We start from the raw sequence: 144179 nt of genomic DNA on the forward strand, positions 1-144179 counted from the left end.
ATATGACCTCCCAGAAATTCAGGTCTACAATGTGGCCGTCATTTTGGCTATAGCGCGGACCCCAAGTGGTTAATAGAGAAGCTTTTTTGTGGCTACGTTGATATATGGGGTTCATCTATCAGTGGTTATTTGTGTCCACATGGATGTACACGTATTACATAGCTGAGAGATAGATCATTTCATAGGGCTGAAGACAGATACCCCACATCTTCAGTAAGTAACTAGTATACATCCTAAAAACATTTAATCAGCAACATCGGCATCAGGGGCTTCATAGCTGCTGGTAATCCATGACTGATTCATTTTGATAAATGTCAGACAGTCCACGGAGTCTGTGGACAGAAGCTTTCTATTATCAGTAACAAAACCTCCAGCAGCACTGAATGCCCATGACCCAGTAAGCCAGTGAATAATCGACTGGAAAGCTCTTCATCTACGTTTTCGCCCCTAGATAATCATCCACCATGTTAAACTTACAGTAACACACTGAAATATACTGCATTAAACTTGCAGTAACGCACTGAAATATATGGCATTAAACTTGTAGTAATGCACGGAAATATACTGCGTTAAGCGTGCACTAACGCACAGAATTGTACTGCGTTAAACAGCATGTAATGCACTGAAATATACAGCGTTAAACTTGCAGTAATGCACTGAACTATACTGCGTTAAACGGAAGTTACTGCACTGAAATATATGGTGTTAAACTTCCAGTTACGCACAGAAATATACTGTGTTAAATGTGCACTAACGCACTGAAATATACAGCATTAAACTTGCAGTAACACACTGAAACACACTGGGGGCTATTTACAAAAGGAAAATCCACTTTGCACTGCAAGTGCACTTGGAAGTGCAGTCACTGTAGATCCGAGGGGGACATGCAAGGAAAATAAAAAACAGCATTTTAGCTTGCACATGATTGGATGATAAAATTAGCAGAGCTTCCACTCATTTCAGATCTACCCCTTAGATTTAGAGCGACTGCACTTCCAAGTGCACTTGCAGAGTAAAGTGGATTTGCATTTCGTAAATAGCCCCCACTGTGTTAAGCATACACTAACACACAGATTTGTACTGTGTTAAACGGCACGTAACGCACTAAAATATACGGCATTTAACTTGCAATAACGTGCAGAAATCTACTGCGTTAAACGTGCACTAATGCACTGAAATATAAGGCCTGAAACTTGCAACAATGCACAGAAATATACTGCGTTAAGCGTGCACTAACACACAGAAATGCACTGCATTAAAAGGCATGTAGTGCACTGAAATATACGGCGTTAAACTTGCAGTAATGCACTGAACTATACTGTGTTAACCGCAAAGTAACGCACTGAAATATACAGCGTTAAAAACTTGAAGTAACGCACAGAAATATACTGTGTTAAACGGTCACTACACTCACACTGACTGAACTATCCCTAGATTCACACTAATGTAAAGATAAATCTACACTGACAATAGAATCACAATAGCACACTAATTGTCTAGTAGCACTGAACAGAGCCCTGTTCTATCTCTCTCCACATGGATATCACACTAAAAATGGCCGCTATTGAAAGAATACTTTTATAGTGTTGGCGGGACTAAGAGCAATGAGCCATGATTGGATGAAGTCATCATGACAGCGTCCAATTATGGCTCTGACAGTGCTCTGTTCCCTGCCTGGGCAAAGCTTTCATTGCTTCAACCAATCAGGGTTTTCAATGCACTGTGCGGCGGCGCAGTGCATTGTGGTCGTTCAGTGGGCCGAAAAAATGGTTGCATGCCCTGATAATTTGGGTGTTCTTCAAACGTGCGAACAGCCAATGTTCACCCCAAACTCATGCTCGGGCCGAACCGTTTGTCCATTGCTAGATAGAACATTGGTTCATATATAATGCCATTGATCTCTATAGCTATCCCTGTTACGGTCATTTACATACCTTTTATGATTTATAATAAAGGTTACGTTTTAGTTAAGTGGCCTTTTGGTGTTTAGAGAAGTGCACCCTCATTTCATAACCCCAGTATTAAACGTCAAAGTAATGAAGTATATATACTATGGCTGGTCGCCATGTGAAAAATAATAGACTTACTTGCAGGATCACCAGGAGAAAATAAAGGAAAAAAAGCTTAAAAGTGGAAGCATCCTAGAATTTGGCCACATAAACTGACTTTAGCATAATTTTCTGTAGCAATTTCCTGGTTAACACCACTTGGTGTCTGGAGTTACTCTTTAAATAGAACACACCATGATTCTTTGAAGGAGTCAAGCATGCTTGTTGAGGAGATTTCACAAGAACAGGAGTAATCTCTAGACAATTTATTTCCGTCTTTCATTCCATTCTGTAAATAGGCATAATGAGATTTCCTGATAATAGCACTTTGTTCTTTTGATTAATAACACAGCCAGTGGCTGCAGGAGGAAGGTGCATACAGTACAATGTCAGCGCAGTTAATGAGAATTAGGCCTGGCAATGGTTTCAGGAGACAGCGGGATAATTAGCTCTACCACTAAAGGCACAAACACTATTAAAAAACACATTTTCTACATTAAAAACGGAAGCTTGTCCAGCACACTGGGTTACAGCAGTGGCGGCTGGGCCTGAGGCGGATAGCAGTTTGGAGCATGTCCTTCCACCACCGAGGATTGCAGGGCACTTCAGTTTGCCTCCTGTTTCTAACTCCTCCTACTCTGCTTCCTCATCCTCTACCGCCTCCTCATCCGGTCAGCATAACACCTTCACCACCAACTTCAGCACAGCCAGGGGTAAACGACAGCAGGCAGTTTTAATACTTTCCTGTTTGGGGGACGCACATCCCTTGCCTGGCGCATGTGCTGAATTTGGTGGTGCAGAAGTTCCTTAAAAATTACCCTGGTATATCAGAGCTGCTGCAGAAAGTGCGGCCCGTCTGTGCGCACTTTCGGCTTCTCACCCTGCTGCTGCTCGCCTGTCAGCGCTGCAGCGTAACTTCAGCCTTCCCGCTCACCGCCTCATATGTGACGGGCCCACAAGGTGGAACTCCACCTTGCACATGCTGGCCAGACTGTGTGAGCAGCAGCAGGCGATAGTGGAGTTTCAGCTGCAGCACGCATGCGTGAGTCGCTCTGCGGAGCAGCACCACTTCACCACCAATAACTGGGCCTCCATGCGAGACCTGTGTGCCTTGTTGCGCTGTTTCGAGTACTCCACCAACATGGCCAGTGCAGATGACGCCATTACTATCCCAGTTCTATGCCTCCTTGAAAAAACACTTTGGGCAATGATGGAAGAGGATGTGGCACAGGAGGAGGAAGAGGCATCATTTCCAAGGCTTTCAGGGCAGTCATTCACAAGTGGCTCGGAGGATGGGTTCCTGCACCAACAAACGTCAGGTATACAATTGTCCAGCAAGTGCATAGATCTGGAGGATGATGAGGAGGAGGAGGAGATGGAGGAGGAGGAACCATGTTCACAGCAGGGTGGCACCCAAACCAGTTAATGGCCATCACTGGTGAGTGGCTGGGGGGATACAGACAAGGGAGGGCTGACAGCCTTAGGCCTGGGGGGCAAGTCCAGTCAAGTGGCCCACTTTAACCCCGAATAAGTTCACTATCTATGCCCACCTTGTATTACAAGGTTACCCATGGCTAGTGGCGAGCAGAGCCCTACAGGCCATGATAAGCTCCCAGCAGGACCTACAGGTGCATGGCCAGCTCCCAGCCTGTGGGTCCTGCTGGGCACTGGCCATAGCCAGCTCCCAGTAGGACCAACAGGCAGCGGTGGTGCGTCCATAAAGGCGCAGGAGCGCCGCCCCCCTGTCACTCGCTCTCTCATATAGATAGATTGCATGAATCTATATATGGTTGCCGCTGCCGCCCCCTATTCATGTGCCTGGTCCTTTGTTGGGCGCCATGCATATGAATTACAGCGGCGGAGTTTCTTTGGAAATGCCTGATTAGAGCCATAGGCTCAAATAGGCTTCCTGATTAGAGCCATGGGCTCTAATAGGCTTCCAAAAGGGAAAACAGCGGGCACACTGCTGTGCGTTCGCCGATTACTTATTGGTGTGTTAGAGAACCGAAGACATCGCTTTCCTAACACTGACCTGGCTCACAGCCAATCAGGTTGCTCAGGTCATGTTACCTGTCACCTGATTGGCTGAAACAACAGGCGCCGCTATTGGACGCCTGATGGGAGGAGAGGACGGGAGGAAAAGAAGTGCAGGAGACGCATGAAGGACCCACTCGTTGTTGTCACCTGCTGCCCCACAAGACAGGGCAAGTGCAGGGCAGAAGGCAAGCGGGCGGCACACTGTCACACTGGCAGCATTTGATTGGCACAGTGGCTGCGAATAAATTTTTTTTTTCACATTTTTTTCAGTTTGCCCCCCCCCCCCCAAAATATTTTAGCACCAGCCGCCACTGCCAACAGGCCATGATTAGTTTCAGCAGGACCCACAGGGAATGGCCAGCTCCCAGCAGGACATCATGTACTGTACCATTCCTGAGTCTTTTCTGCAGGTGATCCCTCTGTGTAGTGCGGGGACAAGGTCATCCAGTGCCCAGGCAAAGATAGCAAACTGCGCCCTCCCCCCCAGGTGGAAGAGGGAATGGGGGTAATAGTGCCATAATGTTTGTGACGTGCTGTGGGGTCACTGGAAGGAAAAAAAATGCTGCTGCATTTCTGTCAGTTTGAGAAGGACTGGTTGATAACTATGTCAGTGCCATCCGGTGCACTGTGATAAAATGTAGAATTACTGTATTTTATTGCAGCTTACTGCACCGCACCTCTGGACGGTGCTGCAGTGTAAATGGGGCACATAGAGAACAGCTGTATTCTATGTGCTCTAGCAGTGACTGGTATTTTTTTCAGTGTGGAAAAATGCCAGTCACTGCACTAGTGTGAAAAAGCCCAAATCCTATAGTATAAGTTAATGGAGAGTGAGGGGCTGCATGTGTTAGAGGCATGATTCTGACAGAACTATTGTATTAGATAAAAGTAAGCTGGGATGGAAAGGGTGTCAGCCCAAGTACATGTGTGGAATGCCCAGAGCTGAGAGGCTACAGTGATTTATATGAAAAGAGCAGAATTACAAAACAGGAGAGAAGATAAAATGAATGGGAAAAAGATAAGTGAATTGGTGCAAGGAGAGTGTGACTTACCTACAGCAAGATTGTACCAACCAGGAGAGATGAGTGCACAGAGGGAGGGGGAGGGGGATGAAGCATGAGTGAAATCAGCCTGGAATAAATGAAAGAATCTGAACAGAAACAAACGTGATGTGTCCTGGAAGGAGAGAGAGGTTATAGGAGAGCAGCCAGTAGGAGAGTTAACACAGCAGCAGAAGAATGATAGCTTGAAGTTGCTGGCTGACCGGCCCCCGGGTTGGGTCTCCCTGCCGGCAGTTGGAGTTACCTGCTTCGCTGCTCAGTTCCCTCTAATCTCTACCCACCAGACTACAACTCCCAGAATGCAGCGCAGCAGCAACACAGCCAATCAGCGGCCGACTTTCTCAAAAAAAAAAAGTCAGCAAACAGCGGCTGTTTTGATTAAAAGTTAGACGGCCTGGGGGGAGATTTCCACCCTGCCCCCCGGCCCAGCCCGCCCCTGGATACAGAGGACACAGACGATACACCTCCCACAGAGGACAGATTTTCGTTGCCTCTGGGCAGCCTGGCACACATGAGCGATTACATGCTGCAGTGCAACGACCGCCGAGTTGCCCACATTCTAACTGGTGCTGATCACTGGGTGGCCATGCTGCTAGATCCCCGTTAATAGGACAACGTACCGTCCTTAATTCCCTCACTGCAGCGTGATCGTAAGATGCGCGAGTACAAGCGCACGCTGGTAGACGAGCTGCTGGTGGCATTCCCACCTGACAGTGGGGGTACAGTGGAAGCACAAGGCGAAGGCAGATGAGGAGGAAGAGGTCACCAACACAGCCGGGGCACCGCCAGCACCTCAGAAGGCAGGGTTAGCATGGCTGAAATGTGGAAATGCTTTGTCAGCACGCCACAAGCCAGCACCACCAGCTGAGATGGAACATCTTAGCAGGAGGCAGCATTTCACCAACATGGTGGAGCAGTATGTGTGCACACGCTTACACGTACTGAAGGATGGGTCTGCCCCCTTCAACTTCTGAGTCTTCAAATTGGGCACATGGCCTGAGCTTGCCCTTTACGCCTTGGAGATGCTGGCCTGCCCTGCAGCCAGTGTATTATCTGAAGGTGTATTTAGCACAGCAGGGGGTGTTATCACAGACAAGTGCAGCCGCCTGTCTAGAGCCAATGTGGACAAGCTCACGTTCATTAAAATGAACCAGGCATGGATCCCACAGGACTTGTCCGTACCTTGTGCAGAATAGACATGTATACCGGCCTTACCCAGCCATTGTTGTATTTTTGATCTTTCTCACTCTTTTGGGGTGTACCCTCATTTAAAAAATAAAAATAAATTAAAAACAAAAACTAGTGTTGGCTACCTTGTCCTCCTCCACCTGCCGCTTCCACCTACACCGCCACATCCACCTCCACCTCAACCTCCTACACCATATAGACCTCGTCCTCCTAGGTCAAGATTATTATTTTTTTTATTTTTATGTATTTTATGTTATTTTAAGTTCCCTATCCACATTTATTTGCAGAGCACTTGCCATGATCTTAACAACATTTTGCTGCCATTTGCAGCCCTCTAGCCATTTCCATTACTTTTAGTAGAGCCATTTTAGTCCTCAAAAGGTCGGGTCCCCATTGAATTCAATGGGGTTCAAGTTCGGGGTCAAGTTCGGGTCCCCAAACTCAAACTTTATGACGTTCGGCAGAACCCGTCGAACCCAAACATCCAAGTGTCCGCTCAACTCTAGCTACGTTCACTAACAGCCAAATTTGAAAGGAAATTCCAGTACCTATAATTTAATAGTTAATATTAGTTATTATTTCTGATTTTCACATTTTCGCTCTTATTTTCGGATTTTGGAATTTTTGGATTTACCTTCTTTTAGAATCAGTTAAACGGGTTTTTGTTAATTCGAATATTTCTGATTTAAGGAATTGGTTGAATTTTGTCTAAAAATGAATTCGTAAGGAAAAAAATTGCACATGTCTAACATTTAATACAGCTCTCACAGCAATGACAACACATTCATAAGGGACATTGTTCCTCTAGGCCAGCTTGGCCCAAACAAACTAAATAAAGTGATAGTTGGAGTTCAGCTTTAATGAGACGTTAACCCTTTATTTCAGAATAAACATCTAAATTGTAAATAATTCCCTTTTAAGCATCCAATTATTATCATGAGAGTAAAACAAAAGAGATTAAAAGTGATACATGATAATAATATAGTGATAATATTTGAGATGAATAAAACATTTTAAGGCAGCAATTAAAGCACCATGAGACTCAATATAAATTAATTGTAAACGATCACCTTGTAAAACAACCCATTCAGTTTAAAACTGAAATGAAAGGCAAAACTTTTGTGTATAGATATAAAAAAAACGTTATAAATACTTTTTTTTCCCTTTTTTACAAGTGATCACATTCTCTCTGTTCTCAGCTACAAAAGAGCTGGGGGGAGGAGAAGCAGCAGTACACTGAGCTTCCCAGTGAAAGTATGTGCAGAGGGAAAGGGAGTTGTCAAGACAAGTCTGATCATTGGAGGAGAGTACACCGAGTTCCCAGCAGAGCTCTTCTGCTTAGTGTGGTCAGTTTGTAATAGGAAAGCAGAGAGACTGGCAGGAACACCAGGGATTTCCCAGAAAAGAAGCAATATAAAAATAACAGGATACCTTCTCATACAAGTACATGGTACAGCAGACACAGATCAGGAATATTAAATGCTGGGCTAACAAACTCTTAAGCAAAATGTACCAAAATTAGGTTTTACAAATAATTCCCAATGCTAGCTACAGACAAAATGAACATTTATTTATCCAGTACGCGAAAACTGGTTGCATTACCACGCCACACTTTAAAAACAGTGCGATATTAGAGTGGGCATGGTGGCTGGTTAGTATTTCTACCTTACAGCACTGGGGTCCTTGATTCTAGTCCAGATTAGGACTAGGGTTGTCCCGATACCACTTTTTAAAGACAGAGTACAAATACCCATACTTTTACTGTAAGTACTCGCGGATACGAATTACTTATTTTTACTGCCGTGTGACAGTTTGACTGATGGGCACTGATAGGTAGCACTAACTGATGAGCACTGATAGGTGGCACTGATAGATAGCACTTAGAGGTGGCACTTATGGGCACTGATAGGTGGCACTGACAGGTGGCTGGCACTTATGGTCACTGATAGATGGTACTTATGGGCACTGATAGGCGGCACTTATGGGCACTGATAGGTGGCTGGCACTGATGGATGGCACTGATAAGCGGCACTTATGGGCACTGATAGGTGGCACTGACAGGTGTCTGGCACTGATGGCTGGCACTGATAGGCAGCGCTGATAGATGGTACTGACAGGTGGCTGGCACTGATAGATGGCACTTGTGGGCACTAACATGTGGCTGGCACTGATAGATGGCACTTGTGGGCACTAACATGTGGCTGGCACTGATGGATGGCACTGATAAGCGGCACTTATGGGCACTGATAGGTGGCAATGACAGGTGTCTGGCACTGATGGCTGGCACTGATAGGCAGCGCTGATAGATGGTACTGACAGGTGGCTGGCACTGATAGATGGCACTTGTGGGCACTAACATGTGGCTGGCACTGATGGCTGGCAGTTACGGTCAGGCACTAAAATGCAGCAATAAATGACATAAGGAAAGGATATATTTTGATATGCTATGCTGCGACACCTATCTTGGCACACCCTGCACTTGGCCGCCGTAAGCAGCAGCAGGCATCTTGTTATACCCAGCCCAAACTATATGGACTGGGTGTAACAAGATGTCTGGTTCTGTCTTACTGCGGCCCAGTGTAGGGTGTACCAAGATGGGCATCAGGATATCCAAGCTGACGGCTACTGAATGTGATGGCTCTGGTCACCGATCCCGATGTGGCTGCGCCCTGTGCCATGCACCCTGCCAGCTTACCTAGCTAGATCCACTGCAGGTGAGGACTCGCTCTCCGCTCTGCTGACTCTGACCACCCTTTCCACCCATTGACTCCAACCTCTCCGCCCACTGACTCCACCCACCCTCTCCACCCACAGACTCCACCCGCCCTCTCCACCCACAGACTCCACCCACCCCTCTCCACCCACTGACTCCACCCGACGACCAGGTATCAGATTTGTGCGAGTACAAATACCCACGCAAATACTCGATATCGGTCCCGATACTGATACTAGTATCTGTATCGGGACAACCCTAATTAGGACACTACCTGCATGGAGTTTGCGTGTTCTTCCTGTGCTTGGGAGGAGTTTCTTCAACACTCCAAAGACATACTTGGCTCTTTTCTAAAACTGGCCCAACAGCAGTACAGGTGTTGCTCATAGATACCATTCTGATGTAGCAAGGAGCCAGAAGCTATCAATGGCACTTTGTCTGGGGTAAAGGGAATAGGTTGGTAGGGGAGAATGGGGTGCTGTGGACTGGCTGAAGACCCAGGAGGAACAGCAAAAGTTAAGAAAGAAGCAAGTTGGGAAGAGTCTCCTATGAGTGTGGAACTCATCCCTACAGGAATTCAAACTGAAGCACAGCACCACTGCTAATAGGTCCAGACACAACTTTATTCCATTAAAGGTCACCGGTGCAATCCAATGCGATTTGGGGATCCAGTGACCGCTGCTGGTACCAGAACCAAATTGTTCTCTTCGCTTCTCCTAGGACCTCTTGCTCTCCATCTCCCTTGTCTCCTCTTCCCATGGTCGCCTCCAGGACTTCTCCAGAGCCTCTCCCACTCCCTACCCCAACCTGTCTATCTCTCACTCTGTCCATGTCTACACCATCTCTGAGAACCCTCCTCATCTGTAACAACTCTACTTTTATTTTCTCCATCAGCTCATCCCCCCCAGTTATTAATATTTGTATCACTTGACCCTCCTTCCTAGATTGTTAGATCTAACGATCGGGACCCTCTTATTCCTTCTGTTTTAAATTGTATTGTAATTGTACTGTCTGCCCTCATGTTGTAAAGTGCTGCATAAACTGTAGGCACTATGTAAATCCTGTATAACAGGGGTCCCCAACCCCCCGGGTGCGGACCGGTCCTTGGCATTTTTGAGGCCTGGCTGCAGGACAGGTGGTGGGCGGCGTCAGAGCGAGGTAGAACAGCATGCACCGCCCCCCTCCCACCACCAGAGGCCACCCGCTCCCCTTTTTCACACACTGCTACTCCCTTTCCTCTCTCTCATTTAACCACTTCAGCCCCTTCCTGACCAGAGCACTTTTTACAATTCGGCACTGTGTCGCTTTAACTGACAATTGCGCGGTCGTGCGACTTTGTACCCAAACTAAATTTGCCTCCTTTTTTCCCATTAATAGAGCTTTCTTTTGATGGCATTTGATCACCTCTGCGGTTTTGTTTTTTTACGCTATAAACAAAAAGAGTGACAATTTTGAAAAAAAAGCTATATTTTTTACTTTTTGCTACAATAAATATCCCCAAAAATATATATTTTTTAAATTTCTTCATCAGTTTAGGCCAATATATATTCTTCTACATATTTTTGGTTTAAAAAAAAAGCGCAATAAGCGTATTGTTTGGTTTGCGCAAAAGTTATAGTGTCTACAAATTATGGGAAAGATTTATGGCATTTTTATTATTTTTTTTTTTTACTAGTAATGGTGGTGATCTGAGATTTTTAGCGGTACTGCAACATTGCGGGGGACAGATCGGACACTTCTGACACATTTTTGGGACCATTGACATTTATACAGCGATCAGTGCTATAAAAACGCACTGATTACTATGTCATTGGTAGGGAAGGGGTTAGCACTAGGGGCGATCAAGGGGTTAAATATGTTCCCTAGTGAGCGTTTTTTACCTGTATGAGTATAGGACTGACTGGGGGAGGAGACATATCATTGTTCCTACTTAGTAGGAACAAACAATGTGTCTCTTCTCCTCTGACAGAACAGGGATTTGTGTGTTTACACACAGAAATCCTCATGCTGGCTCTCGTGCCTGCGATCGCGCCTGCTGGCCACACCCATTGGGTCCCCCGCCATGCGGCTCTTAAAGGGAACAACGTACCCATATGTTGTTCTTCCCAGCCATGCCATTCTGCCGACGTATATCGGCGTGAGTCATTCGGTTAAACTATGGCCCCCATGACCACCAAACCCCCACCCGGTCCGTGGAGGGATTGTCGTCGGCAAAGCCGGTCCCTGGTGCCGGGAACTTTGGGGACCGCTGCTGTATATTAAAAATAATAATAATAATAAGGCCCGTGCTAGAAAAAAATACAATTGTAGGTCTAGTTTACTTCTGGTTTGTTCACATTGTTGCCATTAAAGCCCTGATGAAGGGGGCACCGGGACCCCCGAAACGCGTTGGATACTTTTTTAGGTTGTACCCCAGACTTTTAATAGAATTAAGTTGTATCTGGACCAGCAGTGGTGTGGCTCCCCCCAAAAAAATGGGGGGAGCTAACTTCCGCTTAGGGTGCCTTTTTTTTGTTTTTACAGGTACCTCCTCCCCCCTAAAAAAATATATATATATCAAAAAGGTTGTAAGAGGGAGGAGGCAGAAAAGTTAAACTTCTACTTTTGTATGAAGTTCTGCTTTAAATGTGGTGTCTGCATTAGTTTTCTTTTTGTAGGCTCTCTTGTCTTTATTATGATCCGGCCAGTAACACTGCCTGTCTTAGGGTGTCTCCACTCCAGATGGAGGAGCAATGAAGTCCCCTTTGGACCGCGGCATTGTCAGTCTGGGGGGGGGGTAAGAATAGATGGACTAACTGATTTAGACGAACTTCACTAACAGATTAAAGCGGAACTCCAAATAACACTCTTTAGGGAAATAAATGATGGTGCAGTCAATGCTGAAGCTGATTGAACTCCCGCGCCTGTGCAGGAGTGACATTATCTGGGCATGGCCAATGAAAGCGGCCTGCAATGGAGACCCAGAAGCCATTTTGGGGCAGCCGGCTTCTAGGTCTCAAACGCCACTTTCATTGTCCAGGGAGCCCAAAGACGCCACATCGCTGGACTGAAGGGGAGTGTAGTTTTGCTTTAGACAGGTGCAGTCATTTTTTTTTTTTCTTTTTTTTTCTTTGAGGATAAAGGTTTTACATGAATTAATAAAAGCTGATTATTGTAAGCACCCCTGTTAGTGGTAAATGGTTGTCCCAACCCTCTAACTTCCGCTTTTACCGGACAGTTTGGTCTGGTAAAGGAAGTTGAAAAATAACAGACTTACTGGCCGGATCACCATGTAAAAAAAAAAAAAAAAGAAAAAAAGAAAAATGTCTGAAAAAAGAAAGCTAATGCAGCCACCACATCTAATGATTGGTAAGCTGCAATATATTACATTTTTGGTTTTGGGTTTAATACGGCTTAAGCTTGGTGAACATTCACTTCACTAAGAGCTTGCTCACACTGTGCTGCAACGCATGCAAATACCGCCTTGGGGCAGATTGTATTAGGCAGCCCATTTACAATAAACGCACAATTTTTTCATTGTTTGCTTTTAGGAAACATACAAACCGCAACACCATCACAATTAGAAAGCTGTCAGCTTGGTGAATTCCTCATTCCAAAATCTATCTTGGCTACATTCCATCATCTACAGTCGGGGCCATAATTACCGCAGGGCAAAAGGGGCAGCTGCCCCGGGCCAAGTCATTGTTGTGGGGCCCAAAGCAGCTGCCCCTTGAGCCTGCGCTGCCTATAAATAGGTGATAAGTGGATTCGGGGGGGGGGGGGGGTTGTTTGCCTAGGGTCCAATCAATATTAAAGATGGCCCTGTATACAGTGTACATGTGCTAACACGTTTCGTCCAATGCTGCCTTCCTCCTAGCATACACCACACATGCTCTGTGTGTTTCATATGTATGTGCATTTGTTGGGGTGCGCTTTAACTCAAGTGCATGGCAGCACCTCGTATATATGCATTGGGCTGCAGTTAAAATTAGACATGTGCACTGACAAAAAATTAGTTTGTTGTCATTTCATTCGTTTTTTTTTGCTCTTTTCGGAAATTGAAAATTCTGAATTCAGAAAACCGAAAATTAGGATTTTCACATTTCCGAATTTAGAATTTTCAGATTTCCGAATTTTCAAATTACCGAATTTCCGAATCTCGAATTTTCGTGTTTCCAAACTTCCGAAATTTCAGATTTCCAAATTTCCAAATTACAGAATTTCGGAAATTCTAAATTCGGAAATTCGGAATTTTCAGATTTCAGAATTTTCAGATTTCAGAATTTTCAGATTTCAGAATTTTCAGATTTCAGAATTCCAAATTTCTAAATTTTCAGAATTCGGAAATTCAAATATTCGAAATACGAAAAAAAGAGGGAAAATCAGTAAAATTTGAAATAATAACTATTAAATTATAGGTATTGGAATTTCCTTTCAAATTTGGCTGTTTGTGAACGTAACTAATACAAATTTATCTGAAGTTACAAATTATCTGAAATAACGAATGCCGCATCTAAACAAATGAAACGGAACAAATTAATAATAAATAATAATAATAAAAGGTGGTATTATTATTGTTATTTATTATTATTAGATCGTTACGTTCCATTTGTTATTTCAAATAATTCGTAACTTTGGATAAATTCGTACTCATTACGTTCACTAACAGCCAAATTTGAAAGGAAATTCCAATACCTATAATTTAATATTTATTATTAGTTATTATTTCAGATTTTCGGGTTTTTGAATTTTCAGATTTTCATTCTTTTGAATTTTCGGATTTTCATTCTTTTGAATTTTCGGATTTTCATTCTTTTGAATTTTCGGATTTTCATTCTTATTCTTGGATTTTAAAATTTACAAATTTTAGAATTTTTTAATTTATAAGATTTCGAATATATTCAAAATTTCGGAAATTTGTCAAAATTCGTTAAAAAAAACAAATTCGGAGCTAAACAAATTGCACATGTCTAGTTAAAATTGCACTGAAACGCATCACAATGCACATCTACAGTGTATTGCTGGGTGTAGAAGCTCCCGGCTACTTTAGTAAATCAACTCCGTTGCATCTGTGAATGAGAGAATTAAATTCAAGGGTGAAATTTAGGAAAAGCGCAACATTTTAATGATATCATTTTAACCGGCCACAGAGATTCAACGTCTGGTAGTACCTGTAAACAATCTATATAAATGTAATTATTATTTTTTGAATAATCAACATAAAACAAGTGGAACTTGTCAAAGTCACAGTGTTTGGTGGCCTTTATACTTCTGCATGCAATGGGAGTTGGTTTGCTAAAGGCAAATAGAGTGTTCTCTTTCCAAGGGAATTTGCACTTTGCAAGGGAATTTTTTCCCCAGAGCTTTAGTGAATGAAATGAAAAGTGAAAAAAAAAAAAAAAAAGAAAGAAATGAAGAGTGTTCTCTTTCCAAGGGAATTTGCACTTTGGTTGTAAGGTGATTTTTTCCCCGGAGCTCAGTGAAATGAAGAGTGTTGGCTTTCCAAGGGAATTTGCACTTTGTAAGGGCATGCTTTTCCCAAGAGCTCAGGGAATGAAATGAAGTGTTCTCATACCAAGGGAATTTGCACTCTGTAAGGATTTTTTCCCCAGAGCTCAGTGAATGAAAAGAAGAGTATTCTCTTTCTAAGAGAATTTGCACTTTATAAGGGATTTTTTTCCCCCTGAGCTCAGTGAATGAAATGAAGAGTATTCTCTTTCTAATGGAATTTGAACTTTGTAAGGGAATTTTTTCCCCCAGAGCTTAGTGAATGAAAAGAAGAGTGTTCTCTATCCAATGAAATCTGCACTTTGTAAGGGAATTTCCCCCAGTGCTTAGTGAATGACGTTAAGCTCTGAATGAAGTGAAGTGTTGGCTTTGTAAGGGGATTTGCACTTTGTAAGGGAATGTTTTTCCCAAGATCTCAGTGAATGAAATGAAGTGTTCTCTTGCCAAGGGAATTTGCACTTTGTAAGGGATTTTTTTCCCCCAAGAGCTCAGTGAATGAAATGACGAGTGTTCTTTTACAAAGGGAATTTGCACTTTGTAAGGGGATTGTTTTCCCCCGAGCTTAGTGAATGAAAGGAAGAATGTTCTCTTACCAAGAGAATTTGCACTTTGTAAGGTAATTTTCCCCAGAGCTCAGTGAATGAAATGAAGAGTATTCTCTTTCTAATGGAATTTGAACTTTGTAAGGGAATTTTTCCCCCAGAGCTTAGTGAATGAAAAGAAGAGTGTTCTCTATCTAATGAAATTTGCACTTTGTAAGGGAATTTTTCCCAGTGCTTAGTGAATGACGTTAAGCTCTGCTAACCTCCGTCATCCAATCATGTGCAAGCACAAATGCTGTTTTTTTGTTTCATTAATATTCTTTTTTATTTTCCATGCATGTGTTTGGATATTCTTTACAATTTGAAATGTCACCACATTCACGAAGCTCTTGGGAAAAAAATCCCCCTGCAAAGTGAACAGCCTATTTGCCTTTAGTAAATCACCCTCCCCATTTAGTCAATGCTAAATAAGACAATATAGAGGGAAGGGAACTGTTCACAGATAAAAAAAAAAGGCCCTAAAATCCCTTTAGAAAACAAATCGATTTCCATTAACCACTTGCCGACCGCCTCACGCCGATGTACGTCGGCAGAATGGCACGGGCAGGCATAAGCACGTACATGTACGTGCTTTGCCTCCCGCGGGTCGGGGGCCCGATCGGGCCCCCGCCCGGTGCCTGCGGCGGTCGGTTTTCGTTCGGGAGCGATCCCGGACGAGGGGACGGCCATTCATTCATGGCCACCCCCTCGCGATCGCTCCCGACGAATGGAAATCCCCGGTGACATCACTTCCTCTCCTGTAATGTAAACACAGGAGAGGAAGTGATGTATTCTCTCCTCCGTGTCGGTATTTTTCGTTCCGACACGGAGGAGAGCGGATCAGTGAGTTGCACCAACACATCCCACACACAGTAGAACATGCCAGGCACACTCACACCCCCCCTTTACCCCCCGATCACCCCCCCAATTACCCCTGCCCCCCAGTCACAGTGACACCAATGTCATTTTTTTTTTTTTTTGCATTGGTGTCATTTGTGACTGTAATAACTGTTAGGGCAGTTAGGGTTAGCCCCCTTTAGTTCTAATGTACCCCCCTAACCCCCCCAATAAAGGTTTAACCCCGTGATCACCCCCCGTCGCCAGTGTCACTAAGGCTGGGTTCACATTGCAGCGGTTTATGAGAACGAATGTGATTCGCACCGCACTGCAGTGCAAATCACATCCGATCTCTGTGCGATTCGAGTTCAGCCATTCGCCGCACCCGCCGCACCCGCCACACCCGCCGCACCCGCCGCAAATTCGCACGGGACCCTTTTTTTGGCCCGCAGCAGAATCGGATCGCATGGGTGTTCACACCATGCGATCCGAGTTTGCAGATCGCACTGCGATATGCGAACTGATCTGGGGGTGTCAGTAACATTTCACTGACACTCCCAGCAGTTCGCATAGGGCAGTGTGAACTGCCGCCGGGAGGCATGCGATGCGGGAACCCGCCGCGGATTCGCGGCGTTTCCGCATCGCTCCAGTGTGAACCCAGCCTAATAAGCGATCATTTTTCTGATCGCCGTATTAGTGTCACAGGTGACGCTAGTTAGGCAGGTAGGTATTTAGGTTCGCCGCAGCTTTTTATAGCGCTAGGGACCCCCATATACTACCGCATAAAGCCCCCTGATTGCCCCCTAGTTAACCCTTTCACCAGTGATCACCATATAACTGTTACAGGTGACGCTGGTTGGTTAGTTATTTTTTTATAGTTTCAGGGCACCCGCCATTTATTACCTAATAAAGGTTTAACCCCCTGATCACCCGGCAGGTGTCATTTGTGACTAATAACTGTTAGGGCAGTTAGGGTTAGCCCCCTTTAGTTCTAAGGTACCCCCCTAACCCCCCCAATAAAGGTTTAACCCCGTGATCACCCCCCGTCGCCAGTGTCACTAAGGCTGGGTTCACATTGCAGCGGTTTATGAGAACGGATGTGATTCGCACCGCACTGCAGTGCAAATCACATCCGATCTCTGTGCGATTCGAGTTCAGCTATACAGATAGTATGGCTGAATTCGTGTCGCACCCGCCGCACCCGCCGCAAACTCGCACGGGACCCTTTTTTTGGTCCGCAGCAGAATCGGATCGCATGGGTGTTCACACCATGCGATCCAAGTTTGCAGATCGCACTGCGATATGCGAACTGATCTGGGGGTGTCATTAACATTTCACTGACACTCCCAGCAGTTCGCATAGGGCAGTGTGAACTGCCGCCGGGAGGCATGCGATGCGGGAACCCGCCGCGCATTCGTGGCGTTCCCGCATCGCTCCAGTGTGAACCCAGCCTAATAAGCGATCGTTTTTCTGATCGCTGTATTAGTGTCACAGGTGACGCTAGTTAGGCAGGTAGGTATTTAGGTTCGCCGCAGCTTTTTATAGCGCCAGGGACCCCCATATACTACCGCATAAAGCCCCCTGATTGCCCCCTAGTTAACCCTTTCACCAGTGATCACCATATAACTGTTACAGGTGACGCTGGTTGGTTAGTTATTTTTTTATAGTTTCAGGGCACCCGCCATTTATTACCTAGTCTCACTAGTGTACCCCTAAATTTAGGGGTGTCTACTTTCTAAAATGGGGTCATTTGGGGGGGGGGGTTTGTGCCATCTTGGCATTTTATGGCCTTCAAAACTGTAACGCCCTTAGAAAGCCTGAAGGCGGTGCTTGGTTTTTGGGGCCCCGTACGCGGCTAGGCTCCCAAAAAGTCCCACATATGTGGTATCCCCGTACTCAGGAGAAGCAGCAGAATTTATTTTGGGGTGTCATTTCACATATGCCCATGGCATGCGTGAGCAATATATCATTTAGTGACAACTTTGTGAAAAAAAAAAAAAGTTTGTAATTTTCCCGCAACTTGTGGCAAAATATAAAATATTCCATGGACTCAACATGCCTCTCAGCAAATAGCTTGGGGTGTCTACTTTCTAAAATGGGGTCATTTGTGGGGGTTTTGTGCCATCTTGGCATTTTATGGCCTTCAAAACTGTAATAGGTAGTGAGAAGTGAACTCAAAAAATTACGCCCTTAGAAAGCCTGAAGGCGGTGCTTGGTTTTCGGGGCCCCGTACGCGGATAGGCTCCCAAAAAGTCCCACATATGTGGTATCCCCGTACTCAGGAGAAGCAGCAGAATTTATTTTGGGGTGTCATTTCACATATGCCCATGGCATGCATGAGCAATATATCATTTAGTGACAACTTTGTGAAAAAAAAAAAAAAAAAAAAAAAGTTTGTAATTTTCCCGCAACTTGTGGCAAAATATAAAATATTCCATGGACTCAACATGCCTCTCAGCAAATAGCTTGGGGTGTCTACTTTCTAAAATGGGGTCATTTGTGGGGGTTTTGTGCCATCTTGGCATTTTATGGCCTTCAAAACTGTAATAGGTAGTGAGGCGTGAAATCAAAAATTTACGCCCTTAGAAAGCCTGAAGGCGGTGCTTGGTTTTCGGGGCCCTGTACGCGGCTAGGCTCCCAAAAAGTCCCACATATGTGGTATCCCCGTACTCAGGAGAAGCAGCAGAATTTATTTTGGGGTGTCATTTCACATACGCCCATAGCATGTGTGAGCAATATATCATTTAGTGACAACTTTGTGTAAAAAAAAAAAAAAATTTTTTTTTTGTCATTATTCAATCGCTTGAGGCAAAAAAATAAAATATTCAATGGGCTCAACATGCCTCTTATCAATTTCCTTAGGGGGTCTACTTTCCAAAATGGGGTCATTTGGGGGGGTTTTGTACTGCCCTGTCATTTTAGCACCTCAAGAAATGAGATAGACAGTCGTAAACTAAAAGCTGCGTAAATTCCAGAAAACGTACCTTAGTTTGTAGATGTGACAACTTTTGCGCAAACCAATAAATATACAATTATTGACTTTTTTTTTACCAAAGACATGTGGCTGAATACATTTTGGCCTAAATGTATGACTAAAATTGAGTTTATTGGATTTTTCTAATAACAAAAAGTAGAAAATATCATTTTTTTTCAAAATTTGCGGTCTTTTTACGTTTATATCGCAAAAAATAAAAATCGCAGAGGCAATCAAATACCATCAAAAGAAAGCTCTATTTGTGGGAAGAAAAGGACGCAAATTTTGTTTGGGTACAACATTGCATGACCGCGCAATTACCAGTTAAAGCAGCGCAGTGCCAAAGTGTAAAAAGACCTCTGGTCATTTACCAGCAAAATGGTCCGGTCTGAAAGTGGTTAAAATTACAAGAAGGTTTCTCTTTACATCTTTGGACATTCTAGCAGTTTGTCAGAATTAGGAAAACTCACAGCATTGGCACAAAATAAAATTATTTAGCTGTAGATTCCCCAACCTTACAGTAGAACTAAAGGCAAAACTTTTGTTTCCCATTTTGGATAGAGTAAGAGACGGTTAGAACCTGTCAGTTTTTGTTTTTTGTTTTTGCAATCTGTGTCCTACTGTGGAGATTTCCCTTCACTTCCTGTCCCATAGCCAAACAGGAAGTGAGGGAAAATCCTTCCAAAGTGAGGAAATCCCTGGTTGTCACCAGAACTAGTGTTCCCATTGGAAGATTTCCCCTCTATAACTGTTATGGGGGACAAACTCAATTTGGGATTCTCCTTCACTTTTATCTTCAGTGTGTAAGAGCAAGCCATCTGTCATCCGTGTCCCCAATTGGGTAGATTTATTCTTACTTCCTGTCCCATTGCCGTAATTGGAAATGCGAGTAAACCCCTGACTGTTTCCAGATTCACCAGAAGTAGTGTGCCCGTTGGATTCTCTTTCTTTTTCACCTCCAGTGAGTAAGCCATCTGTCATCTGTGTCCCCATAAGGTAGATTTCCTTTTACTTCCTTGCCCTATAGCCGAAACAGGAAGTGAGAGGAAACCCCTGACTGTCACTAGCTTCCCCTGTTGCGAAATGGACCCTCTATTCATGTTCTGTGATCACTCAAACTTCTGGACTTTTTTTATTTCCCTTTCACTATTGGTAATAATGGTAAAGATGACAAATAAAGAGGCTGAATGGCCTTACGGAGACACAGACAACAATAAAACCCGACAGGGGTTCTAATCTCTCTCTACTTTATCCAAAACTAAAAAAAATAAAAATGTTTGCCTTTAATTGAACTTTAAAATGGGAAAACCTATAAGCAGGCACTAGACACCAAAACATACAAAACACAAACTGTTTATCTATTTTTACTACTTTGCTATTAATACTTTTTCTAAAAAATACATACATACATATATATATATATATAAACACACACACACACATTATATATATATATATATATATATATATATATATATATATATATATATATATATATAAATATATATATATATATATATATATATATATATATATATATATATATATATATATATAATATTTTTTTTTTATATATAAAAACAAAACAAAAACACACATATATAATATATATATATATATATATATATATATATATATATATATATAGGATATAAAAAGTCTGCACACTCCTGTTAAAACTTCAGGCTTCTGCGATGTAAAAAAAAATGACAAAGAAATCATTTCAGAACTTTTTCCACTTTTAGGCCTCATGCACACTGGATGTTTTTGGATGTTTTTACAGCTGCTGTTTTTGGCTTCAGACATTTTTTTTCTACAGTCATTAAACTTTCCATCATGTTATCCTATGTGTCCATGCACACATAGGCTGTTATCAGCAGTTTTGGGCAGTGGCATTTTTGAGCAGTATAAAAAAAACTAGTGGGTTCTGAGAGACTTTTTTTAGCTATAAAAACGCTCTAACGCTGATAAACGTCGATAAACGCTCAAAAACATCACTAGTGATTTTAATGTTTAACGTTTTTTTTATGTTTTTGATCCATTGAAAAAAAAAAAAGCTAAAAACTGCTAAAAAACACTAAAAAACGCTATTGCAAAAAATGTTGAAAAAACCTGAAAAACTCACTGCAAAGCTACTGATGTTTTTATAACGTTATTTTAACATCCAGTGTGCATGAGGCCTTAATGTGACCTATAAACTGTACAACTCAGTTGAACAACAAACTGAAATCTTTTAGGCCCCTTTCACACATGCGGACATTATGTCCGTATTTCATCCATCCGTTTGCGGATGAAATATACGGACATACATGCATCCCTATGGGATAGCGGGTGTCTGCGGATGAACATCCGCAGACACCCGCTATTGTCCTCCTACGCTATGATCCGATTCTGCAGACGGAGGAAAATCCTATTTTTCTATCCGTCTGCAGAGCGGATCGGATGAACATGGACAGACGGTCCGTGCTCATCCGATCCCCATAGAGGAGAGCGGAGAGCTGACAGGGCGGTCCCTGCACAGTGTGCGGAGACCGCCCTGTCCACCGCCGGCTCAGCGGGGACAACGGAGAGATCCCCGCTGAGCGAGCGGATCATCACTGGGCGGATCATTACTGATCCGTCCCGTGTAAAAGGGGGTGGAATAAAAATAAAAACAAATAAAAAGTGGCTGCATAAGTGTGCACACCCTCTTATATCTGGGGATGTAATTGTGTTCAGAATGAAGCAATCACTTTTAAACTCATGTTAAATAGGAGTCAGTACACACCCGCCATCATTTAAAGTGCCTCTGATTAACCCCAAATAAAGTTTCCGCTGTTCTAGTAGGTCTTTCCAGACATTTTCTTAGTCGCATCCTACAGCAAATGCCACAGTCCGCAGAGAGCTTTCAAAGCATCAGAGGGATCTCATTGGTAAAAGGTATCAGTCGGGAGAAGGGTACAAAAGAATTTCCAAGGCATTAGATCAGACTGCAATCTGACAGATTTGGGGTGTTCTTGCAAAGAAGAGTGAGAAAATATTGCCAAGTCAAGATGTGCCATGCTGATAGACTCATCCCCCAAAAAGAAGGAGTGCTGTAATAAAAGTAAAAGGCGTTTCAACTAAGTATTACTGTAAGGGTGTGCCCAGTTAGTCAACCATATTATTTTTTTATTTTTATTTTTACTTTCCTCCCACCTAAAAGATTTCAGTTGATTTTTCAACTGAGTTGTACAGGTCAGCTGAGTTTCAAATGAGTTATATAGGTCACATTAAAGGTGGAAAAAGTTCTGAAATGATTTATCTTTTTTTCTTTTTTTTACATCACAGAAACCTGACATTTTAACAGGGGTGTGTAGACTTTTTATATCCACTGTGTGTGTGTGTATATATATATATATATATATATATATATATATATATATATATATATATATATATATATATAGTCTTTAAATATTTTCTGCACTTTTTTATATTTATAACTTAGTTCAAAAAAGTGCGGAAACTTTTTGCAGAACCCATATGCACACCTCCCAACTTTTTGAGATGGGAATGAGGGACACCTACTAGCAAACGCATGTAGGCACAGGACACGCCCCCTGCCACACCCCCTTAAAGGATAAATAACAAAAAAAAAAGATTAGTTAAACCCGCAAGTGCTTTTTTTTTTTTTTACCACTACTATTACTTCATATTGGATTTTGAAATTTACAAATGACGCAATTTAGAATTTGGATGAAAGGTTTAGAACTTGGAAACACTTTTTGAAAGATAAAAAGTGCGTTTTATATACAACTATATAGATCAGACCAAAATGAGGGATACATGAGGGGGAAAGAGGGACATTGCTCCAAATCAGGGACAGTCCCTCGAAATCCGAGACAGTTGGGAGCTATGCATATGTCTATATCTATATATATATATATATATATATTATATATAGATTGATTGTTTGGTTGACCTATCTACACATACATTTCTAAAGACTAGAAGGGTTTATTCCAAACTATCTTTTCCCTTAACTTACTTTAATAACAGTTTTTTCACAGTTAATAGAATTCTTAATAACTCTGGTAATTGTCCATCCATGTGATTGTTTTCCCTGTTGTTTCCTGTTTATGAAACAATATAGGATGTAATGGAGTGTACATGACACCGGGGGGGGGGGGGGGGGGTGGGGGGTAAGTAGGGGGTCACAGCTATAAGAAGCCCCTAATTCCAGTTCAATAATGTTTGTCTCCTTTCATCTTCATATACCACTGGAAGCATCATCATGGAGTGCTCGTCCCTGGAAGAGGTCTTCATACTCCTTACAAGAACTGGTAGACCCCGTTCAGTGATCTGTGGGCGCTGTAGTAGTCATTTTGCAGATTTCACATTTTGCACAGGTTCCCAGAAGATTTCAGCTTCAACGTTGGCTCACCTTCTTTAATATGAGATGTTATACCACGGTACTAGGTTAGATGATTAGGCCGTCCTTCCTCTAAGGTAGGTGGTGAGGCGCCTTCTGCTGTATGATTTAAATGTGGGTCAACCTGTGTATAAAAAGAACATGTAAAAAGACATTTAAAGTGGGATCAGAAAACAAAAAGTGAATATATTGCAGTTTACTAATTTACTAATACTAATTTACACATCGGTGCCTGTCTTTCGGCAACCGTGTAGGTTTAGGAGATATTTCTTGGACCTACAGGTAAGCCTTAATCTAGGCTTACCTGTAGGTCAAAGTGTGTTGTAAGGGTTTACAACCACTTTAAAGACAGCTAAAAATATATTTTGTGTCATTCTGGCTTTGCTAAGTGATGCTGAACCTTGAACCCTGTAGGCCACCATCAAAAAGGTGGTTCATCAGCCACAGCTCAAGGAACCCCTAGCAACCTCTGGAGGAACCCTGGTTGAGAATGGCTGCTCTAGAGGCTAAGGACAGGAGGTGGGGAAGCAATGAGACGCCTCCTCACAGCTTGTTATAACTATTTTTACCGACAACCGTGCCACAACCGCACGCAGTTGTGGGGTATTTGGTAGCTGCCAACTGTCCCTGATTTCGAGGGACTGTCCCAGATTTGGAATAAAGTCCCTCTTTCCTCCTCATTTGTCCCTCATTTGGTCTGATCTATATAGTTGTATATAAAATGCACTTTTTATCTATCAAAAAGTGGTTCCCAGTGCTAAACCTTTCATCCAATTTCTAAATTGCTGCATTTGTAAAATCCAAAAGTCAATATATAGGAATTGTAGTGGTAAAAAAAAGCACTTGTGGGTTTAACCAATAATTTTTCTTTTGTTTATTTCTCCTTTAAGGGGGCGTGGCGGGGGAGTGTCTGATGCCTACATACTTTTTGCTAATAGGTGTCCCTCATTCCCATCTTAAAAAGTTGGGAGGTTATGCGTTTACGGTGTTTTCCCCCCATTCATTTGAATGTGTAGTGTTTAGCAAACTTAGCTCCTGCCCATCACTACATGTCAGGTGAACTTTGGGGCGGGCAAAGTTTGGCAGTATCTCAAACGATTATTGCAGAGGATGCCTAAAATCTGACTTGCACTTTGTATCCTAGTGCAGACTTTGCTGTTCACATCTGTAATATGGAGAGGAACCAAGAGTGGACACTGTGGGGTTGATAAAACTAAAGACTGTATGGAAACCAATCAGCTTCCAGTTTTTGTTTTTTTTGTCAAAGCTTAATTGAACAAGCTGAAGCTAGAAGCTGATTGATTACTATGCGCAGCTGCACCAAATTCTGCACTCTCCATTTTTAGTAAATCAATCCCTGTGTGGTTATTGACATGTGGAATTAATGTATGACAATTAGGCTTGTGCAATTCGTTTCGTAACGAATCTAAATTCGGCCGAATTTTGCATCTTTTGGACATTCGGATGCATCCGAATGTCCGAATAAAAAAATAACGAACAACAACGAATACGAAAGAAATATAACGAATGAATTCGAATGAATTCAAATGAATTCAAATGAATTTGGTAATTCTTTAAAGATCTAATGAAACAAAAGGTCAGCTCAAAGTAAATCTTATAGTCCAATCAGCTAATTAATTTTGTGCCGGAGGTTGGATTACTGGCAAAGTGCATTCCTGAGAACTGAGTTAGAAGGGTGTTGTATTGTATTTGAGCCGAGGAGAAGAGACGTTGTCATTGTGTGTGTTAAAAGATTCAATAAACAAAAACGACTTTCCAAACTACGAATCGATGCATCCGAATGTCCGAATAAAAAAATAAAGAATAACAACGAATACGAAAGAAATATAACGAATGAATTCGAATGAATTTAGTAATTCTTTAAAGATCTAATGAAACAAAAGGTCAGTTCAAAGTAAATCTTATAGTCCAATCAGCTAATTAATTTTGTGCCGGGGGTTGGATTACTGGCAAAGTGCATTCCTGAGAACTGAATTAGAAGGGTGTTGTATTGTATTTGAGCCGAGGAGAAGAGACGTTGTCATTGTGTGTGTTAAAAGATTCAATAAACAAACGACTTTCCAAACTACGAATCATTATCACGAATGTCTATACATACATAAATAGCGAATTTCAACGAATACGAACGAATGAATTTGACACTCTACGAATAATAACGAATTATCCGAAAACGTATTAACGTAACATAACGAATATAACAGAACGAAATTATGTATTTTACGAATGACAACGAACCAAAACTAAACGAAATTTTCCATTGTGCACAAGTCTAAAGACAATATCACGTGTTGATATCAATGGACACTGTATGGACACTTTTTGTCTTATGGACACGTTGTCACCTGTATACAATGTAGCAGGTGTACAAATATATGCACATATCTTTATCTAGGGCTAATTCATTTTTGATATACAACCAGTGGTGGCCTGTCTGTCTATTAGTCACAATACTAATCCATGCGCCTGCCACCTAATCTACATGCAGGGCGCCGGACGCATGGATTTACATTTTTTTGTTTTTTTTAAGCACATGATTACAGCCTGAGGCTCTAATTGGCTTCAAAAAAGGGTGGGCTCGGAGCGCAATGCACTGCACCCTGAGCCCACCCAGTTGTGTGACAACATCAAATAAAAAATTCACTATTGTCGTCCTGATTCTCCTCCCCGCCAATCAATAAGTAGGTCCTGAGACCCGATTGGCCAGGGAGTCTTACAACTGATTCAGCAGAAAATGGCTGAATTTAACCGCTAGCCGACCGCCACATGCCGATATAGGTTGGCACAATGGCAGCGGTGGGCAAATGGAAGTACCTATACGTCCCCTTTAAGTGCCGTGGCTAGCGGGCACACGCGCAACCGCCGCGTACAGGGTGACCATGCCCGAGGGGCCAGCGGACTCGATGTATGCCGGTCTCCCGATGATTGTGTCATAGAGCCGCAGAACAGGGAAGTACCTATGTAAAAAAGGCATTTCCCTGTTCTGCCTTGTGACATGACAGAGATCACCACTCCCTGTCATCGAGAGCAGTGACCGCTGTCATGTGAGCTGAAGCCCATCCCCCCACAGTTAGAATCCCTCCCTAGGACACACTTAACCCTTTAATCGCCCCTAGTGGTTAACCCCATTCACTGTCAGTGCCATTTACACAGTAATCAGTGCATTTTTATAGCACTGGTCGCTGTATAAATGCTAATGGTCCCAAAATAGTGTAAAAAATGTCCGATGTGCCCGCCATAATGTCCCAGTCGTGATAAAAATTGCAGATAAAAAAATTAATAATAAAAATGCCATAAATCTATCCCCTATTTTGTAGACCCTATAACTTTTGCGCAAATCAATCAATATACGCTTATTGATCCAACAATTTTAGATATTTTTGGGGCATATTTTTTGTAGCAAAAAGTTAAAAATATAGCTTTTTTCAAAATTGTCGCTCTTTTTTTCTTGTTTATAATGCAAAAAATAAAAACTGCAGAGGTGATCAAATACCACCAAAAGAAAGTTCTATCTTGTGGGTAAAAAAGGACGTCAATTTTGTTTGGGTGCAACGTCGCACGACCGCGCAATAGTCAGTTAAAGCGACGCAGTGCCGAATCATAAAAAGTGCTCTGGTCAGGAAGGGGATAAAATCTTCCGGGGCTGAAGTGGTTAAAGTTGAACTTTAGTCATAAAATTAAGTCTTGCTGGATCACTTCAGGTTGCACCTTCTGCAGGTATAGCTATGTAAAACATAAAAAAAAGTCCCTATACTTTTTAAATTCCAGTAATACTGTAAACCCACTGTACTGTCTCAGCCTGCTCTGCACATGCTCAGTTGTTCTCCATTTTACGCACTTTTAGGCACTTCTGAGTTTGTAGGGGCCGATCTGCTGACCGCCTTAACCACTTGCTTACTGGGCACTTAAACCCCCCTCCTGCGCAGACCAATTTTCAGCTTTCAGTGCTCTCACACTTTGAATGACAATTGCGCGGTCATGCAACACTGTACCCCTATGAATTTTTTTTAATTATGTTCACACAAATGGAGCTTTCTTTTGGTGGTATTTAATCACTGCTGGGACAAAAAAAGATGAAAAAAAAAAAAAATCATGTTTCATAGTTTGTTATAACATTTTGCACTGATGCGGCGGCACTGGTGGGCACTGATAGGCTGCACTGGTGGGCACAGATAAGGCACTATGGATGGGTGGCACGGATGGGCATTGATAGGTACCACTGATAGGTGGCACTGGGCACTGGTAGGTGACACTGATCAGTGCTACACATCATTGCCACCTTTGTTGAGGCACTGATAGGTGGCACTATGGGCACTGATGGGTGGCACTGTGGGCACTGATGGGTGGCACTGGGGGGCACTGGTAGGCAGCACTGTTGCCTATTGCTAGGTGGTACTGGCAGGGGGCACAGGTGGGCACTAAGGATCTGCAGCAGCTAGCAGCCGCCGGTGATCGCCTTTTTTTTTCTCCTCACGCTGTCAGCGTGTGGAGAAAAAATAGTCGATTATTGGCTCTGTTTACATCACATGATCAGCTGTCATTGGCTGACAACTGATCACGTGGTAAGGGGTCGGGATTGACCCCTTACTCCGATCTGTGATCTGCCGAATCTCATAGACTCGCTGATCACAGAGCACGCCGCGCACGCCCTGCAGGGGGCGTGCAGGCCGATCGGGCACCGGACGACGTCAATAGATGTCGTCCTGGCAAAGCAGGTCCGCGCTGTAGCCGTCATTCGGCTATAGCGCGGATCTGTAGAGGTTAAAGAAGGATTAAACCCTCCTATCCTAAAGCCAAGGAAGCTGCTTCTGTTCGAACTGCAACTGGCATGGTGCTGCAACAGTTATGACTCCAGCCAATTGATGGTTTGACACTTTGGTTGAGGACACAAGCAAATCAAACTTTTATTTTGAAACTGACAAATCAATGAGTTTAGTTCCACTTAATGATTTACCGCTGGGGCTCTGGGCTTCAGCAAAATGGCGTCATCCAGCAAGAAGAACCAGGAGCAATGATGGAGGCAATTTGCAGCACACATTCGTTTTTGTAGCATGATCATTAATGTGGAATGTTATGTTCCTTGCTAAAGAATATTATTTTTTATGAAGTTGGTACGGGTAAAGTTCCACTTTAAGCTGTCTATATGGGCCTTTACTTTCAAAGCAAGATTGCGTTAACTTTTTTTGGTAACTGCCACAAATAGATACAAGGGGAATTTGCTGTTTGCACCAGAACTGGAGTCCACTTATCTCGCATATTCACCATCTTACCTCTGAATATAGTGGTGGAGGTTGAAACCGGAACTCCTGGATGACAGCAAATGAAGGAAAGCAAAGTTCTTCTAATAAGACGTCTTGTTCTGTGATTGATGGTGGGGCACACCAGGAAAGATCTTCTTCTGAAACAACATCTGCGTAATTTGGTGGTGCTGGTGGTAAAAAAAACGAAAAAATGTCATAGCATTTTAAAAATTAATAGGACACAATTTTTCTTTGTATAAACGTATATATATTTTTTACGGCACTGAAATTAAATGAATTCATTAATTATTCCTACAGATATTTTTATACAATGCTTTATTATTTAATCTAAGTAGACGTGCACTGCTGAAAAATTTGTTTGTTTTCGTTTCGTTCGTTTTTTTGGGGGGGGGGGGGGTTTATCGTTTTTTTGGGTCATTCTCTATGATCACAATTTGTAAATTTGAAAATTCGTAAATTCCTAAATCTGAAAATAAGAAAGAAAATCCAAAAATTCAAAAGGATAACTAACTAAAAATAACAGGTATTGGAATTTCCTTTCAAATTTGGCTGTTAGTAAACGTGACGAATACGAATTTATCCGAAGTTACGAATTATCCGAAATAATGAATGCCGCATCTAAAGAAATGGAACGGAACAATAAATAATAATAATAAAATAAAATAATAAAAAATGTATTGTTGTTATTGTTATTTTGTATTATTAATTTGTTACATTCCATTCGTTTAGATATGGCATTCCTTATTTTGGATAATTCGTAATTGTTACGATCACTAACAGCCAAATTTGAAAGGAAATTCCAATACGTATAGATTAATAGTTAGCAATAGTTAAATTATTATTAGGTAGTTATTATTTCAGATTTTCGGGTTTTCTGATTTTCGAGTTTCCGAATATTCAAATTTATGAATATTCGGCAAAATTTGTTAAATGGGTTTTGTCGAAAATTCGTTAACAAATATAATACATATTTTGAAAAGGAATATAATATAGTGCAGCGCAATAAACTTCAAATGTTCAAACTTTAAACATTCTAAGTCTAGAACGTTAAAGAGTTAATCCATCAAATTCAAAATTAAATTAGACAACATTTTACCCAATATGATATGATAGTGACACTCTGGGGTCTATTTACTAAAGCTGGAGAGTGCAAAATCTGGTACAGCTCTGCATGGAAGCCAATCAGCATCCAGGTTTTTTTTTGTCAAAGCTTAAAGGGGTTGTAAACCCTTGTGTTTTTTCACCTTAATGCATTCTATGCATTAAGGTGAAAAAACACCTGGCAGTCACCGGACCCCCAGCCCCCCCGTTTTACTTACCTGAGTCCCTTCACCCCCTCGGCGGGGACGGGCTGTCCTCTCTCCACTGGGTCCTGGCTCTTGATTGGATAGATTGATAGCAGCACAGCCATTGGCTCCCGTTGCTGTCAATCAAATCCAATGATGCAGGCGCCGGGGGGCAGAGCCGAGTCTGGGATTCGTGTCTGTGGATGCAAATGCTAGACTCGGGAGCACACCTGCAAGGTAACCCCCTCAGGAGGGTTACCTAGGGGGTTATCTGATGTGGGAAGGAGCCGCGAGTGCCACCGCGGGACCCAAGAAGAGGATGGGAACAGGGCCACTCTGTGCAGTGGAGGTAAGTATGACATGTTTGTTATTTAAAAAACAAACAAACAAAAAAAACGATCCTTTACAATCACTTTGATTGAACAAGCTGAAGTTAGAAGCTGATTGGCTGCCATGCACAGCTGCACCAGATTTTGCACTCTCCAGTTTTAGTAAATCAACCCCTCTGTAATTCCACTGGGTGCTATATTGTGATGTATACAGATAAAGATCTACTTAATCCAAATGTTCCAAGTGTATTTATTCATTTGTGCAGCCCTTTAATTAAAGTTGATAATAAGAAAAAATGATATCCTCCTTTGCTCTTGAGGAAGTCATGAGATCTGTTGACGATACGCGTTGGGGCGGAGCTCATGATATCATCGCACAAACCCAGAAGTGACTGTTGGCAGCATTTCAATTTTATTGTCTGCGCAGAACTTTTTCAATATATTAATTTTGTTTGATGGGGGAACGGAAAACAGTGTCCAGCAGCAACTAGAGGTGAATATTTACGTATGTTTATGGGGTTTTAGTTTGTATATTGTGTCACCGAGGTGGTAGTGCAGAAAATAAATCGGCTCGCATATATTGTAAAAGAACAATGGTTATTCAGCTAATTATTATTATGCAACTCACCTGTAGGCATTTTGGTTTTACATAATGTTCTGATTAGGCAGCATTGCTTACATGCCAGAGTGATACATTATTATTATTAATATGTATACATTACGATTTAAGGATGACTAACATGAAAAAAATCTGTATATTGATTACATGTGATACATATAGCTAAGTTTAGTCAAAAATATATATTTTTTAAATCAGCACCAGGGACATACAGTCAGTGCAATGTGTCCCTTGCGCTGAATGGCTGCTGCTTTAGTGAAAACATTCTGGTGCTGGGGGGGTTAATATAGCCAAGGAACCTGTCATATGTACTATACATTAAGAATACCGACTATGTCCGCAATGTCTGCCCACCTCCTCTATTCATAGAAGCTTTACTGTAGCTTCCATGTATGAAAAGTAGTCTATGAATGGAGGACAGGTGGATAAATAAAAGGTTTACCGACTCCATTCATAGATTGCTTTTTTATTGATGAAAACTATCATACAGCTTATACAAATGAAGGAGGGAGGCCAAAAGGGCAATGCCCAGGTAGACAAGTGGTTAATGATGAATTTTCAAATGCAGTGCCTTGGGATGAGCGCTGGTGGGTCGTAATATTCCTTCTTAGTCCAGTACTTATTAGTATATTGTTTATCACATTCAATACCTTCTACACTTCGTACAAAACATACAAAATTAACTATTTTCTACCTTCTGGGTGTTCCGACAGTTCCAGGGCAAGCCAACTCATGTCCACTGTAAACTGACTGGCCACACTGAAGTTCCTGTACGTGAACCCATTGAATGGCACCGTGCCTATAACTAGAGGAAGCTCCACCATCAGTCGATGTGCCCCGGGAATGTGAATATAGACCTAATAAAGTAGAAGAAAAATCTGTCATTTTCCTCATTTCAAACTCTCATAAATGAACAGAGAAGTACATCGAAGAACTAGTTTCAGCAGATATTAAATAAGGTATTATTATGATCAATTAACATATTGCTTTGCACAAACCAACTTTAAAATTAACGTTTGCAAATCAAAAGTATCACTCAATCCTCCCAGCTATGACAGCTATTTTCATGACCTTTAAAGCGACATTAACATTAAAATAATTTTAAAACATATCCACTGTCACCTGTAGCTGTATGTACTGTGGATCAAATCCAATCTCCACTAACCTCTGTAACCGTATGTACTGTGGATCAAATCAAATCTCCACCAACCTTTGTAGCCCTATGTACTATGGATCAAATCCAATCTCCACTAACCTCTGTAACCGTATCTACTGTGGATCAAGTCAAATCTCCACCAACCTCTGTAGCCCTATGTACTGTGGATCAAATCCAATCTTCACTAACCTTTGTAACCGTATGTACTGTGGATCAAATCAAATCTCCAAACTCTGTAGCCCTATGTACTGTGGATCAAATCCAATCTCCACTAACCTCTGTAGCCGTATGTACTGTGGATCAAATCCAATCTCCACTGACCTGGGTTACAACTTCATAGAGACGGACACATTGCTCTTTATTTGCCTCTCTCCTTTTACTGTAATATTAATGTTATGTTGCATCATCCTCTTCCGGCCAGCAGGGGGAGGGCTAAAGCCAAGCAAGTCTATAGACTTTTATGCAGAGCACTGAGAATCCTGTGAGTTGTAGTTTAAGATGACAGCCATACAATGGCTACACTCTAATGGTTACACTACAGATGCCAATATGCATTGTGAAGTAGGAGGAGTGGAGAGATGATTTGTTTTAAACTGTCCTGGGAAAGTCTGTCTGGATATTTGCCTGCTGGCAGGAGACCATACCAGCAGAGTTCTCGGCCTTAAACTGGGAGTAAGGACACCTGGGGGCAGCTGCACCGCTGCTGCAGGCAGACTAGATTGTCCACTCACCCTCTGCTTCCCACTGCTGATCACAGGAGGCTTTCGGGGAGAGACTTCTACAGCGAGAGGTCACTGCAGCATGCTGGGGACTGGTGTGAGGGCTTTTCGTCCATTGCTAATATTGCTAGCAGGGACTGAGCCACTGATAGCAGGACACCAAGTGTAGCAAACCCATACTGCACTCTATACTGCACGTATTCCAAAGCCAGACTGCATTCCTATATTGAACCTTTACCGCATCTGAAGCAGCTCTACTTTGCACCTGTGTCAAGACTATGCCATATTTAGACTCCACCTATATACTGCATGCAGGGTAACTGGAACTGGTATTAAGATGCTCTTAAAGGGCCCCAACGATAGCTGGCAGAAGAACATCTCAAAAGATGGCCTCTCCTATAATAATTATTATTCCCCTGCTCCCCTCTCTACCATCCTCCTTTTCTTTTAGACAGTGCATACCCAGTCGGTCTAGCATCACCGCCATGATTGCGCTCTGGCAGTATAGTTCCAGCACACGGTAGATTCAACTTTACTACTGCTCACTGCTGCCTTGCTACTGTTAATGCTGATCTGGATGCCAAATGTCATCTTATGCCTAGTCCTTACTGTTAATCACTGTGTATGCTAATTAGTGTTATTACCATTTTTACCAGCCATATTGGGTGACAATATATTAAGTTTGCCTTTACTACCTGGTTTGATGTCGTTTCCTTTGGTATAGCACTACGGTTGGGTACTAAGTATTACGTTCAGCGATTTCCTGTGATATTGTATGTTTGTACACAGAGGACCATTTTATGCAGCGGCTCCTACGGGGGGTAACCCTGCAGTTAATTTATTAACCACTTTAGTACCGCGCTATAGGCAAATAAAGCTGAAAAGCAGAATATAGCGCTAAAGCATCTGTGGACGTCCTCCCAGAACCCTGCCCCCTAGGCGCCCCCCTGGTGCACACATTGGGTGCGCTCTTTCACCTCCTCCCTGTCCAGGTCAATTTTCAGCTTTGAGCGCTGTCGCAATTTGAATGACAATTGCACAGTCATGCAACACTGTACCCATGTGAAATGTTTATCATTTTTTTCTACTTTTCAAATATTTTATTGAATATAATGCAAAAAAAAGAGTCATACAATAGATTTATAGTTAAGTAGAATGTATAAAAGTGTGAAATGAGGCTTTTCAGTATATTAACAGGAGGTGAATACTATAATAGTTTATCATTTTTTTCACACACAAAAGCTTTGTTTTGGTGGTATTTAATCGCCACAGGGCTTCTTTATTTTTTGTTAAATAAACAACAACAACATAAAAAAACAGACTGAAAATTTTGAAAGAAAAATGTGTTTTTCTTCAATTCTGTTAAAAAAATAAAAATTTGCTAATAATCTTTCTTCATAATTTTAGACCAAAAATGTAGTCTGCTATATTTCTTTGGTGAAAATACCCCAAAACTTTGCATGTTATTTAGTCTGTAGGAAAGTTATACAGTCCACAAACTATGGTATATATCTGAAAACCGATCAATCCTGATCTACTGGCGGCCTCATCTCATTTCTTGGGGCCCAAAATTGTAAGGACAGTACAAATATCCCCCAAATGACCCATTTTTGGAAAGTAGACAGTCCAAGGTATTTAGTAAGAGGCAGATGGGTTTTTTGAAGTTATAATTTTTTGTCACAATTTTTTGGAAAATAAAGGAATACATTTTTTTCACATTTTCTATTTTACATACTGCCACCAGTGCATTACAGTTGCGCCATATACCTGGTATGATGGTGATCAGGAACACTGACTGGCGACAGTATGTAAAAAAAATATATATATATATATATATATATATATATATATATATATATATATATATATATATATATATTTTTTTTTTTTTTTTTTTATTATTATTACATTTTATTTACTTTTTTACTTTTTTTTTAGACACATTGTGACAAGAGTAATACCATGTTACTATAGTGACACTGTAAGACTCTGAGGAGGTGATCAGGATTTTTTTTTTTTTTTTACACATTATGATTACTTATAACAGGTAATTAAGTATAAACAATCATTTTTACTGAATGAAACTGATTCATTCAGTGTGTATTGTTGTGATTGATTAGCTATCATTGGCCACAGCTAATCACATGGTACAGATGGGTTTTGATTGGCCCTGTCTGCACCATGTGATCACTGCGACCAATCACAGCTAGCAACACAATTGACGGCATGAAACAAAGCCTTTCATTGTTTATAAATCTCTTGTGATCTGCTGTGATTGGTTACAGCGATCACATGGTACTGGCAGCACGGCCCGTTCTGAGAGGACGTTATCATCTGACGCCCACCCGGAATGACAAATGTCCCACCCAGCTGTCATTTGACAATAGGCTGGGCGGAAAGTGGTTAAAATATCTGATTCTCCACTTTCTCTGGCAGCTGACACTCCCCTGTGCTCCGGTAGTGGGTCGTTCCTTGGTGTCCTCAAACTCATTGTAGGGCTGAGGACCTCATCATTGGACCTGATGACATCAGAGGACATTAGGGTTGCCACATGGGCTCTGAGGCTAAATGCAGATAATGTACCAAGTGAGTTTAATTACCACCTTCATCAGCCACAGAACCTGTGTAATTAATGTGTTTGGGTTTAAAGGGATGAGGTGGCAACCCTAGAGGACATGCAGCTGAAAAACATAGGATAGAAAATCCTGCATAGAGTAGTCTTACAGCGCGGAGGGAGCCTGCAGGAGCAAAGGTTCGGATGAGTAAATCTGCTTTCTGTGGCCCCCCCAGACCTATGCCAGAATTTAACTCTTACAATGTGAGGGCAACCCCACTGCAAAAGGACTTTTATACTTTCCCTGGAGTTCAGCTTTAGGGGATTCTGAGCTCAGTGAACGTTCACTTTACTAAATGAACCGCCGCTATTTCTTTACTTTGCCAAGTTTGGCAGATCCACCATTCCCAGTTTCTCTCATATTTAATGATTGGGCTCACCGCTAGAATGTACTCCACGCGGATGATCCGACAGTCCAAGATGGAGGGAGTTACTGGAGGTATTTTAAGTGTCTTCCCGTTCCAAGTTTCTGTGCTTCCTGAGGCAATATGGTTTCCACGCACGCTCGCTAGCATCTGTTTATGTGTTCTAGTCTTCCCATGGACTATAAAGCTCTGAGTTTGGTATATAGCAGCTTTGGGAACTATTAGACGTGAAGAGCCATTCTCAATTTCTGCATAAATTGCAACAGCTTCTCCTAAAGAAGAGGCAGAACATATAAAGAAGCTATATTATTATTTGTATACAGTAGAGATATATATATATATATATATATATATACACATAAACACACAATATCTCACAAAAGTCAGTACACCCCTCACATTTTTGTAGATATTTTATTCTATCTTTTCATGTGACAACACTGAAGAAATGACACTTTGCTACAATGTAAAGTAGTGAGTGTACAGCTTGTATAACAGTGTAAATTTGCTGTCCCCTCCACTCGCTCATCCATGTCTTTATGGACCTTGCTTTGTGCACTGGTTCGCAGTCATTTTGGAACAGGAAGGGGTCATCCCCAAACTGTTCCCACAAAGTTGGGAGCATGAAATTGTCCAAAATGTCTTGGTATGCTGACGCCTTAAGAGTTCCCTTCACTGGAACTAAGGAGCCAAGCCCAACCCCTGAAAAACAACCCCACACCATAATCCTCCCTCCACCAAATGATTTGGATCAGTGCACAAATCAAGGTCCACAAAGACATGGATGAGCAAGTTTGGGGTGGAGAAACTTGACCAGCCTGAGACTGCGAGCCAGGCCTTCTTGTCCAATATCAGTGCCTGGCCTCACAAATGCGCTTCTGGTCAAACATCACCATAGACACACTCCTAAACCTTGTGGACAGCCTTCTTAGAAGAGTTAAAGATGTTATAGCTGCAACGGGTGGGCCAACTCAATATTGAACCCTATGGACTACGACTGGGATGTTCATGTGTGTGTAAAGACAGGCATCCCAATACTTTTGTAATATAGTGTAACTGCAAACCCTTTATTTCATCTAAATATAAACATTGTGTAGCCATGGTGTTGCAGCTAATAACAAACAATCCGCCAAATCACCCCACTGCCAGACTTCATACATCCTTTCCGACAATGAACAGTCTTTTGCAAGCTTTGTTTTTGTTGTTTTATTGGGGGGTACAACTTGGATAGATATAGGAATATGGGATGCCCATAGTTTGTCTTTGCCATCATATTTAAGGATTTAGTACTCTTTGATAAAGTTAGCCCTTGTACACACGGTCAGAGATTCCGACAACCAAATCCGTTGGATTTTGTCCGTTGGATTTTGTCCGACGGATCTTGTCCGAAACTGTTGCATACACACGGTCGGACAAAGTTGTCGGAAAATCCGATCTTTCAGAACGTGATGACGTAATTTAATTACGATGGGACTACGTTCAGGCTAGTAGCCAATAGCTTTGATGTAGGAATTTGATCTGAGCATGCGTGGCCCTTTGTCTGATCGGAATTCTCTACACATGATCGGAGTATGTCCGATCGGAGCAGTTTGTCGGAAAATATTTCTGGCAAATTGGAAAATTTGGTCCGACGGATATTCCGACGGAATATCCGACAAAGCGCTCCGATTGGACACATTCTGATGGAATCTCCGACAGTGTGTACAAGGGCTTAGAGCCTGAAGCTAGAATGTGCATAGTACATTGGAAATTAATCTCCTCCTGCATTTGCATGCAGACTGTTAATCTCCTCCTGCGCCTTGACCTCCCCAGACTACTACCTCTAATGCCGTGTAGACACGACCGGACTTTCCGGCTGAAAAGGTCAGATGGAATCATTCCATCAGATATTGCAAACGTGTGTGGGCTTCATCTGACTTTTTTCCTAAAAAATTCAGACAGACCTAGAAATAGAACATGTTTCAAATCTTTCCGACGGAATCAATTTCTATCGGGAAAACCGTTCGCCTGTATGCTATTCCGACGGACCAAATACGACACAAGGGCAGCTATTGGCTACTGGCTATTGAACTCCTTTTTCTAGTCCCGTCGTACGTCATCACGTTCAAAACTAACGGACTTTGGTCCATTCGTGTGTGGGCAAGTCCATTCGGTCGGAAATACGTTGGGAAGACTGTCAGACCTTTTCTGCCGGAAAGTCCGGTCGTGTGTACGTGGCATAAGAGTTCTCCATACATCACTGCGTAGATAGAGACACCGCTTTTGACCATGTAAAAGCAGAGTTCTTAAACTTCTTTCACCTCCTGCACATAACTTGTTTCCTCCTGCACAAACTTGAAGTTACAACTTGAAATATGACACATCCTCTTCTATTGAATAGCAGGGGCCCTCTCTGAATAAACCTTCCTTCTGTAGCTCTGGTTGCTGGCTGCCACTAGGCCAGAGGCCTGCAGAACCTCTCCCCAGAGGCCTAGTGGGTTAAAAGCATATCTTCTAAGAAATATGGACCAGCCAGCTCAACTTGCAAATCATGGTTCCTCGGGCCACATCGACTTGACACAGATCCCCACAGTCTCTTTTCTGATTCAAGATTCCCCATCATCACTGTGTGTTTGATGAAGACTCCGCTAGTGACCGTGTACTAGCAGAGTTCCCTCACAGACTCCCTGGCACCTCCAGCCCTCCACTTTGGTAACACTAGAGGTCGACCGATATATATCAGCCAATATTTGACATTTTTTAATTAATCGGCATCTGCCAATTGGGCTGATAAAAAAGGCCAATTATATCTTCAGCTTGACTTGCAAAAGACTTCTATAATAGAAGTCAATGCAAGTTGCCTGAACTTAATCTGTGGAGTGACTTGTCTCCTCTCTGGGCAGTCTGCCAAGAAAGGATCAAAGAGATACAATGTTTCTTCTTCAATGAACTGAACTTGTGTGTAGAAGTTCTCAATTTAACCATTTAAAGACTAAATCTTTTCTGACACTTGTTGCTTACAAGTAAAAATCCTGTATTTTCTGCTAGAAAATCACTTAGAACCCTCAGAAATTATATATATATATATATATATATATATATATATATTTTTTTTTTTTTTTTTATCAGAGACCCTAGGGAATAAAATAGCGGTTGTTGCAATATTTTATGTGATGCAGTATTTGCGCAGAGGTCTTTCAAACACAAATTTTTGGGAAAAAATACACTAATGATTTAAAAAAAAAAAAAAAAACTAAAACAGTAAAGTTAGCCCATTTTTTTTTTCATCCAAAAGTTTTGAGTACCTGTTTTTTGTGTATTTAATATTTGATATTAGTTTTTTTTTTTTTTTTTATCTAAATTATACATACAAGTGAACTGATTGGAGGTTTGTTTTGTTTAATAAATGTTTAAATGTAAAAAAAATTCTGTATCACTTATTACTGAAGGCTGCTTTCACACTGGAGCGGACAGGCATTGACGGTAAAACGCTGATAGTTTTAGCGGCGCTTTACCGTCATTTTAGCGGCGCTATTCGGCTGCTAACGGGGCACTTATAACCCAGCTAGCGGCCGAGGAAGGGGTTAAATGCGCCCATGAAGCACCGCTGCCAAATTGCATGTGCTTCGGCAGCAGTGCCCATTCATTTCAATGGGCAGGAGTGGTGAGGAGCGGTTTACACCGCTCCAAAGATGCTGCTTGCAGGGATTTTTTTTTATGTCCTGCCAGCACATCGCCTTAGTGTGAAAGCACTCGGGCTTTTACACTGAGACTGCAGGGGAGCCGTTTTGCAGGCACTATTTTTAGCCCAAAAGCGCCCGAAAAACGTCCCAGTGTGAAAGGTGTCTAACTTTGATTTTACGAGATGAAGGAGAAAAAAAAAAATCAATCTAACATATCGGCCCAAAAAAAACACCATCATATATCGGCGATTTGTAAATATCGGCATCGGCCAAAGAAAAACCCATATCAGTCAACCTCTAGGTAACACTGACCGACCTTCCAACAGCCCTGAGTCCTTGATGAGGAACTTTAACAGGAAAATGCGACCGACAGTTTCCAACAGTTTCTCCTGCCCCTCTGCTCCAGGAGTTACCTGTCATTCGACCGTATGGTGGCAGAGACATTGTAGATGACCGTGTACAGGCAATGCTCCCTCCCACCTCTCCCCAGGCCTTCTCCTGCAAACGGCGCACCCCCCCCCCCAGATGGGGAATGGGGATGGCCTACTGCGACTGTCTAACATGCCATTCCTCACTTCACCCAGCTGACTCTGCCTCCAGTAACATATCACCTCAGCTTATATATGAGGCCCGCCCCCTGCCAATACCGATTGGGGATTGGTCAGGGCTCACACACAAGCTGCCTGCCACTCCAGTTCCAGGCCCAGTCCCTCTTCTAGAACATTCTCCTCAGAAACAGGGGAGGCATCTCAGAACTGAAGTGCAGGTGGTCACACCCACTGCTACTCTCAAAGCTCCCAACTGTCCCTGATTTCGAGGGACTGTCCCTGATTTGGAGCAATGTCCCTCTGTCCCTCATTCCTTCTCATTTGTCCCTCATTTTGGTCTGATCTATATAGAATGCACGTTTTATCTATCAAAAAAGTGTTTTCCAGCGCTGATCTGATTTCTAAATTGCTGCATTTGTAATTTCCAAGAACCAATATAAAGGAATAGTAGTGGTAAAAAAAAAAAAAAAAAAAAAGCACTTGTGGGTTTAACCAACCTTGTTTTTTTTTGTACAATTCTCCTTTAAGGGGGGTGTGGCAAGGAGTGTGTCCTATGCCTTCATACTTTTGCTGATAGGTGTCCCTCATTCCCATCTCAAAAGGTTGGGAGGTATGGCTACTCTGACCACACCCAGCCCCCAGATCAAAACAGACAGGCCTAGCGCGCAGCATAAGCCTGCCTAAATTTGCCTGTGCTGAAATAACCTAGTAAAAATACCTTACTAGCACCTACCTACTGATAGAGGGTGCTACATTTGCAAAATTCAAGATTAATTATACAGAATATTTCATGCTTAGTAGTGCTTTATGTGTGGATTATGTTCCTACATATGACAATAAACACTGCAAAAAATACGAATCTTACCATTGCAGTAACCTTTCCTCCCAATTTTGGCATTTAGTGATATTGGTCCGGAGGTGAGGAACCAGCAGCCAACCATTCGCTCTTTGGTTCTTTCTACGGGAGTCTGAAGAAAGTAAACACGGTAGTATTGATGATGTTTTGGGGAAGTGACAACATCTAGACAACGCAGGTACAATGCTGCGACAGGAAGACATGCATTAAGTGGAATATGATGTGATTAAAAGGTGCAATTACCGGATAATCACCGGGGCAGCCAGATACGAGCGGACATAAAAAGCATGTAAGTGATTACCGTCCTCACATGATGACAATTTACACTATTTATTCAACACGGATCACCTGCACTGCTAAAGGCCATTAAGTGCTGTGATAAAAATACGCTCATAAACAGGATTATGTCTGACGCCAACTCCCTGCAACGCTGGCCATAGATGGATAGAATCTCAAATGAAAATTCTTAAGAAAAGTTTTAGGAAAATTTGTTTGAAAATTCTTAGAACATTCTCTGAACATTTGTTTGTCGTTCAAAAGATTTCATTCGCTTTTAGCATCATTTAACCACTTCAATAGTGGGCACTTTTTACCCCCCTCCCTGCCCAGGCCAATTTTCAGCTTTCAGCGCTCTCACATTTTGAATGATAATTGTGCAGTCATGCTACACGGTACCCAAACTACATTTTTGTAATTTTGTTCACACAAATAAAGCTTTTTTTGGTGGCATTTAATCACCACTGGCTTTTTTATATTTTTCTAAATAAACAAAATAAAAAACTGTACATTTTGAAAAAAAAAAAAAAACGCATTTTCTTTGTTTCTGTTATTAAATTTAGCAAATAAATAATTGTTCATAAATTGAGCCCAAATTGTATTCTGCTACATTTCTTTGGTGAAAATAACCCAAATCAGTGTACATTTAGTCTGCAGGAAAGTTATAGGGGGTTATTTACTTAAGGAAAATCCACTTGGAAGTGCAGTCGCTGTAGATCCGAGGGGGACATGCAAGGAAAATAAAAAACAGCATTTTAGCTTGCACATGATTGGATGATAAAATCAGCAGAGCTTCCCCTCATTTCAGATCTACCCCTTAGATTTAGAGCAACTGCACTTCCAAGTGCTCTTGCAGTGCAAAGTGGATTTGCCTTTCGTAAATAACCCCCATGGAGTCCACAAACTATGGTATACAGCAGGGATATGCAATTAGCGGACCTCCAGCTGTTGCAAAACTACAAGTCCCATCATGCCTCTGCCTCTGGGTGTCATGCTTGTGGCTGTCAGAGTCTTGCTATGCCTCATGGAACTTGTAGTTCTGCAACAGCTGGAGGTCCGCTAATTGCATATCCCTGGTATACAGTATATCTGAAAATTGATCAGTCCTGATGTACTGACTGACTCAAGTCTTGAGGCCCTAAAATGCCAAGACAAACCCCCCTCCCCCAATGACCCCTTTTTGGAAAGTAGACAGTCCAAGGTGTTTAGTAAGAGGCATGGTGGGTTTTTTGAAGTTGTATTTTTTTTGTCAAAAAAGAACAACAAAAAAAACAGAAATTAAGAAATAAAATTAAATAAATCAGTTTTCTTTTTTTACTACATACTATCATCAGTGCTGTACAGTGTCATCATATAACTGGTGTGGTGGTGATTAGGCACACTGATTGGTGACAGTACAAAAAAAAAAAATATTATTTCCTTTTTTTTTAATGATTTTTTTTCTTTTAAAACACTGTGGCCTGTGGAAGAAGGTGCTCTGGTCAGATGAGACCAACATTGAACTTTTTGGACTAAAAGCAAAACGCTATGTGTGGTGGAAAACTAACACTGCACAGCGCCCTGAACACACCATCCACACCGTGAAACACGGTGGTGGCAGCATCATGCTGTGGAGATACTTTTCTTCAGCAGGGATAGGCAAGCTGGTCAGAGTTAATGGGAAGATGGATGGAGCCAAATACAGGGCAATCTTAGAAGAAAACCTGTTAGAGTCTGCAAAAGACTTGAGACTGGGACGGAGGTTCACCTTCCAGCAGGACAACAACCCTAAACATACAGCCAGAGCTACAATGGAATGGTTTTGAGCAAAGCATATTCATGTGTTAGAATGGTCCAGTCAAAGTCCAGACCTAAATCCAATTGAGAATCTGTGGCAAGACTTGAAAATTGCTGTTCACAGACACTCTCCATCCAATCTGACAGAGCTTGGGATATTTTGCAAAGAAGAATGGGCAAAAATGTCCCTCTCTAGATGTGCAAAGCTGGTAGAGACATCTCCAAAAAGACTTAAAGCTGTAATTGCAGCGAAAGGCAGTTCTACAAAGTATTGACTCAGGGGGGCGCCATACAAATGTACCCCACACTTTTCACATATTTATTTGTAAAAAAGTTTGAATTTTTTTTTATAATTTTCCTTCCACTTCACAATTATGTGCTACTTTGTGTTAGACTATCACATAAAATCCCATTAAAATGCATTTATGTTTAAAATGTCAAGGGGTATGAATACTTTTTCAAGGCACTGTATACTGGAGCGTCAAGGTCCTTGTAGGCAAGTAACTTAGTACCTACACTTACATTGGAGACAGTTGCCAGTAACCTCAGGTGCTACCATAAAGGTACAAAATTGAGGGGAGCCATACCCAAGGTGGGTCTCTACCAATTCACTTTTAACCTACTGCCTACTTTCTAGGACCTCAAACATGCCAGCTGCCATGACTGAAGCCTCAACGCCAACAACTGCTCAACCAACAAAAAGAATGAAAACAAAAGCAAGTGAATAAAGGGGGGAGGAGGGCAGGAGGATTCCATGATGTCACCCATCCAGGGGCAGACTGACAACTCATGGGGCCCCCGGGCAATAGGAGATTTTGGGGCCCCCAGGCAATCAGAGATTAGGGGGCCACACAGTGTACAAACACACACTGTATACAATCACATGTACACACAGTATACACAGACATGTTTCTATTGGCTGAGAAGGTACTGGAGGGGTGGCACAGCTATAATCTCAGGATTTTTAGACTAAAAGGGTGTCGGTAAGGGACATTTCAGAGACAGATGTAAAAAAAACACAGATTTTTACATACTGTCCCTGGTTTTACTGAAGTTGGCAACCCTGATGGGGCCCCCTAGTGGCCTCGGGCCCTCGGGCAGTGCCCGAGTGGCCGAATGGTCAGTCCGCCCCTGCACCCATCCTCCAACTGAAAATCTGCTGGGACCCTCTTGCCTACAACCCCCTAAAGACCCCACCTGTTCCTCTCTAGCGTCACCAATCAGGTCAGTGATCTCTAAGCATCCTTTAAAATGACTAAAAACGAATTCACTCTCCTACCCAGTCATGCCGTCCGCCGGCCATGTCTTGTGGTCTTTTCCTCCAGGCCTGACTTGATCAAACGGAAACCCCATTCACTGTTAGAAATTTGTTCAATGGAGAAAACATTTCCTTCCTGCTCCTTCCAATTTTCCATTCACCTAACAAAAATCGATTTGACCCTAACTAATGATTAGGAAAGCAATTAAACTTTCTTTAAACATTCTTTTCATAAGAAGTTTTGTTGAAGATACTACCCATCTATGGCCAGCTTGGTTGTAAAGTCAGAAGGTTTTTTTTTTTTTTTTTTATCTTAATGCATTCTATGCATTAAAGCGGAGTTCTGTTAAAAAAATAAAAATAAAAGTCAGTACAAATACTGCAGCTGCTGACTTTTAATAGCCTGACACTTACCTGTCCCAGGGTCCGGCGATGCGAGGGAATGAAGCCCTGCTCGTCTCCCCCTCCTCTCTGCGGCGCCGGCATTGTAAGTGTGGGCGCCCGGCTGTGGCTTCACAGCCAGGCACCCACTGCGCATGTGCGAGCTGCTGTGCACTCTGTGACTGGCTGGGCAATCATCTGGGACCTGTGACGTGTCCCAGATGATTGCCAAGAGGGAGGGAGGGAGAAGTGATCTCCCTTACGGTACCGCGGTGCGCCAGGAGGAAGTGGGAGCTGGGACCCTCTGAAAAAAGGGTACCGGCTCCCCCCCAAAAAAATGACATGCCAAATGTATGCATGGCATGTCAGGGGGTCACCTCTCTTAAAGCGTAAGGTCCATTTTTGGGTGGAACTCCGCTTTAAGATAAAAACCTTTGGTGTGTAGCAGCCCCCCTATTACCTACCTGAGCTCCATCTCTATCCAAAGATGTACTCGAGTGTCCCGGCCAATCCGGGACTCTCCCTCCAGATTGGCTGAGACGCAGCAGTGTACACGAATGTCTCGGTCAATCTGGGACTCTCCCTCCAGATTGTCTGAGATGCAGCAGTGGCACCATTGGCTCCCGCTGCTGTCAATCAAAGTCAGTTAGCCAATGAGGAGAGAGGGGACGTGGTCTGATCGAATCATGGCTCCGAGTCTGAATGGACGGCTGTGGCTTGGCTCGGGTGCCCCCACAGAAATCTGCTTGCACATCCACCTGCCTGCATGCCTCCTGAACTAAGGGCAGATGGATACCAGGAAGTAAACGCTACATGAATCATCTGCCCTTCCTCACAATGGCTGCAGTTCCAAATACTAGAGGGGTGTTTTTAAAGCGATTTCTCAATAAAATAAAGCATGGAGACATGGATGGATGGATGGATGGGGGAATTTGCTGTGAATATTAAAAATGAATTAAATAGGGGTTTCGGTTTGTGCTACTCAGATGCAGTTAAGTTCCACAAGAAAATCGTCCTTTTAGGATTTAATAAAAATGAAAGGAAACATAATCATAAATGATGGTGATTACATATTTGTCTTTTTAATTTGACACTTGGCAGCATAATCGTCACATCTGCACAATTGTTCGTGTCCCCAGAAGCCAAAATGACAAAGAATGTGCCTGTAATTGTTATGACTGTATACTATAGTCACTGATAATGAGCCATAGGATGTTCATTACTTCTGATACAGAACAGGTGTGTGTGTATATAGAAAGAGTGCTTCAGAGAAATTCCAGTATTGTTTTTTTTTTTTTTTTTTTGGCACATAGGACACCTTAGTGAGGACTGCATTAGGAATCAATGTTTTTTTTTCCACGGAGAAGCCAGGCAATCATGATTTATGAGTTGTATGACAAATCTGCATTCGTACAGGTCTACGACACTCTTTAGGTCTGGTTCACACAGGCGTACTATACCCGGGTGAGGGCTGCGTTTACCCGCACAGGTACATCCTTGTGCAGGCAGTCCCATTCATGTCAATTTGTAGCAGCAGCTACACCGAGTTAGGGACGCAGCCGCTGCTCCCAATTTGACTGCCAGGCGGGCGCCTGTGCACGACCCACAAATACGCAGTGTGCCTGCTGCCCATTGGACCAGGGGCGGCCCGTCCATTAAGGGAGCACGGGTGCCGCCTCCTCTATCCATCGCCACCACCCCCCTATCCATGCGCCCGGCCCCTTTATGGACACCACTGTTTTTTGAAGCACTGATTAGAGCCAGAAGCTCTAATAGGCTTTAACCACTTGCTTACTGGGCACTTAAACCCCCCTCAGTCCCAGACCAATTTTCAGTTTTCAGCACTGATGCACTTTGAATGACAATTGCGCGGTCATACAACACTGTACCCAAATGAAATTTTTATCATTTTTTTCCCACAAATAGAGCTTTCTTTTGGTGGTATTTAGTTACAGCTCGGAGTTTTATTTTTTGCTAAACAAACAAAAAAAGATGCAAAAAAAAAAATCATGTTTTAATAGTTTGTTATAAAATTTTGCAAACGGGTCATTTTTCTCCTTCATTGAAGTGCGCTGATTAGGCGGCACTGATAGGCTGCATTGGTGGGCACTGATGGGCTGCATTGGTGGGCACTGATAGGCTGCATTGGTGGGCACTGATAGGCTGCACTGGTGGGCACTGATAGGCATAGTTAAGGCGGCACTAATAGGCACAGATAAGGCGGCACTGATGGGCACAGATAAGGCGGCACTGATGGGCAAAGATGGGCACAGATAAGATGGCACGGATGGGTGGCACAGATAAGTGGCACGGATGGGTGGCACGGATGGGCACTGATAGGTACCACTGATAGATGGGACTGATGGGCACTGATAGGTGGCTCTGATAGGTGGCACTGCTGGGCACTGATGGGCGGCACTGCTGGGCACTGATGGGCGGCACTGGGGTGCAGCACCTTTGAGGCAGATTGTGGGCACTGTGGGTGGCATTGTGGGCACTGCTGGGTGGCACTATGGGCACTGCTGGGTGGCACCGACGGGGGGCACTTACTTTTATTCAGGATGGCACTGCAGGGGGCAGGTGGGCACTGGCAGGGGGCAGGTGGTCGCTTGCATTGCTGGCCGTGATCGGCTTTTTTTTTTCTCCTCGCGCTGTCAGCGCGAGGAGGAATACTAGCCGATTACCGGCTCCGTTATATCACATGATCAGCTGTCATTGGCTGACAGCTGATCACGTGATAAGGGGTCGGGATCGACCCCTTGCACGGATCGGTGATCAGGCGAGTCTCATGGACTCGCCGATCACAGAGCGCGCCGCGTGCGCCCCTCAGGGGGCGCGCAGGCCGCTCGTACACGGGACTACGTCTATTGACGTCGTCCCGGAAAAGGAGATCTGCGCTGTAGCCGTCATTTGGCTATAGCGCGGATCTCAAGTGGTTAAAATAAGGTGGGCTCGAGGCGCTGAGAATGCACTTGGAGCCCACTCACGTATGTGAGAATAGCGAATGAATATTCCCTATTCTTACACTGAATCGTTTCTCCACCAATCAGGAAGCGCAGGTGTGAAATCCGTTTCCTGATTGGCCAAAAGGAGAAGCGTCATGATTTGGCCACCGAGGAGGAGGGAGGAGACGGAAGCCGCAGAACAGGGGAAGAAGAACCTGCATGTTTGCCAGCCATGGATAGGGCAAGTGCCCTGGCCGACTGACCGACCTGACCCAGGGGTTGTGGCGGGTGCAGTGCCGGGACAAGGTCACCCAGAGCCCAGGGCAAAGTCGCCAAACTGCGCCCCCCTTTCCCTTAGGGTTAGGGTCAGGGTGCCCCCTACCCCTGGAATAAACCATTGCGCCAGGGGCAGCCATCCCTCCTGCCCACCCCTTGTCCCAGCCCTGGGCGGGTGCACTATTTGCTGCCCCCCCCAAGAATTACCACCAGCCGCCACTGAAAAAGGGGACATTCATCAAGCCTGTTGCAAGGCAAAACAATGCTAAACAGGAGCAGTGTGACTCTCCATAAGACAGATTTATTACAAGGTTACAGCCTGAGGCATAAATCCCTCCTCTGGCTGCTTTAAAGTCTCCACCTGTGACTGAGGTAAACCTGACCCTGGCCACTTCTTAATTATGTGGAAATCTGCCCTATCTCCAGTAATAAATATGTCTTTGACCACTACCATTCCGGCAAAAAAGGGAGAAAGACTGGTGCCATGGAAGTCAGGGGCAATGAAGGGGATAGGGATGACATTGGGGGCAGTAGTGGGGATAAAGATTATATCAATGGCAGTGGTGGGGATAGGGGTGATATCAGTGGCAGTGGTGGGGATAAGGATGACATTAGTGGCAGTGGTTGGGATAGGGACAACAGTGGGTGAGTGGTGGGGATAGGGATGACATTGGGGGCAGGGATGGGATGTGAGGGAACCAACAGCAGGAAAAGGGCTCTAGGACCCAGCATCTCTACCAGCACTTATGGCAGGAGAAGGAATTTAGGACCCAGCATCTCTAGCAGCAGGTCACATGGGCCTATATAAAGAAGTCTGCTAGTGTCTGCATTTGCTGGTTGATCTTCGGCTCCTCCAGTGTGTTATCTCTGTGATATTCCTGTTCCCGTGTCTCCTGTTATGGATCCAGCTTGTCCTTGACCTGTCTCCTGTTTGCTTTCTGTGTTCGACCTTGGCTATCCACCTGACCACGCTTACTCTGATACCAACTCGGCTCAAGACCTACTTTTCCTTCTGACCATGCTCTAGTCGCAGCATTATCCGAATCCTGCAACACCTCATGGGCGCCACCTGTCTGCTGTTTCTATGCCAGCACACCAGCTGTACTCTGGAACCTCCTGCGTACAGTCCAGCAGGCAACCCGTGCTATTTTGGGCCTGACCTCTCCTGCCCCCCTTCCTTAGGGGGGTCTGGAACTTAGCCGCAAGGGAAGCCCTCTCTCTCTTGACCTCCAGCACCGGGTACATGATATGGGCATAGGGATGACAGCAGGGACAGTGGTGGGGATAAGGATGGCAGCGGGGACAGTGGTGGGTATATGGATGACAGCGGGTACAGTGGAGGGTATATGGATGACATCAGAGGTCAGTGGCGGGTATAGGGATGACAGCGGGGGGCAGTGGTGGGGATAGGGATAACAGCGGGGGCAGTGGTGGGGATAGGGATGACAGTGGGGAGCAGTGGTGGGTATAGGGATGACAGCGGGGGCAGTGGTGAGTATAGGGATGACAGCGGGGGGCAGTGGTGAGTATAGGGATGACAGCGGGGGTAGTGGTGGGTATAGGGATGGCATTGGGGGCAGTGATGGGGTTAGGGATGGCATTGGGGCAGTGGTGGGTATAGGGATGACATTGGGGGCAATGGTGGGGATAAGGATGACAGCGGGGGCACTGGTGGGGATAGGGATTTCATCAGTCTACTGCCACTGCCTGATGGGGGGATGGGATCAGTCAGAGGCAAGTGTTGGGGGGGTGGGATCAACGATGCTGAACCTCACCTGCTCTCAGTGTCAGTCTATTTCCCCTCTTTCTCCTTGTTCAGTGTGTCTCTGCCTGCGTGCCTCCAGGGATGCGTCTCCTGACATGGGGTCTCCTCCAGAGTGGAGAGCTCCTCCCCCTTCACTCTACTTGCCACCAGCTGACTTCTGCTCCTTCAGTTTTCCCCTCCCGAAATGGTATCTGACTGCACTCTGTAGCAATGGGAGGAGGGCATAGGCGGGCAGTGACAGTATATCTCTCGTCCCAATGCCTATAACTAGAAATGGCGGGCAGACTAGCCCCCCCCCCCCCACAGGGTGGAACTCCAGAGCCCAGTCGCAAGTGCGACTGCTGCGACCCTGGTAGTTTCGCCACTGATGCCTTGAGCTGCAGTCATCATTCAGATATCTCCACTTCAACCAAAGGATGTCATATGATGTCCTACGGGCTGCCAGTAGTTAAACTTTTTAAACTGTTGCACTTGGCTGCCCAGGAATACATAAGCACAGGACTATAAACCTGTTACCGAGACATTGAAGGAAACACAACCTGATTTCCTGCTAACTGTTTCCCTAATTGGCTTGTTAAATGACCCTCCCCCTCCCCCCATGTCATTTTAGAGGAAAACAAGCTAGAAATCTCTCCTTCTAAATTAAACAACTGCATGATTATTAGAAATGATAGTTACACTCAGTGGCGGCCCATTCATTAGGGGCACAGCGGCTCTGCCCCCCATCCATGCGTTTGATTCCCCCTAATCTACATAAAGGGTGCCAGATGCATGGATTCCAATAGGGTTTTTTTTTAAGCACGTGATTAGAGCCAGAGGCTCTTATAAGCTTAAAAAAGGGTGGGCACGGGGAGCACAGCATTGTGCCTCGAGCCCACCCAGTTGTGTGACAATAGCGAATGAATATTCGCTATTGTCTTCCTGATGCTCCTCCCGGCCAATCGGGATGCGGGTTCTGAGACCCATCACCCAATTGGCCGAAAGAAGAAGCGATTATATTGGCTGCCTATGATGAGGAGGAGGGAAGAGACACGTGGCGGAAGCTGCTGTGATGCCAAGGAGGAGATGCAGGGGAAGCCGCCGCCCGGCAGAAGTGCTGCCCTTCAGGTCAGGCAAGTTCGGGGCTGGTGACTAACCGACAGGGGGGAGGGGGTGGGGTCTGTGGGTGCATTGTTTGCCACCCCCCCCCCCTCTAGCCACCACTGGTTACACTCCATTTTACCATGGAAATTAACTAGTCAAATTGTTTTAAAGGATACGTTCACCTTTGGAACATGTTCCTAGACATCTGCAATTCGTTTAGTTCCGAAATTCGTTTTTTAATGAATTTTGACAAATTCAATAATTCGGAAACATCCAAATTAACGCAAACCCGTTTCAACAAATTTTTCCAAATATTCGGAAATTGGAAAATTAAAAAATTTGAGAATTTGAAAATATGAAAACCTGAAAATTTGAAATAACTTAACTATTACTAACTATTAAATTGTAAGTATTGTAATTTCCTTTCAAATTTGACTGTTAGTGAACGTAACGAATACGAAATTTATCCAAAGTTACAAATTATCCGAAATAACGAATGCCGCATCTAAACGAATGCAACAGAAGGAATTACTAATAAATAATAACAAAAAATGTTATTATCTAAACAAATGGAACAGATTAACAAATTAATAATAATAAAAAAATGTTGTTATTATTTATTAGTAATTCGTTCTGTTGAATTCGTTTAGATGCGACATTCGTTATTTCGGTTAATTCGTAACTTTGGAAAAATGTCATATTTGTTACATTCACTAACAGTCAAATTTGAAAGGAAATTCCAACATCTATAATTTAATAGTTAGTTATTATTAGTTAGTTATCCTTTCGAATTTTCAAATGTTCTTTCTTATTTTCGAATTTATGAATTTTCGAATTGCAATCATAATGAATGACCCGAAAAACGGAAAAAAAAAAAAAAAACCTGAATGAAACTAAAACGAACGAATTGTCTACATGTTCCACCCGTATTTAGAGTGTACCAAGTTCCAGCTGCTGCCTCCTCTCCACCCCAATTCCCCCTTCCCTGCAACCCCCATGAGGGATCCTCTCCCTACACCCGCTGTCACTGCATCATTCATTCACAGCCGCAGTGGCACAGCCCTTACTATTTTGAATAGGTTGTGTTTGGTGGGTGGTAGCGGCCACTAAGCAATGGCAGGGAAATAAATATTGCTGCGCCGTGATATAAAGCCCTCCCTATGGCTGCAGCTGCGGCCCGGGGGTGGTGGTAAAAATGCAGCCCCAACCACTTGGTTTTTACTGCCCCTCCCCCAACCACAAGTGTAAAATCAGCCCAAAAGCCACCAGAAACAAAGTACTAACCAGGAGAAGAATGTAAAGTAAAGCAATAAAATGACATAATACGTATATAAGAATTTAATCTTAGACTTTTGAGACTTTGGGAAGTTCCGCAGGAATCCTCCATACACTTCCGAATCCAAAAAAATAAATAAAAAACCCCCACAACACATCTTATGTCAGATCGGCCTTGTTTAAAATCAGCTACAATTGCCGGGGAATTTTCTTGTGATGATATCATTCATATTTAAATGGCGCACCATTAGGCTCCTGTATGGCTGTCATGAAAGTGCAAGGTATAATTGTATATTATTTCGATAAAATGGGCGCAGATAAAAGAATAAAGCTCATTAGCTCCCCATCTCGGCACCGTGTTGTTACTCACGCTCTGATCCTCCCCGCCATACTATGTATTTGCAGTCATTACGGAGTTCAATGCTTTAATGTGATCCAATGTGCCATTAGGGCATGATGGCTGAAAGGATTCCGCCGACAGCTGCATACACTTACTTAGTGGTAGAAAATGGCATGAGAAATGGAAGGATACGTGACATATAATGGTCTGCATTAGACAGCAGACCTTCAATGATTAATAATAAGTCTCCCCTAATTGTCTTGTGCAGCTGTCATTATTCACGTTCAGAACAGCGAGCCTCACAAATGCAGCCCGGGACCTAAATGGGGACTGCGTGATGTAGAGCTAATAAAACGAATTGGCGCACCTGCATACATTAGGGGGAGCGGATACCAAACGCAGAGCGCGAGAACAACTTGTTATTGGACGGTAAACAGAAAGTAAATGAGAGGTGTCACTTTTTTCTTCTTCTTTTTTTTTTTTTGTAAGAAAAACCTTCTGGTTGTTAATAAAGTCCTTACCAGTAAAGATGGGGAATTGACATCAATCCGGCTGGTGACGCGGAGCTCCCGGTGGACGGTTAGAACGGGCGCTGAGGGTCTTTCTAAAACTGCTGAGAGTTGGTATTGAACTTTTCCGTATCTTCCAGTGAAGGTTGTAACCAGATTGCTAAATATAACAAAAATAAATGAAAATATTAAACACTTCCCAACCAGGCCAATTCTGACACTTCTCTCCTATATGTAAAAATCAACATTTATTTTATTTTTTATTCATGTAATGTTTATTTATGATTCATTTATTTAATATGCATTATGCATGTATTTAATATTTATTGAATATTTACTTATTTTATTAATTATTTATATTTATTTTTTGCTAGAAAATTACTTAGAACCCCCAAGCATTATATATATATATATATATATATATATAGATATAGATATAGATATAGATATAGATAGATAGATATAATATATCCCCATCAAATCATTCTCTGCAGCTATTACCTTTTGTACCACCACCCCCTCCCTTTAGAATGTAAGCTCTACGAGCCGGGCCCTCCTGTACCTTTTGTATTGTACTGTAATTCCGCTGTCCCCCCTATACATTGTAAAGCACTGCGTAATCTGTTGGCGCTATATAAATCGTGTATAATAATAATAATAATAATAATAATATTTATATATTTTTTTTTTATATATTTTTTTTTAGCAGAGGCCCTATAGAATAAAATAATGGGTGTTGAAAATTTAAATTTCACACAGTATTTGCTTGGAGGGCCATCTCTGACACTTCTCTCCTACATGTAAAAATCGACTTTCATTTATTTTATTATTTATTTATGTAATATTTATTTTATTTCTTTTTATTTATTTATATTCATTTTTTGCTAGAAAACTACTTAAAACTCCCAAATATTATATATATATATATATATATATATATATATATATATATATATATATATATATATATATATATATATATATATATTTATTTATATTTATATTTTAGCAGAGACCCTATAGAATAAAATGATGGGTGTTGCAAAATTTTAATTTCACAGTGTTTGCTTTGAGGGCCATCTCTGACACTTCTCTCCTACATGTGAAAATCGACTTTCATTTATTTTATTATTTATGTAATATTTATTTAATATATATTTAATATTTATTTTATTTCTTATTATTTATTTATTTATATAACTTTTTTTTTTTTTTTTTTTTTTTTTTTTTTTTAGCAGAGGCCCTATAGAATAAAATGATGGGTGTTGCAAATTTAAATTTCACACAGTATTTACTCGGAGGGCCATCTCAGACACTTATTTTCTACATGTAAAAATCGTCTTTCATTTATTTTATTATTTATGTAATATTTATTTAATATGTATTTTATTTCTTATTATTTATTAATTATTATTTATTTCTTTTATTATTATTTATGTATATTTATTTTTTGAGAAACGAAAAAGGTCCTGGACTGCCACACTCTGTATAAAAGGCTTCTTTATTGTAGAAAAAATAAGTTAAAAACGTTCCAACGTGACAGTCAGTTCAAAAAGGACAACAGGGATGAATGGCTAACATGTTTCACATCATGAGATGCTTACTCATAGCTCATTATTATTTATGTATATTTTTTGCTAGAAAACTACTTAAAACCCCCAAATATTATATATCTTTTTTTTTCTTTAGCAGAGGCCCTATAGAATAAAATGATGGTTGTTGCAAATTTTAATTTCACACAGTATTTGCTTGGACGGCTATCTCTGACACTTCTCTCCTACATGTAAAAATCGACTTTCATTTATTTTATATATATTTATTTAATATTTTATTTCTTATTATTTATTTTATTATTGTTTATTTATTTATATTAATTTTTTGCTAGAAAACTACTTAAAACTCCCAAATATTATATATCTTTTTTATTTTTTTATTTTTTATTTTTTTAGCAGAGGCCCTATATAATAAAATGATGGGTGTTTTAATTTCACACAGTATTTGCTCGGAGGGCCATCTCTGACACTTATTTTCGACATGTAAAAATCAACTTTCATTTATTTTATTATTTATGCAATATTTATTTAATATGCATTTTATTTCTTATTATTTATTTCTTATTATTTATTTTATTATTATTATTATTATTATTTATGTATATTTATATTTGAGAAACAAAAAAGTTCCAACGTGACAGTCAGTTCAAAAAGGACAACAGGGATGAATGGCTAACATGTTTCACTTAATGAGATGCTTACTCATAGCTCATTATTATTTATGTATATTTTTTGCTAGAAAACTACTTAAAACCCCCAAATATTTAATATCCTTTTTTTCTTTTTTTTTTTGTTTAGAATAAAATAGAATAAAATGTTGGTTGTTGCCAATTATTACTGTGTGAAATGTTATCTGACACTTCTCTCCTACATGTAAAAATCGACTTTCATTTATTTTATTATTTATTTATGTAATATTTATTTCATATTTATTTTATTTCTTATATTTACATTTATTTATATATTTATATTTTTTTGCTAGAAAACTACTTAAAACCCCCAATTATTATATACCTTTTAGCAGAGGCCCTATAGAATAAAATGATGGGTGTTGCAAATTATTACTGTGTGAAATGTTATTTCACACAGTATTTGCTCTTAGGGCCATTTCTGACCCTTCTCTCCTACATGTAAAAATCAACTTTTATTTATTATTTATTTAATATATATTATTAGTTATTTATTTAATATGTATTTATCATTAGTTATTTATTTTATTATTATTTATATTTATTTTTTGTTTGAAAATTACTTCGAACACCCAAACATTATTATATATATTTTTTTAATAAATTTTTTTTTGTTTTGTTTTTTAGCAGAGGCCCTAAAGAATAAAATGATGGGTATTGCAAATATTTATTTCACACAGTATTTGCTTAGAGGGCGATTTCTGACACTTCTCTCCTAATGCCGCGTACACACGAGCGGATTGTATGGCGTACTTAGTTCGTCATACAATCCGACGGACAGTCCGTCGTACTTTCCACTGAACGGACTTGACCACACACGGATACACAAACAGTCCGTCGAAAGCTTGCGCGATGACGTGTACAGCACGTACGACGGGACTAGAAATAGGAAGTCCAATACACTGCAATGCAACCTTCCGCCGTGTAAATCCTTTCTGAGCATGCGCCATTCTTAGTCCGTCGAACTAGCCTACTCACGAGCGGACTGTCCGCTGGAACCAAAGTCTGACGGACAGAATTTCGAAAAATCCGAAAAACTTAGTACGCCGGACTGCACGCTGAAAAAGTCCGCTGAAGCCCACACACGAGCGGACTGTCCGCTGAAATGTGTTTCGACGGACTAAGTACGCCATACAGTCCGCCCGTGTGTACGCGGCTTAAGAATCAACATTTATTTATGATTATTTAGTTATTTATTTTATCATTACTTATTTATATTTTATTTATTATTTTATTTTTATTTTTTTTATTTACCCAAACATTATATATCTTTTTTTTATTAATTTTTTTAAGCAGAGACCCTGTAGAATAAAATGATGGGTGTTGCGAATTTTAATTTGTGTGTTATTATTAGTATTTATTATTTTATACAAAACTTTTTTTACACTATCTTTAATTATTTTTATTTTTTTTGGATGAACTTTATTGCTATCACAAGGGATGAACAAAATCCCTTGTGACGGCACGGGCTATGACAGGTCCTCTTTATTGAGAGATCTGGGGTCTATTAGACTCCCGATCTCTCCTCTGGCCTCCAATGCAGCCGCAGGCATCATCCCGAGATAACCACTGCAAACCGGAGATGTCCATGAACGCCCTACGGTCGGCAAGTAGTTAACAGGTTTCCCCAATAAAGTAATAAATAAGTGTATCTATGATTAAGATGTAAAATCCTATTTTTATTTCCACATTATGTCATTTATTTCTATCCTACTCCTATTAATTACTTGACCTCCGGAAGGTCTTACCCCCTCCATGACCAGGGCATTTTTTGCTATTCAGCACTGCGCTACTTTAACCGGTAATTGCGCGGTTATGCAACACTGTACCCAAATGAAATTGATATAATTTTTTGTTCATGCAGCTTTCTTTTGGTGGTGTTTAAAGTGGAACTCTGCCCAGAAGGGGAAGCTCTGCTTGTTTGCACCCCTCTCCCCCCTCCACTGACACATTTTGGTTTTGATGGGTACCGCCCCCCCCCCCCACTTCCTTATTTTTTTGGAGGGTACCAGGTGCTCCACTTTAACAGCTTAAGGACCGCCCCACGTACATAGACTGAGGCAGCGTAAAAATCACGTACCTGTACGCGATTTCTTCCTCGGGGTCTGGGGAGCGCGTGTGCGATCGTTAGGCTGAACGGCGGTCTGTCTCTCTCTGATGTAAACAAGGCAGATCGCCGTTCTGCTAGTAAGGAAGATAAGCAGGAACATTGATGGCTGTATTCCTGCAGTGCAACCATCCCCCACACAGTAAGAAAGCACTCCCCAGGGAACACATTTAAGCCTTTGATCGCCCCTGATGTTAACCCCTTCCAGTGTATTAGTACAGTGACAGTGCATTTTTTTTTTTTTTTTTTTAGCACTGATCACTGTATTGGTGTCACTGGTCCCCAAAAAGTGTCACTTAGTGTCAGATTTGTCCGCCGCAATGTCGCAGTCTCGCTAAAAAAAAAAAAAAAAAAATCACTGATTGCCGCCATTGCTAGTAAAAAAATATAAAAAATAAATAAATAAAAAGGTCCATAAATCTGTCCCATAGTTTGTAGACGCTATAACTTTTTAAAGTAGGCAGCGATGTACAGGTATGTCGCTTCGCCTGCTGCCGCCTCTCGCCCGCAGTACATTGTGGCCAGGCGGTCAGCAAGCGGTTAAATGAAAAGTTGTGGTTTGATCCGCGCAGCGGAACTGGTACAATACAGGAAAGAATTTGGTCTATATTTATTGTTAATTTTAATTTTTATAGGTTCAACCGGAACTGCTGCCCCTACTTTTCACTAACAAGGTGAAGTAAAGATAGCGAGAAGGAGGATTACGGTAGGTGTGGCGCTGTTCCTATGGCCAATGGTACTGTGTTATACCCTCTGCAGGTTATAACCTTTATATGTGAAAAAAGCCCCGAGGTTGATTAAACTAGTCCACTTGAACAACCCTAGTGGGGCTCGGGATATATATCCCTACTGCCTGCCCCACCCTGTGCTGGGATACATTCTGACCTAAATACTTCTATGTGTTTGATACTCGGCCTGTGCTTAACTACTATCTGTGAACTTTTTATTACCCTCTGGAGTGTTTTCCTTAGTTAATTGGGCCAGACAAGATTTACACTCTGGTATCATAAAATAAATTAAGAAATTATTTTATAAAATTAACCTGTGTTAGACCCTCTGGGGTTTTTTTTGAGGCAAAATAGTGAAATGAAAAATAAAAATAATAAAAAAAAATAAAAAACAAAGTTAGAAATGATTTCACGTGCTCTAGTGAAAGTGAAACACTGTGCCAAAAGAGTGATTTGTGCTCCTGAAATTTCAAATACCTCCAGGAAAATACACATAAACCAAAATTACTATAGTAATAGTTCCGTTTATAAACTGAAAATGTATTATAATGAATAATCGACTCACATTTCAGTGAACATAAACAAGCGAAATCGAGCATGCACGCTGTATCGTCCGACCGGGAGTGACGCAGTGCCGTTCTACGCGTTTCGTCATCAGACGTCGATTGGAACGCGGTGGTTAAATGAGCTGGCCATAGACGGCACAAGTGCGCTGCAGCCACCGATTGACGAGAGTTTTTCCAGCTTGCCCGTTTGGTAGAAGTCGGCCAAAACGATTGACGTCAATCTATGTGCATTGCAGGGAATTTGTTGCAGATCCCTACCGGTTTCTGCTCTAGTGGCAATGATATCACCAGCATTTCCACCCAGGGTTGCATTAGAGGGCTTTGGAAAATATGGAGCCCCAAAATTTCTGCCTGAGAGGGACCCGTAATATGGGTACTAACAACTAACATACACATACACTATAAAGTATTGGGACGCCTGCCTTTAACTTTAATGCCACCCCAGTCTTATGCCCTGTACACACGGTCGGACTTTCCGACGGAAAATGTGCGATCAGATCGTGCTGTCGGAAAATCCGATTGTGTGTGGGGCTCCATCTGACTTTTCCGTCGGAATTTCTGACACACAAAGTTTGAGAGCAGGATCTAAATTTTTCCGACAACAAAATCCGATCGTTTCCATTCCGATCGTGTGTAGACAATTCCGACGGCACAAAGTGCCACGCATGCTCAGAATAAATTACGAGACAAAAGCTATTGGCTACTGCCCTCTTTATAGTCCCGTTGTACGTGTTTTACGTCACTGCGTTCAGAGTGATCGGACTTTCCGACAATTTGGTGCGACTGTGTGTATGCTAGACAGGTTTGGGCCAAAATCTGTCAGAAAAAAAATCTGATGGATTTCCAACAGAGTCCGGAGACAGAGTACAACTGTGTGTATGGGGCATTAGTCCGTAGGGTTCAATATTGAGTTGGCCTGCCCTTTGTAGCTATAACAGCTTCAACTCTTCTGGGAAGGCTGTCCACAAGGTTTAGGAGTGTGTCTATGGGAATGTTTGACCATTCTTCCAAAAGCGCATTTGTGAGGTCAGGCACTGATGTTGGATGAGAAGACCTGGCTCACAGTCTCTGCTGCAATTTATCCCAAAGGTGTTCAATCAGGTTGAGGTCAGGAGTCTGTGCAGGCCAGTCAAGTTCCTCCACCCCAAACTCACCCATCCATGTCTTTATGGACGTTGCTTTGTGCACTGGTGCACAGTCATGTTGGAACAGGAAGGGGCCATCCACAAACTGTTCCCACAAAGTTGGGAGCATGAAACTGTCCAAAACTGCCATAAGACTTCCCTTCACTGGAACTAAGGGGGCAAGCCCAACCCCTGGAAAACATCCCCACACCATAATCCCCCCCTCCACCAAATGATTTGGACCAGTGCACAAAGCAAGGTCCATAAAGACATGGATGAGCGAGTTTGGGGTGGAGGAACTTGACTGGCCTGCACAGAGTCCTAACCTCAACCCGAGCACCTTTAGGATGAATTAGAGAGGAGACTGTGAGCCAGGCCTTCTCGTCCAACATCAGTGCCTGACCTCACAAATGTGCTTCTGGAAGAATGGTCAAACATTCCCATAGCCTTCCCAGAAGAGCTGAAGCTGTTATAGCTGCAAAGGGCGGGCCAACTCAATATTGAACCCTACGGACTTAGCCCTTGTACACACGGTCGGAAATTCTGACAACCAAATCCGTCGGATCTTGTCCGTAACTGTTGCATACACACGGTCGGACAAAGTTGTCGGAAAATCCGATCTTTCAGAACGTAATGACGTAATTTCGTTACGACGGGACTACATTCATGCTAGTAGCCAATAGCTTTGATGTAGGAATTTGATCTGAGCATGCGTGCCACTTTGTCCGATCGGAATTCTCTACACATGATCGGAGTATGTCCGATCGGACCAGTTTGTCGGAAAATATTTCAAGCAAGTTGGAAAAATTTGGTCCGACGGATATTCCGATGGAAACAGTCCGATGCATACCACACACAGTCGGATTATCCGACAAACCGCTCCGATAGGACACATTCCGACAGATTCTCCGACCGTGTGTACAAGGGCTAAGACTGGGATGCCATTAAAGTCCATGTGCGTGTTAAGGCAGGCGTCCCAATACTTTTGGTAATATAGTGTAGGTGGTATCGCTGCAATTGTTGGGAGCAGGAGGATTTATTTTGGGTTGTTCTTTGCTGGTAGGTTATGGTAGTAACAAGAAATATACAGCTACATTAAAAAAAAATGTTTTTTTTTTTACTATTTTGGGCCAGTTTTCCTTTGATAATATAAACCTTTTTTTTTTAGGAGATATTCTTTACCATTTATCGACAAATAAAAGCCCAATTTGATCTGAAGAATACTCGGTATAATCCACCTGGATGCACAAAGTAGTTGTAGTGTTTTACTGACGCATGCCAAAGTTGCAAAATTGTGCTCAGGCATTAACATTTGTTTTAACCTTCGGCAGGAAGGGGTTGAATATTAAAAACTTCTTTGCAGAAATAAAAGACTTACCCAGCAGGAAGCTGGAAACTAAATGGAAGCTTGTGTTTCCCCGATGAAAATATGCGTCTTCCACCTTCAGAAGAAAAAAAAAAAAAGGAAGGAAACATATTTAGTCATTTTTTTTCTGACCTATTGATCATTTATAAACTTCAAATCTACAAAAAAAAATGTAGTCTAAGGGGGTCTATTAATAAAACATTCATTGCACGAATGTCACCTGAACAGAACGTTACCGTGGTTTTGGTAAAAGATTGATGCCCGTATCATGTAGCAATGGAAGAAGGTGGCCCGATCGAAGGAATTTAAAGCGGAGTTCCACCCAACTTTAGAACTTGTTCTTAACCACTTTCAGCCCCGGACCATTTTGCTGGTCAAAGACCAGACCACTTTTTGCGATTCGGCACTGCGTCGATTTAACTGACAATTACGCGGTCGTGCGACGTGGCTCCCAAACAAAATTCACGTCCTTTTTTTCCCACAAATAGAGCTTTCTTTTGGTGGTATTTGATCACCTCTGCGGTTTTTATTTTTTGAGCTATAAACAAAGATAGAGCGACAATTTTGAAAACAAAACGCATTATTTTTTACTTTTTGTTATAATAAATATCCCTCAAAAATATATAAAAAAACATTTTTTTCCCTCAGTTTAGGCCGATACATATTCTTCTACATATTTTTGGTTAAAAAAAAAATCGCAATAAGTGATTATTGATTGGTTTGCGCAAAAGTTATAACGTTTACAAAATAGGGGATAGTTTTATGGCATTTTTATTAATAATTTTTTTTTTTTACTAGTAATGGCGGCGATCAGCGATTTTTATTGTGACTGCGACATTATGGCGGACACATCGGACATTTGTGACACATTTTTGGGACCATTGTCATTTATACAGCAATCAGTGCTATACAAATGCAGTGATTCCTGTGTAAATGACACTGGCAGTGAAGGGGTTAACCAGTGGGTGGCAGTGTAGGGGTTAAGTGTTCCTAGGGGCGTGTTACTAACTGTGGGGGGCTGGGCTTTGTGTTAGTGAACACTGATCTCTGCTCCAATCACACAGAGCAGAGATCAGCATCACTTGTTGCTAAGCAGAACGGGGAGATGCTGCTTATAACGGCATCGCCTCGTTCAGCCGCCCCATGAGACGATTGCGGGTATGCCCGCGGCGATCGAGGACCCGCGACTGGATTCACGGGGGTCCCTACCGGCACGTGAGTGCGCCGGCGGCGGCGTGCACGCGATGGCAGGGTGGCATTTAAAACTGGACGTACCTGTATGCCAATATGCCTGCCCGTGCCATTCTGCCGACGTACATCAGCGTGCGCCGGTCGGGAAGTGGTTAAAGGAAAGACCACCCCTCCACCCCTCATTTTTGGATAGTATTTTTTTTCACTTACCTTAGTAGTTTAATGGGGAACTTCCGTCCAAGCCTCAGCGTGGCGAGGTACGTCACTTCCTCTTCTGGCTCTGCCCCTCCTCCTTCCACCCACTGCATTCTGGGACCTGTGTGTATCCCAAAAGACGATGGGGCCATTCGGAAAAACTCACGCACGCACAGTAGGGAACCGGCTGTGAAGCCTGAAGGCTCCATTGTCAGTTTCCCTTAGATACTATGGCGGCGCCCGCACCCAATCCGATGGACGGGTCGGCCTCGTGGGCTCCCTGGTCAGGTAAGTGTCCTTGTTAAAAGTCAGCAGCTACAGTGTCTTGTAGCTGCTGACTTTAAGAAAAAAAAAACTTTTTTCAGGGTGGAACTCCGCTATAAGCATGGATTGAGGAACACAACAATGAGTTTGAGGTGTTGACTTGGCCTCCAAATTCTCTAGATCTCAATCAAGCATCTGTGGGATATGATGGAAAAACAATTGAGGCCCCACACCCCAACTTACGGGACTTAAAGGATCTGCTACTGACAGCTTGGTGCCATATACCACAGCATGCCTTCAGAGGTCTAGTGGAGTTCATGCCCCAACAGGTTATGGTGGGTGGTCATAATGTTATAGCCGATTGGTGTGTATATATATATATATATATATATATATATACACACGCACACATACTGTACATACATACCAGGGTTCTTCAAAAAGTTTCTGCATTTTTTTTAACTCTATGAAATATAAAAAAAACTGCAGAAACTTTTTGAAGACCCCTCATACATATACACAAAGTATCTCACAAAAGTGAGTACACAACATGTGACAACACTGAAGAAATGACACTTTGCTACAATGTAAAGTAGTGAGTGTACAGCTTGTATAACAGTGTACATTTGCTGTCCCCTCAAAATAACTCAACACACAGCCATTAATGTATAAACTGCTGGCAACAAAAGTGAGTACACCCCTAAGTGAAAATGTCCAAATTGGGCCCAAAGTGTCAATATTTTGTGTGGCCACCATTATTTTCCAGCACTGCCTTAACCCTCTTGGTCATGGAGGTCACCAGAGCTTCACAGGTTGCCACTGCAGTCCTCTTCCACTCCTCCATGATGACATCACAGAGCTGGCGGATGTTAGAGACCTTGCGCTCCTCCACCTTCCATTTGAGGATGCCCCATATATGATCAATAGGGTTTAGGTCTGGAGACATGCTTGGCCAGTCCATCACCTTTACCCTCAGCTTCTTTAGCAAAGCAGTGGCCATCTTGGAGGTGTGTTTGGGGTTATTATCATGTTGGAATACTGCTCTGCGGCCCAGTCCAAATCATTTGGTGGAGAGGAGATTACGGTGTGGGGTTGTTTTTCAGGGGTTGGGCTCGGCCCCTTAGTTCCAGTGAAGGAAACTCTTAAGGCGTCAGCATACCAAGACATTTTGTACGCAAATGATCATCTACATATGTGTGCAGGTGATCACGTATATATGTGTGCAGATAATCATTGGGACATGTGATTTTAGTGGGACATATGTGGGGGACATGTTTTTATTATTAGGAACATGTATGTTTTGGGGACATGTGTGGGGACATTGTGTTTATACTGTGTGGTGTGTTGTGTATTACACTAGACTGGTGATCAGTGAGTAAAAAGCTGTAAAAACAGCTCATACTCACTGATCACCAGCCGGCTGCAGCGATCTGCTCTCCTCTCCTCAGCGATGACTTCCGTGTGAGGAGAGGGGGAACCGATTGCCTAGCAACCGGCTGTTTGTTTACATCACATGACGGCCGTGATTGGACACAGCCGTCATGTGATCAGGAGGGCCAATCAGAGAGCCCCCCTGCCGATCTGAGATGCACCGTGTCCGGGTGACACGGGCGCATCGGGATCGCGCCGCTGCGCGGGCACGCGCGCGCGCGATCCCGCTCCTTCTGATGGACGTTCCTGAACGTCCTATCAGAAGTAGACGGCTCCCACCCGGCCGTATATGTGCATTGGCCGGTTGGGAAGTGGTTAAAGAGAAAGCGTTATATATAAAACAAGGGACTTTAAAGAAATATGACAAGATGTGGAAATCTTGGTGGGAAGCCAGAGGGATTGATGTGAATAATAATAGTGTGAAAAATAAATATTTTAACGATGAAAAGTGACCCAATAAGAATTAAAGTAAGAGGTCAAATGAAGAGGGTGGAAGTGTGCGAGAATGGGGCAGGGAGGGAAGTGTGATAAAGTGGGAATCTAGATTACATGGAACATCAGCTAGGATGGCCCTCATGATACCAATCCCCTCTTAGGCCACCCAAGCTATGAACCATCCTTTTTTATATTTTTATCTGATAAGGTGATGGGAGGGAGGGGACTGAGGGGATGTTCAATTTTGATGTATTTTGTAAACAAAATAAATATCTTAATAAAGAAATAAAGTTTAAAAAAAATAAAAAAGTTTGTTCACTGAAGGAAGCCATAATTACATAACAGCTGACTTATATCTCCTGTGAAATGCACAATTTCCTCTTCAGTGTATTGATTTTACCAGCCAATCTAGATGGGAACCTGTGAGGTGTATTTAAAAAATGTGCAAAGTTGTCCAGTCATTGAAACTGTATCATGTCCGCAGTCTCTGACCATCTCTTGTATCATGTCCGCAGTCTTTGACCATCTCTAGTATCATGTCCGCAGTCTCTGACCATCTCTTGTATCATGTCCGTAGTCTCTGACCATCTCTTGTATCATGTCCGCAGTCTCTGACCATCTCTTGTATCATGTCCGCAGTCTCTGACCATCTCTTGTATCATGTCCGCAGTCTCTGACCATCTCTAGTATCATGTCCGCAGTCTCTGACCATCTCTTGTATCATGTCCGCAGTCTCTGACCATCTCTTGTATCATGTCCGCAGTCTCTGACCATCTCTAGTATCATGTCCGCAGTCTCTGACCATCTCTAGTATCATGTCCGCAGTCTCTGACCATCTCTAGTATCATGTCCGCAGTCTCTGACCATCTCTAGTATCATGTCCGCAGTCTCTGACGATCTCTAGTATCATATCCGCAGTCTCTGACCGTGTCTAGTATCATGTCGGCAGTCTCTGACCATCTCTAGTATCATGTCCGCAGTTTCTGACCATCTCTTGTATCATGTCCGCAGTCTCTGACCATCTCTAGTATCATGTCCGCAGTCTCTGACCAGCTCTAGTATCATGTCCGCAGTCTCTGACCATCTCTAGTATCATGTCCGCAGTCTCTGACCATCTCTAGTATCATGTCCGCAGTCTCTGACCATCTCTTGTATCATGTCCGCATTCTCTGACCATCTCTTGTATCATGTCCGCATTCTCTGACCATCTCTAGTATCATGTCTGCAGTCTCTGCCCATCTCTAGTATCATGTCCGCAGTCTCTGACCATCTCTTGTATCATGTCCGTAGTCTCTGACCATCTCTTGTATCATGTCCGCAGTCTCTGACCATCTCTAGTATCATGTCCGCAGTCTCTGACCATCTCTAGTATCATGTCCGCATTCTCTGACCATCTCTTGTATCATGTCCGCATTCTCTGACCATCTCTTGTATCATGTCCGCATTCTCTGACCATCTCTAGTATCATGTCTGCAGTCTCTGCCCATCTCTAGTATCATGTCCGCAGTCTCTGACCATCTCTTGTATCATGTCCGTAGTCTCTGACCATCTCTTGTATCATGTCCGCAGTCTCTGACCATCTCTTGTATCATGTCCGCAGTCTCTGACCATCTCTTGTATCATGTCCGCAGTCTCTGACCATCTCTAGTATCATGTCCGCAGTCTCTGACCATCTCTAGTATCATGTCCGCAGTCTCTGACCATCTCTAGTATCATGTCCGCAGTCTCTGACCATCTCTAGTATCATATCCGCAGTCTCTGACCGTGTCTAGTATCATGTCCGCAGTCTCTGACCATCTCTAGTATCATGTCCGCAGTTTCTGACCATCTCTATTATCATGTCCGCAGTCTCTGACCATCTCTTGTATCATGTCCGCAGTCTCTGACCATCTCTAGTATCATGTCCGCAGTCTCTGACCAGCTCTAATATCATGTCCGCAGTCTCTGACCATCTCTAGTATCATGTCCGCAGTCTCTGACCATCTCTAGTATCATGTCCGCAGTCTCTGACCATCTCTTGTATCATGTCCGCATTCTCTGACCATCTCTTGTATCATGTCCGCATTCTCTGACCATCTCTAGTATCATGTCTGCAGTCTCTGCCCATCTCTAGTATCATGTCCGTAGTCTCTGACCATCTCTTGTATCATGTCCGTAGTCTCTGACCATCTCTTGTATCATGTCCGCAGTCTCTGACCATCTCTTGTATCATGTCCGCAGTCTCTGACCATCTCTTGTATCATGTCCGCAGTCTCTGACCATCTCTTGTATCATGTCTGCAGTCTCTGACCATCTCTTGTATCATGTCCGCAGTCTCTGACCATCTCTAGTATCATGTCCGCAGTCTCTGACCAGCTCTAGTATCATGTCCGCAGTCTCTGACCATCTCTAGTATGTCCGCAGTCTCTGACCATCTCTAGTATCATGTCCGCAGTCTCTGACCATCTCTTGTATCATGTCCGCATTCTCTGACCATCTCTTGTATCATGTCCGCATTCTCTGACCATCTCTAGTATCATGTCTGCAGTCTCTGCCCATCTCTTGTATCATGTCTGCAGTCTCTGACCATCTCTAGTATCATGTCTGCAGTCTCTGACCATCTCTTGTATCATGTCTGCAGTCTCTGACCATCTCTTGTATCATGTCCGCAGTCTCTGACCATCACTTGTATCATACCCATAGCCTTTGCCTATATCCTGTTGTGTGTCTGCTGTCTCTGAAGCGGAATATTTACTCAATTTTATGTGCGCCCTTTGGTGATGTTATGGTTGGCACTTAAGGCCCCCTATATCAAGAAAGTTGACTGCCATATTCAGATGTGCGAAGCCTGAAAATACCGCACTACTGCTACTAGATGGAGTTGAGGAGCATACCTATTGTCTTATAGCAGTCATCGCCATCTATTGGGCATAAAGCAACATTTTCTGCATTGACACATTCAAATTGCAGAGAATACAGCCTCAGAACAATCGATATTTGAGCCACTCTCACAGAAATTAAACACCATTTCTCACCATCTTTGGTGCACCATTACATACAGCACCTAAAAATAACTGAGTAAAGGTAAAAATCTGGAAAGCCAGTATCTGATGATATATTATAATCTGTATATTAGAAGTTTCTAGTACTGGCCTAGGAACACATGGGTGTGATATTAGTACTCACACATTGGGAAGGTAATAGAATGTTGGAACCCTGCTAGTATATATAGGCTATATTTAGCGGTAGCACATGCTGTTCCAGCAGGCAGCTCGCTGTCCTATGGCCTTGGCCTCGGTAACAGAAAGGGGGATCCTGTTGCTCGCTTGTCGCTGGGTCACAGGCAGTTGCGGCGTATAGATGAGCTTCCTACAGATCTACATTACTTGTGTTTACTGAGAGTGAAATTCACGAGCAAACTCCATGCTGCTTTTCCATCCAGGAACACCTGCCGCGATAAGCTTGTTTAATTCACATCATTTGAAGAGGAAGCCTGGCATTTATTGTCACGCCAGATTTCATTCCCGAGTTAAATGACACATGCTTAGATTTGTCCTACAGCATCCCCATCCTTTATAATGTTGTCACGTTCCACGCTTGGATTATAATAAAGACAATCTGGATGGTAGCCCAGGGCCCAGAGATCTAAGCGGGCTAATGCTTTCCAATACGAGGAAAAAACAAATTAAATAACCCCGACACGATGCTTCAACACTTCACTACAAACAGCCGGCTAAATATATCATTCAACTAAACGCATGTGAATTGTTTTACCTGCAATTGAGACATCTCTATAGGACAGGACACCCGGCTCCTACACTCTCGAAGACCTTTCTGCAGACCTGGTCATAGCTAATTAACCACTTAAGGACCGAGCCTCTTTCTGAGATTTGTTGTTTACAAGTTAAAATCATTTTTTTTTTTGCTAGAAAATTACTTAGAACCCCCAAACATTATACATTTTTTTCCTAACATCCTAGAGAATAAAATGGCAGTCGTTGCCATACTTTCTGTCAACACCGTATTTGCACAACTGTCTTACAAGCGCACTTTTAAAAAAAAAAAAATACAGTTTTTTTAATTAAAAAATAAGGCAGCAGCAAAGTGAGCCCAATTTTTTTTCATTTTGTGAAAGATAATGTTACGCCGAGTAAATTGATACCCAACATGTCACGCTTCAAAATTGCGCCCGCTCGTGGAATGGTGACAAACTTTTTAGCCCCATACACACTATCAGATTTTCTGCTGATTTTTGTCTTCAGATTTACCAAAACCATGTAGTGCAAGGGCCTGGCTGATTGCACACAAATTGAAACTCCTAATGCCCCATACACACGGTCAGACATTCCGACCACAAAATCCGTCAGATTTTTTCAGACGGATTTTGGCCAAAACTTGTCTTGCGTACACACGGTCGCACAAAGTTGTCGGAAAATCCGATCGTTCGGAACGAGGTGATGTACAAAATGTACGACGGGACTACGTAGAGGCCAGTAGCCAATAGCTTTCATCTCCAATTTTTTTCTGAGCATGCGTGCCACTTTGTGCATCAGAAATTCTCTACACACAATCGGAAAAAGTCCGATCGAATTTTGTTGTCGGAAAATTTTAGATTCAGCTCGCAAACTTTTTCTGTCGGAAATTCTGACAGAAAAAGTCCGCTAGAGCCAACACACGATCGGATTTTCCGACAACATAATCCGATCTGACTTTTTCCATTGGAATTTCCGACCCGTGTGTATGGGGCATTAGGCTTGACCTCATATTATATGGTTTTGGTAAATCTGAAGGAAAAAAATCAGCATAAAATCTGAAGGCCCGTACACACGGTCTGACTTTTTGACAACAAACATGCAAATTAGCTGTTTTGGAGCAACATCCGACTGTGTGTACGCTCCATCGGACAAACTTTTTCTGTTTTCATCGGACTTTTGTTGGCTGTGCGAACGGACAAACTTTCTATCAACAAAAGTCCGATGGAGCAAAGTCCGACGGTGTGTACGCAAAAGCATCGGACTTTTGTACAAGGTACAAACACGCATGCTCAGAACCAATGCAAAAGATCAGACTACAATACAGAAGTTGACCAAAGGTGGCGCTGGAGTCATTGAACGTCCTCTTTTGAAGTGGCGTCAGTACGTTGTGACGTCACTACATTCGTGTTTGTTGTCAAAAAGTCAGACCGTGTGTATGCAATACAAACTTGTGGACCACGCCCTTTGTACAAAAGTCCACGGAAAAGTTTGTACAAAGTCCGACCGTGTGTATGAGGCTTGATAGTGTGTATGGGACTTTACCCTTAAAAATCTCCATAGGCGAAGTTTAAGTTTTTCCCATTTATATTTCTTTATTATAGAATTTCATCATTTACAGACCAATATACATTCTTGTTGGAAAATATAATACTTATCTCCTTATTAAACTAATACATCATTTCTTTATTTCTAAAACCATATATAAGTTCAGTCCAAAAAAGTCTACTGGTTACATGTTTTGAGTTACAGAGGAGGTCTAGGGCTAGAATTATTGCTCTCGCTCTACCAATCATGGCGACACCTCACATGTGTGGTTTGAACACTGTTTTCATATATATTTGTTTCTTATTTAACGTTTTATTTTTACACTGTTCTTTTAAAGTGGTTGTAAACCCTTACAACACACTTTGACCTACAGGTAAGCCTAGATTAAGGCTTACCTGTAGGTCCAAGAAATATCTCCTAAACCTATACGGTTTAGGAGATATTTGCCCGAAGACAGGCACCGCTGTCTATAGCGCCTGCGCCGTAGACAGCGATGCGCAGGCGCACTGAGCGCGGCATCTTCAACGACAGAGATGCCGCGCGTGTCGGCTCCCGTGCGCATGCGCGGGAGTGACGTCATTGCGGTTTCGCCGAATGACAGCAGCGGAGCTGCGAGACCCCACCGAGAAGATGGATGCACCGGACTACAGGGGACAGCGGTGACTTCGCTGGCTCCTGTGTCAGGTAAGTGACACATAATGGACTACTATGTAATGCATAGTAGACCATTATGTTTTACCTTTGCAGGGAATGAAAGAGGAAGTAAACCCATCAGGGTTTCTTCCTCTTTAAAAAAAAAAAAATTGTGTCACTTTTATTCCTATTACAAGGAATGTAAACATCCCTTATATCCCTTATCCGTAATAGAAAAAAATCAGGACCGCTTAACCACTTGACCACTGGGCACTTAAACACCCTTAAAGAGGAAGTAAACCCTGATGAGTTTACTTCCTCTTTCATTCCCTGCAAAGGCAAAGCATAATGGACTACTATACATCGCATAGTAGCCCATTATGTGTCACTTACCTGACACAGGAGCCAGCGATGTCACCGCTGTCCCCTGTAGTCCGGCGCATCCATCTTCTCGGTGGGATCTCGCAGCTCCGCCGCTGTCATTCGGCGAAGCCGCGATGACGCCACCCCCGCGCATGCGCACGGGAGTCGACATGCGCGGCAGCTCCATTCTTGGAAATGCCGCGCTCAGTGCGCCTGCGCGCCGCTGTCTATTGCTTGGACCTACAGGTAAGCCTTAATCTAGGCTTACCTGTAGGTCAAAATGGTTTGTAAGGGTTTACAACCACTTTAATAACCAGACCAATTTTCAGCTTTTGGTGCTCTCACATTTTGAATTACTCAGTCATGCAACACTGTACCAGTATGAAATTTTTGTCCTTTTTTTCACACAAATGGAGCTTTCTTTTGGTGGTATTTAATCACCTCTCGTTTTTAAATTTTTTGTGCTATAAAAGAAAAAAGACTGAAAATTCAGTAAAAAAAAGAATTTTTCTTTGTTTCTGTTATAAAATTTAGCAGATTAGTAATTTTTCTTCATAAATTTTGCCCAACATTTATACCACTACATATCTTTGGTAAAAATAAGTACAAACTGGTGGATATTATTTGGTTTTTGTGAAAGTTATAGAGTCCACAAGCTATGGTGCCAATATCTGAAAATTGATCACACCTGAAGTACTGACGGCCTAATTCAATTCTTGAGACCCTAACATGCCATAAAATTACAAATACCCCCCAAATGACCCCTTTTTGGAAAGAAGACATTCCAAGGTATTTAGTAAGAGGCATGATGAGTTTTTTGAAGTTGTAATTTTTTCCCACAATTCTTTGCAAAATCAAGATTTTTTTTCCTTTTTTTTTTTTCCACAAAATTGTCATATTATCAGTTTATTTCTCACACACAGCATATGCATACCACAAATTACACCCCAAAACACATTCTGCTATTACTCCCGAGTACGGCAATACCACATGTGTGAGATTTTTACACAGCGTGGCCACATACAGAGGCCAACATGCAGGGAGCACCATCAGGCGTTCTGGAGCATCCAGGCCAATTCTGACATTTCTCTCCTACATGTAAAAATCATCATTTATTTGCTAGAAAATTACATAGAACCCCAAAACATTATATATTTTTTTTTTTAGCAAAGACCCTAGAGAATACAATGGTGGTCGTTGCAAATTTTTATCTGACACGGTATTTGCGCAGCAATTTTTCGAACGCGTTTTTTTTTGGGGGGAAAAACAGTTTTGTGCTTAAAAAAAAACAAAAAAAAACAGTAAAGTTAGCCCAATTTTTGCATAAAGTGAAAGATGAAGTTATGCTGAGTAAATAGATATCGAACATGTCACTCTTCAAAATTGCACATGCCCGTGGAATGGCGCCAAACGTCGCTACTTAAAAATCCCCATAGGCGACGCTTTAAATTTTTTTTACTGGTTACATGTTTTAAGTTACAGAGGAGATCCAGGGCTAAATTTATTGCTCTCGCTCTAACGTTCACGGCGATACCTCACATGTGTGGTTTGAACACCGTTTTCATATGTGGACGGGTTTTACGTATGCGTTCGCTTCTGCATGCGAGCAGACATTTTTTTCCCCAAAAATACATTTTTGATCACTTTTATTCCTATTACAAGGAATGCACCAGAGGGCGGTGGGGGGGTCTATGGCTGGGTATGGCTGAGTATTGCAGGGTCTCTCCAAGTATGGCTGGGTATGGCAATTTATGGCAGGGTATTGCAGAGTATTGGCGGGGTATTACAGAGTATTGGCGGGGTATTGCAGAGTATTGGCAGGTAATGGAGAGTATTGGCAGGTAATGGAGAGTATTGGCGGGAATTGGAGAGTATTGGGGGTATTGCAGAGTATTGGGGGGTATTGCAGAGTATTGGCGGGTATTGCAGAGTATTGGCGGGTATTGCAGAGTATTGGCGGGTATTGCAGAGTATTGGTGGGTATTGCAGAGTATTGGCAGGTATTGGAGAGTATTGGCTAGTATTGGCGAGTATTGGGGGGGTATTGCAGAGTATTGGGGGGGTATTGCAGAGTATTGGGGGGGTATTGCAGAGTATTGAGGGGGTATTGCAGAGTATTGGTAGGTATGGAGGGGTTAAATTCGGTGAGCAGCGAAGTGGGCACTGCAGATGCAGCCCACAGCGCTGCTGACACCGATCTCTTTCCCCTCCGCTGTACCGATCGGTACAGAGAGGGGGAGGGAGGAACTGGCGTCATAACATGACGCCGGTTTGTTTACAAGTGATCACTCTGTCATTTGACGGAGCGATCACGTGGTAAACGGCCGCTATGAGCGGCTGTTTACCGTGATGCGCCGGGTCCACTGGACCCGGTGGTCACGGATGCTCTCGTGTGCGCGCCACAGGGGGCGCGCGAGAGCGGAATTCTGGGAGGCCATTAATTAACGGCCTCTCAGAGTTAAACAACCACCCTGAAGCCGTTATTCGGCTATGGGCGGTTGTTAAGTGGTTAAATATGAGATCTGGGGTAAAAAAGGCCTCAGATCTCATATTTACACTAAAATGCAATAAACCAATAAAAAACTAAATTTGTCATTTGAAACCTTTTTTTTTTTCTAAATGGCCCTTTTAAGAGCTGTGGGCGGAAGTGATGTTTTGACGTCACTTCCGCCATGCAATGGTATGGAGACGGGTGGGGTCCATTTTCCCCTTACTCGTCTCCATACCCAGGAAGGACAAGGATCCAAACGCCTCCTCTGCTACCGATGGCTCTGGTAAGTGGCGGAGGGCAGTGGAGAGCGGCGGTAGGGGGGCCCCCTCTCCCGTCGTCGATAAGTGATCTCGCAGTGAATCTGCCGCAGAGACCACTATTATCGGAAACCGGACCACCCGCCGAAGAAAAGGATACCAGGATTATGGCAGCTAGCTGCTGCCATAACAAAGATATCCCTCTTCATAATTAGGACGTATATCAGCGTGCGGCGGTCCGGAAGTGGTTCACCACTTGACAACCGGGCCAATTCTAACACTTGTCTCCTACATGTAAAAATCTAAATTTTTTTGCTAGAAAAATTTCTCAGAACTCCCAGACATTATATAAATACACTATATTGTCCAAAGTATTGGGACACCTGCCTTTGCACACACATGAAATTTAATGACATCCCAGTCTTAATCCGTAGGGTTCAATATTGAGTTGGCCCGCCCTTTGCATCTATAACAGCTTTAACTCTTCTGGGAAGGCCGTCCACAAGGTTTAGGAGTGTGTCTGTGGGAATGTTTGACTATTCTTCCAGAAGGCATTTGTGAGGTCAGGCACTGATGTTGGACAAGAAGGTCTGGCTTGCAGTCTCCATTCTAATTCATCCGAAAGGTGTTCTATCTGGTTGAGGTGCAGGCCAGTCAGGTTCCTCCACCCCAAACTCTCTCATCCATGTCTTTATGGACCTTGCTTTGCGCACTGGTCCTAATCATTTGGTGGAGGAGGTATTATGATGGGATATTTTTTTCTCAGGGGTTGGGCTTGGCCCCTTAGTTCCAGTGAAGGGAACTCTTAAGGTGTCGGGATACCAAGACATTTTGGACAATTTGATGCTCCCAACTTTGTGGGAACAGTTTGGGGATGGCCCCTTCCTGTTCCAACATGACTGCTCACCAGTGCACAAAGCAAGGTGAACAGAAAGGCGGGTAGCGGAAATGATGAGATTCCTGACTCTCCCAGTTTCCAAGGTCAGAGAGGGATGAACAACTTCACTTCCTCTCTCTGTGCAGTGCAGCTATCGCCACTGGTTGGAGTGCTCCGCGATGGATTGCAGAGGCCAGGAAAAGTGGTGGCGGGGAATCACATTTCACCACCGCAGAAGATGTAATTCAAATGGTTGTTCAGCTGTATGAACTTTATTGCTCTCACAAGAGATGAGCAGCATCTTTTGTGATAGCATGGACTGTGACGGGTCCTCTTTATGGAGAAATCTGGGGTCTATTACTGGGTTCACTTGAATCACTTCTGCATTAGAAGGAGCCGCTGGCTCCAAATTTTAATACCGGAATGATGCCTGTAGCTATCATCCTGGTATAACCACTGTAAACCAAGCACGTCATATGATGGCCTACGGACGGCAACACTTCAATAAGTCAATAATGTCAATAATGTACAGTGAAAAATAAATAATTGAAAAAAGAAATAAAAAAAATAAATAAAAAAATAAATATAAATAATAAATAAATAATGTACAGTGCAGCGGACAGTGCTGGTCACATGGTCACATTTTTGTCGATTCACATTGTGCTGGCCCAAAGTTTATCCGACATGTAACACTCAGGTGCCTTACCATTCCCCAGACACCTCTATTTGTGTCAATGTTAAAACCTTTTACTGCCCTTCAACCACATGGGTGAATGTGCCGTAATGTGCAGTGGCGGCTGGTGGCAATTTTTTTTGGGGGGGGGGGTGGCAAACAGTTACACCCCCACCCCAGGGGCAAGCGGTTGCTCGGTCTGCGGGTCAGATGAACTTACCCCATCTATGGAGCGCTTTACGGCCGTTTCCCTTGCTCCTCAGGGGCGGCGATGGCTCTCCATTCCTTTGCTCTCCTCGGGTATCGGCGGCTTCTGTTTCCACCCTCCTCCTCGGCAGCCAATTGAGACTCTTCTCTTTTCAGCCAATCAGAAAACAGGTCTCAGATGTGCTTCTGATTGGCCGGATTGAGGATCAGTGTTACAAATCGAATGTTCAATTGCTGTTGTAACACCTGGGTGAGCTCACGGCACAATGCTCTGCACTCCGAGCCTACCCTATTTTGAAGCCTATTAGGGCATATGGCTCTAATCGGGTGCTTCAAAAAAAAACTCTGTAATTCAGGTGCCCGACGTCTGGGAAGGGCCAGATGACTGAATTGGGGGCGACCGCGACGGTCATGGCGGCCATTATTCATATAGGGAGTGGCGTGGAGAGAGGGGGTGGCGCCCGGGTGCCCCTAATGGACGGGCCGCCACTGGTAACACGTTTTGGGCTCATTTAGACGTGCTTTGAAATGTTAGATACCATGGGCGCATACCGCTACCCCCTTTAGCTGCAGAGGCAGCAAGTAGGCAGGTGCAGTTAGCTCCCCTGCCACTAGATGGCTCTGTTCCCACTATAGTCTGGTACTGTAGAGGGAAAGTTGTAATTAGGGGTTAGCTTCCCCTTTACAGATGTAAATGCATCGTCGCCTGTATAGACTAAAAATCCTTGGACTGACGCTGGACGTCACAGCAAGCGACGTGTGAAAAATGCATTTTATGTGTGGACATTTCTTTATTCACAAATATTAAGGTCTACGGCTGAGGATTAAAGTGGTTGTAAACCCTTTTTGGTGACTTTGACCTATAGGTAAGCCTAGAATAATGGCTTACCTATAGGTAGTGGAAATTTCTCCTAAACATGCGCCTTTTAAGAGATGTTTCATTTGTAGTGCGCCAATGTCATCACCGCTATGAAGAAACGGACCACCGTGGCATTTCTTCCCCAGCATGTGCTGTGACTGACGGCCCCCATGCGCAAGCTCGGGAGTGACGCCATGTGACTTCGGCCAGTCACAGAGCCAGAGTCCGTGGCCCCGTAAGGAAGAGGGGCGAAGATGGATGTGGCCTGCCCAGGGGATAGTGCAGGCTTCATTTGCTGTTAGGTGTCATATAATGGGCTAGTATTGGATGCATACTAGCCCATTATGCTTTTCATTTGAAGGCCTTATGGGGAGCAAAAGAGGAAGTAAAACCCTCAAAGAACTGTATTGCCATAGTACTCATACTCCTCACCTGGTTGCCGCCACACAGGCTTGACACCATCTGAACAAAATAAGTTCCAGACCACAGGACATGGTTCCAGTAATCCATGTCCTTAGTCTGCTTGTCTTCAGCAAACTGTTTGCAGGCTTTCTTGTGCATCATCTTTAGAAGAGGCTTCCTTCTGGGATGACAGCCATGCAGACCAATTTGATGCAGTGTGCGGCGTATGGTCTGAGCACTGACAGGCTGACCCCCCCACCCCTTCAGCCTTTCCCCAAAGACAACCTCTGGATATGATGCTGAGCACGTGCACTCAACTTCTTTGGTCGACCATGGTCCGTCCATCCTCAGAGAGTTCTTTACCAGAGAGTTGCCATGTTGAACTTCCAGTGACCAGTATGAGAGAGTGAGAGCGATAACGCCAAATTTAACACACCTGCTCCCCATTCACACCTGAGACCATGTAACACTAATGAGTCACATGACACATGGAAGGAAAATGGCTAATTGGGCCAAATTTGGACATTTTCACTTAGGGGTGTACTCACTTTTGCTGCCAGCGGTTTAGACATTAATGGCTGTGTGTTGAGTTATTTTGAGGGGACAGAAAATTTACACTGTTATACAAGCTGTACACTCACTACTTTACATTGTAGCAAAGTGTCATTTCTTCAGTGTTGTCACATGAAAAGATAGAAGAAAATATTTACAAAAATGTGAGGGGTGTACTCACTATTGTGAGATACTGTGTATGTGTGCTTATATATATATATATATATATATATATATATATATATATATATATGTGTGTGTGTATGTATGTATGTATGTATGTATGTATGTATGTATGTATATATATATATATATATCACACACACACACACACACACATACATATACACACACACACACACACACACACACATTTCAATTTTTTTTTACTGCATATATGTAGCAGAATACATATTTGGCCTAAAATGGTAAAGAAATTAGATTAAAATGTTATTTTATTGGATATGTTTTATAGCGGAAAGTATAAAATGTTTTTTTCAAAATTGTCGCTCTATTTTTGTTCATAACGCAAAGAATAAAAACTGCAGAGGTGATCAAATACCACCAAAAGAAAGCTCTATTTGTGGGAAAAAAAGACATCAATTTTACATGAGTACAGCTCCGCACAACCGCGCAATTTTCAGTTAAAATAACAGTGCGGAATTGCAAAAAATTACCTGGTCATGAAGGGGGGAAAATCTTCCGTAGGTAAAGTGGTCAAAGCCAGGGCCGTCTTTAAGGCAGGGCAAAAGGGGCAGCTGCCCTGGGCCCTGTCATTGTTGTGGGGCCCAAAGCAGCTGCCTCATACTTGCCAACTATCCCAGTTTACCTTCCCTTGTCCCTTGAAGTTTTAGTCCTGTGCTGCTACTAATGCTGCCCAGCTCTGCCCTATTGTTGTGTACAGATGACTCACCTGCAGACCTGTGTTTACATGTAAATACCGGCATTCATATGTAAATAGCAGTGACATGCATATGTAAATAGCTGAGGCCAACGGCATTGATATGTAAATAAAGGCAGCATTCATAGGTATATCATGCCCCCCTGCAGTGAGGAGAAGATGTGCTGTAACCTATAGCAACCAGTGAGCAGTATTACTGTACAGTAATCTCTAGCAACCAATCAATAAGCAGAAATGTGCTGTAACTTCTAGCAACTAATCAGTGAGCCGTAATGAGTGCTGTAACCTCTAGTAACCAGCCAGTAAGCAGTAATGATATGCTGTAACCTCTGGCAACCAATTGCAATCGCTGCCTGATCTGATACAGCATCTTGATACAACTGATTTTAAGTCTAGCTGCTATTTATTGTTTGTCTCAGAGAAGGTAGAGAGCAAAACTGCATGGGGGGAGGGGGGCCCTAAGAAAAATTTTGCCCAGGGTCCAATCAATATTAAAGACGGCCCTGGTCAAAGCAGGCAGTGAGGAGGTCATATACAACACATCCTCACCCCCTGTCAAATATTCTTAGAAGAACGATCACAATGCTGATTAGTCTTCAGAGTGTACAGCACAAATGGGTGAGCCCTTAAAAGGCAGGATTACCAGGGTAAAATAAAATGAAAAGGTGTAAAAAATAAATAAATAAAACAAATGCAGCCGTCCCATCTAAGAACAGTAAGCTGCAATACTCTCAGTTTTTATTCTTGAGTTTAGATATGCTAAGGGAACCGAGATTCCCAGCATGCCAATAGTGTGCTATGTTTTCATGTTTTTTTGGTTTGGAGCAGTCATGTTTTGTAGGGTGTTGTACCGACACACCCGGTGAAGCATTTTTTTTACTGTAATGCTGATTGTGAAACTGATCATGTTATGCCCCATACACACGGTCAGAAATTCAGACGGAAAAAGTCCAATCGGATTATGTCGTCGGAAAATCCGATCGTTTGTGGGCTCTATCTGACTTTTTCCATTGGAAAAAGTTTGAGAGCTGGATCTAAAATTTTCCAACAACAAAATCCAATCAGACTTTTTCTGATCGTGTGTAGAGAATTCCGACGCACAAAGTGCCACACATGCTCAGAAGAAATTTGGAGACGAAAGCTATTGGCTACTGGCCTCTATGTAGTCTCATCGTACGTTTTGTACGTCACCTCATTCCGAATGATCGGATTTTCCGACAACTTTGTGTGACCGCGTGTAGGCAACACAAGTTTCGACCAAAATCCGTCTGAAAAATTCTGACAGATTTTGTGGTTGGGATGTCCTACAGTGTGTATGGGGCATTACTGTTGTGAAGTATGATTGTGACATATTTTATGTGAGGGAAAACGAAACCTTCAAGGACAAAAATATAAGTTTCTGGGTGGGATAACTCAAATATTATATTTTGATGAATGCAGTAGACTGGAATTTGTAGTATTATAATAATTTCTTCTAATAAGAACAAAGAATTTATCGAACCACACTTTCCTGTTTTGAAGCATGTTGCACAACTGCATTACTGCTGAGGCGCAATGGGCCTAGGTATAAATTAATGTAACACAATGGGATCCAATCCCCCACCACCCTCGCCCTTTTACCCCATTAAACACTTACAACCATTAGGTTGGAAAGGGCAAGCCAACAGCTTTATTAAATTCCAGCACGTAACATCTGAACACATTCAACCAGTGCCAGTTACATTCGTACTGTGAGCGCTCAATTCCAAAAGGGGGAAGTGGGGCCAGTCCTTACCATAAGTGCTGGACAGACAGCCTACTTCCAATTTTTCATCAAGGGCATAGCCCATTACAGCAACTTTAAATGTTGGCAAGGTAAAAAAAAACGCCATGCTCACGTCAGTGGATAGCTGAAGAGTGCCCCACCGCAGCCAAAGCCTGTTCCATACCACGCTGCAGGCCAAGGTTGAAGATGTCCAACCCAATGTCATTAAGGTGAACACCATCTGGTCTCAACAGATCATCATTAGCACCCCCCCAGCTCCTTGTGTCCGATTATGAACCCCCTGCGATTTGCCAAACAAACATGGTGACCTGGGTGTTAATTTTGCGACAAAAGCATTCCAGCCGGGGGCCAGGTATTTGCCTGGCCCATAGCAAGCAAGGCACAATTTCAGACCAGGCCAGCTTATCACTGGGCAGCCGAAAAAACATTGGCACGGTGTCGATTTCAATACCCAACAAGGCCAAAACTGTCACAGGGCCCTCGGTCTTGTCAGCTGACAGCAGAATGGAAAACTGCTCGCAGGTGTGCTGAAAAACAGACAGGAGCTGCTGGCACCCATCGCTGTCAGCTGGGCCGACGAAGAGGAAGTCATCCAAGTAGTGCAACACAGAATGCAAACTACCCTTTCAAGGAAACTACATTGAAAGTAGCATCCCAGCAGATGGAACCATTCCGGGTGGACCGGGAGAAGGTGGAAAGCGGACTCAAAGTCTGCCTTGGCCAGCAAAGCGGAAAGACCAGCCGCCCTGATCAAGTGGAGCACCTTGTCGAAAGAGGCGTCTTGGACCTGGGATTCCTCCTTGTCCATACCATCATTGACCAAGGAGCCAGAAGGATAGGACAGCCCTTTTGGGGGCAACACCGAGGAGGAAACCCTCAGGTTGTGGAAAGGGGGAAGATCAAACGGGCCCACCATACACCCCCAAATCCATTTCCCTCTGGAGTTTCTCAGCCACCATGGACTCAAATTGAACAGCCATTTTTAAATTGGGTGCCATGGTCGGCAAATCTGAAGGAGTAAAGGGGATCCAAAAATCACAGTCCAAACCGTCCCTCAAGATCAAGGCCTCCCTATGAAGGGGGTACCGGTCTAGCCAGGGAAGCATCTCAGAGAAGATCACTGGGGTCCTCTAGTTTAGAAATGTCAGGCTTGGCCCCCAGCCAGGAAAGAGGATGTTTTCCCTTTTGGAAGCACCAACTGGCTGGGTGAGCACCCCCGCAGTGAGCAATCATGCTTAGAAAGGCACGTGTACCACTTGCAGTGGCTCTTATTGAACAGCCATCATAGACCTGACAATCAAAGCCAAACTCCTTTCTTGACGCCATTTTTTGGCGAAACTGGGTGTCATAGTGAGACCAACACTGACCCCCGTACACCTTGTAGGCACCTCAAATGAGATCAAGATAGCAAAAGAGTGATGCAGCCAACTCCGGAAAGCACTCGCAAAGCACTCCGTCGTAAGCACAGAACCCCTGCAACCAGTTCCCGAACGTCCGAGGAAGCGGTTTCGATTTTTGATGCTGGCGGATGGAGAGGTCCAGGGGCGGAGGTCCAGCCACCAATCCTGAAGAGCCCGGGAGGACGGCAGCCGAGCAGCATCTGGAGCAACCAGAGACCCCGGATGGAGGACTTGTAGCAGGTGCAGCCCACATCCCGGGTGTGGCATGCACATCTCCCCCCCTGCCGGACACAGGGAGATGGTGCAGAGCAGCAGGCAGGGGCAAGGCCACTGCGGCAGGCATCACATGGGAATCTCACACCCATATGGTAAGTCACCTACAGGCTCCCTGCAGCCTACAGGCATTACTAAGTCACCTACAGGCAATACTGAGACACCTACAGGCTCCCTGCGGCCTACAGGAAATACTGAGTCACCTACAGGCTCCCTGCAGCCTACAGGCAATACTGAGTTACCTACAGGCTCCCTGCAGCCTACAGAGAATACTGAGTTACCTACAGGCAATACTACAGATTTCCTGTAGCCTATAGCAATATCAAGTCACCTATAGGCTCCCTGCAGCCTACAGGCAATACTGAGTCACTTATAGGGTTCCTTCAGCCTGCAGGCAATACTGATTCACCTATAAGCTCCCTGCAGCCTACAGCAATACTGAGTCACCTACAGGCTCCCAGCAGCCTACAGGCAATAGTCACCTAAAAGCTCCCTGCAGCCTACAGACAATACTGAGTTACCTACAGGCAATACTACAGATTCCCTGTAGCCTATAGGCAGTACTGAGTCGCTTACAGGCTCCCTGCAGCCTACAGGCAATACTGAGTCACCTACAGGCTCCCTGCAGCCTACAGACAATACTGAGTTACTTACAGGCAATACTAATGATTCCCTGCAGCCTACAGGCAATACCGAGTCGCCTACGGGCCCCCTGCAGCTTACTTCTGGCTTCCTGCAGCCTACAGGAAATTCTGAGTCACTTACAGGCAATACTACAGGATCACTGCAGCTTACAGGCAATAATGAGTCGCCTACAGGATATATTACAAGCTCCCTGCAGGCTACGGGAAAAATTGGAAAAAAAGTAGAAAAACATTGTACAGAGCATTCTTTCTTGCCATCATTAATTGGTTTGAAAGCCCTTAAAATTTTGTCTAGACCTACTACTCGAACCCCAGCATATTAAACAGTTTTCGTTACAATATGTAGGATCTTTATTGAACAAAAACTGCATTCACAGGTAAAATTTCATTCACAAAAAAAATTCTAAGCAGATGCTTCAAATTTTCTTGCCACTACAGTCAAGGATGAACTTCGATTTGACCCCACTAACCAATACCAATCTACTGGTGTATGGCCAGCATTAGGACTATTGTTTACTTCTGCCTGTTGTGGGGGAATATCCCTAGCAGATAGCAGGGCAGATAGCAGGGCAGATTGCAGGGCTGTAGATAATGTTTTTTTGTGGGGGAGGGGCTTAAAGTGGTTGAAAAGGCTCCAGGTTTTTTACCTTCATGAATTCTATCCATGAAGATAAAACATCTTCTGTTCTGTGGAACCCCCCAGACCCCCCCTTCTTATACTTACCTGAGCCCCATCTGGAACCAGCAATAGCAAGAGGGTTAAAAAAAATCTTGTAATGGGCATATGATCTTTCATCACTGACTAGTCCATCTTAAAAAATGAAAATGAAATAAACCTCTATATAATGAAAGATGTCTACATGCAAAACTACTGTAGATATTATGCAAGTTTAAAGCAAACCTTCGCTAAAAAGTGAAGATACCCCTCATCCTCCCCCTCTCCTGCGCCCCAACACATTTTAAGTGATTTTTTTTTGAAGAGTGTGGGTATCTTTTTTGACAAGTCCCACTTTCCTCAATGCTCGCCTAGGCAAAATTAATGGTCTGCCTGAGCTTACCCACAGCTCTCGCCCAGTCCTACAGAGCTGTTGTGACTTGGCGCATGCAAAGTGAGGAGTCGGTAGTAAGACATCAGGAAATCACACCCGGCTCCCAAATCCAAGATGGTGGCGCCGAAGAGTGGATACCCCGGCAAAGAATCAGCTGCAGGAAAGACTTCATGGGCTGGTAAGTGTTTGATCTTGAAAATCAGCAGCTACAGTATTTGTAGACACTGAATTTTGATTTATATTTTCAACCAGAGTGAAGTTCCTCTTTAAAATGGAAGTAAACCCTTCCAAACAACTTTGACCTACAGGTAAGCCTAGATTAAGGCTTACCTGTAGGTCCAAGTAATATCTCCTAAACCTATATGGTTTAGGAGATATTTGCCCGAAAATGGGCACCGCTGTCTACGGCGCATGCGCCGTAGACAGCGGCGCGCAGGCGCACTAAATGCGGCAAGTCCAAGAATGGATTTGCCAAATTTGTCGACTCCCGTGCGCATGCGCGGGAGTGACGTCATCGCGGCTCCGCCGAATGGCAGCGTCGGAGCTCCGAGACGCGACTCCCGTGCGCATGCGCGGGAGTGACGTCATCGCGGCTTCTCCGCTGTCATTCGTCGGAGCTGCGAGAGACGCCACAACCAAGATGGATGCGGCGGACTACAGGTGACAGCGGCGACTTCGCTGGCTCCTGTGTCAGGTAAGTGACACATAATGAGCTACTATGCGATGCATAGTAGTCCATTATGCTTTACCTTTGCAGGGAAAAAAAGAGGAAGTAAACCCATCAGGGTTTACTTCCTCTTTAAGTTCTATATCACTTATCTCTACTAAGTCACTGAATTAAACTGAACTGGGGAGAGAGTTTTTCCAGGGAAGCACTGTCAGCATGGTGCCACCAAGACACACATTTCATGATAAGTCAACAATATTTGTCCCAGTACTTGATAAGTTCAGGATGCCCTTTATAAAAGGTCACTATAGAATCTTTATGCTCACATCATATATCTACACACGTCCCGGTTCAGCTCCGACCTCTTCCCTAGCACCATAATCCTCAAGCAGCGTACACACGACCGAACTTTCCGTCAGAAAAGGTCAGACCAAATCATTGCATCAGATATTACGATTGTGTGTGGGCTTTATCTGACTTTTTTTCTTCAAAAATTCAGACGGACCTAGAAATAGAACATGTTTCAAATCTGTCCGACGGAATCAATTTCTATTGGGAAAACCGTTCGTCTGTATGCTGGTCCGACAGACCAAATACGGCGCAAGGGCAGCTATTGGCTACTGGCTATTGAACTTCGTTTTCTAGTCCCGTCATAAGTCATCACGTTCAAAGTGAATGGACTTTGGTCCGTTTGTGTGTGGCCAAGTCTGTTCAGTCGAAAGTCCGTCGGAACTCCGTCGGGAAGACCGTCTTACCTTTTCTGCCGGAAAGTCCAGTCGTGTGTACGCGGCATCAGTCATAGTTTCATAGTTAGTAAGGTTGAATAAAGACACCAGTCCATCCAGTTCAACCTGAGTGTCTACAATTGTCCCTGTACATTGCACACTCACATCGGTCCCTGCCCTCAAAGAGCCCACAATCCAAGGTCCCCATTCATATACTAGGGCCAATTTTGGACAGAAGCCAATTAGCCTACCTGCATGTCTTTGGATTGTGGGAGGAAACCGGAGTACCCAGAGGAAACCCACACAGGCACAGGGAGAACATGCAAACTCCAGGCAGGTAGTGTCATGGTTGGGATATGAACCAGCGACCCTTCTTACTGCTAGGTGAGAGTGCTAACCACTACACCACTGTGCTGCACAGTCCTTATCCATTTTCAAAAATCTACCTTCTCAGTCTTTTCACCTTCTCAATCTTCACACCCTCCCAGTCTTCTCATCCTCCCAATCTTCTCACCTCTTCAGGTTTCTCACCTTTTCAAGTTTCTAACCTCAGGTTTCTCATCTTCTCATCTCCTCAGTCTTCTTATTATCTAACCTTTTTAGTTTTCTAATCTTCTCAGTGTTCTCGCCTTTTTAGTCTTCTCATACTCCCAGTATTCTTATGTTCTCATCTTCCCAGTCTTCTCATCTTCTTACCTTTTTAGTTTTCTTAGTCTTTTCTCCTTCTCAGTTTTCTCATCCTCCCAATCTTCTCAGGCTTTTCACCTTCTCAGGTTTCTTTTCTCACCTTGTTAGTTTTCTCATCTTCTCTGTCTTTTCACCCTCTAAAGTCGCGTACACACGGGCGGACTGTCTGGCCAACTTACTCCGTCAGACAATCCGACGGACAGTCCGTCATACTTTCGAATGAACGGACTTGACCACACACACCACTTTTTGAGCGGACTAATACGGCGTACTAAGTCCGCCATACTATCCGCCCTACTTTTGAAATGAACGGACTTGCCCACACACGCGGAGGAAAGTCCACTCATTTCGAGCGCGTCTCCAGGTAGGCGGGGCCCGCGAAGGAGACGTCGCTGACCCCGCCGCCTGGTATGGACTTAAAGGGGAACCCCAACGCCGAAAAAAATCGGCGTGGGGGTCCCCCCCAAGTCCACAACAGACCCTTGTCCGAGCACGCTACCCGGCCGGCCAGGAAAGGGGGGCGAGCGAGCGCCCCCCCTCCTGAGCCGTACCAGGCCGCGTGCCCTCAACATGGGGGGGTGCCTTGGGGAAGGGGGGGCCCCGCGGCCCCCCCACCCCAAAGCACCTTGTCCCCATGTTGATGAGGACAAGGGCCTCTTCCTGACAACCCTGGCCGTTGGTTGTCGGGGTCTGCGGGCGGGGGGCTTATCGGAATCCGGGAGCCCCCTTTAATAAGGGGGCCCCTGGATACCGGCCCCCCACCCTATGAGAATGAGTATGAGGTACAATGTACCCCTACCCATTCACTTGTAAAATAAAAGTACCAAAAAAAACACAACACATAAGATAAAATACTTTATTGCACAGCTCCGGGGGTCTTCCGTCTTCGGGGGTCTTTTCGCCGGACTCCTCCGCTATCTTCTTGTAGATCTTTTGCTAGCGGAGGAGTCCGGCTTTCTTCCTCACCGCCGGCCTCTTCTCCCGACTTCGAGGGTCTTGTCCCCCTCTTCGGTTCTTCTGCCGGGCCACCGCGCCTTCTTATAGCTCTTTTACAGGCGGTGGCCCGGTCTTCTGTCGCCGCCGCCGCCTTCCGTTCTTCTTCTTCTTCTTCTCCAGGAGATGTTGCCTCGACGATCTCTCCGGCCGGAATGCCAGGGACGCACTGCGCGCCCACTTATATAGGGACAATGGGGCGGTGTCACATGGCTTTATGTCACATGGGTTGGTCACATGGGTTGATGTCACATGGGGACTATGACATCGTAAGGGGGCGGGGTCACCATGTGACACCAACCCATGTGACATAAAGCCATGTGACACCGCCCCATTGTCCCTATATAAGTGGCCGCGCAGTGCGTCCCTGGCATTCCGGCCGGAGAGATCGTCGAGGCAGCATCTCCTGGAGAAGAAGAAGAAGAATGGAAGGCGGCGGCGGCGGCGGCGACAGAAGACCGGGCCACCGCCTGTAAAAGAGCTATAAGAAGGCGCGGTGGCCCGGCAGAAGAACCGAAGAGGGGGACAAGACCCCCGAAGTCGGGAGAAGAGGCCGGCGGCGAGGAAGAAAGCTGGACTCCTCCGCTAGCAAAAGAGCTACAAGAAGATAGCGGAGGAGTCCGGCGAGAAGACCCCCGAAGACGGAAGACCCCCGGAGCTGTGCAATAAAGTATTTTATCTCGTGTGTTGTGTTTTTTTGGTACTTTTATTTTACAGGTGAATGGGTAGGGGTACATTGTACCCCATACTCATTCACATAGGGTGGGGGGCCGGTATCCGGGGGCCCCCTTATTAAAGGGGGCTCCCGGATTCCGATAAGCCCCCGCCCGCAGACCCCGACAACCAACGGCCAGGGTTGTCGGGAAGAGGCCCTTGTCCTCATCAACATGGGGACAAGGTGCTTTGGCATGGGGGGGCCGCGGGGCCCCCCCTTCCCCAAGGCACCCCCCCATGTTGAGGGCACGCGGCCTGGTATGGCTCAGGAGGGGGGCGCTCGCTCGCCCCCCTTTCCTGGCCGGCCGGGTAGCGTGCTCGGACAAGGGTCTGTTGTGGACTTGGGGGGGACCCCCACGCCGATTTTTTTCGGCGTTGGGGTTCCCCTTTAAGTCCATACCAGGCGGCGGGGCCAGCGACGTCTCCTTCGCGGGCCCCGCCTACCTGGATACCCGCTCGAAATGAGCGGACTTTTCTCCGGGCGGGAAAAGTCCGCTCATTTAAAAAGTACGGCGGACTGGCATACACACGGGCGGATTGTCCGCCGAAATGCGAGTACGACGGACAGTATTTCGAACATTCCGAAATACTTAGTCCGCCTTACTGCACGCTGAAAAAGTCCGCTGAAGCCCACACACGAGCGGACTGTCCACTGAAATGTGTTTCGGCGGACTAAGTAGGCCATACAGTCCGCCCATGTGTACGCCGCATAAGTCTTCTCACCCTTTCAGTCTTCTCACCCTCCTAGTCTTTTCACCCTCTCAGTCTTCCATCCTTTATATTTCTTACACGTTACCAGCATTTTCATGCTTATTCTTACCTGTTTCCCAGGATTTCCAAATGAATTTTTCACCTTTCTTTGCACCCCCAGGCTTAGACCTTATGCCTACTTCAGCATCTCCATGCTTAGTTCACCTCATGCCACAGCAGAGCGCCAAGTGATACTCACAATGCCCACCTACCAGACATAGGAAGTAGGCTGCCTCAAACGAGTACTTATCCGAGGCTTGGCTTGTCTACAATGAACACGTTCCGGATACATAGGTGGCCTACATCAGTTTATTCAGAAAATCCAAAGGAAGCCGATCTGCTAGTTGCAGCTTCATAACCAGCTGCTGAGCCTGCACCATTGATGGACACTCTGGAAGGGAGGTTTGGGCTCTTATATTTCCCCCCTTATCTACACTCCTGGCAGGTAAAGCAAGAAGATACGGTAGTACAGAGTGCTAAATATTTATGTGAAGCCACTAGGTTTATTGCCAGTTGTGCATGTTGAGAGAAGTATTAAATATCTAGGGTGACATTCCAGAAGGGCCCTTGCTTCCTAGGCTGCTGCCAGGAGAGGAGGCTGCGCTGGAGATATTTGCCTCCCATGCCTACTGCCTGTGGAAGGTTTTTGCTGAAAGAGGGTCTGAGCCTGGATAGTTTGCCTAGTTGGAGCACCAGGGAAGGAAACGGACCTTGTTGTGTTGAACGGCCTAAGGGTACAGATTGAGGGCTTTGCCTTAAAGACCCCTAACCATGCACTGAATGGGATTGCATGGGTGACCTGTGCCCTGACAAGTCCCCCCATTTATTGTACTTTAATAAACTCTTAAAGAGGTTGTAAACCTCCATTTTCAAGTTGTACCTATAGGTAAGCCTATAATAAGGCTTACCTACAGGTACAGTAGATACCTCCTAAATGTGCACCATTCAGGGGATAATTACTTTGACTTGCGTCAATGATGTCATCAACACATGCACTGTGAAGAAATGCGACTCCGGCCAGTCACGGAGCCGTAGTCCGTGGCCCCGGAAGAGGGGCGAACATGGATGCGGCCTCCAGCAGGGACAGCGCGAGCTTCCTTTGCAGGTAAGTTTCAAATAATGTGCTAGTATGCAATGCATATTAGCACATTATGCTTTTACTTTTCAGGGAACAAAAAATTAAGTAAAACCCATCAGGGTTTACTTCCTCTTTAAGGCTAGGTTCACACTACTGCTCCTGAGATTTGATCTGATTTTCAGTGCGATTATGTAGTGCTACTTGGGTGCATTTTGGATGTGGTTAGCATATTCTATGGGACTAAAATCTCACTGGAATCGCACCAAAGTAGTACAGGACCCCTTTCCAAAATAGTGCTGCAGCGCCACATTGCTGTAAACAATCACCAACAGTCACATTGAAAACAATTTGAATTCCATTGTAATGCGATTCCGTGCAACTCAATTTCCATCTGAAATTGCACTAGTGTGAACCAGGCCTAAATGTTCTAAAGTGACTGGCACCTAATTTCTTATACCCCACAAAAAGTAAAGAATTCCTCCATGAGGTTTAAAATGTTAGCTCACCAAGCTACCCCGTGGTCTCATGAAGCTGCTCAGGGGTAAGCGGAGCTACACTAACTTACAATGCCTGGTTTTGCAAAGACAACGGAGCAGGGCTTTGCTTCCTCTTTACAAATTAGCCAGTAGCGGAACTACCAGGGTTGCAAAGGCCACACTTGAGAACAGGCCCTGGTGCTCCACCAACATGGGTGGTTCCAAGACAGCCACTGGTAGTCTGCAATTGCCAGGAGGATGAAGAGCTGTAACCAGGGTGTGAGCCCCAAGCAGGATGTCGAAACTGTGCCAGGCACCCGCCAACCAACTATCCGGACTGTAGAGAGCTGCGTGTTCCTGGACAGAGCTCAGGATGGAGGCCAAAGCCCATAGGTGAGGCTCCACTCCCAGGCATATATGTGTGTGTGTGTGTTAAGGATGGGTCTGGGGACTGGCTGCTGGCCACCCATGTCATGGCTTAGGAATTCAGAACTACAGCACCCAGCATTACCAAATCATAATTGATCATAACAGACAACTATCACCCCCCCCCCCCCCAAACCCATCATCTCCACCAGTCATTACCAGGCCAGTGCTCATTCATAGTGATATTATTGATGGCATGGAATACTGATTTATCATTGTAATTATCTAAATTATGAGTGGAGGGGATTGTAGTTACAAGATCAGATCACAAATTACAGTACAGATGGAGGGGATTGTAGACACAAGACCAGATCATGAATTATAGGTGGTGGCAGTGGTGGAACTACTAAGTTCTCAAAGGTTACACTTGCCCCACGGTGGGGGGGAGGCCCACTGCAGAACATATAAAAGGGTGCTGCTTCAGAGACAAGAGTAGAGGGTCCCTTGAGCTCACAGGGAAGGGCCTTGGGACCGATGGGTCAGGGGAGCCCCTTCATGGTTTCTTGCACCAGGGCCCTAAAGGATCTAGTTACGTCCGTGAGATCAGCCCCCCTCCCCATGACTGGTGGTTGCATATTTAAAAAGCAGAAAGAAAGGTGGAGGAGGCATAGAATGAAAGAAGCAGAAGCAGGGAGATCTTGACACTGTAGCTTTCACTCCAGCAAGGAGAACAATGAGCGAAATAGTAACCAAATGCCACTCCAAATCTCATAGGACTAGCAGTGCCTTAGATCAGGGGGTCTCCAAACTACGACCTACTACAAGATTTTATCTGGTCAACATCTAGGGACAGCAGAGTATCCACAGACTCAGTGGTCAGACGGAAGATTTAGATCAGTTGATCTCTGATTCTAATGGAGTTCCTGATTTAAGGGGGAACTCCAATGGGAACTCTCGCGTAAGGTGGGTTCTGAAGTGGCTGAGCTGTCATAGATGAGTCCCAGTCTCTAAAAATGATAGGGAACAGTTGGGACCAGCTCCTGATCATGTGACCAGGGTGACAGCCAATCACAGAGGTCTCATGATCGTGCAGACTTTCCTGCCCCCCCCCCACCGTCGTACCAGCCTGGTTAGGTAGGAGTACCGGGGGTGGGAAGGGGTTAAACCTGATTTTTGCAAACTTGGGCTTCTGATTGGTACATTCGCAGGCTAAATTCACAAAGCTTTAACACAAGGATAAGACTCTTTATTTTAGCCATGTGACTGTCATTTTCAAATCTCATTGGACGCTACACATCACATAACTGTAATTTTTTTCTTCTTATTCTTGTGGGTCTCTGCTTTGTAAACTAAAATATAATACATAAATATAAATAGTCAGTGCTAAACACCACAGTAATATATAGCTTTGTAAACTGAGCCCGCGTACACACGATCAAACAATCCGGTGGAAAAGTACCGGGCCATGCCTATAAAAGAGCTAGAAGAAGGCGCGGTGGCCCGGCAAGAAGAACCAAAGAGGGGGACAAGACCCCCGAAGTCGGAAGAAGAGGGCGGCGGCGAAGAAGAAAGCCGGGCTCCTCCGCTAGCAAAAGAGCTAGCAGAAGATAGCGGAGGAGTCCGGCGAGAAGACCCCCGAAGACGGAAGACCCCCGGAGCTGTGCAATAAACTATTTTAACCCTTGTGTGTTGTGTTTTTTTTTTTTTACTTTTTTTCCACAGGTGAATGGGTAGGGGTACATTGTACCCTATACTCATTCACATAGGGTGGGGGGCCGGTATCCGGGGGCCGCCCGCAGACCCCGACAACCAACGGCCAGGGTTGTCGGGAAGAGGCCCTTGTCCTCATCAACATGGGGACAAGGTGCTTTGGGGTGGGGGGCCTGGTAAGGCTCAGGAGGGGGCGAGCGCCCCCCTTTCCTGGCCGGCCGGGTAGCGTGCTCGGACAAGGGTCTGATGTGGACCTGGGGGGGGCCCCCACGCTGATTTTTTTTGGCGTTGGGGTTCCCCTTTAAGTCCATACCAGGTGGCGGGGCCAGCGACGCCTCCTTCGCTCAAAATGAGCGGACTTTCCTCCACGTGTGTGGGCAAGTCCGTTCATTTCAAAAGTACGGCGGATAGTCCGGCGGACTTAGTACGCCGTATTAGTCCGCTGCAAAAGTGCCGTGTGTGGGCAAGTAGCTCGTTCGGAAAGTCCGGCGGACAGTCCGGCGGGAAGTCCGCCAGACTAAGTCCGCCGGATAGTCGGCTATGTGTGTACGCGGCATTTGTATCTAAAACCTTCCCTTAAACATTTCAAGGGTTCTAAATATTCTTGAGATACTTAAATTATAACTAAAGGCAATTTTTTTTTTTTTTTGGTTTTATAGAATGAGAGGGATTAGAACCTGTCAGGATTTTATTGCTGTCTGTGTCCCCATTAGGGAGATGCGCCCTTTTTGTTTTGTCCCGTTTATCATTATCACTGAGAGTGAAAGTGAAAGCAAATCACAAATTTTGGGTTGTCACCAGAACAGGAATAAAAGGGGAAATGTTGCAAGAGCTAAAACAGTGTAGTAAAAGCAGAGCAGCTGACATTTTTGAAAAGTTTTTCTGCAAAAAAAAAAACAACACAGGCAACGGTTTCAATATTGCTCCAGTTTGCATAAACAAGTCCCAGCATATCTCTTTAAATTAACCACTGCAATAAAATGTATTTAAAAAAAAAAAAAAAAAAAAAAATATTATATATATATATATATATATATATATATATATATATATATATATATATATATATATATATATTTATTTATATTTATTTATATTTATTTATATATTTAATGTGTATATATATATATATATATATATATATATACACACACACACACACACACACACACACACAGACACACACACACACACACACACACACACACACACACACACACACACACATACATACATACATACATGTACTAATATAATATACCGTAATGTATATATTCTTAAAGCCCAACTCCGGGAAATATGAAAGTTCTACCATGCCATGGGGCCACATACATTTAGGTCTAGTGGGCTACGTAAGGCATTTTTTTCTTACCTGATCCTTCCATGCTTCGGCGGTTGACTGTACCTTGATGTGCTCACATCCAATGCAGGGCTACGGACCCTGTATTGGTCTTGATGATGTCAGGAACTTAGACCGCACAAGCATGAGGGAGAAGAAGATCCATTATAGCAGCATGGAGCAGCTGAGGATCAGTTAGGTAAATCTTCTTTACCAAGACCCCCCCCCACACCTAAATTAGCTCTTAACACTCGCAATGTGGGCGCAGCCCTAAGGTAGACCCGTCCAGCTTCCTGAAGTTGGACTTTAATGTAATATTCTGCATTACTCCTTTTTAAAGGGTTAGCCCTCACCTGCCGATGGGACCAGTAATGATATCTTCTCATTAAGGTACTCCACATGTTCTCCAGACGGTGATGTATTTTGGTTCCTGTCTCCTCCTCTCCATTGGGTAAAGGACACCATGGCTCCTCCGTGGGCCCACAGGTGAAGACCTAGGACCTCCGTCTGTTCCAGAAGCTCCAGTACCACCATGCCAGATACCGATTCTCCACCAGAATATCCGTTCTTTCTCTCATTTTCAATAACAATGCTCATCAAAAGTCCAACGGCCATTTTTCAACGGGTGCGATTAAGCCAAGAAATGGCTCATGGCTATACCAGGTCATACAAGCCCTCTACGGGAGAAAAAATAAAAAATAATTACGGGCAAATTGTAAATTTTGGTAAAATTATTAAGATACGATGTGCTTGTCCTACGGGGGCAAAAACACTTCAGACAGGCCCGACCCAACTTGGTCACTGCTGCGCCTTGACTGTAAAAACCTGTTGATTATATCGGAGATAATAAGGTGGTCTTCAAGACTTCGAAGTGAGCAAGAGTTGGATTTTGGGTACAAGCCGCTGCTGTCTGTCATCGAAGCACGGTGTAATAAGTGATCGCGACTAGGCTTTAAACGGTGACCAGGAATGCTCGGGGCAGTGGAAGGTATGCAGGGTGAATGTTCACAACATGTGATTCTGAGATATGTTCAAAACAAAAAGCCAATCTGGAGGACTTCCTGGTGTGTGAGAGGTGAAACGCTCTTCGTAAGAAGACTGCAGGCGTTCCAAGCTCCTTGCTGTGTGATAATTGACTGATCTAAGTATTCAGCAAAGATCCTCCGGCCAGTTCACTCTACTGACTTGTGGTCCCATGCAAGCTTGCTGAGTACAGGGTGTTCCTCTAGTTCCCCAGCCAAAAACACTCCACTGTCATCCACAGCCCTTCCCCACTCCCTACTCCAGACCAATAGGGAGCCTGGATGACCTGAACCAGTCATAGATCTCTGCACAACCTTCCTACAGCTCAGGCGAGAGCAAAGCGGATTGGTTGGCAGCTAAAGTTTGTTATTGTGAAAAATTCGATGCATGCTGCAGGCGAGTGCTGAGAACGTGGCTGAGTCATGATCCCGGCCATGAACACCGAGAAAAGGAAGTGATAGGGAAAGATTGGGAGCTGATTCATCAATGGTCTGTGTATAGTCTGGGTGGATTGATTTATTTAATCTGAAATAAATTAAATAAAAATAAATAAATTAAATAAACAACTATCTGTATTCCCTAATTTATTGTATGTTAGAAACATTTGTTTGCTACAATTATTTTTTGTAACAAAATATACATAAATTAATAATAATAATAATATAATTTTTTTTCTTAATAGCAATAATTCTGAATAATGATAATATGACATCATTGCTATATATATATATATATATACACACACATATATACACATACGGTATATATATATATATATATATATGTATATATGTGTGTGTGTATATATATATATGACATCATTGCAACTTCAAATTATTAGTTATTGATCACATCTCTCTTTCTAAGGTGCAATCTCATCTGATGAGATTAGTCTGATCAACCAAAATACAATTGTTATAATACGATCATATACCCCAGCTTTTGATCTATTAGACCCCTTTCACACTGGGGCGTTTTTCAGGCGTTTTTCATGCGCTTTAGCGTTAAAAAATACGCCTGAAAGAAGCCGCAACTGCAATCCCAATGTAAAAGCCCGAGTGCTTTCACACCGAGATCCCTTTCATACTGGGGCGTTTTTCAGGCACTTCAGCGTTAAAAAAAGCGCCTGAAAGAAGCTGCAACTGCAATCCCAATGTAAAAGCCCGAGTGCTTTCACACCAAGGCGCTGCGCTGGCAGGGTGTCAAAAAAAGTCCTGCAAGCAGCTTCTTTGCAGCGCTTTTGGAGCGGTGAATACAACGCTCCTAAAGTGCCCCTTCCCATTGAAATCAATGGGAAGCGCCTGTAAAACGCCAGAAAAACGCCTGAAAAACGCTATTGGCAGCAGCGTTTTGTGGGCGCTTTTAACCCTTTATTTGGCCACTAGCAGGGGTTAAAAGCGCCCCAACGCTCGAAAAATGCTGGTAAAGCGCTGCTAGTTTAAGCAGCGCTTTACGAGCGTTTTTCGGGCGCTGATATTGTGAAAGGATTCTTAAAGCACTTGGGCTTTCACATTGGGACTGCAGATGAGGCTTCTTTCAAGCGCTTTACAGGCGCTTTTTTTAACGCTAAAGCGCCTGAAAAACGCCTGAAAAACGCCCCAGTGTGAAAGGGGTCTTACAGTGATGGCAAACCTTGGCACCCCAGATGTTTTGGAACTACATGTCCCATGATGCTCCACTACACTGAAGAGTGCATGAGCATCCTGGGAAATGTAGTTCCAAAACATCTGGAGTGCCAAGGTTCGTCATCACTGATCTATTATATTATTATTATTATTATTATTATTACTCTATTCTGGGTGTATTGATTTATTTAATCTGAAATAAATAAAAATAAAAAGAAATACATTAAATAAACAAATAGTGGTATTCCCTAATTTATTGTATGTTGGAAACATTTTGTTTGCTACAATTATTTTTTGTAACAAAATATACATAAAGCAATAATAATTAATATTATTATTTTTTCTTAATCGCAATAATTCTGAATAATCTATAGGACATCATTGCTACTTCAAATTATTAGTTATTGATCACATCTCTGTTTCTAAGGTGTAATCTCATAGTCTGATCAATCAAAATACAATTGTAGTAATACGATCATATATCCCAGATTTTGATCTATTATATTATTATTATTCTATTCTGGGTGGATTGATTTATTTAATCTGAAATAAATAAAAATAAAAAGAAATACATTAAATAAACAAATAACGGTATTCCCTAATTTATTGTATGTTGGAAACATTTTGTTTGCTACAATTATTTTTTGTAACAAAACATACATAAAGCAATAATAATTTTTAATATTTTTTTTTAAATAACAATTCTGAATAATTAATAATATTAATAATAATAATAATAATAATAATAATAATAATCTATATGGCATCATTGCAACTTCAAATTTTTAGTTATTGATCACATCTTTGTTTCTAAGGTGTAATCTTATAATCTGATCAATCAAAGTACAATTGTAGTAATACGATCATATATCCCAGCTTTTGATCTATTATATTATTATTATTTATTCTATTCTGTGTGAATTTATTTATTTAATCTGAAATAAATAAAAATAAATAAATTAAATAAACAACTAACTGTATTCCCTAATTTATTGTATGTTAGAAACATTTTGTTTGTTACAATTATTTTTTGTAACAAAATATACATAAAGTAATAATAATTGTTAATTTATTTTTTTACAATAATTCTGAATAATAACAATAATCTATATGACATCATTGCAACTTCAAATTATTAGTTATTGATCACATCTCTGTTTCTTAGGTGTAATCTCATAACCTGATTATATACAATTGTAGTAATACCATCATATATCCCAGCTTTGGATCTATTAAATTATTATTATTCTAAATAATAATTATTCTGAATAATAATAATAATAATAATAATAATAATAATAATAATCTATATGACCCGATTGCAACTTAAAATTTTAAACAAGACGAAAACCACACTTAAATGCGCGTTGTGGTCCCATTATTTTTTGTCTTGTTTTCCTGCAACAAAACACGCTAAAGTGCTCACATCTGGTACGTGACCTTCTTTGGCGCGTTTTTGGTGCGACGGGCAGCCCATTCAAGTTGATGAGCTGTCGTGCCAAAAATATGTTAAAAAACGCATCGAAAAATGGATTGTGTCACTATATTCAGATGCAGTGGGGCTGGTGCTTCATTTTGTGAGGAGGGGGAGGTGATATACAAACCACCCGACCCCCTCCCCCATTCGGTCAGTTGGATGACCAGTCAAACCTCCCCCGTCGCTCGGTCTTTCGGTGAACAAACCCTCCCGTCGCTCGCCTGCCTGCCTACCGGATCAGCACTTACCCCATCCACGTTGCGGGCAGCTTTGGCGGCTTTCCCCCTGTGTGTCCTCCTCGACAGCCCCCCCCCCCCCCCGCATCTGCCAATATGGTCACTTTTACTCTCAGACAATTGGGTCTTAAGACCCGCTTCCTGATTGGCTGTGAAGAGAAGCAAGACGATAATAGCGAGTATTAATTTGCTATTTTCACACAACTGGGCGGGCTCAGAGCGCAGTGCTCTGCATGCCGTCCCACCCTTTTTTAAGGCAATTAGAGCCTCAGGCTCTCATCATGTGTTCTTATGTTTACTTATCATTAACCCTTAATTAGCTCAAACCCCAATGAGTTTAGTTGAATTGAGAGGAATCTTAATATAGCGCGGTCTTCCCCTGAAGGGTCCCGACAGCTTATAGCAAAGATCCTGGAAAGAAAGGGCCCAGGGACCAGAAGCAGCACAGAGTGGCAGAAGGGTAGAAAAAAGAGAACTATGCAAGAAACGCCTGCATGAAAAGCCAAGTCTTCAGTAACCTGTGGAAGACTAGAATAGTGGGAGCCTCCTGGAGCTCAACAGGGAGGCTATTCCATAGTATGGCCAATAAGTCCTAATTAACGTCTTTCTTCCCTCATCTTAGATTTTATATATATATATATATATATATATATATATATATATATATACAGTGGTGTGAAAAAGTGTTTGCCCCCTTCCTCATTTCCTGTTCCTTTGCATGTTTGTCACACTTAAGTGTTTCGGAACATCAAACCAATTTAAACAATAGTCAAGGACAACACAAGTAAACACAAAATTCAATTTGTAAATGAAGGTGTTTATTATTAAAGGAGAAAAAAAATCCAAACCATCATGGCCCTGTGTGAAAAAGTGATTGCCCCCTAAACCTAATAACTGGTTGGGCCACCCTTAGCAGCAACAACTGCAACCAAGCGTTTGCGATAACGTGCAATGAGGCTTTTACAGCGTCCTGGAGGAATTTTGGCCCACTCATCTTTGCAGAATTGTCCTAATTCCGTTACATTAGAGGGTTTTTGAGCATGAACGGCCTTTTTAAGGTCATACCACAACATCTCAATAGGATTCAGGTCAGGACTTTGGCTAGGCCACTCCAAAGTCTTCATTTTGTTTTTCTTCAGCCATTCGGTGGTGGACTTGCTGGTGTGTTTAGGATCATTGTCCTGCTGCAGAACCCAAGTCCGTTTCAGCTTGAGTACACGAACAGATGGTCGGACATTCTCCTTCAGGATCTCTTGGTAGACAGCAGAATTCATAGTTCCTTTTATCACGGCAAGTCTTCCAGGTCCTGAAGCAGCAAAACAGCCCCAGACCATCACACTACCACCACCATATTTTACTGTTGGTATAATGTTCTTTTTATGAAATGCAGTGTTCCTTCTACGCCAGATATACTTGGACACACACCTTCCAAAGAGTTCCACTTTTGTCTCATCGGTCCACAGAATGTTGTCCCAAAAGTCTTGGGGATCATCAAGATGTGTTGTGGAGAAATTGAGACGAGCTTTGATGTTCTTTTTGCTCAGCAGTGGTTTTCTCCTTGGAACTCTGCCATGCAGGCCATTTTTGCCCAGTCTTTTCCTGATGGTGGAGGCATGAACGCTGACCTTAACTGAGGCAAGTGAGGCCTGCAGTTCCTTGGACGTTGTTGTGGGGTCTTTTGTGACCTCTTGGATGAGTCGTCGCTGCGCTCTTGGGGTCATTTTGGGCGGCCGGCCACTCCTGGGAATGTTCACCACTGTTCCATGTCTTCGCCATTTGTGGATAATGGCTCTCACTGTGGTTCGCTGGATTCCCAAAGCTTTGGAAATGGCTTTATAACCCTTTCCAGACTGATAGATCTCAATTACTTTCTTTCTCAATTGTTCCTGAATTTCTTTGGGTCTCGGCATGATGTGTAGCTTTTAAGGATCTTCTGGTGGACCTTACTGTGTCAAGCAGCTCCTATTTAAGTCATGCCTTGATTGTGAACAGGTGTGGCAATAATCAGGCCTGGGTGTGGCTAGAGAAATTGAACTCAGGTGTGGACAACCACAGTTATAGTATGTTTTAACAAGGGGGGCAATCACTTTTTCACACAGGGTCGTGATGGTTTGGATTTTTTTTCACCTTTAATAATAAACACCTTCATTTACAAATTGCATTTTGTGTTTACTTGTGTTGTCCTTGACTATTGTTTAACCACTTGGGATCCGCGCTATTGCAAAATGACGGCAATAGCGCGGACCCACATTTTCGGGACTACGTCTATTGACGTAGTCCCGGTTACGAGCGGCCTGCGCGCCCCCTGAGGGGCGCGCGCGGCGCGCTCTGTGATCGGCGAGTCCGTGAGACTCGCCTGATCACCGATCCGTGTAAGGGGTCGATCCCGACCCCTTATCACGTGATCAGCTGTCAGCCAATGACAGCTGATCATGTGATAAAACGGAGCCGGTAATCGGCTAGTATTCCTCCTCGCGCTGACAGCGCGAGGAGAAAAAAAAAAAGCCGATCGCCGGCGGCCGTGTTCGGGACATCAGTCCCGATCACGGCCAGCAATTTAAAAGGACACCTGCCCCCTGCCAGTGCCCACCTGCCACCCGCAGTGCCATCCTGAAATAAAGTAAGTGCCCCCCTGTCAGTGCCACCCAGCAGTGCCCATAGTGCCCACAGTGCCACCCAGCAGTGCCCACAGTGCCACCCAGCAGTGCCCACAGTGCCACCCACAGTGCCACCCAGCAGTGCCACCCACAGTGCCACCCAAAATCTGCCTCAGGTGCTGCACCCCAGTGCCGCCCATCAGTGCCCAGCAGTGCCGCCCATCAGTGCCCAGCAGTGCCGCCCATCAGTGCCCAGCAGTGCCACCTATCAGAGCCACCTATCAGTGCCACCTATCAGTGCCCATCAGTCCCATCTATCTGTGGTACCTATCAGTGCCCATCCGTGCCACCCATCCGTGCCACTTATCCGTGCCACCCATCCGTGCCATCTTATCTGTGCCCATCTTTGCCCATCAGTGCCGCCTTATCTGTGCCCATCGGTGCCGCCTTATCTGTGCCTATTAGTGCCGCCTTAACTATGCCTATCAGTGCCCACCAGTGCAGCCTATCAGTGCCCACCAATGCAGCCCATCAGTGCCCACCAATGCAGCCCATCAGTGCCCACCAATGCAGCCTATCAGTGCCGCCTAATCAGCGCACTTCAATGAAGGAGAAAAATGACCCGTTTGCTAAATTTTATAACAAACTATTAAAACATGATTTTTTTTTTTTTTTTTTTTTGCATCTTTTTTTGTTTGTTTAGCAAAAAATAAAACTCCGAGCTGTAACTAAATACCACCAAAAGAAAGCTCTATTTGTGGGAAAAAAATGATAAAAAATTCATTTGGGTACAGTGTTGTATGACCGCGTAATTGTCACTCAAAGTGCATCAGCGCTGAAAGCTGAAAATTGGTCTGGGACTGAGGGGGGTTTAAGTGCCCAGTAAGCAAGTGGTTAAATTGGTTTGATGTTCCGAAACACTTAAGTGTGACAAACATGCAAAGGAACAGGAAATGAGGAAGGGGGCAAACACTTTTTCACACCACTGTATATATATATATATATATATATATATATATATATATATATATATATATATGTGTGTAGCGCCGGGCTCCTGAAGAGCATGCGCTATGTTTTTGTCAATTTAATTTTTCCTAAGACCATAGTTGGGTTTTAGGGTTAATTGCAGTAATTTATGGTCTCAGTATCAGTTTGTCTGGACTGTATTATGTTCTTCCTGGCCATGGGTGTGGGTGTCACCTTAGGCAGGCATTGGAATGCAGTCTGGTTGGACGCATTGGGTACCAATCTCTCTCTCTGAGCCAATCAGTGGGTGCGTTGTCTCGCTGTGCATTCCGGGAGAGGGTACTTAAGGTGCTGGGGTCACGTGATTCTGGGGTTCAGGTCCAGAAGTATGTTCTGACTCCCTGGTCCTGGTCCTCCTGACCAGCCCCCAGAGGCCCTCTTGGCCTGGGGTGCGGATCCATCCGTTTCCGAGTCTCAGGGCTGGCCAGCCCGAGGCACAGTAACTGGAAGGAGGGTTCCAAGGTGGTCCGGTCCCGTCTTGGTTTTGGAGAGGACCAGCAACTGAAAACGCAACCAGGTCTCTTCAGAAGAGGGCCACGCACAGGCCTGGAAGCTAAGCTGGAAAGGACACCAAGTGAATCCACACTCTTACGGTATCGCTGGACCGGCTGCAAGATACTGGTACTGTATGAGAGTTCCTAGTTTCATCCTTCAGTTATAACCACGTCTACAACCAAGTCTGTGGCAGAGACTTTGCTCATTCTAAAGTTCTACAATCAAGTCTGTGGCAGAGACTTTGCTTTACTTGAATCAACTGTCGGTTGCTAAATTTACTAAGAGGGGGTTTATCTGATAGCTGAAATATCCAGTTGCGAATGGCAATTCCCTGGATTACCTAGAGAGAGACATTTCAAGTGTCAGCAGTTCCAAGATTACCTGAGCTACCTGAGTAAATATATATATATAATGTGCAAGCAATCAAACAGGTGTACCTAATAAAGTGGCCAGTGAGTGTATGTCTTTTGCCTTTAAAGTGGTATTACCAATACTTAGATGTGATGCATATAACACTCGGCTCCCCCAGACTGAGAATGCTGCTGTGCCTCCTGTTCTCATTCCTCCTGAGTTGCGTTCCACTAATACAGGATTTATGTTACTGGCCAGATCACCAGGTGAAAACAGAAGGAAACTAATGCAGCCACAACGTCTAATGTTTGGAAATGTGGTCACCCTACCTCACAGTCACTTCTCCTCTGTATTGCAGAATCCAGTACTCACTCAAAATGGTTGGGCTTCCTCCCACCAACTCTCCTCTGGCTCCGCTCAATCTCTGGACAAAGCTCTCTTCATTAACCCCCCCAGTTAAGCCTAGCAACTTTGGTGTTCTCAAACGCTCCTCTAGCTTCCTCTCCGTCTCTCTTCTCCAGATGGACTGGACCCAGGAACATTCCCCCTTGGTTGCCAGGCCTCTGGATATTTATGGGCTGTCCCTCCACCTTCTGGGCACACCTCCCTAACCTTCCTGGCACCAGGGACCAACTGCTCGGAAGTCAAACCCCTCTATGGGGGGGGGGGGGGGGGGGTTAGTGGTTAGTGGTTAGTGGTTGTGTGTTGGTTGCAGGGTGGAGCAGCTTGTCACCTAGAGAGAATGAGGGGGTTTTCAGCTGCCCAACTGGGTGGGGGGGGGGGTGATTGTCAGCCTGTCACCTGGGAGGGGGGAGGTCTTGCAGCCAGTCACCTCTGGGGAATGCAGCTTATTTCCAGGGGATGGGGGGATGGGGGGTTGTGGTGGTGGCAGCCTGTCACCTTGGGGGGGGGGGGACTGTGCAGCCTGGGTCTCATTAGTGCTATTAGTTCCTGTCCCCAACCCAGCTCTCCTTCCTCCCTTTCTCCTTAGTGGCCACAGAGAGGAAATGGAGTAGTGGTGCTCGGGGGAAGGGGAGCAGGCGGTCCTGGTTTTCTGTGCCCGCCGCCAACCTCCGCTGCGCGGCCCAGCTCCCAGCAGGCCACGGACCAGCACCAGTGGTTGGGGACATCTGCTCTATAAGACTGGGGGAAGTAGCAGAACCGCAGCTTGTGAGCCTTCGAACAACCTCTACTCCACTGTACACAGGAGCCTAACTAAACGTACCTGACATTCAAACTACTCTGAACTAGCAGGGGGCTGCAAACGTCTAACACTCTCCTTTACAAAAAATACATTACACTCCCAAAGGGCAAACAACTACTAGTCCTGCGTGGGTTAATAACATGGTGTCCATATGCTTTTCTTGTGTTTCTATCAAAGAAATAGATTGAACAAAAACGTATTGAAGAACCACTTGGACTAGGACGGCCTTTTTGTTAGGAAACTGTTTTTGGCTCCAAGGCTGTTTTTATTTTTACTGCCTTTAACCACTTAACAACCGGCTCATAGCCGAATGACGGCTACAGGGTGGTTTCTTAGCTCTGGGAGGACGTACATTGACGTCCTCCCAGAATTTCACTCTCGCGCGCCCCCTGGGGCGCGCACTCGAGCACATCCATAACCTCCGGGTCCTGCTCATTCGGGCCGTTTACCACGTGATCAGAGTGATCACTTGTAAACAAACCGGCGTCATGTTATGATGCCAGTTCCTCCCTCCCCTCTCTGCACCGATCGGTACAGAGCGAGGGGAGAGATCGGTGTCAGCAGCGCTGTGGGCTGGATCTGTAGTGCCCACAGCGCTGCCCACCGAAAATTAACCCTGCAATTCCCTGCCAATACTCTGCAATGCCCTGCCAATACTCTGCAATTCCCTGCCAATACCCTGCCAATACTCTGCAATACCCAGCAATGCCTTGCCAATACTCTGCAATGCCCTGCCAATACTCTACAATACCCTGCCAATACTCTGCAATACTCGGTGATACCCTGCAATACCCAGCCATACTCTGCAATAGTGATGGCCGAGCGGTTCGCCCGGCGGTCGTTTCGCGGCGAATTTCGGACGTTCGGGGTCCGCTCGTTCGGCGGACTATTGGCGTCATTCGCCCGGCGGACCTTCGTGTTTAATGTGTAAAAGAACTTTGACCTATGATGACACATCCATCATGGGGTACAGGACAGCCAATTGAGACATGACAGCACATGGACACTTGGACATTCCCCCTAACCTATAAATACACCCGATCCGGTGGCCATTTTACATTCTTTCTTCTGTCACTATAGGGAAAGGTTGCTGTGTGGAGTAGGGAGAGATAAATCGCTAGCTATTTGGTACACAAAAGTTCTTTTCAGGCCTGGTATAGGTGTTAGGTGTATATAGGTTTGCTGTGCTACTGATTGTTGCAGCAGCCTGAGCGTCTTCTGTCACTTTAGAGAAAGGGACAGAGCGCTGTGTCTGCTGCTATTTTAGGGACAGCCAGATTAGTCATCATCATCATCATCATCATTAGCTGTTACTATCAGGTCCACAAAAGAGCTATTCCACAAAGGTTCTTTTCAGGACTGGTATCAGTGGTATGGTAATAGGCTTGTACACGTATAATATTCTTTCTTCCAAATATAGAAAGAATATTATACTTGACTGCTGCCCTTCTGCTGCAGTCTGCTAATCATTCACAACTCACTTGTTCCACAAAGCTCTTTATCAGGACTGGTAACTTGGTCTGTGTAGGGTGCTACAGTACATAGGGTTGAGTGAGGTACAGTCTGCTGTTCTGTAAGGACCGCTATCGGTCCACAATAGATAGGGTTGAGGTGCACCACTGCTGACCGCTGCCCTATACTGCAGCAGTCCTTCAGCAGTATAGGGACTGACGTACAGTCTGCTAATTAGTCACACACAACCTACTTGGTCCACAAAGGTCCTTATAAGGACTGGTAACTTGGTGAAGGGTGCTACAGTACATAGGGTTGAGTGCGGTACAGTCTGCTGTTCTGTAAGGACCGCTATCGGTCCACAATAGATAGGGTTGAGGTGCACCACTGCTGACCGCTGCCCTATACTGCAGCAGTCCTTCATTGGTATAGGGACTGACGTACAGTCTGCTAATCACTAACACACAACCTGCTTGGTCCACAAAAGTTCTTATAAGGACTGGTAACTTGGTCTAGGGTGCTACAGTACATAGGGTTGAGTGGGGTACAGTCTGCTATTCTATAAGGACTGTTATCGGTCCACAATACATAGGGTTGAGGTGCACTACTGCTGACTGCTGCCCTATACTGCAGCAGTCCTTCATTGGTATAGGGACTGACGTAAAGTCTTCTAATCAGTCACACACAACCTGCTTGGTCCACAAAAGTTCTTATAAGGACTGGTAACTTGGTCTAGGGTGCTACAGTACATAGGGTTGAGTGAGGTACAGTCTGCTATTCTATAAGGACTGTTATCGGTCCACAATACATAGGGTTGAGGTGCACTACTGCTGACTGCTGCCCTATACTGCAGCAGTCCTTCATTGGTATAGGGACTGACGTAAAGTCTTCTAATCAGTCACACACAACCTGCTTGGTCCACAAAAGTTCTTATAAGGACTGGTAACTTGGTCTAGGGTGCTACAGTACATAGGGTTGAGTGAGGTACAGTCTGCTATTCTATAAGGACTGTTATCGGTCCACAATACATAGGGTTGAGGTGCACTACTGCTGACTGCTGCCCTATACTGCAGCAGTCCTTCATTGGTATAGGGACTGACGTAAAGTCTTCTAATCAGTCACACACAACCTGCTTGGTCCACAAAAGTTCTTATAAGGACTGGTAACTTGGTCTAGGGTGCTACAGTACATAGGGTTGAGTGAGGTACAGTCTGCTATTCTATAAGGACTGTTATCGGTCCACAATACATAGGGTTGAGGTGCACTACTGCTGACTGCTGCCCTATACTGCAGCAGTCCTTCATTGGTATAGGGACTGACGTAAAGTCTTCTAATCAGTCACACACAACCTGCTTGGTCCACAAAAGTTCTTATAAGGACTGGTAACTTGGTCTAGGGTGCTACAGTACATAGGGTTGAGTGAGGTACAGTCTGCTATTCTATAAGGACTGTTATCGGTCCACAATACATAGGGTTGAGGTGCACTACTGCTGACTGCTGCCCTATACTGCAGCAGTCCTTCATTGGTATAGGGACTGACGTAAAGTCTTCTAATCAGTCACACACAACCTGCTTGGTCCACAAAAGTTCTTATAAGGACTGGTAACTTGGTCTAGGGTGCTATAGTACATAGGGTTGAGTGCGGTACAGTCTGCTGTTCTGTAAGGACCACTATCGGTCCACAATAGATAGGGTTGAGGTGCACTACTGCTGACCGCTGCCCTATACTGCAGCAGTCCTTCAGCAGTATAGGGACTGACGTACAGTCTGCTAATCAGTCACACCATCCCTGTGCTGTGCTGATTTACTCCTGGGGGTTCTTATTATGAGGGGATCACACCATCCCTGTGCTGTGCTGATTTTCTCCTGGGCCTGCTTATTATGAGGGGATCACACCATCCCTGTGCTGTGCTGACTTACTCCTGGGGGTTCTTATTATGAGGGGATCACACCATCCCTGTCCTGTGCTGATTTACTCCTGGGGGTTCTTATTATGAGGGGATCACACCATCCCTGTGCTGTGCTGACTTACTCCTGGGGGTTCTTATTATGAGGGGATCACACCATCCCTGTGCTGTGCTGAGTTTCTCCTGGGCCTGCTTATTATGAGGGTATCACACCATCCCTGTACTGTGCTGACTTACTCCTGGGGGTTCTTATTATGAGGGGATCACACCATCCCTGTGCTGTGCTGAGTTTCTCCTGGGCCTGCTTATTATGAGGGGATCACACCATCCCTGTGCTGTGCTGTCTTACTCCTGGGGGTTCTTATTATGAGGGGATCACACCATCCCTGTCCTGTGCTGATTTACTCCTGGGGGTTCTTATTATGAGGGGATCACACCATCCCTGTCCTGTGCTGATTTACTCCTGGGGGTTCTTATTATGAGGGGATCACACCATCCCTGTGCTGTGCTGACTTACTCTTGGGGGTTCTTATTATGAGGGGATCACACCATCCCTGTGCTGTGCTGAGTTTCTCCTGGGCCTGCTTATTATGAGAGGATCACACCATCCCTGTGCTGTGCTGACTTACTCCTGGGGGTTCTTATTATGAGGGGATCACACCATCCCTGTGCTGTGCTGACTTACTCCTGGGGCTGCTTACGGTGCTGCTGTCAGTGCTGTATATCACGGTGCTGGTGTGAGTGCTTAATGTCACGCTGCTGCTGTCAGTGCTGTATATCACGGTGCTGATGTCAGTGCTTAATGTCACGCTTCTGATGTCAGTGCTCTCTATCACGCTGCTGCTGTCAGTGCTGTATATCACGGTGCTGATGTCAGTGCTTAATGTCACGCTTCTGATGTCAGTGCTCTCTATCACGGTGCTGCTGTCAGTGCTGTATATCACGGTGCTGATGTCAGTGCTTAATGTCACGCTTCTGATGTCAGTGCTCTCTATCACGGTGCTGCTATCAGATGACTCTATCATGGTGCAGGTGTCATTGCTGTATGTCACGCTGCTGGTGATCATCTCCTGCACCCTCTTCTTTGCCTACTCTGGTTCTGACCTTCCGTCTCCTCCATTGCCTTCATGCGCTCCACAGTCCTGAATTGTCAGAACAATTTCCCATATAAAAAAAGAATGCTTGTAGTTATCGATCCCAAATTCACCTCATACATGTATTATGTCATTGGCCATGTGGTGGGACTATGTTTGCCCAGCTAATAATTATTTTGTGGCTGCAAATTTGACCTAAAGGTTTGCGAAGTTCGCCTCCCATTGAAGTCAATGGGGCCCGCCGCGAACGTTCGGTTTCGCGAACGGTCGGCCGCGTTCGCGGTCCGCGTTCGCGAAACGTCCCGTCGGAAGTTCGTCCATCACTACTCTGCAATACCCAGCCATACTCTGTAATACCCTGCAATCCCCAGCCATACTCAGTGATACCCTGCAATACCCAGCCATACCCTGCAATACCCAGCCATACTCAGTGATACCCTGCAATACCCAGCCTTACTCGGCCATGCTCAGCCATACTTGGCAATACCCTGCAATACCCAGCCATACTCGGCCATGCTCAGCCATACTCGGTGATACCCTGCAATACCCGGCCATGCTCAGCCATACTCGGTGATACTCTGCATACCCGGCCATGCGAGGCCATACTCGGCCATGTTCGGCCATGCTCAGCCATCACCACCGACATGCACCCCTTCACAGGCACGCAGCAGCTGTTATCCTGCTGGACGTCATATGAAGCCCAGTCAGGATAACTGAGCCACCGCCCGGCTGTCATTCTGCTATAGGCCTTGGTGCGAAGTGGTTAAAGGATATGTGTAGCACTGACCCCCGAAGGAGCGGCTGGTTTTATTGGGCTTACTGTTACCTTCTGCTCCTCGTATGCGTCTAGGGGTTTCCCGTGGTAGATGCCCAAGAACTATCGAGACTAACGACAAATCCGCTTAAAGGGATTATTTGCAAAAAATGTAGTTAAACAACAATCTCTCGGTATAGGATCAGAGGGTTTAGGTGGAAAGTCCAGGTACTCTAAGCCCTTGTACACACGGTCGGACATTCCGATGGACAATGTCCGATAGGACCATGTTGTCGGCTAATCCGACAGTGTGTGGGCTCCATTGGACTGTTTCCGTCGGAGTATCCGACGGACCAAGTTTTCCAGCTGGGCTATAAAATTTTCCCACAACATGATCCGATCGGACTTTGTCCGATCATGTGTAAAGAATTCCGATCAGACAAAGTGCCACGCATGCTCAGATCAAATTCCTAGACCAAAGCTATTGGCTACTAGCCTGAACGTAGTCCCGTCCTAACGAAATAACGTCATCACGTTAAGTACGATCGGATTTTCTGACAACTTTGTCCGACTGTGTGTATGCAACAGTTTCAGACAAAATCCGACGGATTTGGTTGTCGGAATGTCCAACCGTGTGTACAAGGGCTTAGTGTCAAAAACGGTATGAAAGAACTCTCTTACTTGGAGTAAATCCAGAGAATAGCCATTCACAGCTGGATCTTCACCCTAATTGGATAGTCCTTCTTTCACCAGGTCTAGCAGCCAACAGGGTGCTTGAGTCAGGAACAAGTCTCTGCCACAGACTTTAAAGATAAAACGCATGTAGGAATAAGTCTATGCCACAGACTTTGTTATAGTACAGAAAGCACAGCAAGAGTGACACTCCCACTGGGCGGGCTCTGAGAGAAAGTAATCTTAAAGCACCCAACCAGACTGTGTTACCATGCCTGCCAGAAGTGGCAGCGCCCCCCCATGGCCAGGCAGAACACCCTGTAGTCTAGTCAGCCTGATGCTGAGGTCAAAATTTGCAGTAATTAAACCCAAACCAAACTGCGGTTTAGATTAAACATTCAATTTCAAAAGGACATAGCGCATGCTCTTCAGGAGCCGGCGCTACATATGTAAAGGTTAATTTTTTTTTTTTAACAAACATGTCATACTTACCTCCTCTGTGCAGTTGGTTTTGCAAAGAGTGGCCCCGATCCTCCTCTTCTGGGGTCTCTCAGCGGCGCTCCTGGCTCCTCCTCTTTTCGAGTGCCCCATTGGAGAGCCTCTCTCTGTCTGGGCACTCGTGCAGGTGCTCTCAGGAGTCTTGCTGCTGCGTCCATTGACACAGACAGCAGGACTCGGCCCCATCCCCCAGCTCCCATGTTACTGGATTTGATTGAAAGCAGCAGGAGCCAATGGCTGCGCTGCTATCAATCTATTCAATCAGGACCTGAGACACCGGCTGGAGCTGGTGTGCTCATCCCCGTCGCTGGAAAGACCGGATTCGGGTAAGTAAAAGGGAGGCTCTGGGGGGCTGCTGCATCACAGGAATTTTATGTATTTTTTAAAAAAAAACACAAGGATTTATCAATGTCAAAATTGTTCAAGATAAAGCACCAAACATAGAATAAGTGGTGATACCCAAAACCATGAATGGCTGTACGGTCAAAAAGGTTCAATAACAGCAGTACATGGAATGGGCTATCCAACGCTGTTTTAAATGTCTTCCTCAGGTATTAATCACTAGGGATAATCCGAACACCCCCTGGGTTCAGTTCGCAGCAGAACATGCGAACAGCCAAAACATTAGTTCGAACTAACTAAAGTCTATGGGACGCGAATGTAAAAAATCGAAAGTGCTCCTTTTAAAGGCTTATATGCAAGTTATTGCCATAAAAAGTGTCCTGCCCCAGGGGACGTGTATCAATGCAAAAAAAAGTTTTAAAAACTGCAATTTTTTTGGAAGCAGTGATTTTAATAATGCTTAAAGGGAAACAATGAAAATTAAATATTCCTTTAAATATGGTGCCTGGGGGTGTCCTTAGTATGCCTGTAAAGTAACGCATCTTTGCCATGTTTATAGCAGTGCCATAGCAAAATGAAATTTCTAAAGGAAAAAAAAATGTAATTTAAACCTGCTCGCGGCTGTAATGTACTGTCGGATCCTGGCAATATAGATAAAAATACCAAATTTTTTTCAAAAAATGCCGTAGATGTCACCCCCCCAAAATCCATACCAGGCCCTTCAGGTCGGGTATGGATATTAAGAGGAACCCCACCCCAAAAAAAAAATTGAAATAAAAGTTGTGGAGGGCCCTCAGGCACTATATGCTCTGAACAGCAATATATATACTATACGGCCTGCCCTATATATTCTTGTATATATAAAATTGGGCCTTAGGTGTTGGTGGTACCAGAACACTGTAAGCCCTCACAGTTACTCTTGTTGGGCGCTGGAACGGACCCTGCTGTGAAATATTATATCAAGAATTGTAATTGCATGCCCCTGTTAAACAGAAAGAAAAACTGGGCCTTGGGTGGCGGTGGTGCCAAAACACTGTAAACCCTTGCAGATACTCTTGTTGGGTGCAGGAACGGGCCCTGCTGTGAAACATGACTGCCAGTTTCTTGTCCTTCTGTGGCACCCCCTCTCTCCAGGCTCACGTTACTCCCTTCCTCAACCTGGGAACCAACATCGGAGCCTTCAAATCGCTGCGCATCTTCCAGCAGCATATAACCGACACTGTGGTCGAATAATTCTGGGGACTCCTCCGTGCATGATGGTGCCGCTACAGAAGGAGTGACTGTGGACAAGGAGCCAGTGGAATAGGCCGCTTTGGCAGCTGCGTTGGAAGGCAAACTACTCTGAGTCTGGGTGACGGAGGATGAGGACAGCTTTGTTATCTACTCCACCAACTCTTATGCGTGTTGTGGCTCAATAACACGGCCAGCAGCAGCAAAAAAGGACAAGCGTGCCCCACAGCCACATGCAGAGGATGCGTCATGTCCACGACCACCACTGTTGACTGTAGACACAGAGCCTGTTTGCCCTCTTTTAGTAGCCTGTGGGCATCTGCCTCTCCTTGGTGGCCTTCTGGACATTATATATTTTTTGTTTTGCAACACAACACTACAATATTAGATACTGTGTAAACCACCTGAAGTGTATTAGAAAATGTACACTGGCTGCACTGTATTGTATACTGTGTACAGCACTAGAAGTGTGGTGGAAACCGTACACACTGTATTAGATACTGTGTACAACGCCTGAAGTGTATTAGCAATTGTACATCACGGAATGCACTATAGATATAGGCTACACTGGATGCAGAGTGAGTGTGTGTGTGTGTATGTGTATATATATATATATATATATATATATTGTAACATGGGGGACCATTAACTCTCATGGTAGATTCGTTTTCAGTGATCCAAGCAAGTCAGGAATTATATTTTAGGGCATGGTAGCCCATTTTTATTAAAACAGGAAAAATAAAAAGTTTTTCCACACAGGGGTTCTTCTCCAGCAAATTCACAGAACAAAAAATGCTAGCCCACCTGGCTCTCTGTAGCAGTACTTCTGCACTTTATCCTGGTCACACAGACCACAGGATTCCTCAATGTAGACAGCATGACCTCAGTGCCCACAGCTCTGCTCTGGCCTTAATCCTCATGTCGTTGCACTGCCCACGTCACACGTTCTGGCAGCCTCCTGCAACCTCTCTGACTCCTAGAGACCTCCTGTCTCTCTGGGTGTGGAGCAGTCTCCAACTGGGAGCCATGAGCTCTTCCCATACCCTCATTATAAGTGCTGTGCTCACCTGAGCACACACCCTCCTGGTAATTTACATTAACAGGGTTGGAGATCCCATCCCACCCAAAACACTGTGGAATCTCCAAACTACAGAGCCCCATGACCGAATACAAAAACCTGGAGAAAGCAGTTTTCTCCAGTCCACATTTATGCTCTGTAGCCTTGCACCAAGCAAATGTGCATACCCTGTGTCCCCGAAACTATTAATTTTACCTTGACAGCATCTCCTACTGTCACAATATATATATACATACATACACACACACACACACACACATACACATATATACATACTCACAGCGGGCTCATCCTTATTAATCACCACTAAACATTAGAAATATATCAATTTCCTTGTAGAGCTCCATGGATTCCCATTCAAATGGGCATACAGGAGAATATCCAACAAGACTACATTAAACATTGAAAAATGTATGCAGGAATTTAAATAGTCCCCAACAGACACATCAGGCTGTATGTTCAGGCAAATGAAGAAATCTATCTCCAAATAGACACTTAAATAAATGCCATCATAAAGTATTTTAAACATCACCAGCAACCGTTGGATATGTCACTCCCTGAACAAGGAAAGCTCTCAAAGACCACATCACATAAATCTGATGTTGGTCAATGAAAAAATGATCCGGTATGTAACCTAAATTCCACATAATATGGGAACCACTTTTGCCTTACCTTCTCTGAATCCCTCTAGCCTAACTTACTTATAGCCTGTATATCTGACCCATGATTCCAGTCCTTCCAACCCTCTCTCTTTCTGTACCCTCGCTCTTCCCTTCTGGGTTCATCATCTCCGGAGTCAATCTTGTGGGCAGGCTGCATTGTATTGTTCCAATGGAAAAATATATATTAAGAGTCCCAACAATGTACAGTCGACCGGAGCAACTTGAAATGATACCGACAGCTTCTGCAGCGAGGAGTGGGAATGGGGCCTGGCCGGTCCTAACCCAAATCCTAAGTAGAGATGGTGCAGTCCCTGCACTTTCCCTACTCCTCAGGAACCTTTGCCTGCCACTATACACTGTCCCTGCCAGACGCAGAACCTGCCCCTACACTAGCCACTCATATAAAGCGTTCCAAAGTTGGGAGCCATAGTCTTAAATAGACATTGCCCTGACTGAAGATAGCTGGAAAGGTCACATGGGGCACCAGCATCCAGATGGACACCTGTCCCCATGGTGACTGCAGGAAGTCATAGAGGAACCAACTTCCTCCCAACTTCCTACCCCTTCTGCAATGCCGCTTTCACTGAAGGCCACCTAAGGTGGGGAGTACAGACTGCACCTGCCTACAATCTAGTCCACCCAACCATTGTCAGCTGGAAGTGCTGGAGTGAGAGAAGTGTGGAGGCTGCATGAGGGAGCTCCCCAGTCTGGGGGGTGGGGGTGGTCTTGGGCCTAGGTTCGGGTGCAGTCAGGACCACTTCCAAGAACACGTGGTGAGGTCCTGGACCAGAGGCACAAAAGAGAGCAAGGAGAGGGCAGCAGGAGAGAGCACTACTAAGAGACTCCAGGAGGACAGCTGGTCACAGCCAAGAGAGGCTTGTGAGTGAGGCACCGTCAGAAGGACTGGGGAGGTACACTTGGGAGGACTGGAAGTTTGCAGTCTGAAGATGGATGCAGAAACAGAAGTGTGGGCTGTGGTGAAAGGGGCAGTGGAAAGGGGCAGCTGCAGCCTGGAGGGCTGGCAGGGCATGCTACTGGTCTCAGTAGCCGCATATGAGGGCAGCTAACATCAGAGACTTTCTTGTTTGTTACACTATAGGGGCCCGTTGTCTCTGAAGGCAAAAGGCATTTGCTAAGGCCTGGCTGAGCCAGTGCCAGGCCTAACTACTTATGCTAAGCTGTTCCTGAGGAAAAAGTGATATCAGAAAGGAAGCGATGTGCTGGTGGAGTGAGGAGAGACATCAGAATGAAAGTGATGTACAGGAGGAAGCTGAAGGAATATGTACAGGGAGTGTACATAGTTGTCCCACTAACTAATTGCATTGATTCATGGTGGCTATCCCATATCTCCTAATCCCATCTCAGTTATATCTCTCAATAAAACCAAAAATCAAAGTTCATAGACTGATTCAATTCTCTGTATGCCCGAGAGTGAATACAGGGCTGGGCAGAGTGACAGACAGACCACAATCCTTAGCAGCCCCTATGGGGGTACCGCTACATTTGGGGGCTCATCTGGGATGTCTGTTCACAGTTAACCTGCCAGCTATTGCCTCTAGCAACCAAAGTTGTTTGAGCCGGCAACTGTGCTTTGTTCTGCCACTGTTGAGGAACTACACTTTGGAATGACTTTTGTGCTCAGCCTATTTAATGTCACAGCACCACGTGCCATTGTCCATAGCAACCAGCGGAGGCTGCCTTCAAATTTAGTCCTTATCGCTGCCTGCTTACCCAGTCGCCCCAACCGTGGCTGGGGCAGATACATGTGCCTATCCTGCAACTCAGGAACTGTTCTATTATATGCTATCACCCATGGCAACCACGTCGGGTAGCTGCCCTAATGGATTACAAATGTCCAGCGTTCAGCTAATTATGGACATTCTGAACTTTTGCTTCTAATTCCTGCTTGTAACAGTAAAGTGTGCCTGGAACTGTCTATTGTTTCCCGGGGTAAGCTAGGGTGACCACATTTCCAAACTGCCATTCAGGGACACCCCCTCCCAATAAAAGATGGGGGGGGCGTAGTCTCTGGCTTGATGGGGGGAATATGGCGGCAGGGGGGGGATTTGTTGGTCGAATGGTTGGTGTTAGCACTTAAATCATCCCAACACCATGCTTGATATGGTGTCAGGATGATTGAAACACATTATTTCTATGAATACATTGTAATATATAATGAAATAGTTCAACTCACCATAATGCTAAATCAGTGGGAATCCTGAGCTTGTCACTTGCAAATTGCCCCCATTGTTTGCCATCAGATGCAGCTTGTCACTTGCCACTGTTACATCCTGTATCTGGCGGCAGGCGACTTGCCACCATTGCCTGCCCACAGATGCAGTGTTCCACTTTTCACCCATAGCTTGCCCACAGATGCAGTGTGCCACTTTTCACCCATAGCCTGCCACCAGATGCAGTGTGCCACTTGCCACCCATAGACTGCCACCAGATGTAGGCTGGTGGCAGGCTATGGGTGGCAGATATAGTGCCTCGTGCCACCCATAGCCTGCCACCAGAAGCAGTGTGCCACCTGCCACCCATAGCCTACCACCAGATGCAGTGTGCCACTTTCCACCAGATGCAGTGTCACTTGCCACCCATAGCCTGCCACCAGATGCAGAGTCACTTGCCACCTATAGCCTGACACCACATGCAGTGTCACTTGCCACCCATAGCCTGCTATCAGATGCAGTGTCACTTGCCACTGATAGCCTGCTACCAGATGCAGTGCCACTTGCCACCAGATGCAGTGTGCCACTTGCCACCCATAGCCTGCCACCAGATGCAGTGTGCCACTTGCCACCCATAGCCTGCCACCAGATGCAGTGTGCCACCTGCCACCCTGGATGTATGCCTGAGAGTGAATGAAGGGCTGGGCAGGGTGACAGACAGACCACAATTCTTAGCCGCTCCTACAGGGTACTGCTACAGATGCACAACAACGTAATGGACGCTGAGAGCGAGGTTTGGATTACTCTGAATAAGGACAATAAAGCTTCCCTTCTGGAGTGGATGGAAAGGTGTAATATCAATCCTGTACAGGTTTCAAAAAAACTATTAGATGGGTACATAAGGAAATGATTCCGGGCGGCTGCACTTCCAAAAATCCTTTTATTGAAGCTTCATGTGACATGTGGTTGACAGATGGAGCAGGGGAAAAAAAGGTAGACGTGTTTGTGCGCAAATGTTAGCGCTTAGTCATTATTAGGGTGAAGTCTCCTCACTGTCAGAATGCAAAAGCTTGGGGGGGAGGATATCCCCATCCACACAAAGTGTGTGGATGGGGGAATTGAGTCAGGTTTTTTTTCTTTTGTTCAACCTGCTGATGGAACAAAAAAACTGACACATTTATGGCCAACTTTCCTGTCTTGTGTAAACTTTTGAAGGGCATCGACCATGGAGACTGAATATGTTTGATTGAATTGCTGGTTAATTTCCTGGAAATGTCCATGCCCATTTTTCTGAGGTTTCAGACTGTACATACCTGTTATTATTCCTGTCCAAGCTTTTTTCAGACAACAGACCTAAATCTTCAGATAAAAAGCAGAGTTTTGTCTTGTTAATTACCAGGAACTCAGTGCTGGAAAGCTTCGAATGTGCCCAGACTGGCTATTTTGCAACCGCACGCTTGTAAAGAATAATGGATGTCTGCATTCAGTTTTAAGTTCCTTTATCTTTTATTGTACAGCTGATTCAAACAGAAGTTGACCTTGGTGGGTCTACATAACCATAGAGTAGCCTATGTTCTTCAAATAGTACAAATAATATGTAAAACTAAAAAGCAGAATTGGTAAATAGCTATTCATGTTTTATATGTTTTACTTTAATGTGTGGTATGCATTGTATGCTTTTATATTATATTATACTGTACTCCATTCCATCATCCTCTTGTCGCCATGCATTTGCTTCCATTGTTCTATTTCCCTTACATATTAATGGTATGAGGACAAATAGAAAGGTGAAGGTTGAAGCAACCTGAGTCATAGAACAGAAAGAAAATCCACAATTGTACCACACCAAGGGAATAATATTGCAGCCTATAGAAAATGATAAAACTGACCTTTTAGAGAGTCAATTAAAGTAATTGTCAAAGCTGAAGGTCTTTTATCTTAATGCATTCCCTGCATTAACCTCTCCAATACCCCCTCCCTGCCCAGCCCATTTTTCAGCTTTCAGCACTGTCGCTATCTGAATAACAATTGCGCGGTCATGCAACACTGTATCCATATGAAATGTTTAACATTTTTCGAGGCAGAACTTTCTTTTGGTGGTATTTAATCATCGCTGGGTTTATTGATTTTTTCTAAACAAATGATTTTGAATTTTGAAAGAAAAACAAAAACATTTTTTTGTTAATATTTTGCAAATAAGTATTTTTTCTTCTACACTGATGTAGCCATAGACTGAGTATAGCCTCAAATACAAAATATACGTAATACACATAACAGTACCATCATCCCAGTTGATAATTGTCAAGAAATGATAATTCTAGGAATATCGGGGCAGTTGCTGAGGCTGCTCCCTTGGTATCCACACCCAAAAATGTGTGTTATAAGGACTATTGCGGTACTAGATAGAAAATACACAGAAGACTTTATTATAAAAATATTACAAATAATTTAATAAAGGCAAAAAAATGAAATCCATCAAAACTTCCATATTGCTAAAATCATTTACACCGCAGTTTAACAAACTACCGACGGGTGACCCCGTAAGGTTTCCGTTGAAGAGGAACATTTCCTCTACCGGTTTCGCGGCGAACCGCTTCTTCAGGAGGATAGTCTATAGAATAAATAAAAATATTTACAAATAATAAAATAGCAGCGGATCATATAATGACATAACAAAAGATTTACAATAATTTAAATAGTGAGGGTATCAGCTCACCTACAAAAGAGGAAGCAGTAGATCACAGGACCCATCGGTTTCCTCCCATGGCAGATGCGGGGGATTGTAAAGGACTCTTCAAATTTAAATAGATATTTATGATATGAGAGTTATAGTAAGATGAGACACTAACCTATACACACATAAAAGAGCGATATATAGGTGAAAAGAGATGAAAAATAGACTGTGTGCATAAGGGCTACAGAAAGAGCCTATGAAAAAGGGGTGCTTAGTTGTGCATCCTAAGGTGTCCTAAACATACGAAGATTACCCAAGAACCTAACCAAGCTAGGAAGAAAAGGAATAAGAGATAAGGAATCTGTGGAAAAAGTGGAACCACCACAAAGAATAGAGTGAAAGGGATATAAGTGAAATAAGCGTGAAGCTGAAAGCCAAACATACCATTTGGGCTGTATTATCTAGTGCACACCACCCATGTTCATAGAAGGAGATCAAACAAGGCAACACTATAGTAGCCATAGTCCTTATAACAAACATTTTTGGGTGTGGATACCAAGGGAGCAGCCTCAGCAACTGCCCCGATATTCCTAGAATTCCCATTTCTTGACAATTCTACACTGATGTGCTCTGATGAGGCTGCACTGATGGACATTTGATAAGCTCCTTCACTGATGGTCACTGATAAGCTGCACTGATTGGCTGGGAATCAGTTTAATTAATCTTTGCATTTAAGATATGTAGTACCCTCTTAGGTAGGTGCTAGAAAAGAGTATAGCTTTGGTCTTTGTGCTTACCATTTAGATGGTCAGGCAAATTTAGAGTGCTCTCTGCCTACCAGGGAGCAGGATCTATTGGTAAGATCTGCTCATGGGGCTCAGGTGCAGCTCAGCTTGTCTGAATGTCCCACACTGGTCCAATAGAGAGGCATATTGGACAGTGGGAGGGGACCTAGCAAGTGAGGGCATAGGCATTGCTACAGCTCTGGCTATTGGCAGAGGAAAGTGACTCAATGCATGCTGGAATACTGTATAAATGCCAGGGGCACATGTGCTCGGGGTCTTTAGCTGGAGAGCAGGGTCCCGGAGAGAGGGGGCAGCTGCCCCTCTGTAGAAGTTTTTATGCGGCCTTGGGTAGTTGACCTAAGGGAGGCCTAAGAAGTCAACACAGCAAGCCCTACAGGGACATTGCTACAGATATATATGGTTACATATTATCCTGACCAGGGCTTTTTTTCTCAGAAAATAAGTGCAGGAACTTAACCACGACCCCACAAAACCCCCTCCCCCAAACCACGTCAAATAGTGGGTGTGGTCAATTCTTTAGATTTCTTCAAATTCGCCACATCTTTACTACCCAATTTGGATCCACCCCGGTGCTTCTCCTATGGTCCAGTCTTGAATCCACGTTAGGGGATATCCCTTTGGCCAAACCCACCTCTACCATTTACAAGGCTTTATTACCCTCAGTCCATTTTGGTCTGGAGGATTTTTTCTCTAAGTGGCAGAGCGAGATTACTGATCTGGAATCTGAGGACTGGGAAGATGCCTGGGAGTATCCTTTTCTACAACTTATCTCCATAAGAGATCGGTTTATACAGTTTAAACTGATCCACAGGGTCTATTTGTCACCCCAAAGGCTATCCAAAATTTACCCAAATTCCTCCTCCAACTGTTGGAAGTGCGGTATACCTGAAGCTGACTTCAACCATATGCTATGGTCCTGCCCTAGAATCCAGTCTTTTTGGATGGAGGTCACAAAATTCAAAGAAACTCTACTCATGATCCATGTCCCCCTGAAGGTGTCGATCTGCTTGCTGGGCCTGGTAGGTCCCCTGGCCCGCCGCCAAGCAACCAAATCCCTAATAGGCCTTCTAATATTTTATGCTAGGAAGGCTTTACTCTTAAAATGGAAACAACCAGTGGTACCCACCTTCAATTCTTGGATATCACTCATCAACTCAGTGGTGCCCCTATACAAAGCAGCTTATTTCGCCAGAAGCAAGTTTGACAAAATTTGGCAAGTATGGTTAGACTCAGACATCACAATCGCAACACAATAGGCTCTAGATCCCTTTCTTTACTTTGACCAAATGTCTTGTAGCGCTAAGGACCTATTTCTGATGATATTTGTTGGTACACCTAGATGAGTTTTCCCAGCCTCAGCACCTCTCCCTGAAGTGGTCACATAAAGTATATGACTCATTATCTTTCCCAATATCCCTTCCAGTTGATAGCACATGCAGTTCAAGTTGTAGTTGTAGAATTAGGTATATTAGAACTTATGGGACTGTTATATTGTGTGTTGTTTAAGCCCAAAGGTTTTGTTATGTACCGTACTTATCGGCGTATAACATGCACCTTTTCCCCCTTAAAATCAGGAGAAAATTGTGGGTGCATGTTATACGCCGATACCCCGCCGTTTCTCAGCTTCTCTGCCATTCTCTACGGCTTTTGGCTATTTTTGGGCGTTCTCAGCTATTTTCGGCTGCACTTGGCTGTTCTCGGCCGCACTCGGGCGTTCTCGGCTATTTTCGCCCGTTCTTGGCTATTTTCGCCCACACTCGGCCGTTCTCATTACGAAAGCCGCCGAGAATGGCCGAGTGTGGCCGAAAATAGCCGAAAGTGGGCGAAAATAGCCGAAATCTCATTTTTAAACGGCAAGCCGGCAAAGACACTTACGAGGCTCCAAATGACTGACAAGGCTAAATGGAAGGCTGCAAATGACACTGACAAGGCTACATTAATGGGCATTTAAATGTAAGGTTTTTTTCTTAAACTTCCCTCCTAAAAGTTTTTTCTTTAAAATTCCCTCCTAAACTTGGGGTGCGTGTTATACGCCGATAAATACAGTCATTTTTTATGTTATTTTCTTCACTTTATTTTATTTTATTTATTTTTTCTTCACACAAAAACTCAATAAAAAGTATTTACAAAAAAAAATAGTGGGTGTGGTCAAATTTCATTAACAGTGACAGGTTCTTAAAGAGGAAGTAAACCCGGATGGGTTTACTTCTTCTTTGTCTCCCTGCAAAGGTAAAGCATAATGGGCTACTGTGCATTGCATAGTAGCCCATTATGTGTCACTTACCTGACACAGGAGCCAGCGATGTCACTGCTGTCCCCTGTAGTACAGAGCATCCATCTTCTTCCGGGTATCGCTGCTCCGGCCACTCACAGTGCTGGAGCAGCGACGGCGTCACTCCTGCGCATGCACATTGGAGCCGCCACTAACTGCATATTTCCGTTAGCAGCGGCATGCTGCTAATGGCGATAGTGCGACTGCGCGCTGCTGTCTACGGCGCATGTGCCGTAGACAGCGATGCCTGTCTTTTAGTAAATATCTCCTAAACAGTGTAGGTTTAGGAGATATTTCTTGGACCTACAGGTAAGCCTTAATCTAGGCTTACCTGTAGGTAAAAGTGCTTTGTAAGGGTTTACAACCACTTTAAAGGTTTAAAGGGGCACTAAGTACAAGGAGTACATTGAATACCAAGCGCAGAGTTTGTGGGGTGATTTACACAGAGTGCAGAGTTCAAGGGAGTGCTACATGCAGAGTTTGGCAGTGCGCTATCCACATCTCACCCCCATCCACATCTAACTTTCATCCCTCTTCAGCTCTGACCTCTGAATGTAACCCCAGACCCCCCCCCCCCCCCCCCTCACCTCCACTGCCCCCATCTTCTCTAATCCTTTAAGCCTCCACAATCTTCCACATGTCTCACTTTTGTTCCTTTTATTAAGCTGGATAATCTCTGCCTCCCTCAATTGCAGGGGATCATCCAGTAAGGGTGTAGGCATCCGCACTGTGCCCCGGGAACCTACATCTCCCTTGTCCACATCCTACACTGAGTGGGGATCAGAAGATCAGATCTGTGGGAGCCGTTAAGAGAAGCCAGAAGCACAGAAGCCAGACTTCTGTGTTTGCAAGTGATAGTGGTGAGGATGGAACAGAGAGCCTGAGCCAGAGGTGGTTGCAGCTGAAACAAATGACCTGATCCTGACCATCCCAATCGGTATGTTATTTCATGAACTTAAGCATAAATGGTGGCTTTGTATTCATTCTGCCTGTATTATTATCACAATGTTATGTTTCTTGTTAATAAATAAATAAAACCTCAACCTGATAAACCACCTTTGGGATGAATTAGGGCAGAGACTGAGCCAGGCCTTCTCGTCCAACATCAGTGCCTAACCTCACATCTTGAAGAATGGTCAAACGTTCCCATAGACACACTCCTAAACCTTATGGAGAGTTAAAGCTGTTATAGCTGCAAAGGTGGGTCAACTCGATATTGATGGACTAAGACAGGGATGCCATTAAAGTACATGTGCATGTGAAGCCAGGCATCCCAATACTTTTGGTAATATAATGCACATCTCGTAAATATACAGTGGTGTGAAAAAGTGTTTGCCCCCTTCCTCATTTCCTGTTCCTTTGCATGTTTGTCACACTTAAGTGTTTCGGAACATCAAACCAATTTAAACAATAGTCAAGGACAACACAAGTAAACACAAAATGCAATTTGTAAATGAAGGTGTTTATTATTAAAGGTGAAAAAAAATCCAAACCATCATGGCCCTGTGTGAAAAAGTTATTGCCCCCTAAACCTAATAACTGGTTGGGCCACCCTTAGCAGCAACAACTGCAACCAAGCGTTTGCGATAACGTGCAATGAGGCTTTTACAGCGTCCTGGAGGAATTTTGGCCCACTCATCTTTGCAGAATTGTCCTAATTCAGTTACATTAGAGGGTTTTCGAGCATGAACGGCCTTTTTAAGGTCATACCACAACATCTCAATAGGATTCAGGTCAGGACTTTGGCTAGGCCACTCCAAAGTCTTCATTTTGTTTTTCTTCAGCCATTCGGTGGTGGATTTGCTGGTTTGTTTAGGATCATTGTCCTGCTGCAGAACCCAAGTTCGTTTCAGCTTGAGTACACGAACAGATGGTCGGACATTCTCCTTCAGGATCTCTTGGTAGACAGCAGAATTCATAGTTCCTTTTATCACTGCAAGTCTACCAGGTACTGAAGCAGCAAAACAGCCCCAGACCATCACACTACCACCACCATATTTTACTGTTGGTATAATGTTCTTTTTATGAAATGCAGTGTTCCTTCTACGCCAGATATACTTGGACACACACCTTCCAAAGAGTTCCACTTTTGTCTCATCGGTCCACAGAATGTTGTCCTAAAAGTCGTATATATATGCGTTTACATTGTGAAAGAACTTTGACCCATGATGACACATCCATCATGGGGTACAGGACAGCCAATTGAAACATTTCAGCACATGGACAATTGGACATTCCCCCTACCTTATAAATAGACCTGATCTGGTGGCCATTTTACATTCTGTCTTTTGTCAGTGTAGGGAGAGGTTGCTGTGTGGAGCAGGGAGAGACTGTAGTGACACAAATCACTAGCTATTAGGTCCACAAAAGTCCTTTTAAGGACTGGTATAGGTGTAGAGTATATAGGGTTCTGGTGCACTGCTGTGCTGCTGATTGCTGAGTGCACTGCTGACCGATTCTGCAGCTGACTTTTGTCAGTGTAGGGACAGGACGCTGTGTGGAGTAGGGTCAGTCAGTTTAATCACTAGCTATTACTATTAGGTCCACAAAGGTCCTTTTAAGGACTGGTATAGGTGTACAGTATATAGGGTTGTACACGTATAATATACTTTCTTTCAAATATAGAAAGCCTATTATACTTGACTGCTGACCGATTCTGCAGCTGTCTTTTATCAGTGTAGGGACTGAGGGACAGTCTGCAAATAACTAGCTACTAGGTCCAAAAAGGTCCTTTTAAGGACTGGTATAGGTGTACTATTTGGTGTGCAGTATATAGGGGTGTAATACACGTATAAAATACTTGCACATATAGAAAGCATAGTGCTCTCTATCTCGGTGCTGGTGTCAGTGCTCTCTATCTCGGTGTTGGTGTCAGTGCTCTCTATCTCGGTGCTGGTGTGGTCTCAGTGCTCCCTATCATGGTGCTGGTGTGGTGTCAGTGCTCTCTATCACGGTGCTGGTGTGGTGTCAGTGCTCTCTATCTCGGTGCTGGTGTCAGTGCTTTCTATCTCAGTGCTGGTGTCAGTGCTTTCTATCTCAGTGCTGGTGTCAGTGCTTTCTATCTCAGTGCTGGTCTCAGTGCTCTCTATCATGGTGCTGGTGTCAGTGCTCTCTGTCTCGGTGCTGGTGTGGTCTCAGTGCTCTCTCTCTATCTCGGTGCTGGTGTGGTGTCAGTGCTCTCTATCTCGGTGCCGGTGTTGGTGCTCTCTATTACGGTGCTGGTGTGGTGTCAGTGCTCTCTATCTCGGTGCTGGTGTCAGTGCTCAGTCTCTATCGCGGTGCTGGTTTCACACAGTGAGGGAGATAGCAACGGAGAAGCCAATCAGCAGGCAGTGCCAGCGCCATGGCTGAGGATCAGCACTGGACTGGCACCTCCGGACCACCGCAGTGGAGTCCTGCATAGGTGGGGGTAAGGGCCGGGAAGAGGGAGGGGCTCAAGCACAGATTGGAACACTGGGACACTGGCACAGGACTGTGCTGCCCTGACTATGGCACTGATCATCTCCTGCACCCCCTTCATAGCCTGCCCTGACCTTGCCTCTCCTCCATGGCCTTCACGCGCTCCTGAATTGTCAAAATTTCACAGAAAAAAAAAAAGAATGCTTGTCGTTGTCGATCCCAGATTCACTTAATACTTCTGTTATGTCAGTGTCCATGTGGTGGGACTATGTGTGCACAGCTAGTAAGTATTTTGTGGCTGAAAATATGACCTGTAGGTTTTTAAGGTTCGTCTGCCATTAAAGTCAATGGGGTCCGCCGCAAACTTTGCGGTTAGCAAACTTTTGGCCGCATTGCAGTTTGCATTCGCGAAACGTCCCGTCGGAAGTTCGTCCATCACTAGAGATTAGCACCTGTGCCGAAATCACGGCTTTCATAAGTTGTTTAAACCAGATATCCAATCTGAGGAAGGTCAGCAACCTGGTGTCCGAAAAAAGGGATTTTTGAGTCATAGTATCTTACATTAAAACACAATTTGTTTATTCAAAAATAACAGTCATAAAATTGTTTTCCATTTTCTTGTACAACATGCCATAAAACCTCCATATACAATACAAATAGACAACATTGTTGTGTCACGCATAAACAGGGGAATAAGGCACTAGATAAATGGGAGGTACACACAACTACAGCACTTTACACAATTATTACCACAACCACTGCGGGGGGAAAGGACAAATGAGGCAAATGGAGAAACTACTTTGCTCCCCTCTAAGTTAAAATCAAAGTATATCCAAAATATATAAAATCCTGGTTAAGGAAGCAGAATCCGACCATCCACCCTATTTTGGGAAGTGGGAAGAGGAAATGGCTCTCTCAGAGATGAGGAACATAGAGAAAAAAATCCTATGATTAGCCTTATTTTCCCTCAAATGATGTAGGGACAGTTTAAATGTGTTATAAATTATTGACAAGATGGTACGTGGCCCCTCAGAGCACATAGGTTTGGGGCAGAAGGCCCCCCCGGCGTGTTGGAGAGGCTGTGACGCCCCGGGGACCTTCGTGCATCTCTGGAGGGAATGCGTAAAGATGCAATCTTATTGAGAGGGAATTATAGGAGCGACTTACAAAATAACGGGAGAACGGAGTCAGAAGGACCCCTGTAAATGTTTATTCCACGATACGAGAAGAACGATCCCCAATATAGGAATACCTTAGTCCCATTTCTCCTAAATGCAGCTAAAAGTTTGATCCCGAGTCTCTGGAGAACCCAAGAAGCCCCAAATATGAAGGAGTGGGTAGCAAGGGTGGAATGGGTGAGATCCATAGAAGAAACAATACATACAGTAGAGCAGTGGTCATCAACCCTGTCCTCAGGGCCCACTAACAGGCCAGGTTTGCAAGATAACTGAAATACATCACAAGTGATATCATTTGCTGCTCATTATTATAAATAAGGTACTAGTGTACACAACCTGAAATGAACAACCCTAATAAATCAAACTAAAATTTACGGGAAGCTGCCAACATAAATAATGATCTCTGTTAAATATAAGAAAGTTATGTAGCGCTACCTATTTAAAACAAGAACAAAATCTAATATAATTGTGAACCACCTAATCAATGAAAAAATCTATAAATTGTAGATAAATAAATAAATGTGCATCACAATAAATAGTGCAACAATAATAATATACTGACTAAAGTGCAAAATCACATATATCATGAGATATAAATCCACGATCATGGAATGTGCAAATTACGCAAAATGAGTGACACTATCACAGTGCAAACAACAAACAAAGTCCATCAAAACTCCAGCGTTCCAGAATATCCAGTGCTGTTCAATAAATTGATATCCATTAGTGACAGTTCAAAATTATTCATGCAGTGTTTGAAACGTGCAAGCAGGCTCTGCAATTATCACACTCCACCTTCAGTGCTCTAGTGCACCCCCCGTTTCCCCCAGCCTCTCACCTCAATTCAAGACCCCTCGGGGTCAGAAACGCTTGTAAGGAAAAAGATGCTGGCTTTTCTTCAAATAACCCGCTCATCCATAAACTCAAAGCGTAGTGTAACAGATCATGGGGAAAGAAAGGGGGACTCTCATGTGTAGTATTCCAAAATATTTCGTCTCCTATGGCAACTAATCTTGCAACAGTCACTAATGGTAGTTGTACATAACTCTTGGTAATACAGAACAGTCCTTTTTCTTATCTTACAGTATCCCACTGTAGATCTTCACTCACTGAGCTCCCAGTCTCACTTGACATCCTGATCCCATTCGTCACTGGATCCCCTGAGCCTTTCCATAGCTATCCCGCTGTATACTCCTCAAGCATCACCCCCGCTATCCTGCTGGGTCCCTGGCTTCAAACTTGCGGATGCTTTCCCACTTCTTCACCATCCCCGGTTGGTGAGAAAACTGCTCTGGTACTTGCTTCAGCTTACTCACAGTAAGTAGTCTCCGGTAACAAGGTGGATGGTCCCTTAGTGGCGACAGCTTCCCTTCTACCTGCGACCACAACTGGTTCCCTGTCCAGCTGAACCTTCCCAACTTGGCTGGACTACAATCCCGCAGTCCCAACCCTACACTGCTTATCTTGCTCCTGGATAGGCCTCAGGCAGCCTAGCAGCCAGGCCTCAGGCAGCCTAGCAGCCAGGCCTCAGGCTTCCGGCCTAGCAGCCACGGGGGACATAACCTACATCCACCCAGACAGCCATCCAGGTGGCACAGAACCCCGATCACCTGACTCCACCCAAATAAATAGGCTCTCCCAGCTGGTCAAGGAGCCTAAAGAAGCAATGGCCCATTGACTAAGACACGCCATCCATTCATAATCTGTCCTTGCTATGCCCTTGTCTATCTAATGTCACCAGCTACAATGCCACCTAGTGACAGAAGAGAAAAGTGCAGCAATTCCATAATTGGGGGAGAAATGAGTGGACCTCCTAACAATTATCCAGGAAAATTACTACCTGGCAAACTAAATTTGTTAGCAACCCTACCTAAACACCAGGGAGCTACATCTTGTGCACAATTTTATTAGCCATAATATATGCATGTCACAGCAGTTCTCTTACAGATGCAGTCAAAATCCTTCCTGCCTTTCACAACATTACAGGAACAATACAACCTGCCCCCACAAGCGTTATTCAGTTATCTCCAAATCAAACACCTTGCACAATCTATCTCTCCCCGGCTGACCTTCTCACGCCCACCCCTTTTGAAAATCTTTACTTTACCGGAGCAAACTGCAGAGGATTCATCTCAAGTATAAATCAACTCTTGGTGACACCACAGGCCGACACACCCTTGAAACATGACTATATGAGTAAATGGGCTCAGATACTGAGCAAACAATTCTCTCCAGAGGAATGGAGTATATTTTGGAAGAGAGCCTACAAAACCTCTACCTGCACTGATTACATGGGAAACCAGTTCAAGATCTTATATTACTGGTATCACAGCCCTGACTAACTACACACTCTGAATCTCAACATATCTGGTCACTGCTGGAGGTGCCACAACAAATCAGGAACACTTTACTACATTATTTGGACTTGCCCAAGGATACAGCCATTTTGGCAAACATTGGAAGCCCCAGCTACAGAGGGTTGTATGCGACCGGTCTAAACTACATGGCATGTTCACCATTGCCAGGAGCCTGGCGGATAAGATGTGAAAACTAAAGATACTGTTGTACGAGGAGGATTTGGATTTTGTGGTTTCAGAGACCTGGCTCAACAGCTCTCATGATTGGATGGCAACCATTCAAGGGTATACCCTTTATCGCAAGGATAGAGAGGTTAAAAAAGGAGGAGGGATATGCCTATATATCAAGAATAATGTACAAGTGAATGTGAGAGATAACATCACTAAGGGAGCTAGGGAGGAGGTGGAATCCTTATGGGTTGAGCTCCAGAGGGATGAAGCTAAGGAGAAAATAATACTGGGAGTATACTATAAGCCCCCTAACCTGAGGGAGGAGGGGGAGACAGATCTCCTATCACAAGTTGGATTAGCAGCAAGGATGGAAAGTGTTATCATAATGGGAGATTTTAATTACCCAGACATAGACTGGGCGGAGGGAACCACGCATTCAGCTCGCCAGTTCCTAAATGTCTTGTAGGACAATTTCATGGTTCAGATGGTAGACGCACAAACTAGAAATAAAGCGTTACTGGATCTTCTGATTACCAACAATACAGACCTGATCACGGATGTGGAAATATTGGGCAATTTAGGAAACAGCGATCGCAGGTCAATTGGCTTCAGTATAAGTCACACAAATAGAAAACATAAGGTGAATAAAAAGACACTGAATTTCAAAAGAGACAACTTCCCTAAACTACGTACCTTGCTAGAAGGCATGTACTGGGATAAAATCTTAGGAACAAAGAACACGGAGGAGAGATGGGTTTGCTTTAAGAGCATATTAAATAAGGGCATTAGCCAATGCATGTCATTGGGTAATACATTTAAAAGAGTGAACAAAAGTCCTAGAAGGCTTAACTCCATTGTAAAAATGCATATAAAAGCAAAAGAGAAGGCCTTCAAAAAATACGAGGTTGAGGGATCATTATCAGCATTCAGACTTTATAAAGAATGCAACAAGAAATGTAAGGGTGCAATTAGGGTGGCTAAGATAGAACACGAAAGACACATAGCACAGGAGAGCCCTTAAAAAAACATTAACATAACAGTCTATTTGAAATATATTAAACATTTGTGTGTCCCAGTAGGCAGCCGCCCATTCTCAAAGAGCCGCACGACTAGCGCATGCGCAATAAGAAACGGGCAGTGAAGCTGCAAGGCTCCACTGCCTGTTTCCCTTAGTTAGGATGGCGGTGCCGGCGCCTGATCCGATGGACGGGTCGGTCTCGGAGGGCCGACATTGCTGGCTCCCTGGACAGGTAAGTGTCCTTATTAAAAGTCAGCAGCTTCATTGTTTGGAACACCGCTTTAAGTATAAAAACAGTAAAAAAGGGAGGACAGACCATATTGGCCCCATAAAGGATGAGGAAGGACATCTGGTTACAAAGGATGGGGAGATGGCGAAGGTATTGAATTTATTCTTCTCAAGGGAATTGGGGGCTTCAGTGTTAATCCTCATGACACACCACAGGAAGCACCTCCATGGTTAACAGAGGAGAGAATTAAAATTAGACTTGAGAAACCTAACATTAATAAATCACCAGGACCAGATGGCTTGCATCCGAGGATACTTAGGGAACTCAGTCAAGCAATTGCCAGACCTTTGTTCCTAATTTTTACAGACAGTCTACTGACTGGAATGGTACCAGCTGATTGGAGAAAAGCCAATGTACCACCAATATTTAAAAAGGGCTCTGTGACAGACCTAGCCGGGACACAGGCTTTTTGAGAGGACTGAATGCGAGCCTCTTGCCGACTGATTATGGGCCCTGGATTTTAAGGGGTACATGGTGAATGAGAACCCCACTATAATCTGTGCTAGTCAGGTTCAATGCTGTATATATGTATATATAATGTATGTTGCCTCATGCTGTTGGGACACACACTGCCAGATGCTAATGTCATGAACTCCAGCCACCTGTCTGTTAGCTTGCATAATGTAAATGAGTCTAGTCTGGCTTGTAATAGTATTCCACACATTGTTGTTTGGGCTAATTAACCCTGTGTTGATGTTTATGGTAATGTTTATTGAATTGTTAGTGAGCTAGGAGCCAAAAAGTCTTATCCCTCAGTCAACTAGTCTGAGTGTTGATTTAGATAATTAGCTCATGCTAATTAGGTTAGGTTTTAGTCTTCTACTGTATTATAAATACTTGGCATTTTGGTTCTAATAAATCAGTCCATGTTGAGCAGCTAAGCAAGCGTCGTCTTGTTTTGTGCTTGTGAGCAGTTGGAATATCTGATATCTATATTCAGACTTAGGAAGCGGTATACTGAGGGGATAATAAGGAACTATATACAAGATTTTAGTAATGAGAACGGTGTCATTAGCAGTAATCAGCATGGATTCATGAAGAATCTTTCTTGCCAAACATCTACTAACCTCCTATGAGGAGGTGAGCTGCGATCTAGATAAAGGAAGGCCCGTAGATATAGTGTATCTGGATTTTGTAAAAGCATTTGACATAGTTCCCCCTAAACATTTACTGTACAAAATAAGGTCCGTTGGAGTGGACCATAGAGTGAGTACAGTGGTGTGAAAAAGTGTTTGCCCCCTTCCTCATTTCCTGTTCCTTTGCATGTTTGTCACACTTAAGTGTTTCGGAACATCAAACCAATTTAAACAATAGTCAAGGACAACACGAGTAAACACAAAATGCAATTTGTAAATGAAGGTGTTTATTATTAAAGGTGAAAAAAAATCCAAACCATCATGGCCCTGTGTGAAAAAGTGATTGCCCCCTAAACCTAATAACTGGTTGGGCCACCCTTAGCAGCAACAACTGCAACCAAGCGTTTGCGATAACGTGCAATGAGGCTTTTACAGCGTCCTGGAGGAATTTTGGCCCACTCATCTTTGCAGAATTGTCCTAATTCAGTTACATTAGAGGGTTTTCGAGCATGAACGGCCTTTTTAAGGTCATACCACAACATCTCAATAGGATTCAGGTCAGGACTTTGGCTAGGCCACTCCAAAGTCTTTATTTTGTTTTTCTTCAGCCATTCGGTGGTGGACTTGCTGGTGTGTTTAGGATCATTGTCCTGCTGCAGAACCCAAGTTCGTTTCAGCTTGAGTACACGAACAGATGGTCGGACATTCTCCTTCAGGATCTCTTGGTAGACAGCAGAATTCATAGTTCCTTTTATCACTGCAAGTCTTCCAGGTCCTGAAGCAGCAAAACAGCCCCAGACCATCACACTACCACCGCCATATTTTACTGTTGGTATAATGTTCTTTTTATGAAATGCAGTGTTCCTTCTACGCCAGATATACTTGGACACACACCTTCCAAAGAGTTCCACTTTTGTCTCATCGGTCCACAGAATGTTGTCCCAAAAGTCTTGGGGATCATCAAGATGTGTTGTGGAGAAATTGAGACGAGCTTTGATGTTCTTTTTGCTCAGCAGTGGTTTTCTCCTTGGAACTCTGCCATGCAGGCCATTTTTGCCCAGTCTTTTCCTGATGGTGGAGGCATGAACGCTGACCTTAACTGAGGCAAGTGAGGCCTGCAGTTCCTTGGACGTTGTTGTGGGGTCTTTTGTGACCTCTTGGATGAGTCGTCGCTGCGCTCTTGGGGTCATTTTGGGCGGCCGGCCACTCCTGGGAAGGTTCACCACTGTTCCATGTCTTCGCCATTTGTGGATAATGGCTCTCACTGTGGTTCGCTGGATTCCCAAAGCTTTGGAAATGGCTTTATAACCCTTTCAAGACTGATAGATCTCAATTACTTTCTTTCTCAATTGTTCCTGAATTTCTTTGGGTCTCGGCATGATGTGTAGCTTTTAAGGATCTTCTGGTGGACCTTACTGTGTCAAGCAGCTCCTATTTAAGTGATGCCTTGATTGTGAACAGGTGTGGCAATAATCAGGCCTGGGTGTGGCTAGAGAAATTGAACTCAGGTGTGGACAACCACAGTTATAGTATGTTTTAATAAGGGGGGCAATCGCTTTTTCACACAGGGCCATGATGGTTTGGATTTTTTTTCACCTTTAATAATAAACACCTTCATTTACAAATTGCATTTTGTGTTTACTTGTGTTGTCCTTGACTATTGTTTAAATTGGTTTGATGTTCCGAAACACTTAAGTGTGACAAACATGCAAAGGAACAGGAAATGAGGACAAACACTTTTTCACACCACTGTACGTGGATTTAAAACTGGCTACAAGGGCGAGTTCAGAGGGTGGTGATAAATGGTGAGTACTTGGAATGGTCAGGGGTGGGTAGTGGGGTCCCCCTGGGTTCTGTGCTGGGACCAATCCTGCTAAATTTGATAATAAATGACCTGGAGGATGGGGTAAACAGTTCAATCTCTGTATTTGCGGACGATACTAAGCTAAGCAGGGTAATAACTTCTCCACAGGATGTGGAAAACTTGCAAAAATATCTGAACAAATTAAAGGGGTGGGCAACTACATGGCAAATGAGGTTCAATGTAGAAAAATGTAAAGTAATGCATTTGGGTGCCAAAAATATGAATGCAATCTATTCACTGTGGGGAGAACCTCTGGGGGAATCTAGGATGGAAAGGACCTGGGGGTCCTAGTAGATGATAGGCTCAGCAATGGCATGCAATGCCAAGCTGCTGCTAACAAAGCAAACAGAATATTGGCATTAAAAAGGGGATCAAAAGTGCGCATGCGCGAGGGATCCAAGATGGCCGCCAGCGCCTGATCCTCCACACCACACCAGACCAACGGAGCTCTCAGAGCGGCTAACAGCGCACCGGGAAGGTGACACACCGAGGCCCCTGTCTCCCGAACACCCAGGGAATCCCCCTGAATGTTCGCTGCCGCGACTAGGCGCGATTTAGTGCCGCAATTTGAAGCGGCTTCTCGAGCGGGGTGTACCAAGATGGCCGCCGCGGCCAAAGCACACAGACAGCCTCCAGCCCACAGCACTGAACACACCGCTGACCTCAGGCAAGTGCTATCCCCGGCGATCCTGAAGTATAATCCTATCCTCCATGGGAACTTCCCCCAGCTAGGAACCCCATCACCGGCCTCTACGGAGTCCCTGATAGGACTGTCCATGGCAGACCAGGCCTTGTCTCCCACGGAGGCCTTCCCCTCACAACAGAACAGTTCCCCCAGGAGCAAGACCTGTCCACAGCGGACCTTTTTGTTAAACTCTCTATGTTACTGGAAAGGGGTCTGGCCTCTACAGCAGCAAAAATCACCGGCGAGATCAAATCAGACCTACAGAACATTGGCCATAGAATTGAAGCTATAGAATCTAAGCTAGACGTTACAGCTGCAGTCGCCAATCAGAACTCTGATTTGATCCATTCGATGCAGGACCAGTTGGACACTGCTCTTTCGTGTATTGACGACCTTGAGAACAGGTCGAGACGATATAACTTCAGAATCAGAGGGCTGCCTGAATCAATCACGGACGTGACTGCTGCAACTCAGGACCTGATCAAATCGCTATTGCCCAATATTGACCCTCAACGTCTGGAACTTGATAGAGCTCATAGGGCCCTGGGGCCCCCCAGGAAGGATGGCCTCCCCAGAGACATAATAGTCAAACCGCATCACTATGCAGTTAAGGAGGAAGTGATGAAGCAGGCCCGTTTGGCTCCTCGGGTGTCATGTCAAGGCCATGCGATTCAAGTATTTGCAGATCTGGCCCCTTCAACCATTCAACGCAGACGTGCCTTGAAACCACTTTTGAATGCTCTAATACAGAAGGACATCAAATATAAATGGGCATTTCCTTTCGCGGTTAAGTTCACACATAAGGGGCAAAACTACTCATTTGCAAATTTTTCCTCTGGAGAACAAATCCTTCTTCGCTTGAAGATTATCTCCCAAGACGCCGGAATGGATACATCAGCAGCTCCACCGAGCTCTGCAAAAAGACCTCCCCCAGTCAGCCCATCAATCCCGCTTTGGTCCAAATCCAAATCGAGGCGCTCTGGAGACAATGGTCACACCTGAAGTTCCCTGGACAAGACCTTTTTCTTCAACATTCTTGATCGGAGATGGTCGCATAACCCGACCCACCTCATGTTGACTTCCCATGGGTAGCCTCACCTTACAGGCTTCTCTTTTTTGAAGGGGGCCTGTGTCCCCGTCTCTACCCCTCTTGTATCTCCAGCCCAGGCCCCACAGAGTGGAACAGATGGTGTCAAGGGACAAGAGGAACAAAAGTGTCTGTAGGTGTTGATTGCATGAGGTGGCAGGAGACTCGGTGATTCAGGCAGAGCATCAGGTCAGGAACTGCGATGATGCCGGGTAGATAAGCGGAGGTTATAGTGGCACTGCACCAGGCTTGCAGGTTCAAGATATGTGGCTTGCCAGTTTCCCACAGTCTGGAGACAGGAGCACACTGTGTCCACTGGAGCTGGGATGAGGGGCAGCAGCAGGGTACCAGGGCATCAGACAGGAGCAAGGTCAGGAGTAAGCCGAAGTCAGGAACCGATGATCAAGAGCATAAACAGAATCCGAGGTCAGGTCAGAGGTAAGCCAGGTCAGCAAGGGATATCGAGCAGGATTCAAGCAGAGCCCAAGAAAACCAGTAAGTACCGAGCAGGATTCAGAGCACCCTTTTAAACAGGCCAATGGGGACTGTGGATGTGCTCCTGCGAGTGTGTGCATTCTTTCACACATGTGCATTGGTGCTTATGCAAATATTTTGTAGCGGGGTCCCAGAAGCTTAATGATTGACCTCCAGGTTTAGGGAGAGCTGACATCCTTCCTTGTAGAGTGGGTTACCAGGCATGGTGGGTGTGAAGCAAGAAGAATGATGGGCTCCAGTCACTTTCTGAATGCAAACAAGAGATTAATTTTCTCTTCCTAGAACTGGGGGAGAGAGGGTTAGGGTCAGAGTAGATGCAATGGTAGTTGGTAGACTCCGAGACTTCTATAGGTAGACAGCTAAACAGTGTAAGGCCTCCAGCCGGATAACACTTTTGTATCGGTAGGACCGCTGTCTCCTATGGCAACTAATCTTGCAACAGTCACTAATGGTAGTTGTACATAACTCTTGGTAATACAGAACAGTCCTTTTTCTTATCTTACAGTATCCCACTGTAGATCTTCACTCACTGAGCTCCCAGTCTCACTTGACATCCTGATCCCATTCGTCACTGGATCCCCTGAGCCTTTCCATAGCTATCCCGCTGTATACTCCTCAAGCATCACCCCCGCTATCCTGCTGGGTCCCTGGCTTCACACTTGCGGATGCTTTCCCACTTCTTCACCATCCCCGGTTGGTGAGAAAACTGCTCTGGTACTTGCTTCAGCTTACTCACAGTAAGTAGTCTCCGGTAACAAGGTGGATGGTCCCTTAGTGGCGACAGCTTCCCTTCTACCTGCGACCACAACTGGTTCCCTGTCCAGCTGAACCTTCCCAACTTGGCTGGACTACAATCCCGCAGTCCCAACCCTACACTGCTTATCTTGCTCCTGGATAGGCCTCAGGCAGCCTAGCAGCCAGGCCTCAGGCAGCCTAGCAGCCAGGCCTCAGGCTTCCGGCCTAGCAGCCACAGGGGACATAACCTACATCCACCCAGACAGCCATCCAGGTGGCACAGAACCCCGATCACCTGACTCCACCCAAATAAATAGGCTCTCCCAGCTGGTCAAGGAGCCTAAAGAAGCAATGGCCCATTGACTAAGACACGCCATCCATTCATAATCTGTCCTTGCTATGCCCTTGTCTATCTAATGTCACCAGCTACAATGCCACCTAGTGACAGAAGAGAAAAGTGCAGCAATTCCATAATTGGGGGAGAAATGAGTGGACCTCCTAACAATTATCCAGGAAAATTACTACCTGGCAAACTAAATTTGTTAGCAACCCTACCTAAACACCAGGGAGCTACATCTTGTGCACAATTTTATTAGCCATAATATATGCATGTCACAGCAGTTCTCTTACAGATGCAGTCAAAATCCTTCCTGCCTTTCACAACATTACAGGAACAATACAACCTGCCCCCACAAGCGTTATTCAGTTATCTCCAAATCAAACACCTTGCACAATCTATCTCTCCCCGGCTGACCTTCTCACGCCCACCCCTTTTGAAAATCTTTACTTTACCGGAGCAAACTGCAGAGGATTCATCTCAAGTATAAATCAACTCTTGGTGACACCACAGGCCGACACACCCTTGAAACATGACTATATGAGTAAATGGGCTCAGATACTGAGCAAACAATTCTCTCCAGAGGAATGGAGTATATTTTGGAAGAGAGCCTACAAAACCTCTACCTGCACTGATTACATGGGAAACCAGTTCAAGATCTTATATTACTGGTATCACAGCCCTGACTAACTACACACTCTGAATCTCAACATATCTGGTCACTGCTGGAGGTGCCACAACAAATCAGGAACACTTTACTACATTATTTGGACTTGCCCAAGGATACAGCCATTTTGGCAAACATTGGAAGCCCCAGCTACAGAGGGTTGTATGCGACCGGTCTAAACGACATGGCATGTTCACCATTGCCAGGAGCCTGGCGGATAAGATGGGAAAACTAGAGATACTGTTGTACGAGGAGGATTTGGATTTTGTGGTTTCAGAGACCTGGCTCAACAGCTCTCATGATTGGATGGCAACCATTCAAGGGTATACCCTTTATCGCAAGGATAGAGAGGTTAAAAAAGGGGGCGGGATATGCCTATATATCAAGAATAATGTACAAGTGAATGTGAGAGATAACATCACTAAGGGAGCTAGGGAGGAGGTGGAATCCTTATGGGTTGAGCTCCAGAGGGATGAAGCTAAGGAGAAAATAATACTGGGAGTATACTATAAACCCCCTAACCTGAGGGAGGAGGGGGAGACAGATCTCCTATCACAAGTTGGATTAGCAGTAAGGATGGAAAGTGTTATCATAATGGGAGATTTTAATTACCCAGACATAGACTGGGCGGAGGGAACCACGCATTCAGCTCGCCAGTTCCTAAATGTCTTGTAGGACAATTTCATGGTTCAGATGGTAGACGCACAAACTAGAAATAAAGCGTTACTGGATCTTCTGATTACCAACAATACAGACCTGATCACGGATGTGGAAATATTGGGCAATTTAGGAAACAGCGATCGCAGGTCAATTGGCTTCAGTATAAGTCACACAAATAGAAAACATAAGGTGAATAAAAAGACACTGAATTTCAAAAGAGACAACTTCCCTAAACTACGTACCTTGCTAGAAGGCATGTACTGGGATAAAATCTTAGGAACAAAGAACACGGAGGAGAGATGGGTTTGCTTTAAGAGCATATTAAATAAGGGCATTAGCCAATGCATGCCATTGGGTAATACATTTAAAAGAGTGAACAAAAGTCCTAGAAGGCTTAACTCCATTGTAAAAATGCAACAAGAAATGTAAGGGTGCAATTAGGGTGGCTAAGATAGAACACGAAAGACACATAGCACAGGAGAGCCCTTAAAAAAACATTAACATAACAGTCTATTTGAAATATATTAAACATTTGTGTGTCCCAGTAGGCAGCCGCCCATTCTCAAAGAGCCGCACGACTAGCGCATGCGCAATAAGAAACGGGCAGTGAAGCTGCAAGGCTCCACTGCCTGTTTCCCTTCGTTAGGATGGCGGTGCCGGCGCCTGATCCGATGGACGGGTCGGTCTCGGAGGGCCGACATTGCTGGCTCCCTGGACAGGTAAGTGTCCTTATTAAAAGTCAGCAGCTTCATTGTTTGGAACACCGCTTTAAGTATAAAAACAGTAAAAAAGGGAGGACAGACCATATTGGCCCCATAAAGGATGAGGAAGGACATCTGGTTACAAAGGATGGGGAGATGGCGAAGGTATTGAATTTATTCTTCTCAAGGGAATTGGGGGCTTCAGTGTTAATCCTCATGACACACCACAGGAAGCACCTCCATGGTTAACAGAGGAGAGAATTAAAATTAGACTTGAGAAACCTAACATTAATAAATCACCAGGACCAGATGGCTTGCATCCGAGGATACTTAGGGAACTCAGTCAAGCAATTGCCAGACCTTTGTTCCTAATTTTTACAGACAGTCTACTGACTGGAATGGTACCAGCTGATTGGAGAAAAGCCAATGTACCACCAATATTTAAAAAGGGCTCTGTGACAGACCTAGCCGGGACACAGGCTTTTTGAGAGGACTGAATGCGAGCCTCTTGCCGACTGATTATGGGCCCTGGATTTTAAGGGGTACATGGTGAATGAGAACCCCACTATAATCTCCATATAGATCTTTGGCTTCAGTATAACTCCCAGAGGTCTCCACGCATTCCTCTCCCTGTCATTCACAGGGAGAGGAATGCGTGGAGACCTCTGGGAGTTATACTGAAGCCAAAGATCTATATGGAAACTATCTGAGAGGAAAAATACCTACCTGAGGGGACCAATATCCACCTGCTAGGAATTGGGATAGAATCCCTGGACCCTTGTTTTTGCTGCTTGATTTGCTGTTTACCTTACAGCAGTAAGGTAAGGGGCCATTTTACCTAGTGTGCCGTGTATACTGGAGACACAGAAATTACAACACGATTGCTGGCACCTGTTTTTCTTTTTGAGAAGCACTGAACAAGTCACTGAGCACCTATTTCAGCTTATATATAGACTGTCTTATATACATATTTAATAATTTTTTTTTTTTTTTGTTTTTTTTTTAAGAAGATTACGGAACTAATTATCACTGGCACTTTATTTAACTTCACTAAAGACTGTATTTTACCAATTTTTTGTAATCATGCACTATGAATTGCACGTTTTAACATAAGACATTTGCACTTTATGGAATAGTTTTTCCTTTTACTTAGTTACTTATGTTGATATATAAACACATGATTTCTGGAATTTAAGTTTTATAATACACTGGTTCCTCCATAGCACAAGGCACTTTAATTTCTATTTAAGATAGGCTAGTTGATTTATAGCTAGATTTTATTTCTTCCAGTATTAGGCTCTTTATATTTATATCTAGTTCAGGTAGCGCAACACCATCTATTTGATTTTCATTTTTATTATCTGGGGGTTAGGGTTCATACCCCTGTCGGTAGTTTGCTGCAACCTATCCTTTTAAATAGTTTAGGCCCTTGACGACAGCGCGGGGATACCTTAACCCAAATTCCACTATAATCTGTGCTAGTCAGGTTCAATGCTGTATATATGTATATATAATGTATGTTGCCTCATGCTGTTGGGACACACACTGCCAGATGCTAATGTCATGAACTCCAGCCACCTGTCTGTTGGCTTGCATAATGTAAATGAGTCTAGTCTGGCTTGTAATAGTATTCCACACATTGTTGTTTGGGCTAATTAACCCTGTGTTGATGTTTATGGTAATGTTTATTGAATTGTTAGTGAGCTAGGAGCCAAAAAGTCTTATCCCTCAGTCAACTAGTCTGAGTGTTGATTTAGATAATTAGCTCATGCTAATTAGGTTAGGTTTTAGTCTTCTACTGTATTATAAATACTTGGCATTTTGGTTCTAATAAATCAGTCCATGTTGAGCAGCTAAGCAAGCGTCGTCTTGTTTTGTGCTTGTGAGCAGTTGGAATATCTGATATCTATATTCAGACTTAGGAAGCGGTATACTGAGGGGATAATAAGGAACTATATACAAGATTTTAGTAATGAAAACGGTGTCATTAGCAGTAATCAGCATGGATTCATGAAGAATCTTTCTTGCCAAACATCTACTAACCTCCTATGAGGAGGTGAGCTGCGATCTAGATAAAGGAAGGCCCGTAGATATAGTGTATCTGGATTTTGTAAAAGCATTTGACATAGTTCCCCCTAAACATTTACTGTACAAAATAAGGTCCGTTGGAGTGGACCATAGAGTGAGTACATGGATTTAAAACTGGCTACAAGGGCGAGTTCAGAGGGTGGTGATAAATGGTGAGTACTTGGAATGGTCAGGGGTGGGTAGTGGGGTCCCCCTGGGTTCTGTGCTGGGACCAATCCTGCTAAATTTGATAATAAATGACCTGGAGGATGGGGTAAACAGTTCAATCTCTGTATTTGCGGACGATACTAAGCTAAGCAGGGTAATAACTTCTCCACAGGATGTGGAAAACTTGCAAAAATATCTGAACAAATTAAAGGGGTGGGCAACTACATGGCAAATGAGGTTCAATGTAGAAAAATGTAAAGTAATGCATTTGGGTGCCAAAAATATGAATGCAATCTATTCACTGTGGGGAGAACCTCTGGGGGAATCTAGGATGGAAAGGACCTGGGGGTCCTAGTAGATGATAGGCTCAGCAATGGCATGCAATGCCAAGCTGCTGCTAACAAAGCAAACAGAATATTGGCATTAAAAAGGGGATCAAAAGTGCGCATGCGCGAGGGATCCAAGATGGCCGCCAGCGCCTGATCCTCCACACCACACCAGACCAACGGAGCTCTCAGAGCGGCTAACAGCGCACCGGGAAGGTGACACACCGAGGCCCCTGTCTCCCGAACACCCAGGGAATCCCCCTGAATGTCCGCTGCCGCGACTAGGCGCGATTTAGTGCCGCAATTTGAAGCGGCTTCTCGAGCGGGGTGTACCAAGATGGCCGCCGCGGCCGAAGCACACAGACAGCCTCCAGCCCACAGCACTGAACACACCGCTGACCTCAGGCAAGTGCTATCCCCGGCGATCCTGAAGTATAATCCTATCCTCCATGGGAACTTCCCCCAGCTAGGAACCCCATCACCGGCCTCTACGGAGTCCCTGATAGGACTGTCCATGGCAGACCAGGCCTTGTCTCCCACGGAGGCCTTCCCCTCACAACAGAACAGTTCCCCCAGGAGCAAGACCTGTCCACAGCGGACCTTTTTGTTAAACTCTCTATGTTACTGGAAAGGGGTCTGGCCTCTACAGCAGCAAAAATCACCGGCGAGATCAAATCAGACCTACAGAATATTGGCCATAGAATTGAAGCTATAGAATCTAAGCTAGACGTTACAGCTGCAGTCGCCAATCAGAACTCTGATTTGATCCATTCGATGCAGGACCAGTTGGACACTGCTCTTTCGCGTATTGACGACCTTGAGAACAGGTCGAGACGATATAACTTCAGAATCAGAGGGCTGCCTGAGTCAATCACGGACGTGACTGCTGCAACTCAGGACCTGATCAAATCGCTATTGCCCAATATTGACCCTCAACGTCTGGAACTTGATAGAGCTCATAGGGCCCTGGGGCCCCCCAGGAAGGATGGCCTCCCCAGAGACATAATAGTCAAACCGCATCACTATGCAGTTAAGGAGGAAGTGATGAAGCAGGCCCGTTTGGCTCCTCGGGTGTCATGTCAAGGCCATGCGATTCAAGTATTTGCAGATCTGGCCCCTTCAACCATTCAACGCAGACGTGCCTTGAAACCACTTTTGAATGCTCTAATACAGAAGGACATCAAATATAAATGGGCATTTCCTTTCGCGGTTAAGTTCACACATAAGGGGCAAAACTACTCATTTGCAAATTTTTCCTCTGGAGAACAAATCCTTCTTCGCTTGAAGATTATCTCCCAAGACGCCGGAATGGATACATCAGCAGCTCCACCGAGCTCTGCAAAAAGACCTCCCCCAGTCAGCCCATCAATCCCGCTTTGGTCCAAATCCAAATCGAGACGCTCTGGAGACAATGGTCACACCTGAAGTTCCCTGGACAAGACCTTTTTCTTCAACATTCTTGATCGGAGATGGTCGCATAACCCGACCCACCTCATGTTGACTTCCCATGGGTAGCCTCACCTTACAGGCTTCTCTTTTTTGAAGGGGGCCTGTGTCCCCGTCTCTACCACCGGGACTCCTTTTTTTTTTTTTTTTTTTCTTCTACAAGGTTCAAGGTATATGTCTACGCTGCTCATGTCTGTTAGCTAAAGAAGTCTGTGCACGCTGGATATTCAATATGGTCCTCGCACAAGCAGAGAGTGTATTTTCTCTTACTTTTTTTTTCTTTTTTTTTTTCTTTTTTTTATATATAGCAACTCTCTTAGTGGGGCTAATTGCTTAAGCCGCAATTCAATGTTTTTCCAATTGTTCTATGTTTGTTCCTGGTGGACTTTATAAGTTTAGTTTCTTCATGCCGTTTTAGTACCATGCTTATTTAGTTTTCAGGAGCCCCTTGGTCCGGGGCGGTACACATGTGCCTTTGCCTATCCCCTGTAATCCTTCGGGCTTTCAGGGGCTAGGACTTCCGAGAGTCCTCTCTCTGTGATTTCTCTATCCTTTTCGGAGATATCCGACCCCGGAGCTTCTCTCTCCCCTCCGGTGGTTGGTGCTTTTCTTGGGAGACTTTTCTCTACTCCCCCCCCCCCCCCTCAGGTAGAGTGCTATACGCTTGCTATACTGCCATCATTAATTGTTATGTTCTTTTCAGATGCTCCTCCACTAGAGATGCTTACAGCCCGATTCCCTCCGAGTCAGGGAGGTGTTTCACCCGTCCCAAAAATTTTCTACCAATAGTAAGTGAAGATGTATGTGCCTGCGATCTGATCCTCTGCTCCCATGGCTAACACCATTCCTAAGTTATTGAAGCTGGCTTCTCATAATGCGCAAGGGCTAAATTCTCCCCTTAAACGCAAGAAACTGTTCAGCCTGTATAAATCCCTTAGATTAGATATTGTATTCCTTCAGGAGACGCACTTCCCGATCCGGTACAGCCCTTCTTTCCTGCATGCTCACTATCCTAATTTTTTCCTCGCGAATGCCGAGGACAAGACAAGGGGGTAGCGGTTCTCCTTGCTAGGGACTGCGACTTCTCTCTGACTTCTGTTTTCAGGGACATTGATGGCAGGTTTATCTTGGTGAAAGGCCTAGTGGAAGGGCAATTGTACTCTTTGGTGTCATACTATGCCCCGAACAAGGGGCAAGATAAGTTTTTTGCGAAACTCTTCCACACCCTTAACCCCATGCTTGAAGGTAAAGTGATTTTTGGAGGGGATTCTAACGTTGCTTTTGAACAGGAACTAGACAGAACTAAACCTCCAGGACAACAGCTCATTCGCCCGCGCAAAGTCAGCCATAGAATAGCAAAACTGTTGCACTCTCAGGGCTTGACGGATGCATGGAGGGAACTGAACCCGACCGCCAGGGACTACACGCATTACTCGGCTCCTCATAACACATATGCCAGGATAGACCACCTTCTCATTCAAAGTCACTCACTTCCCTCCGCTGAGCGCTCACTGATTAAAGATACTGTCCTCTCAGATCACGCGATAGTGATACTGTACTTACACCTCACAAACCAGTCCCCGGGCTTCAAAACCTGGAGACTTAACGAATCCCTCCTTACGGATCCTAGCAGAATCCCCAGTATAGAATCAGCCCTACAGGAATACTTCAAACTCAAAACTACTAAAGACACGTCTATGGAGACAGTCTGGGCGGCGCATAAGACCGTTATTAGGGGTGAATTTATAAAGTTGGCCACACAATTGAAAAAGGAAAGAACCTCCGACATAGCTAGACTAGAAAAGGAATACGCAGATCTCAGAGCGAAACATAAAAAAAACCCTCTAAAGCCCCGTACACACGAGAGGACTTATGTCCGACAGACTTCCGAAGGAGTTCCGTCGGAGTTCTGCTGGAATTCCGACGGAGTTCTGACAGACTTTTCGGCTGAGCGGACTTGGCCACACACGATCACACTAAACTCCGACGGATTCGAACGTGATGACGTACGACTCGGCTCGAATAAGGAAGTTCATAGCCAGTAGCCAATAGCTGCCCTAGCGTCGGTTTTAGTCCGTCGGAGTAGCATACACACGAGCGGATTTTTCGAAGGGGACCGGGTCCGGCGGAGTTCCTTCGGAAAAATTTGAAGCATGTTCCATATTCTAAAGTCCTTCGGACTTTGGCGAGTCAAAAGTCTGTTGCAGCCCACACACGATCGGATAGTCTGACGGACTCAGTCCTTTGGACTTTGGATGTTGAAAAGTCCGCTCGTGTGTACGCGGCATAAGAGAAAACATCCCTCAATTAGATAAAATAAAGCTGGAACTCAACCTGGTTCTCACGACCCGGGCAGAAAAAAGTATTAGATGGAGTGGTAATAAATTCTACACTCAAAAGGATACAATAGGTACTATGCTCGCCTCCAAACCGAGATCTCACTTTATGCCCCATATAAGACTTCCAGGGACAGGCCTATCGTCAAATCCAGCGAAAATCCTGGAAGCCTTCCAAAACTTTTGTGCTAATCTCTATTCTGCTCCCAAGTCTGATCATCAGGACGACATCAACTCCTTTTTAGAAACGCTACCTATCCCTAGTATTTCTAATGCACACAGGGACGTCCTTGAGGCCCCCTTTACGGAAGAGGAAGTACTTGATACTATTAAGGGGTTAAAAGGGAACTCAGCTCCTGGGCCAGATGGGTTATCTAACACCTACTACAAAAAGTTTGCAAACACTTTAGCCCCGCACTTGGCCAAATTTTGTAATCACAAGACCAAAGGGGACCTGCTTGACCCACTCCTTAACTCAGCTTTTATCTCTGTGATCCCCAAACCAGACAAGAACCCAGAAATTGTAGACAATTATCGCCCGATCTCCCTTATTAATTGTGATCTTAAGATCCTAACTAAAATGCTAGCAAACAGACTGGCTTCCTTAATTTCCCTATATGTCAATAAAAATCAGGTGGGATTCATCCCCGGAAGGCAAGGGCCAGACCAAATCCGAAGGGCCATTGATATTATTTCGATCTTACAATCAAATTGGGACGGTGGTCCTAAACAAGAAGGTATGCTCCTTTCGTTAGATTTAAAAAAAGCCTTTGATTCAGTTTCTTGGAACTACCTCCTGCTGCTCATGGAAAGATGGGGTTTTGGAGATACAGTGGTGTGAAAAAGTGTTTGCCCCCTTCCTCATTTCCTGTTCCTTTGCATGTTTGTCACACTTAAGTGTTTCGGAACATCAAACCAATTTAAACAATAGTCAAGGACAACACAAGTAAACACAAAATGCAATTTGTAAATGAAGGTGTTTATTATTAAAGGTGAAAAAAAATCCAAACCATCATGGCCCTGTGTGAAAAAGTGATTGCCCCCCTTGTTAAA

General features: G+C 44.2%; 1 protein-coding gene across 1 annotated transcript; it reads right to left on the reverse strand.

The window, feature by feature from the left end:
* Positions 1 to 22858: 22858 nt before the first annotated feature.
* On the reverse strand, positions 22859 to 93713 carry LOC143964125 (arrestin domain-containing protein 4-like). Its single transcript, XM_077473824.1, has 8 exons — positions 92769 to 93713; positions 60782 to 60845; positions 52649 to 52796; positions 40762 to 40864; positions 35702 to 35958; positions 31527 to 31689; positions 28608 to 28765; positions 22859 to 23443 (listed from the first exon to the last, which is right to left on the reverse strand). Exons 1-8 carry the CDS (start codon positions 93028 to 93030, stop codon positions 23363 to 23365), a joined length of 1236 nt encoding a protein of 411 aa, XP_077329950.1. The 5' UTR covers positions 93031 to 93713; the 3' UTR covers positions 22859 to 23362.
* Between the last annotated feature and the right edge of the window lie 50466 nt (positions 93714 to 144179).

Source organism: Lithobates pipiens, unplaced genomic scaffold (assembly GCF_037356315.1).
Source record: "Lithobates pipiens isolate NorthernLeopardFrog02 unplaced genomic scaffold, aLitPip1_a1.2 Scaffold_8, whole genome shotgun sequence".
NCBI lineage: Eukaryota > Metazoa > Chordata > Amphibia > Anura > Ranidae > Lithobates > Lithobates pipiens.

What these genes read in the sequence shown, in the direction of transcription:
- LOC143964125 (XM_077473824.1), bottom strand. Translation starts at nt 93,030, where the DNA reads ATGGCCGTTGGACTTTTGATGAGCATTGTTATTGAAAATGAGAGAAAG. An exon ending in TCAATTCCCCATCTTTACTG is followed by an intron (nt 40,865 to 52,648) that starts GTAAGGACTTTA and finishes TACTTTCTTCAG; the next exon opens with ACTCCCGTAGAAAGAACCAA. An exon ending in CTCCACCACTATATTCAGAG is followed by an intron (nt 23,444 to 28,607) that starts GTAAGATGGTGA and finishes TTTTATACACAG; the next exon opens with GTTGACCCACATTTAAATCA.